This window comes from Carassius gibelio, chromosome B25, assembly GCF_023724105.1.
Source record: "Carassius gibelio isolate Cgi1373 ecotype wild population from Czech Republic chromosome B25, carGib1.2-hapl.c, whole genome shotgun sequence".
Classification (NCBI taxonomy): Eukaryota; Metazoa; Chordata; class Actinopteri; order Cypriniformes; family Cyprinidae; genus Carassius; species Carassius gibelio.
In genome coordinates, this window is record NC_068420.1 from 14,542,981 (window position 1) to 14,651,314 (window position 108,334).

At 36.8% G+C, this 108,334-nt stretch overlaps 4 protein-coding genes across 8 annotated transcripts; 2 read left to right on the plus strand and 2 right to left on the minus strand.

Moving 5' to 3' along the window:
• Window positions 1-7,515: 7,515 nt before the first annotated feature.
• Window positions 7,516-16,611, plus strand: LOC128013904 (hyaluronidase-4). The gene is made up of 4 exons (XM_052597094.1): window positions 7,516-7,706; window positions 11,711-12,702; window positions 13,470-13,559; window positions 14,250-16,611. The coding sequence occupies exons 2-4, from the start codon at window positions 11,749-11,751 to the stop codon at window positions 14,712-14,714; spliced, it is 1,509 nt and encodes a 502-aa protein (XP_052453054.1). The 5' UTR covers window positions 7,516-7,706; window positions 11,711-11,748; the 3' UTR covers window positions 14,715-16,611.
• Window positions 16,612-17,313: 702 nt separating this feature from the next.
• spam1 (sperm adhesion molecule 1) lies at window positions 17,314-19,300 on the plus strand. Of its 2 annotated transcripts, XM_052598076.1 has the most exons (5): window positions 17,314-17,399; window positions 17,673-18,345; window positions 18,427-18,596; window positions 18,721-18,810; window positions 18,900-19,300. In XM_052598076.1, exons 2-5 carry the CDS (start codon window positions 17,673-17,675, stop codon window positions 19,203-19,205), a joined length of 1,239 nt encoding a protein of 412 aa, XP_052454036.1. In that variant the 5' UTR covers window positions 17,314-17,399; the 3' UTR covers window positions 19,206-19,300. The 2 variants fall into 2 exon arrangements, with proteins under 2 accessions (XP_052454036.1, XP_052454035.1); XM_052598075.1 differs by having other exon boundaries at window positions 17,673-18,596.
• Window positions 19,301-30,417: 11,117 nt separating this feature from the next.
• Window positions 30,418-35,883, minus strand: gpr37a (G protein-coupled receptor 37a). Its single transcript, XM_052598114.1, has 2 exons — window positions 34,566-35,883; window positions 30,418-31,784 (listed from the first exon to the last, which is right to left on the minus strand). Exons 1-2 carry the CDS (start codon window positions 35,457-35,459, stop codon window positions 30,960-30,962), a joined length of 1,719 nt encoding a protein of 572 aa, XP_052454074.1. The 5' UTR covers window positions 35,460-35,883; the 3' UTR covers window positions 30,418-30,959.
• A 125-nt stretch (window positions 35,884-36,008) lies between these two features.
• On the minus strand, window positions 36,009-69,093 carry pot1 (protection of telomeres 1 homolog). Of its 4 annotated transcripts, none has more exons than XM_052598112.1 (23): window positions 68,992-69,032; window positions 66,346-66,447; window positions 66,145-66,206; window positions 62,846-62,982; window positions 61,548-61,626; window positions 61,034-61,131; window positions 57,042-57,149; window positions 56,849-56,893; window positions 56,242-56,347; window positions 55,108-55,238; window positions 53,637-53,930; window positions 53,395-53,550; window positions 41,644-41,813; window positions 41,158-41,249; window positions 41,039-41,062; window positions 40,894-40,920; window positions 40,566-40,722; window positions 38,256-38,446; window positions 38,042-38,177; window positions 37,805-37,887; window positions 36,747-36,841; window positions 36,387-36,492; window positions 36,009-36,266 (listed from the first exon to the last, which is right to left on the minus strand). In XM_052598112.1, exons 4-23 carry the CDS (start codon window positions 62,963-62,965, stop codon window positions 36,160-36,162), a joined length of 2,325 nt encoding a protein of 774 aa, XP_052454072.1. In that variant the 5' UTR covers window positions 62,966-62,982; window positions 66,145-66,206; window positions 66,346-66,447; window positions 68,992-69,032; the 3' UTR covers window positions 36,009-36,159. The 4 variants fall into 4 exon arrangements, with proteins under 4 accessions (XP_052454072.1, XP_052454070.1, XP_052454069.1 ...); XM_052598110.1 differs by having other exon boundaries at window positions 66,312-66,447; window positions 68,992-69,020; XM_052598109.1 differs by lacking the exon at window positions 66,346-66,447 and having other exon boundaries at window positions 68,992-69,093.
• Between the last annotated feature and the right edge of the window lie 39,241 nt (window positions 69,094-108,334).

A 108,334-nucleotide genomic window follows, 5' to 3' on the forward strand; every position in this document is an offset into this window, starting at 1 on the left:
GTTTACAAAATGTTTTTTTCATATATTAGTGCTACGACCCAGAATCTACCCCACCTAAATTAACAGTCAGGAGCCACTACTGGGTTTGTTCAACCAATGGCAGTTGAGAAGTGTTTAGAAACTTGTTTGGAAACAGTAAATGCTTCTGCAGTTTTGTTTGGTGGCACTAGTGGCAGAGAACTCACAACTACATCTTTAGCAATGCTGAAGAAAATCAACTCAAGCTGGCAAGCGGAAAGTTGTTTAAAAACCAAATGCTACTGAGCTTGTATTTTCAGATGACTCGTGTAAATTGTAAAACCAAAATGTAAACTCATTGCAATAAACAATATTTTTATTCTGTTTCTAAAGATGAATTTTAAGTGAACGTTACAGTAAATGACAGCAAACTTAATCTAAATGAAGAAATGAGCGTCTAGAATTAAAATAACCCATGTATAATCAACGCATACTGATTTGTGATTTTAAAACCGATTTTTCATGATTGAGGGTTTTCCATTCACCAACCTGGTGCAAAAAGCTCCCATTTTTGACAAAATAATTCTTACAGTTGTCTTATGTAAAAGCTTTTACATTTTCCAGTCAAGTTCTTCTCTCCAAATTTGCAACACCTGTAAAGCGTTTAGCATAACTCCAAATATTTAACATCTATCTGTATTACATACAACTTTTCCAGTAACCATCAAGTGCATCTGAAGGACAACTCCATAAATGATTCATAACTTCTGCTCAAAACCTGGTTTACATTAATACTGTTTTTGAAGAATGAGAAGGGAATATTTCCATACAATTATGCTATAATTTCTCATGCCAAAAGCTACGAAGTGAGGAACACTGAGAGCATTGGAAGAATCATTATTTTCATTGCAGACGTTCAGATCACATGCCAGTCTGCTTGCCCTTAAGACGGGCAGTTCAAAGAGCGCTTCATACTTCATACCATAAAGACTACCCCTGAACAAGCAAACCAAACACTAGAAACATGATACGACAAACTTTAAAGTGCTGTTAAATCAACAGTAGGGTCGCATTTCCTAATGCTGTGGTTTAATAAAACAGACCTCCCAGTTTGAACGATGAAATGTGGTTTTGTACCAAAGGATATGTGGCATTCAATATCCACATTATCACACTCCAATCATAATATAAATGCAATCATAACATAAATATGTGACAACCTGGAGGTTACTGCTGCAAAACTCAAACGCTATGCTTTATTTGGGGCTTTTTGCCTTTATATCATTAGAGAGTTTAGACAGATGTAAAAGAACTGGAATGGGAATAGCATAATGCAGGTCAAATTCAAACCCACAACCACTTTCTGTGCACAAACCACTACGTCACAGCTCCAACATCTAAAACTACTGCATATTTTTACATAAGCCCATGCACACTTCCGCTGCTAGCATTAGCATGACTCTTAAAGATCGTTGGGTGTGTCACACACACTCACACAGTCATTGCTAATTGTTGCTATAGTTGACCCAGAGACAGGAAGTCTGTAATTTACTTACTGTCTGAATAAAACTCTTCGAAAGGCTTGGGAAAAACAACAAAACACTTCGTCATATCGTCATTACACAGGCCATTTGTTAGCACATTTCACAGCCCAATCTTGGATGCAATGTAACCAAAATGACTAAAACACCACTGTTGTCATGGTGTCTCCCCCATCTGCAATGTAACAAGTCAATGTCAGATGAACATTTGCAGTTTCACTGCTCTGACATTATGCTCTCTCACTGTAATCTTCTAAGGATTATACTCTATTTAAACCATTCAGCCATTCCCAGAGGAACATTTTACTGCTTAAAATTTGCACTTTCAGTATTTAGGTCATGAACTTAGTTAAGTTTGTGTTTACATGCACTTTTAAGTAAGCATGAAATGAGAATTTCGCTTTTCTAAATGCAAGTTATAAATCTTCTTGTAAACTATTTGTGTTGGCCTTAAATTTGAATCAATTCTCAACCAGATCTACCAACACTGTTCTCTCAGTTGACATATGTTGTATATCCAATCAATTTGTCCACTTAAACCCTGCCCCTTTCTTACATTTGACCTCAAGCTTGCATTTACATCTACATCCATTCAACCAACAACCGATTAATAGAACCAAGTCTCCAATCCTATATTTCTTTCAATCATCCATTTCACTCAGACATGTCACATGAAAGAAAAACTGCAGCTACTTCCATTATTGTCACAACAAAGCAATAATTCATCTTTTTAAAATATCATGCAAGCGTGTTAGTTTGACTGAAATTGTACCAATCCAGTTTTCAAAGCCAAACTTACAGTCATAGGATATGCAGTTGTAGCTTAGCTTCATCCAATGATATATGGCTTTACTGTTGTGTACAAACTACTTTGAAAGACATTAAATGTGTATTTAGTCCTTTCAATATTTGACTATACATTGCATTGTATACATACGGAGCTCAACTATGCAAAACATACTTACTAAATTACATATGTACTAAACTACCATTCGCAGATGTTTCTTTTAAATCTCCTTAGAACTGACACAATTGAGACGATAAAGTAAGACAATAAAGTTGTTAAATGAATGGTGCTAGCATAGATCTAGCAACTCATTTTAAAATGATTTGCCAAGAACTGTTCAAATTAAGACCTCTGACTTTTGATTGCAGACACATCTAAAAACAGTTTGAGACACCATCAACATCTATTCTAATACTCTCAAGAAAAAAAAACTGAGGTTTATTCCTCAAGTTTGAAAGGAGACACTGTTTCTCTTATTACTATCTAGTAGAAACACTTAAGGTATTAAAGGGAAAGTTCACCCAAAAATGATTTATTCAACCTCAAGCCATCCTAGGTGTATGTGACGTTCTTCTTTCAGACAAATACAATTGGAGTTATATAAAAAAAAATATTCTGGCTCTTCCAAGCTTTATAATGGAGTGAATGGGGGTTGAGATTTTGAAGGCCAAAAACTGCCTCCATCCATCATAAATAGTGCTCCACTCAGCTACAGGGGGTCAATAAGGGCCTTCTGAAATTAATCAATGCAATTGTGTAAGATGTGTATAATTGTGTATAAATCGTAATCAGATAGCTTTTGCTAACTGTCACACATTCACGATAAAGTGGCGTTCCAGTGGATGACGTAGATGGATGCACTTTATTTTGCTTCAAAATCTCAACAGCCATTCACTGTCATTATAAAGCTTGGGAGAGTCAGGACATTTTTTAATATAAGTCCAATTGTATTCGTCTGAAAGAAGAAAGTCACATACACATAGGAAGGCTTGCGGGTGAATAAATCCTCTGGAGTAATTCTTCTTATTTTTTTTAGCTCATTTGTGATTTTTCGTTCTTATGTGGAGAGAGAAAGCGAATGTGTGAGGGAGAGTCTTCAAGCGTATGTTCCTCAGTGGTACACTGCCAGAAAAATGGCTCCCTGACCACTTGGTCTGGCAAGCGGCCCTGAGGTCTGGAATCTGATGACTGTGCTCGACTAGACCTCATTGGTTTCCCTACAGTTCTGCAGATCCCACTCGTTCAGCATCAATATTAACCCCACTTCCCAGCTCTCAATCACCCAAACAATCTTCACAGAATCATAATTTGATCTTCTCTTTTTATTAGCTAGACATTTAGATCCAAATCAAGTCCAACAGGCTAATAAAATGGCCACATGTTTCGACTAGAGTTGAATATAGATTAAAACCAGACCAGTGAAAAAGGAAAGAAGCATGTTAAAGCAGGTTTCACCAACAGCTTAGATCTTTAGTTTGAAAATAAAAAATAAAAAAAACTCTGAAAAAGTACAACTTCTTGGACTTTAGTATGTTTACACATGCCGTTTTAATGGAGCTAGTTACATTGGTTTGGTGCTTGGTCGAGCTAGGTCTTCACATGTTTGTCCAAGTATACATTACAAAATGAGTCATTTAATATTTGAAGCATCACCATGAGCAAAAATAGTGAGGCCAGCTGTAGTCTGATTAACATGTAAACTAGGGCTGCAACTAACGATTATTTTGATAATCGATTAATCTGTCGATTATTTTTACGATTAATCGATTAATCGGTTTATGTACTTATATTTGAGTTTTTTCCATTTTTTCCCCAAGTAAATTATTAATAAAGGGTCTTTATCATTCAGCATAGATTTTTAAGAGATTTTAACCAATTGTAAACAATCCTTGGAAAAAAAGTGCCAATGGCATGAAACCTGAATGGAACTCACAATTTAAAGTAAAATCCAACAGAAGGTTGTCCAGAAAAAAAAAAAATTGGGACACACACAAAAAACCTGCTGTGTGAAAAAGACTTAGAACACAAGTGAATTTTAAATATACTAAAACATTTACCTCTCTCATTCAGTCACAATTAGGCTGCAAGTCTGAATTATGAACTGGTAAACGACAAACTGATAACATAACATGTTTGTAAAGCTTTAAATGTTAACTGTTAAAAGCAATGTTATCAGCTTTTACGACTAAACATTTGCAAACAACCTTGTACTGGAGAATCTGCACAAATAAAATTCTTAGGGGCCGTTCACATATCGCACCTAAAAACGCGTGGAAAACGCTAGTCGCGCCGCTTTCTCCTTCTTTCCAAAGCGCTCGGGCAGAAGCGCCCCTGAGGCGTCGGCCTTTGCTAAGCAACCATGACGTGCTCTCTCCATGACCTGCCCTCTCCATGAAGACCCGGAAATTTCAGCAAAGGATAAATGGATGCGGTGTGGACGCGCCTGGAAAAACGGGCGCATCGCACCGCGTGCGTGTCGCGACCGCGTCGCTTCCATTATGAGAGTGCATACTGCGCGCCTACATAGGAAATGACGAACTTGAGCACGCAAAAGACACGATATGTGAACGGCCCCTTAAACAGTTCAGTAGTGCAGAGTTTACAGGTTACTCTTCATTTTGAAGGCTCAAAGTAAAGTACTCCCACTTCCCGCTGAATGCTGCAGAGACGCTGTTCGGGAAGCACGTGACATAAAACGAGGCCAGCTATTGGCTATTCGCTACTTCACCTGCTGTACTGGCTGAGTAAAACCTCCGGTGGCTCATTACTGCCACACTTTGGTCACCGCAGATTTGAAATATGCACGAAATGAGCCGCTTATGGCAAATAAAATTTATTTAGCGACGAATCGATTACTAAATTAGTTGACAACTATTTTAATAATCGATTTTAATCGATTAAATCGATTCGTTGTTTCAGCTCTAATGTAAACCTGTTTGAAACCACTAAGTTGCAATACGATTGTTTGCCTGACTTAATACAATTTAAGTCAAACTATACTAGCAAGCCAGTCATACCCTAAGAATAGATCTGCTCTGTTGGTTAAAGTCAAACAGTTGGTTAGTTAAAGTTAGTTAAAGAGGTCAGGTATATGAACACGCTCTCCAATGATCCAAAGTGCAGTCCCAACACGACCTTTTCACTCCCTCAAATGTGGGAATGTGGTTTTCTATTGAAGCACGCAAACCTCCTCAGCCTTCATCAACCTCATCTCCCGCCGCTGAATAAACTCATCTTGAATAAATTCATTTTCCCTTTGACTGCACTATGAGGAGGCCGGACAGAGGCAAGAAGTCAATCCAGAACACAGTATCCGGCACCCAGGGGATCTAAAGTAGCTTTTCTCAGTGTGTTGGTGGTCCAGGCTAGTCATGATGAGATTTTACTTTCCTGAATAAGTAGATTTTGTTAGCTTACCCACATGAAGACCAGGTCAAACCATTTTGGGCCGGCGTTTTCTGCCAAGATCCAGAGCTCTTTAATTTGGCAAATGGGTCTTGGCATTCAAGATGAGAAATCATTTGTATATATTAAAACATGTTTAGAAAATGTACATTCACTTGAAACCAACAAGAATACAAAGACTATAATTCTAAGAACTGGTTTCTTTTTTTTCTTACCGTGGTCAATCTTTTACATCACTGACCCAATTGGTATCTTTTATTATGAAACTATATACAACAAAGGGACCATGCACAAACTGACAGTGCAAGGCCTTTAGTTTGAAAATTGTGTATTCCTAGACAACATCACTACCCCTACGTACTGACCTAGACCCTATCATTATACTGAACGCCTTACATAGCAGATGACTTGGTGACTCCTGGCTGTCAACAAACCACTCCATTCTGCTAACCTCTGCATGCTCGAATAACAACACGAAATTGCTACAACATCTAGCATGTATCTATCAAGATTCCAGACACCAACTGAATATTGAAAGTATGGTTTTGGTGAGAATTCAGACTTTGTTTGAGAAAGGTAATCAGCATCCCTGGTTTATCTCAGTTATGAGCCAAGGATCTTGAGGAACCCCATAAATGTAGCGACAGCTGCACCACAGGACTCCTGCACATGTCTTTAAATTAGGGTCGAAGGGAGTGTTTTCCAGAAAAATGTGCTAACAAAGTTTTGGGACTATAACTTTTACATGGTAATTTAGCATGGTTTGCCATAGGAATTCAACTAATGCTTCCAGAGATCACACCATGGATATTTGCAGTTAAATTATTGCAGTGTATTGGGTCATGTGTGTACTTTACAAATTTTAAATGTGGGAACATAAATGCATAAGTCTCATGGTTAAGACCAGGAAAATCATAATACAGAGTCATTTCACTACAAAACTCTGCTGGAAAAACACCCTGTATCCAGGGTTTTAACTGGGTGAGATGATCTAGAAAGGTTATATATCACGTTTTACAATAAATAAAAAATATCCAGCAGGCTGAATATTTTTCAGGCTGATAATTATTTATAGTGATACTATAAAAATGTTATAATATTATTTTGTCTATATAAACTACAAAAAATTATATATATATATATATATATATATATATATATATATATATATATATATATATATATATATATATATAATTTTTTTTTAATTTATTTATTAGATTAATATTTATTTTACTTTATTAGATTTATTATTTATTTAGTAGATGATGGCTCTTAGAGAAAGAGGACAAAGAAAGAATCTAAATGGAAAAAAATATTTCAAATACTTATTTATTTACTTGTGTGTTTTGTGTCTATTTTAGGGTCCCCCGCCCCCAAAAAGCCCATTTAATCCCTGGATGTATAATGCTCTGTGTCTATTTTCAGCCACTAGTGATATTTCTTGGCAAATGTCTACTTTAGAGACACAAAAGACAGTGACTAAGAGACAAAAACAAGACAATAACAGGCCACAAGGGACAGTAACTCGAGCAGGAAAAATTCTCCCGGAGCTTCAACAAGGCCTGGCTGTGTCTGTAGTGTATTAAAATCCCCTGTGAATACAGCCAGGTGATTGGAGGATGACAAACCCAGCTAATGCTGAGTGATGTGGATGAAGGTAAGATGCTGTGCACAGTGTCTAGAGGATCAAAGGTGCGCACACACTCATGCAAATTTACTTTCATGTACACACTCAGTCAATAGGATTTAGACTGGAGTCCTCCCTCCCTCCTTCTCCACTCTAATCGCAGTGTTGTGGTTTTCTCGCTGTGGCTCTGTGGTTGTTTTCTCCTCCCTCTCAGGAAACACACTGTCTCTCTCTCTCTCTCTCTCTTTGCTGTGTATATAAGTAAGCAGTGGGTAGGCTTTTCAGCAGACAGAGACAAACTATGCTAGAGTACTGTAGATGCAGAGAGGTGTGTGTAGTGTATCGTCAGCCGTATGTGTCTGAGACAGCGGCGTGGGATCTACAGGTGAGTGACCTCTAATTACTGTGACTCAATATTTTATATATACACACACTTGGCATGACCCGGTTGACATCAGCACACTCTCAAACAAAGTGTTTGACAAAAGTAGGCACATTCCATCTTCTTATAGCATTTCTAAAATTGTTGTCTGTGTTGTTCTCAGTTAAGCATACTCTGTAATTCAGCGTTTTCTTTCCTGCTTTGTGTCCAGAGTCAGACATCAGTGAATGTTTTGAATACTTTGAGTTAACTTGTTAAGCAATGTGATTTTTTTGCCTATTAAAAAACTATTAACTATGACTTTTGCCTCAAACTCCTTATTATTAATAGTAAGGTAGTTGATAAGTTTAAGTATTGGGTAGGAATAAGGATGTAGAACATGCTTATGCAGAATATGTGCTCTATAAGTGCTAATAATCAGCCAATATGTTACATATAGGCATTCTAATAAGGAACTAGTTCATAGTGAGAATTGATCCCATACAAAGTACTAAAGTCTTACTGATCTTTTTATTTTCATCTTGTGTCTTGGAAACTACCAAAAAGCAGTATTTGCCCTCTTTTGATAGTAGAGGCAAAGAAGTTTACATGGCTTTTCGAAGACCTTTAAATATGAATGCACAATACTTGAGTATCAAATGTTTTATAAGCTGATATTAGAGGTTTTTAAATTTATCTTTATCGATATTCAATATTTAATCGTGCTCATTTTCTCTGCTTTTACATTTGTCATAATTTAATGTTTATTTAATGTAAATATCTCTAAACACTACATTTAAAATCACTGTAAAACGCAATCTTTACCAATCTCAAAATGTACATTTTTTATACATTATTCCTAAATTGAAAACTGTATAAACCGTACATTTTAATTTAGTAAAAATACATTTAATATAAAATAAATGAAGGAATTTGTAAAGTTAGATATACATTTAATACAGTTTTTAAATAAAATTAGAATAGATCCGTATATAGTTGTTATCAGTTATCTGTCAAAATGTGAAAATAATTATCAGCCAGTATTTTAATATTAATGCCTACTGTATCACTAATAGTGTAAAGGGGATTTTCAACAGTGTTGTGACTATTTTGAATGGGAAAGTTTTAGGGCAAGACCTCTCCGCAAAGGAAATCAAATGAAAGAAAACCTAATTAGCTCATTCCAAATATATGTGTTCCTCAAAGGGTTTAATTTAAAGTTTACTGTCAGGAAATGTGCCGTGGCACCACTGAGGTCTTTGAACAGTGGCTCTGTAAATATTTTGAAGTGAGTTAATCAGAGGGAAGGGTTTACAGATGAGATTACGTACTTCCGGATAAAAAGCTTCCGTTGGCTGGAGAAACCAACATGGTTACCTCTAACGTCAATGTTTCCCAGGAGCCTATGATCACCATGTAGACCACTTGTGATTAATGGCAAAAATGTAGTATCATTATACCATTTCATTGTCAGCAGTCCTCAAAGGCAGCTTTAGAAGTTGCTTATTGTGTCAGCAGTCCCCAAAATACGATTCTTTGATCCTGAAGAGATCACTTATTATCCTGACTACTTAAGAGAAAACAATCCTCCATCAAACCAAAACACGCTTTCAGATTAACCTGACGTAGATCTCTGTTTGGGTTCCACTGTGATTAAGCTAATCTTTTTAAGGTTTTGTTTACCGTTCGAGCATTAAACGCAGCAATAAATAACCAAATTAGACCTCTTATCTGTGATCTAGGTGTGTGTGATATTTGGATTCAAATATCTTTGAGGAAAGATCAAATGGAAAACATCAGTAATGACAATGAAAGCTATGGATGTCAAAGAATGTTATTTTGTTTCATTTGAGGCAAACAAACGATTAAATGGGAACACTTGCCTTGCATCATCCTTACAGCCACAGATATTAAACCACACATCTTTTGAGGAGCCCTGAGGTTCCTTTATGGCGATTCCAGAAACCTCTCTGTCTCCTTTTGTAAATCTGGCTCAATCATATTTATGTTTCCAATTTGGAGCAAATTCACATTTGGATGGGACTGAATGAAGTCCCATCGAAATCCAAGCATCAGGTCGACTCCATGCCTTTTGTGGCTTCTCTGGAAAGGTTTCTGTAAAAGCCACTCTCACTGAGCCACATGTATCTTAATTATTGCCAGAGAGGGCTGAGGGTTTGAGGAAGCTCAAAGATAAATAAATCTGTCTGAAATACAGTTACAATCACTTCGATTCTTCAAGTGTTTTATTGACGGCTAAGCCAAAAGCTTCATGGAAAGTTTTATTCATTCCCCCACTTAAATTCCCTCGCATACTTAGGCATAATCACACGTGGGATCCTTCCTCTTCTTCATATTTAACAACCTTTATCACAAGCCACAGTATTGTAAATAAAGCCATAATTAATGATTTATACACTATCAGTGTGTAAAGGTACAGTATTCCTTGCACAAATGCCATGAAGATCATCTGTAAAGCTCGATGCAAAGCAGAGGTCTTATTATGCAGGAAGTGGTTTAATTCTTCCCCCTCATGGCACGGGCCTGGCGCCAGTCCTGGGGGAAAAAGGAGGTACAGCGCTCTCAGCCAGGCTCTTTCCACTCAATAACACAACCACCACAGGGCTACACAATTTGCCTTCATCCACAACATTCCACGCCATACCTCATTTTTCAGCCTCTGATTTAGCTGATGACTGGCATTAATAACCTCGCAATACACGTGTTACTGCAATGCTTAATAGTAATTGGTTCCATGCCTTCCTCTGAGAGAAACTGAGACCCTTGATTATCTGGTACTAAAGAACATCCTGTAATATTTTTAATGAACTTGGAGGCTGTTACTAAAACCACAATTTTTAAATTTTTCCCAATTCACAATGAAATAATGAAAGTCAGATGAGAGGTTTAGTATACTGTGCTTTGCTTACCGTAGTCCTAAATGTTTTTTCAACACTTGAGAGCATCTGCCTTTATATATCTACTAAACTTCACTTTGACACCAGTCAGATGCCAGTTGGTTATATCTAATGCAATGAAATTCATACCCTTTGTCTTGTCTTTTAATGTTCTACTATGCAGATAGGGCATCTGGCAAGGGCAGCTATGATTATGGCTATGTGGGCGCCACACTGGTGAGAGTATGTGGCTGGATTTGGCCATTACCCCAGTGGTTAACTGCTGGTTTGACTGATGACTGCAACCGCCAAAGTAACGTTTGACTCAGAATCAAACCAAGCTGAAGCAAAAAATGTTATGTTTATGCTTGACCTTTCCCTACCCTTCACAGTTAACTTGGCTTAAGACTTTGGACAAAGGGCCTCAGTTCCATCTTAAAGATAAACACCTGAGCCATTTTAGACATTATCTACTGTGCCAGTAGCAAAAATGTTTGTATTTCTTGGCTGTCTATACTGTATATGTTCATTTAGTTGCTCATTTCACTTTACAGTAAATCATAATAGCTTTTTTTCTTTGCACCAATGGACTCAGTATAAACTTAAAGGTAGAATGAACATGCATTTAAGACCACTTAAAGTCAACTTGAAATTAAAAACTGACACTGTCTTGGAAATGATTTTGATCTTGGTGGCACAGTCTACTGTTAAAGAAATAGCTATTTAGGGATCGTTTTGACATACATTCAGGATTGGCTCAGTTCTGATATATACAGCTACAGGTATGAAATCCAGTCAACTCTGGCATGAAATCCAATAACAAGTCCACTCCCATCCGATTTTTGTTTTGATTAATTGACCATCCTGTTTGACTCTGAATAGACCACATGAATTAATTTGTTTACAAATGCCATATCGAATTAAGCTATCATTTAATTTAAGAGTTTGCTAAATCACTAGATCATGGTCAACAAGTTCATAGTTTCAAAGCGTGCATGAACTGCTAAAATATCTACCTTGATCACAAATTGCACTGGATAAATCATGCAAATGTAAAATGTACCAGTTATTGTGCAAACACTGTATAACTCTATGTGCTACTTACCTTTCTCCTTTTTTTGTCCCTCACAGGATGATTGACAGTTGCCTGTGCTGAGTCACGTAGCAGAATGCCCGGTGTGCCCTGTGGGGCCTTGCAACACCACACTGTGCCCGTAGCCTGTGCCATCATCTGTTCCTGGCTGTTGATCCTGGTCCATCCTGCCTTTTGCCAGAAACCTGCAAAGCTGCCTCTGGTGGGCCGCAAGCCTTTCCTGGCAGCCTGGAATGCTCCACTGGATATGTGTATGTTGAAGTACAATATCGATGTCAGCCTTGATCTTTTCCATATCAGTGGCAGTCCACGAGCCGTCCACACGGGCCAAAATGTCACCATCTTCTATGCCAACCGCCTGGGCTACTACCCTTTCTACAACGAGCAAGGGGTTCCCATCAATGGAGGCCTACCTCAGAACAGCAGCCTTGAAGCACATCTTCACAAAGCCCGAAAAGACATCGCACACTTCATCCCTTCGGAAGACTTCCGTGGCTTGGCTGTGATCGACTGGGAGTTCTGGCGGCCACAGTGGGATCGTAACTGGAACAAAAAGTACATATACCGACAGCGTTCAAGCGAGCTGATTACACAGGCTTACCTTAATGTGACCGACCAACAGGTGCAAGAGCTGGCACGCTTGCGCTTTGAGAAGAGCGCCAAGGAGTTCATGCAGGGCACACTGAAGCTAGGCACACAAACTCGTCCGCACGGACTCTGGGGTTTTTATCTCTACCCTGACTGTCACAATTACAATGTACATGAACATGACTACAATGGCACATGCCCCCACCAAGAGAGCAAACGCAATGACCAGCTGTTTTGGTTGTGGAACAGCAGCACTGCCCTCTTCCCAGCCCTCGCTATACGCAAAGGCCAAATGGACAGCATTCACAACCTGCACTTCTCACAGAACAGGGTACTGGAGTCACTGCGACTGGCCTCCCTTACCTCACTGCCCTATGAGCTGCCTACATATGTATACACACGCTTGGGGTATAGAGATGAGGCCATGGTGTTTCTGACCCAGGTAGGAGCATATACTCAATCAGAAATTTTAATATAGCAAGATATTTTTCAAGATGTACAATTTTACAATACAATTTTATCATCCAGTCAAGAAGAACCTCTGTTTGAATCTTCTGATTGTTATGTGTTCAGAAACAAATGGGGCTAATAATATATAATTTTCTAACATTTCTGGACTAATTTGAGCATTTCTAAAGGGCCAGTGTACTGCAGTGTTTAGCTCCGAACAGCTCCGTAACACTTTCTTGGAGGCTTCTAGTGCACACCTAGGCCTTGATTGGCTGGTTCGGGTGTGTTTAATTGGGGTTGAAGCTAAACTCTGCGGTACAGTGGTCCTCCAGGAAAAGGTTTGGACACCCTTTCTCTAAACATAAAGCCTATTACTCAAATGGAAGGCTGTATTCTCCGGAGGACACATTTGCACACATCATCAAGCCTGGTTTATTTCAGTTAAACCAGCATAGCATTGAGCATATTACAACAATTTATGGGTAACTAAGAATAATGGTCAATTTATAACTATTAATATTCTAAAATAAGATCTTCTTTATGACGTATGCAGCCTACAAATGCACCTCCAGAGGATGCAGCCTTCGGTTTCAGAAAACGTCCATAAACTGAGTCTGAAATCAAGAGCTCCCTCTTGTGGTCCAACAGAACAAACACTTTTAATAATTTGAGTTATACTGTTAATGTTTAGGAAATGTTCATTGCATTGATGTTATATACATATATACATTCATTTCTTTATTCATTTTCATTTCACAGAAAGACTTGATACATACAATAGGAGAAAGCGCTGCTTTGGGTGCTGCAGGATTTGTCATTTGGGGGGACCTCAACCTCACTTCTTCAAGGGTGAGATTTTTAACACCATTTGATATACCTGAAATATCTCAAAACATTTGTTCACAAGTACCTACTTCTACAGTGACTCTTGTCTCATTAGTCAAGACTGCTGTGCTTATTAGTTAATAGTTTTTCAAGCTTTTCAAGAAAACCTTGCTTCCGGAGACCCATTGTCCTGTGGAGTTTAGCTCCAGATCTAATCAAACACATCTAAAACATCCAATCAAGGTGTTCGTGATGACTTGAAAATTGCAGGCAGGTTTGTTGGAATAACAGTAAAATATACAGCTAATTTTTAAAGGTGATCCATTGTAATTGATTTATTTATTTGACTACACAAGATATACCATTAAAAAAAAGTGAAACATAATTGATTTTGTGATTCTGGAAGTTACAAGAACCATGTTTTTCAATAAAAACCCACTGGTTGAGAACAACTGTCTTAATGGGACCACCATATTTTGGGTTCTATGTCAACAAATAGTTTGAAAAACCCAGTTCTAGATATTTTCTGTAGCAGCGACACTTTAACACATGCAAAAGGTCACCAGATACAATGATTGCAATGCAGTGCGACATTTACATTGATTTCCGGCTCAATACAGAATACATTAATACATTTGCCAGCAGACTTTGCTAAAGTTTCCTGTAGTTTAATGCAACCGTTTTAACTTACTGTAAATTCCTGTGTACCCTCAGCACAACTGTTCCAAAGTGAAGGCTTTTCTGAATCATAGACTGGGTCAGTACATCACTAACGTTACCTGGGCAGCAGAAATCTGTAGCGACTTACTGTGTCAGTCCAATGGGCGATGTGTCCGTAGAGACCCACAGGCACCACACTACCTGCACCTGAGCCGCGGCAGCTATCGGATCCTGTCCAATCGAAACGGCACATTCACCGTGACCAGACTGCAATCTAAGAACGAGCGGCAGATGCTGGCCGACAAGTTCCGCTGTCACTGTTACCAGGGGTATGAAGGAGAGCGCTGTGATAGCATAGAGCCGGAGGAGACAGAGGAGGACAACATGATCAAAGAGGATGTGGAGAAGGAAAAGAAGGAACCAGAGGTCGACAATGACATACAGGATAGTGCTGTGCCTTTACAAAACACCCTCGTCGTGACTGTTCTGCTCCTCTTGTTGAACTTCAGTTCTATTTAGAGGTGAAGCGTGTATTTTGTGGACCACTAACATCATAAGGGTGCTGTTTTATAAAACAGGTTTACCAAAGAAGACAAGCTTATTTCAGTTAGTCGGACTTATTTTGAACCAAATCAACTGACATTTAGTCAGACTAACTGAATTAAACCTGGCTTATTTGGTAAACGTGTTATATGAAACAGGCCTCAGGGGGAACTGCAAAAACAACAATTAATGTTTCCAAACATGTTTTCCAAACACTCCCCCATTGGTTGAATAAACCGCTAGCCCCGCCCAAACTCACGTCATTCGTTAAGACACTGTTGGCGTAGACATTTGGTCAGATTCACAAACAGATAAATGTTTTTAAAATGCTCCAGAGCCAAAGTTTACACTAGTTTTTTTTAGATAGATAGTAGCTTAGAGAGCAAGTTGGTCAATGGCTGATAAATATATATGAGAATTTGATTTAGAGATACTAAATAAGTCATGCTGCAATTAATTTTATTACAGCTGACAACTAAACTTAGCAACCTACAGAGCTTAATTACAGTTGTATTTTCTTCTATCTCAGATTAGAAAAATGATACACTTCACCTTCAATGAAAAGCGGCTAAAGAGCCACTTTATGGCACATCATGACTCAGTCAGGTTTTAATATTTGTGACTTTGCAATACTGAAAAATGATAGCTGTTACAATGGTGCTGTATGCTAATGTAGATGAGATGCAAGCCTTGTTTGCACAAACTTCAGTCTAAATATTTTTTTTAAGAACTGTTCTGGATGCGTGCTTGATGATTGTTAACTTGCCACTGTTTTCAGACAGGAAAGGTTAAATCTATGCAGTCTGTTTTTACAAATAGCTAAACTTAAAATAATTCTATATCAATTCATCATTATTTTAAGTTAATTGTGCTAGTGGGTCAAAATAATCCTTAGCCTAATGGTTAAAAAATCATAATAAAATAAAATGTGCTTCAAATGATAATATAGTATACAAAAAACTTCAGATTTTACTGTTCTCATTTTATTGAATTGTATAAAACAGTACAAATGCCAACATGTAATTATACCATTACATGAAACAATCAATCTTTATATCTTTCGTCATATTTTAAGCTTTTATTGATATCACACACTAGACTAAATCATTGTACTCATTATATTAATGATGAGAAAACTCAGTGGACACAAACAGAGTTGAAGCTAGTTGAATTTCGTTAAAGTACAAAGTCTCATTTTGTTGTTTTGTCCCCCAAATTCCTGGAATGTGTGTTAAACCAAAGATTATGAAGATGTATGTTTACACATGTAAGTCTGCATTTACTAAACCACAGAATGCTGTGGTGTGTGAAAACTCAATATGATTGTACGTTAAACTGTATTTTTATGCTCTTGTTTGAATGAAGCCAGAATGATTGATACTCAATACAAAGAAAAGTATTATGCCTCAACACCTTTCATTACTCTGAATACTTTTAATTAGCAAAATCTAGGAACTGTAATAGAGGTCGACAGATTGTCTTACATGTCCAGGTTCAGACTGAAGGATAATCAGACCATGTTTTATCAATATTTTCTGACCCGTTTTGACTGTACAGTTTTCTAAAATGCTGCATTTTTTGTTCCATGTAGACTGTAGCTTGTATGAGGCACTATTATCAGAGCCTTCATTATTGGTCAGTGTCTTTTGATTTGATTTTTTATTTTTACCTCAGTGCTAAAGTTCTCTGAAATATATTTCCACATAGTTATTTTTTATTCATCTCAAAATCAATCATTTATGCAATATGTAATTCATTACTTGATTATTTTTTTATTTTAAATATACATTGAGCAATACCATTAATCAAATACTCGATGAAGACAAATTTTGCTTGAGTCTTGATGCACTGCAAATAAAGGATTGTAACCTGGCCTTGATTCTCATTGTAAAAATCTTGGAAAGCATTACAGATGAAAAAAAACACTGCCTATTTGGGTCATCATCTGATCACATTATACCCAACTTCTGTTGAGCTTCAACTGGCAGATGGCATTTTATTTTCCTGCAAAATGTCTGGATAACCTTGGGGATTCATTTCACCATTGATAATTTCAAGCTGTCCAGGCCCTGAGGCAGCGAAGTGAAAGTGACGTGACATCCAGCCAAGTATTGTGACCCATACTAAGAATTCGTGCTCTGCATTTAACCCATCCGAAGTACACACACAGAGTCAAACTCTCTAACCACTAGGCCATGACTTCCCCACAAGCAGCCCCAATGCTCCCTCCACCGTATTTTACATTACAGTAGAATCTGAGTCTACTGTCTGTACAATTCCCTTAAGTCTCGAAGAGAGGTCTGACCTCAAACATCACTGGCATTCACCAGTTTGAAGAAGATAATGATCCACACATAAAAGTGAGATTTTGATCATTCTTGCATTCCAAAAGTACAAAATGATTGTACGAAATGAAACAACAACAACTTTTGGTATATCATCAAACATAAAGTTGATATATTTTTAGGAATAGTATATATAGTTTAGGAAATGGGTTTTAAAAGTAACCAGAGGACATCATTTCTAACTACACTAATGCTTTTCTAGTTACATACAACAATCACAGTCTTGTGTTTTTAAACATTGACCTCTGCTAATAATTAACAGGAACCTGAGCAAGCTACATTAGATTTTTGCTAGAGGAGAAACCCATTTGGCTCGGTAAGATATTCATTATTTCTAAATCTCGAACTAAGAATGAATTTGAATTATAAAGACATCTCCTAGCTCCATATACTTCTGATGAATTATAAGAAAGCTCGAGACAAACCACCATACAAGAGTGTTTTTAAATAGAATACCATTTTTCTAGCAAAGATAATGTGAATACTTCAGGGTTTATTTCTGCAATGTTGTATTTTTTTGTGTCAAAACAAGATACTGCTTTACTTATTTTAAAACATTGTAATTTTTGATCTCAATCATGGTACGCAGATGGGAGACCAAAGGAAACAAAGGTTACCATTTTACACCTTTCTCTTTTTTACATTCGGGCATCTTATCACACCACTGTCTCCTCCACCAGCAGTAGTTCCTCTCTTCCACAGGCCTTTTGTGCTTTTATGGAATGCTCCTATTTCTAAATGCCAACAACTGAAGGTCCCTCTAGATTTATCGCTGTTCCAGGCGGTCACCACACCTGCCAGGGAACGCAATCAATCCCTGACCCTGTTCTACAAAAATCGAATTGGCCTTTACCCCTATGTGGACCTCCACTCCTTGAAAGAGTATAATGGTGGCATCCCGCAGAGGGGCAACCTGTCTGCTAGTTTGGATAAAGCTAAGGAAGAGTTTACCCGGTACATTCCGGACTCAACCCCTGGTCTCGCTGTCATGGATTGGGAAGAGTGGCTTCCAATGTTTGACTGGAATTTTGACGACAAGGAGATCTACAAAGAACTTTCCATCAACTATACCCTCCAGCAGAATTCTTCCCTTGACCCGCAACAGGCATCAAGCGAAGCCAGACTACAATTCCAGCATGAAGCCAGACGTTTCATGGAAGAAACTCTGAAAATGGGAATCGATCTTCGACCTCTGCATCTGTGGGGCTACTACTTGTTCCCAGACTGCTATAACTATGAGTTTGAAGAGTCAAACTACACAGGTACTTGCTCGGAGCACACAAAACAGTTGAACAACGAGCTGCTCTGGTTGTGGGAGGTTAGCACTGCCCTTTACCCATCAGCATATCTGCCAGTTTCTGTGAGTGGAAGCAGGAGCGCAGCACTATTTGTTCGTCACCAGGTGCGAGAGGCGACAAGAGTGGCAGCCCTGCCGAAACGAAATCACACTGCACCAGTTTACGTCTACCTACGGCCTCTCTTAAGAGACCAAAAGGAGCTTTACATGAATGAGGTACAGGTGACCACGGCAAAACATATGTACTATGGTACAACCAAAATATGGAAAAATATAGTCTAGGCCAGGAGTATATAGGCCACATAGGTTTCTTGCAGTAATACACTGTCTGTTTTTCTAGATTGATTTGGTGAGCAGTATCGGTGAGAGTGCAGCCCTGGGAGCTTCAGGGGCTGTGCTATGGGGGGCGAGTGCTGATTACAAAGACAAGGTAGTTTAGAAAGAAAATCATGTTTTGGGAGAGACATGACATAAGCAGGTAAAAATGATAATAATTGTAATGTTTCTCTTTCCTTTCAGGCCTCATGTGAAGCCTTGTCTGCATACCTGTCTGATACCTTAAACCCTTACATTGCCAATGTCAGCACTGCGGCCCAGCTCTGTAGCAAAAGTCTCTGTCTAGGCAATGGACGCTGTGTCCGCAAAAACTACAACTCAGACGATTACCTCCACATTAGTTCAGAAAGCCACCAAATCAGTAGGAAAGATGGGAAATATGTGGTCACGGGGACCCCCTCTCCAAGTGATCTCGCTTACTGGAAAAACAAGTTCACTTGTCAGTGCTATGAAGACAGGAAGTGCACCGCTACAGTACCTGCTTTCTAACAGAAAATGTTTAATTATGTAACATAACTGTCGAATACAACACATCATTATTTTAATTCACTTTTGTTGTATTAAAAATTAAACAAACACATGCATGTTGGAGTCATAATGATTCAAAGGTTAAAACAAAACAAAACAAAAACTAATATTTGAGAATCAGGATTAAATTTTTATCGGACTTTCGTTTCTTGGCACATTTTTGTTTCTTCTGAGTGTTATCCTGGGGATTACACAAACATATTCGCAAACATGTACAGTAAATACAGTGTGGAGACAGCCCTTCAGGGATAGATTTAACCACGAGGTTGCAGGTTTAAACCACTAGGAGTCGCTGTCTCTGCATCACATACACACTTGATGAGAGCTACAGTACTACAATACACCTTCTACTATATAAACCCAGCAGTGCAAATACTGAATCTGCAAAGCTAAGATGTCCTATTCTAGCTCATATCATTACGAACAATACAATGTACTCAACTATCCTACACAATGTTGTAGTTTTAAAAAACGTTTTGTTTGAGGACGTTTAGTTTGTCGTACACTGACCTCTCCTCAATATAGTAATCAAGGATATTTCCAATCAAATATACATATAAAAAACATTTATAATCGAATGGAGAGCCCCATTCCATCTAAAGTCTACTTACCGTGTCGATAGAAATCCTTTTATATGTCGATAAAAATTTTTTACCAACATTTTAACACATTTTATGTTTATTTTCAATGGGCATTCACCACGCGCAGGTTTGATGACGCACTTGAGTAAAATCGAAAGCTGATTCGCTTAAAAGTTCACCTTTGACAATGATTGGTCATTGATACGGAAAGACGTTAATTTTTTGTTTAACTTTTCTTTTTTAATGAAAATGTTTAGTTTTGATTTAAGAAACTTTATATGATAATGTTTAAGTTATGAATATTCAAAATTTTCACAATATTTAAATAAACGATATTCATAACATTAAAAAATAGCCTATGCATAACAGATACCTTATTTTGTTACATATCATTGACTGTAGATGGCAGTGTTGCTACGTCACGGCACTACAGCTAGTCCATTCATATTAATCTTAATAATAATAATAATAATAATAATAATAAATAAATATATATATATATATATATATATATATATATATATATATATATATATATATATATATATATAATGTATTTTTATTTTGAATCTGAGCTAACCCAAAGATTACTAAATTGTATTTTACAGAACAAACAAGTCTCTAAAGACCAAACCATCCACAGTAATGTTTCTGATTCACTCCTCAAATTTCTGGGCTAGTAAAAAATCCTCACCAAAAATGTTTCTTTAATGTGTGTGGCATACAGTAAGACCTGAGGTATGTTTTCAGCTGAAACTAACATCGACATGATCAACAAAAGACCCTGCAGTGACCGCCTGTGACAGGCATAGTGTTCTGACTCTGAAGGGGGGCTGGTCCTCGCTTCCACAGGGTGACATGACGCAAATGTCCCTAGACAGACAAAAGACAGCTTTTACTATTCAGTAACCAAACAGAGACGGCAACAGTGACTCTATAAAATAAAGGAAAACATACAACTAAAAGGAACTGGTGAGAAAATGCAAGTCAGCTGTTGGGGAATGTGTGGGCATGCATTAACATGCAAATTATAACATACAAAATATACATTTTTGTCCATTAAATGTGTGCAATAATGTATTTAACAAACTAACTTAGATTCGTAATATATAGCCTATGTATGTGTGTATGTGGTTTGAATGGATGCAGTTTAAATGCATTCTATGCAGTTGCCTATTTGAAGATTTTGCCAGAAGACATTGTCAGTTGCTGTAGTTTAGTTAGACTAGAGAGACTAATGTCTGTGAATATGTTGATGCCTCAGGTCAAAGTGTGGGCTGTAATTGCTCTAACAAGGATTGGTAGTGTTTATGGCTCCCCTTTATGTCGACCTACTGACATACATTCTGAACCCTGACTTTCAGGCCATCTGTCAGACTAAACCTCCCCAAAACACATGTGAATTCCCACATGACTATATATAGCAACATTAAAGGAATATTTGACCTAAAAATGAAAACCATCTCATGTCTTTTGAAACCTGGATGACTTTCTTCTCTGAAAAACAAAATTTGTAATTTTACAGAATGTACTTTCTTGAATGCATTTAGAATACAATATCGATAAAAGTAGACCCTATTACAAATAATGCCTATTTAATCTTCTGTTGTCACATGGGTATCTTTGTGTGAAGAATACACCAAAAATCAAATTCACGAGAAAACAATGTCCGATTCGTTAATGAATCAGATACTTTAAATCAATTGGTTGATTCGGGCCACAATGCGTGCATCTGAAATAGCATACAGAGAATGATTCGCTAGTGAATCTGATTTTTTGGTTCTCGGGTTCAGCTTAGTGAATCAGTTAACATTTCTCTGGCAGGTAAGATCTTCAATCGACAATTTTTGATCTGTTCCTCACAAAAATCTATTGTACAACTTAAAACTTAAGTTTTATGCATGTACAGTAGATGATAATTTTGTGTTCGTTTTGGAGCTTGAAAACTTGGGTACTTACAGTAGGCTCCTGTATAATAACGAGGACGTAGAGAAACACAGTAGTTAGAGCACAGTGCTTTTGCACTCATCTTGACCAAATGCTTTGTAGACGTGCATCAAAAGTGACTTCTCCTCAAGTGCCCTCGAGGGTGTCCTTGACCTACGTGGACCAAAACACGGCAGCAAATGAAGAGACATGAACATTCAGTTCAGAAAAAGTAATTTATCTCTCTCCAGCTTAAGGATGGAGTCAGTTTTGTGAGCTAACGAGGTATTTACTCATGGAATAAAGTGCTGGCCTGATATAATTTCTGTAACATACATTTTTTATCTATGCTCTCTTGTACAAATGGATGCTGACACATGGACAGAGGTTTGCCCTTGAGTTATGTGATTCATAATGCCTGTAACACAAATGTGGACTAAAACACCTCTGAGTAATCACACACAAGGTTACCGCTGACCTACTTTTGGGATGTTCCAGTTTGACGTTCTTGGTTCCATTTGAGTAGTCCACATTCTCAAATCTCCTTTTATATGTTATTGTTAGTCATTTCTTCTCGAAAAGGTGCTAAATAGAAAATAAAAAAACAGATGACTGCTCAGAAGTGACCTTTCTAATGGATTCATCTTTCTTTTACCAGACCACTGTATTCAAATGATATTGAAGATGACTGTTATTTGTTTGGGATGACCCTGATATCATTACTCTTTTGATTTATAGGTTAGGACAGCCGCATGCAGTGTTTGAAGACTATAGCTTGTCAGTGTTCCCATAAATCAACTCATTCAGCTCTTTGTGACCGTCTATAAAGGGCTCAGATCATGCGGTGACCCAGAGGCTTGCCAGCACTAGTCCGTGACTACTGGACTGAACCCACTAACACCACCTATGTGTCATTCCACGACAGAAATCACCCCAACCTGCATCCATCAGGTGGACCTGTAGCTCTTCCTTGATCCTGGAAAACCTGGAAATACAAGGAAAGGTGCAAAGGTGACTTCCAGGTCTAGAAATGACACAGAAATGAATGACAAATCTTAAAGTTCCCAAAAGTATGTTTTTGGTTCAAGAACCTTCAAGTGAACCTAGTCTAAAGAACCATTTACCAATATAAAGAACCTATTTCATAGAATGGAATGGTCCTATGGATATTGTTGATGCCAAAAATAAAAAAACCTTCATTTTTTTTTCAGAGAGTGTCAGGCAGTCTAGCTTTGTAAATTATGCATGAAATGAATATGCATGACATTTTCCCCTCCAATATTTTCATGGAGGAAATTTGGCATGATGGCATGAACGGTGTGAGTGAAAGAGAAGTTCATGTAGGACAACGTCATGCCATAGACATGGTCCTGATAAACATCTCGCTCATCTCTGTACACACACACACACATAATTAAACTCCATCATGCATGAGGAGAGATTGGCTCGGGGCTCAGGAATGAAATCTCATTAGCACAAGCCTGCCACGATTGGCAATTACTCAATTCATTTGTCAGCTACGGCCCAGAAGTAATGCCTTGTCGTTCCTGTGCACAGATGGGTGATATCCAGCATCATCCTCTCTCCACTTTCTTCACTCCTTTCCCTCTTCTTCAGCTTAATGTGACTTAAAGAAGCGCTTTATCTCAGGCCTCCTGAACCCATCAAAAAGACAAGACCATTATTATTATTATTATATGCAATATCCCCTTTGATGTCATTCCATAACAGTTATCTCTGGGAATCCCTAAACGCAAACTGCCTTGTTTTTCACACAACCGGCAATACATGTGAAAGCATGTGGGATCTGCAATGGATAAAAAGTGACCTTTGCAACGTGTGTGGCATTCGGAAGCTTTTCACCGCCTGAACGGAGCAGAGACACTTTCTGATTGTATCACTTTGATGGATTTTGAGGACAAGATAGCAGATGTTTTAAAAGAAACGAGTTTAGCATTAGAAAAGTTGAAAAGGACCTATAAAGAAAAGCAAAATATTGTCAACTTTTAAATGAATTCAATGCGTGTGGAAGCATGATTTTGGATATCAATGCGTGTCGGAGCAAACATATTTCACATGTGGTTTATTGGACTCGTGGCCCTTGGAATGCTTAAAATGAATTATAACACCTCAGTGTCTCTTGCGGTCCTTTTGTTTGTGACCACTGAGTCGCAGGCCAGTAATGCTCATTTGGCTTTCTCCCACAAACCATAAAAAGTCCACACAGGGCACTGATTGTTTCCTTTCAGCCCCGAATGCCACAGTGACGCAAAAAGTTTCCTTTGTCCAAATGAAAACTCTGCAAATTTTTTTCTGCTAAAAAGTCGATGTTAGTATTTGTTTTGATACGCTGACACAAAGCTCCCTGAGAAGCTCACAGAGACGCACATTCTCTATGGAAAAGGAAAGGGGAAATGGAAACTGATTCAAAACGAAAAACAGATTAACAAAATGACTTGTTTTTGCGAACGTTAAAGAAAACAGAGCTTTACATGCGAGTACCAAAGAACAGAGATGGTTGAAAAAGGATGTTTTCTCTATTTCAGAGAGAGAACAAGGGATGGAAACAATGCTGAGATTGTACATATACACCCAGTTAAGCATTATTATGCCAGTGAATGATGACACATATTTAACCCTCCTCCACTCTCAGGATCTGTTACAAATAACGTTCTAACTGTCTGAGACTAGTATAAAACATCAGGATTTCCCATTTTAAACTATACATTTACATTCCTTTTGGGAGCACTGTCAGTATTTATTTTCTGGTTCATTAAATGCTTGTTTATTCACATGTACAGCATTAGCATTCAGGCTACACGGCTAAATGCCTGAAGAACAGTATTTTTGTCTGCCGTTTGTTTTTAACTGTGTTGACTCAGAATGCTCATTAACATCTACTCAGTCCTGTGGGCCACTATGCCTCCGGTAGCACATTTTATTATTTACGTTTATTTAATCTGACATTTCAAGTGAGCTCTGGATTTTTCAGATAAGACTATTGTACGTTTTCCTAAAGTCTTCAGTTGTGTGGACCTGAGGTTGACCTGGAAGTCTGAAGAGGATCAATCTTTCATTTTAAGCACTGAGATGAAGAGGAAAAGATTAAACATTAGTTCGTTTGGATACTTTCCAAATGTATGAATTACCCATTTTCACTTTGAGAATTAAGATTTAAGGACCATTTGCAAGTTGATAACTTGGCCTATAAAGTTTTAATAATCGTTCGAAGTCCATGCAAATAGTCAAGTCCACATCATATCTACAATGAAAATAGTTCTGAGGAACGATATCGTTTTAATCACTTTCAGGACAAGGAATAATTTGACGAACAATAAAAACATTGACAACCAATTAGAAATCATCCTGCATTGAAGCACCCAATCATTTAAAGTGACAGACAAAACTTGTGTACTTGATAAACAGAATTGTGCGTTTGTGTGGACGCTAATATGGCTATAATTATAGTTATAGTTTTTTCATTATTCTTAGTTCTATTGTTTTAATTAGGCCTTTAGACTCCGAGAATTGTAATTAGTTTCACTTTAATTGAACCTGATAATAATATATTAATGTTCTTTAAAATAGTAAAACGTAACCATTTCCACAAGTGATCTCAGACTTCTGTATATTTGTAATTCTATATGCAAATAGCAATTATAAAAAAAAATAGGCCATTAATCCTTATAAATATTAATAGTACTTTAATTAAAGCATTTGTCACGGGTTAAATTACTTTGCCAATTTGAGATTAAAAGAGTTTAATAATTAATCAGACACTCATTCTTATGTAATGAGCAAAGGTCACTTCCCATCCGTTGTCATGTGGTGCACCATTTCACCATCCCACAGTTTTGGTGACCCATTTTTGTATTGGATAATCATCCAATATTGGGCAGGGAATAAAATATACTGTTAGATATGATCATTTTAATTGGCCCATTCACAAAAATCATATTTGTTTGATATCAAAGAAATAGTTCACCCCAAAATGAAAATTACCCCATGATTTACTCACCCTCAAGCCATCGTATGTGTTTCTTCTTTCAGACAAATACAGTCAGAGTTGTATAGTCAGTAAGAAAATTAGCAGACAGTAATCAGTTTGGAGAAGATCAACAGCAGTTCAGACTATGAAAAGAAAATGCAGAAAAGCTGAGCGGATGTGGCGGAAGACGAAACTTGAAATTCACTATAGAATCTATAAAGACAGCCTTCGCCATAGCTAGGAAGAATTTCTTCTCAAACCTTATAAACAGTAACTTAAACAAAACTCGTACTCCACTGTTGAGAGACTGACAAACCTCCTAAGTCAGATTCCCAGTGAAATGCTCTCAGACAGCAAATGTAATGTGTTTGCCTCTGAGAAGATCATCAAAATCAGGAAGGCGATTAGCACATGCTCAAGTAATGCAGTAGACAGACAGATTCAGCAGCAATATCAAAAGGATACTATGTCTATTTTTTAAGAAATTGATAGCAAAATTTTGGAAGAAATACTGCAGCATCTAAAAATCATCAACCTGCTATCTTGACACAATTCCCACAACTTTTTTCAAAAGTGTGTTTAAAGGGACACTAAGTAGGAATTACTCCCATCTAGTGGTGAAATTGTATTTTGCATTCAAACAAATTTTGCTCTCCAGCGCCTTGCTTTTTCAAATGCGCGTTGCATCTACGGTAGGCGATATGTACCAAAAAGCTTTGACAGGATGTCTTCTAATAGCACTTCGTCGAGTTTTCCTTCAGGTGAACAGGTGTGTTATTTCAAACAAACTGCAACATGACAACTAACAAACGAATGTTACAGTATGAATTACTGACTGTGGAAAACATGAAATATTGTAATTAGTAGTTATGTCTAATTTATTCGTTATATTTTCTGAATTATATGCATTGTTAGATATAAAAAAAATATTATAATATAGATTGTAACACTGACTTACCTGTCGAGAAGAAAACTGGCCACTTCAGCGTCTCTTTTGAAATCTTTATCAAGCATTAGCTCTTTCCACCTAGAAAAAGCTTCCCCGACATTAACTCTTGTTTTCTGTAATCTACGGTCACGTTTCCTTTTACGTTCTATTTTTGACTGTTTTGGCGACGATGTTTTCTTCTCCTGTGGCGCGGCATATGTATGGTCCATAATAAGAATGCAATCCAGACTTTTAAACTTGCCGGTGCAGTTTCAAGCGCCTCTCACTGCTCTGCACCTGCGTTTCTGGCTCTGACCGAAAACGCGCTGTGGAAACGCGTTGGCTTAGTACTTTTTGTCCCTCTCTGCTATTATAGTTTTGCAAGATGGCGGAACTACATGGAAGCCTTCGTCGACCTACCCGTCCCATGTATATAAAGATAATAAATTCTTCATTTACAAGGATTAGTTTAAACATTGGCATAGGTATTTGAACACCATTGAGGGCATATTTATGAATAAAAATATTGATTTTAGATAATAAAATACCTAAAAAGTTACTTATTGTCCCTTTAACTGTTTAGAAGCAGATGTCTTAGAAGTGGTGAACACCTCACTTCTTTCTGGGACATTTCCAAACACCCTGAAAACTGCAGTTGTTAAGCCCCTCCTGAAAAAGAGCAATCTTGATAACACCATTTTGAGAGATTATAGTCCAATATCTAATTTTCCTTTTATAGGCAAAATTATAGAAAAGGTAGTTTTTAATCAGCTGAACAAATAATTAAACTCAAATGGATACCTGGACAATTTTCAATCTGGTTTCCGACCGCATCACAGCACAGAGACAGCACTCATTAAGATAATAAATGATTTTCGCTTAAATTGTGACTCTGGCAAAATATCGGTGCTGGTATTGCTAGATCTCAGTGCTGCATTTGACACTGTTGATCATAACATACTGCTAGACTGGAAAACTGGGTCAGGTTTTCTGGGATGGTACTCAAATGGTTCAGGTCATACTTAGAAGGGAGAGGCTATTATGGGAGTATAGGAGAGCATAAGTCTAAGTGGACGTCCATGACATGCGGAGTCCCACAAGGGTCAATTCTTGCACCACTCTTGTTTAGCCTGCATATGCTCCCACTAAGTCAAATAATGAGAAAGAACCAAATTGCCTAGATTATAGCCTTATCTCCAAATGACTACAGCCCTATTGACTCCCTCTGCCAATATACTGATGAAATTAATAGTTGGATGTGCCATAACTTTCTTCAGTTAAACAAGGAAAAAACTGAAGTCATTGCATTTGGAAACAAAGATGAAGTTTTCAAGGTGAATGCATACCTTGACTCTAGGGGTCAAACAACTAAAAATCAAGTCAGGAATCTTGGTGTGATTCTGGAGACAGACCTTAGTTTCAGTAGTCATGTCAAAAGCAGTAATTAAAACAGCATACTATCATCTCAAAAACATTGCAACAATTAGATGTTTTGTTTTCCAGCCATGACTTGGAGAAACTTGTTCATGCCTTTATCACCAGCAGGGTGGACTATTGTAATGGGCTCCTCACCGGCCTTCCCAAAAAGACCATTAGACAGCTTCAGCTCATCCAGAACGCTGCTGCCAGGATTCTGACTAGAACCAGAAAATCTGAGCATATCACACCAGTCCTCAGGTCCTTACACTGGCTTCCAGCTACATTTAGGATTGATTTTAAAGTACTTTTACTCATTTATAAATCACTCAATGACCTAGGACTGAACTATATTACAGATATGTTCACTGAATATAAACAAAAACTAGAGATTACGGTTTATAAAGTTTTAAATATGGTAATTTTTCTTACACAAACACATCGGATTCACCTCAGGGAACCAAGCCAGGGCAACAGGAGGAGATGTGGGCTGTTCCGTTGTGTGAACATCAGAAAAGCTCAATTAGGTTTTACAAAATCAACCTTTAAACAAACTCAAAGGATTTTCACATTCTCAACAAACAGTAATTTGGCAGTGCCAACAATCCCGTAATTCCCCTTCATAGGGCAGCTAAGGAGGGGCACTGCAAATAGTAGATACAGTGTGTGTGTGACAAAGACGAGAGCCGCTCACACACAGCGAAGACTTCACAGGGAACTCATTAACGCATTCAAGCATCCATCACAGGCGGTGACCTAGAAATGAGGGACAATTCCACAAAAGGAATAACAAGACAATACAGCCCTTCTTTTCCATGTATGGCATCCTCTCAATCAGATAGATCCAATTAGAAGAGATGCTGAAAGCAGACAGCCATTATAATTATGGGTACCATCCTTGCCTAAACACCTAAAAATGTTCCAATCAGTGCAAACATGGTCTGGGAAGAAACTGTGTATAACTTGAAAAAAATGAAGACATGCCATAGTATATCTGGCATAAGAAATTGATAAATTGCCCTAATAAAATTCAAGAGGAGTTAGAAAACACAAAGAAACATGAGACAAACAATGAATTTAGCCCTTTCTTCTTAAGTATGCATTGTAATGGAACGAAGTGCTCGTCATTCATGAAATATTAATATGATACATGCAATTCAAAAGAATGACTGTTTGTTGGTGCCTATGAATCATTTATTAGGCCGAAGTGTGGGTTTTAATGATGCAATATATTTAAATATGCATGAGAATGTCAGAGTCACTCAAAATAAAATACAAGCTGATCATGATCGAAAACTTATTTTGTAAGTCATGCAAGAAAAATGTTGACGATACAGAAAAGAAGGAAATAATGCTGTCACTTTTGCATGGTTCCAATTTTTTACGATTCTCTTCCGTGCAACACCAAAGATGTTGTTTTGAAAATTTTCTAATGTTTCTGGTCAATGGGGTCCAAATCACTGTACATTTTTCAGAATATCTTTTGTGTTTCACAGAATTTTTTTTCTCCAGTCTTCAGGGTCACATTATCCACCAGAAAGCATTCTTCCCAAATTCAGTTACTTGAGATTTCTATTTCTGTTATTATGTTGTCTTGGAAGGAAGGTGACTTACTAGGTTTTGCAACTGAGCTTAATGGTATAGTTAAAGAGATGAAATTGTTCCTCAAGCAGCGCAAAAGTACAACTTTCCTTTGACACTAAATGGCCAATAAGCAACCAGACCACAATAACGAAACTCCAGCTGTCCTGTTAGCCCAAACAGGCTTCCTACATCTTTCCCCACACTCCCAGTCCAGTTCGCACTTCTGTCCGTGAGGTCATGGAATCCGCTGCACTATGAATGCCTAATGTTGAACTGGTCACAGCATTAAACAATAGCCTCTGTGTGCTAGGAAAACACTGTAATGACCCAAAGGCCTATGAACTGAGAAACTGATTTGTTAGGATCTTCAGGTTTTCAATTTACCATAAATTGAATAAAAAGAAAAAAAAAAATCTCAAAATGATAAACACTATATCTAGTTTCACTCACAGTTTCACTTCATAAAAGTGACAATGTTAATGTAATTGGTCTTGGCTGCTGCTGGTTTATTGCTGCAGTTTGGTTTTGTTCTACATTATTGCCGCTGCTGCAAAGCAATACAGGAACTTGCTACTGCGAGTTCATAGGGCAACATGGTGCTGAGAGTTTTTAAGACACTGCTGTTGTGCAAATAGCATATATAATAACCCGTAGTAGATCTATAAAGGTGGAGCTGGGGAGGTGAAGAGTTTCAGAGGAACTTGGCATTTGTTTCTCAAACATTTGTAAGAAAATACTAAGATCTTGTAATTTGTTGTTGTTTTTTATTAAAGTGACACGTCTTGACTAATCAGCTTCTTCAGTGCTTTCCAGTGGCTGAAGAGCATCACAACTTCTTCTGCTAGCAAATACAGTGAATTCAATACTTACATAGCAAGGGAGCTAGGCTTAACATGAAACCGATTCACAAGAATCGCCAGTTTCCATAACACCAAAACATACTATGAACCGCCATTTTCTAATACCTTCCATAAGCTTCAGAGACACTTTCAAAAACAAATACGTCGGATTAACATTTTTTAAAAAAGATACAGGGGTAAGAAAACTGTGCAAATATAACTGAGTTAATTCATAATCCTTCAAGACTTTCTACAAACTTCCATAAAACTACACAGGGTACTGGGATAAATGTGTCGTCTTGTCCCTATTTTAACAAAGTAAAATATCCAGTTTGTGGGCATCTCTACCAAAACAAAGCAGAGTATAAACAGAAACTGCACAAAATTGCACAGAACTGTGAAAATAACATCTGGTTTGTTTAATAAATCTAAGCACTTGGTGTTGTTTAGCCCTTAGCAATGCGTTCCCGCTATTGGGAAGGTAGATGGATCCCTGTGGACTACGGTGCTGTAGGGTGAAAGCTCCAGCTCGGTGGTGCCGTCCTGATCATTGTCATCACTGTCGGGCTCGGAGGACTTTGGCGGGCCGCACTCCTCAAAACAGCAGCAACAGCAATCCAGGAAGGCTTTGCTGAAGGGCCGACAGAGCACCAGAAGCAGGATGGGCGTAACCGCAGACTTGCAGAACAGCATCATCTGACTCACCAGATGCAGGATATCCAGTGTACGACGTGGCACGCCTGAAGCCATGTACACTGATACGATGTTGCTGATGTTCTCCGGTATGACACAAAAGCCGTACAGGATAGCCAAAGCAACCACGATGCAGTTCATTTGGCTTTCCAGTTGGATCTGTTTGCGGTTGCTTCGGACGCTGGTGCGCTCAGCCTTGCGGATTTTGCGCGCAGTCACCACCGAGCTGATGATGGTGAAGAGGGTTGGCAGGCAGAAGTAGCAGCCGAAGTACCACCACAGGCGTGCGCTGTTGTAGGTGAGTCCGAGCACGTAAAGAGTGTCTGGGAGAGCCGTGGAGATTCGGACTACGCAATGTTCGCAAGGTATCACCTCCGGAGGCTCACGCTCCTCTTTCACCAGCTGCCGGATGAGGAGCTCGGGCAGGGCGAGGAGCAGGGCACCCAGCCAGATCACGGTCAGCTTGGCTGTAGTGGAGGTGCAGTTCTCGATCATCTCGTAGTACATCTGGACGTTGCTCGCGGCGCGGAAACGGTCAATGCACAAAGCACAAAGAGTGAAGGTAGTTACTCCTAAAGACGCCACCTGCAAAGTAAAAGGGATGTGTGGTCATTATAAGTGAACTTTTAGAAAATCCTTCCACTGAAAAACCTAGACAAAAAGTAGATCAAGCAACATTTCAGGTTTCTATTAGACTGTTCATCCAAAAAAATTAAAGTTCTGTCATCATTCACCTTCAAGTTGTTCCAAACCTGTATGAGTTTCTTTCTTCTGTTGAGCACAAAAGAATGTTTTGAAGAATGTTGGTAACCAAACAATTGACGATAAACATTGACTTGCATTGCAAAAAAAAAAAAAGGCTTACTATGGAAATCAGTGGCTACCATTTGGTTACCAACATTCTTACTCATACAGGTTTGGAACAACCTGAGCTGTAACAAAATTTTCTATTTTTGAGGGAACTACCCTATCCCTTTTAGTTTGATTGATAAAACTTGTGGCATAAAAAAAAAGTCTGGGTTAAGCCAAAAGTATACTTTGTTTGTATATGTAAACGCTAGCATGTGTGTACATCTGAATGCCCAGCCTTTCAAAGGTGTATGCAAACACAGGCAGTCGACACATGCACTCCAGAGAGATTCAGCTTTGTCTAGCGTCTGCTCTATTTTCATCAGAAGTTTTGACCATTAAAAATGCCTTTTAACTCTTTTAAACCAAAGTTGCTTCAATCTCATAACCCCGTTATACATACACTTGCCAATGCAGGCGTCTGTTGTAGTTGCGGTCTCTGCTATGTTGTTGTTATTTCATCTCTTTAGTTTCGTTTTCTATTGTGAAACAGCGGCCTTGGCCAGTGTTGCCACTTATGGAACAACTGATTAGTGCAAAACAAATTTAATATGCATTTGTAGCCAATACCACCGTAATCGTGTGAGTGCGAGTACTACAGTATGTCCATTCTATTAAATACTAAATAGTATAGTCACAAGACATAAAAAAATGTGCATTAAAATTATTTTAAAATTATTTTTTTATATAAAATTTTTTTTTTTAATAGAGCATGGCCCTAATGACATCAAAGTCATGGGTTCGACTGAATGCAACGTAAGCGGTGTCTGCCAAATGCATAAATGTAAATGACAACTTAACACCTAAAATCTCAAGAATGCTCAAATTAATCCAATTTAAGTTTTAAATAAAGGTTTTACCTGAAGAATTAAATTTAAGCGCTTTTCTAAAAATATTAACATTTCTGCATTTGAATCCTCTAAAAACATTCAAGAATGAGGAACAAGTTCAAATTAATTAGTAATCAACAATAAGCAACATTAAGCCAACATTAAGCAATGGGCTGTCAACTGCGCATAACTTGTATTGAACTTCTAAGCCTGTGGAACAACAAAGAAATTTAATCCCACTACAATGTGCATAAAAACCACAGCCTTTCCATTTAAGGCCATCGACTTCATTGTTAGGTTGAAACATAGTGATCAAAGAGGATTGTTCTGAATCTATGGTCTAGGCGCTGGCGCTCTGTAGTGCGTCAGGAGATTAAAGTCACAACTATAGCACCAATCAGGTCAATTCCTCAGAAACGCATGATACAATCTGAAAGCAACACCACCAACTCTTTGTGTCTGCAGACAGTCCCCCTTACTGAGGAAAACGAAACACAGCCAAGATGTAAGTCTTGACCTACACGTGTACATTTGCACTGAATTCCTGTTGTCTACACAAACTTTCACACATTCAGCCGTTCTGTTAATTTAACAGCATTATCCATTTTAAAATATGTGAAGAGCTCCCACTGTTAAAATGCCAACAAATGAGCTCTGGAAATGTGTTGGCTTATAGGAGTTGCAAAAAAACCTTCAAGCTATAGATTTAATTAGTGGCTTAAACTTGTACGGAAGATGCTTTGTCATAAGTCTGTCAAGAGGCTGAGTCACGAAGTTAGGTAGTTGATGCAAAAATCCAGAAATTGCAAGTCAAAAATTTTACCTCTTACATTTTGAGAAATGTACACCAATACGTGAACCCAGCAGGTTGACTGAAATAACAAAACGCAAAAATATTCTGCAATCTCAATCTTGCCACATAAGATGCCATAGGTGTATTGGTGTAAATAGTCTTTTAATAGTCAGTTCTTCTTTTGGGTCAACAACTGTCCTGAAACAGTTTGACAAACAGTTTGATAAAAATCTTGCTTGGCAAGTTTAAGTCAATATGTATATAGCAACTTACTTGACGAATAACACATACGCTTTAGTAGAACTGACATTTGAAGGAAAATGTAACACTTCCCTTGAATTCTCACCTTTGTTACCAACAAATACTATTTCATATTCACCATCTCATTTCATATTCAAACGGCATCAAGTTGTATAATTTCTAATGCTGAAATGCAATAAATGCAGACACAGATAAAATGCCAAATGACATGTGAATATCAGATGTGCAACATTCACCTGAAATGGGAAACCAGCAACTTTACTACTGTGAAAGTGTGATCATCTTTGAGAACCTGCTAGAATAAAGTCAAGCTCAATTCTGAAACCAGGCCCGGCTCACTCAATCATAAGTCTGACCCAAGGTTCACCTAACACCATAAAGCTGGAGCTACTGTAGGTTGCATTAAACCATAAGACATGGAATGGCATGAAAACATTCTAGTATGTGATGTACAGTACAGTATGTGATCAAGCATGGTCCCATATTAACTTTATCCAAACTGATTTCCTATATTAGTAATGTTTAAGTATCAATGCTTCTTACCATAAACATACCCATTATGAAATAGTACATATAATAGCAACTGCATTTCAATCATCCATTTAAAGTGACCATGACCAACCACAGTTTTACCTCAATGTATGGAATGATTTTACAGGAGAATTCCCCAAGGAGCCAATCCTTAGTGAGTTCATGGAATACAACAAGTGGCAAGCAGAAAAACAGGATGACAAAATCCCAAAGGGCGAGGTTGGCCAGCAAGGAGTTTGAAATGCTTCTCATGTAGTAATTGTGGCACACTATGCACATGATTACTACATTCCCAACAATCCCCACAGTGAAAATGAGGATGGAGATGCACAGGACAGCGTATGCACCGTACGATTCACCTGTCACGGGGTAAAACGGGTTCTTCACCCACGGAGCTTTTGACCGTGTATCAAAGGGAATGAACGGGGTGAAGACTTCCTCATAGTCCTCCACAGGTGAGGTGCCCCATTCAGGGATAGACGTGATCTCAGTGGGAAAGTCAGTAGGCTGGATCTGCGCTAAAGGGTTTGGCAATGACTCCACGCGCTCAAGTTCATTATCTGGCGATTTGATGGTTTGATTCCTGTCAGGATCATTTCGCGTCGACGTCTCGCGTCTTTCCTGTCGACGAAACCGCCCTTTAACGCGACTTTCGCCTTCTGTTTCCTTCAGAAATGATTTTGTTTTAGTATATTTGTCCATTGTATAATTTTTGTCGTACTTTTGCCTGGAAGATGATCTCTCAGTTGTGTCGTCTCTCCCATTCTGCGGAATTAAGTTTATAGTAGTCCTGCTCGATGAAAGCACATCTTTAGACTCCTTACCCGTTTCATAACTGATCTTATTTAAAGTTACACGTCGTTCACGGCTGTCTGTGATGATTTCACGCACTTTATAGGATGAAACGGTTTTTGCCGTTAAATCTGCCGCGTTATTGCTACGCGCGAGTTCACAACAAACGAGCATACAAAATACTGTTAAAAATTGCACTTCCATTGCGTATATCCCTCAAAAATATCCAAATCGGTTAATGCCAGTATTGTTAAGGCAAAGTTGTCGAGCAAACATCAAGCTTCGTTTGGTTCGCTGGTCTCTCGTTTAGATGAGCATCTCCAGTTTCCATTTTTAAATCCCAGGAGTAATATTATAACAGAAGAACTGTGAGGGGGAAAACTTGCTCAAACAGGTGAGATCCAAACAATTAAAAACTAACTGAAGCCCTTGAACCTCTGAAATATTTCCAAGTGTTTCGTATGAGGACAAATAATATCCAGCATCTCGATAAAGTGAAAGTCCTTGAGTGGCGTTCACGGGCTCCTGATGCAGCTCTGTGATATGAAGCTCTGTCAGGGAACTAGCGGACTGAAACAGAACTGCAATGTGTTTCCAGCAACAACCCCTTTCTTGCTCTGCTATCTTCACTTGGCTTGTTAAATAGTGACACATACATTAGTTTTCTGTATACTCTATACAGAACTAGCCCATTACTTTTCAAGTTTCTAACTGGGAATCTATGTGAATCCTGCAGAAAAGACTGGACAGATGTATTATAAAGACGTTTTATTGTTTTATTTAGCAGGATGAATATGGATAATGTATTTACACTTCTTAACACAAAATATTCCTTGCAACCTCTTTTTTCTTGTTCATCACAGGTGGTCATCTATGATTTCTTAACTTTTAAATCAAAACTTCTCTATTCTTCTTTAATTTCTGTGTTAGTGATCTGATAGCAAACTTTATTTCTGTCGTTGTCCTTAACAGTGTAGACAGAGAGACAAAGATCCAGCAAAGGACGCTCCTCTATAAGGACAGTACACACACACACACACACAGAGAGAGAGAGAGAGAGAGAGAAACATTATTGTATGCCAAATAATGTAGGAATTTATAGAAAATGTTCTTAGAAAATGTAATGTTTACCCAAACTGCTGTCTGGTGGTTGAATTGTGTCCATGACGGTCTGAATCTTGTCCTGCAAATCCTGACTGCCTGAAGCATCCACAGCAGAAACATGGAAGAACTTCTCCTGTACAGAATGAGACCGAACACTGTACAGAAAACAGCACCCTCTGCTGATGAACGAATGCAGCATTTCTACTCTTTTGAGAGACTACTTTGCAAGATTTTTAACTTGTTGTAAAAATGTTTTTGCTTTTAGAAATAATAATAATTGCAGTTCTTTAAATCAAATGCTGAAAGCGCATCCTGTTTTGCACAACAACAAAACATCTATATACACAATGTTTATATGCAACATAAATATGTGTAATTAACACTCACAGCGTTTTCCCACAGCACAGCCTCTAACGTGTCAGTCTGGTCCTCCAGTTCAAACTGGATTAACAATCTGTACTGCATCAGCTGAACTCCCAGAGCTGTGTGACAAGAGACACAGATCAACTGGCTAAATATACACTCCTACATTTTAAAGAGTGGCTGAAGTGTCCATTTTTTTAGGCCAACTAGGACCATCTCATGAGATATAAAAAGGGGGTTAAAATTGCAGTGATGCCTAGGATAGCTTTTTAAAAAAATACACCTGCAAAAGTCTGACCAGAACTAGGCTCATTCAAATTAACAAAAACAAATAATAACATAAAAACAACAACAAAATACCTCAAATTAATTCCTGATAATTTTAAAACTGACATGTTATTTTGATTTTAGCCTAGCCCTTGTTCTAAAGCAAATATGATGCAAAAATATAATTTTAACATAAGTAGAATTATAAGGGAAAATATTTAAATAAATTGATGTAATACGAAATAAAATGAAGTATTTTAAATTTGTAATAATATTAATTCATGTAATTTTTCTGTATGAATCGGTGATTAAAAATGCCAGCATTCAGAAACCTACAATTCTTCTTAGTCTAGATGCATTTCATTACATTAAAATATACATTCACTCACTACAGGGTTATTATAATTAACTATAACTGAAGCTAAAATGAAAACCATTAAAAAAAACATTAGTTACTTAAAATGAATGTTAACTGAAATTAAATATAATTTAAAAAAATACATTTTTAATTCAGCAAGTTGCTAAAGCAACATTTTTCATTTTAGTTTAGTTTAACTTGATGTGAAAAATAACAAACAAAAACTAAAGGAGAAAAAAAGCCTACTGTATATGGACCTATATTTAAACTGAAAACAGAAGATCTAAAAATAAAAACCTCATTCAAAATATAAAAACTAGTATATTAATAATACTGTTATAGATAACACTGTGTGGAGCTCTATTACAAAATAAAATAATTTTGATTACCGTTTTATTTGCTTTATCATTAAAAAAGGCAAAATGAATGATGCAATTGTTTATTTTTAAAAAAGTACCTTTAGCGACTGCCTGTTCATCCCATGTCTCCACTCCAGTAAACACAGGGTTTTGAAATGTGTTCACCGAGCACTGCTTACACCTGAGACACACAAATATCTGTTTCACTACACATGTATGTGATCGTATCCTTCCCTGGGGATTGTCATAAACTGTTTTCATGATAATAGACGTACACGTTGAACACCACCAGGGGAGTTTACAGTGAAGCAGGTACAGTAAGCTTGTCATCTTACCCATAACATCTTTTGTCTCCAGAGAACAGGAATGGAGCTGTGAGATCCATCAGAGTCATCCTACCGTTCACTGATCTCACAGGAACCAGGTTTTTGTAATCCCGCGATAACACACAAATCTCATCCAGCGTCGTTCCTGTACATAACAAAGCTTATTTGTAAATGGATATTCAAATATACATATAAAAATACTTCTCTTCATAGGCAGAGATACCTTCGACGAATATCAGCTGCATGTGAGAGCTTTCCCCCACCATGTCTCTGGATATGTGCATTGAGATGGTTCTGCCAGGCTCTCTAGAACTTGCTGATGAAGTGGCGGCCCACTGCTCATCGCAAGCTTGGTTGTCTTTCGCAGACTCCCGAAAGAGTTTAGCAACAGCGCTGTCATCGGGAACATCTTCCCTGTCACACAAAAAAGCAGACTGCTGTTCAAAGGTTCGGGGTTGGTAAGATTTTTTATGTTTTCGAAAAAAGGTTTTTACTGTAATTACTCACACTGCCAGCTAAAATATTGGAATAATAAAGGTTTTTTTTTTTTTTTTTTTACTGTCTTTTATACTCACAAAGACTGCATTTATTTATTCAAAACATGTAAGGACTATAATGTCAAATAATACGCCAATTTAATTGTTCTCTATTTGAATATAAAATGTAATTTATTCCTGTGATGGCAAAGCTGGTGCTAATAATTGCACATAAAAATTGAACTAAAACACAATAAGTTATCAAAACAAAATAAAATAAGGAAAAAAAAGAGAGAGGAAGCGACAGGAAAAAGCTAATAACCAAGAGCAATTAGTGCAGAGAAGTCTAAAATTAAGAATACAGTACCAATGCTGACAGTCCCGAGTTGTCAGCGACCATTTTTATTTTAAATATGAAAAGAACCATTCATAACCAGTCTTCTAATTATTGATTATGATAGGATGGAGTTCCAGTCTCTTGCAGCTTTGAATACAGAATACAGACTGACTAAATTTACATTTTTTGAGAGGAAAAATACAGTGCCCTCTTTCCCCACCCCTTGTGGAGTTGTTTTAATATTCACAAACCATTTTAATGCTGACATCCGGCCATGTATAGTCTTAAACATCAGGCAAATATCTACATATCTGATCAGGCTAAGGGTATCTCAGCTTAGCAAATTTTTTGAATTTATTTTTTTTTAGTATTGAGCAATGATGAAACTTAACTGATTTCTTATCAAGAGTTTTTAGTGATTGTTTATATAAAATATGAGAAATAATCATAGTAGCCTCTGATGACATATAATCACAAATAAATGTAAAGTTGACAGACTAAATTGGACCCGGTTACAGACCTCTTTAACTTGAGCCTTAAATGAAAGTCTTGAAACAATCACAGCACAGAGGTACTTACATTCAGATACTACTTGTAGCCTTTCCCCTGATACAAAAACATCTGGCACTAAACTTGAACTATTAGTTTTGGTAAAAAAACATATGCACTGTTTTAGAGAGGTTTAACTGTAAACAGAATTATTCTAGCCAAGTTGAGACGTGAACCAAGGATTCTGTAAGTTCATCTTTAACTTGTGACACACTGCTTCCGTGCATATAAATAACTGTGTCGTCTGCATACATTTGGATGATAGTATTGGGACAGACGGATGGAAGATCATTGATATACTAGGTGAAAAGCAAGGGACCCAAAATAGATCCTTGGGGAACACCTGTGGAAATACTTAGGGGAGCTGACTTAAAATGTTTTATTCTGACATACTGTGCGCGACCTGACAAATATAATTCAATCCATTTTGAAGTCTCTTGAGAAAAATTAAAACCTAATTATTTAGACAAGAATTGTGTGGTTTACAGTGTCAAAAGCCTTCCTGAGGTCAATAGACTTACCTTTTACAGTGAAGTAACAGTTTGCCATCTTGAATAGTTTGCTCTGAAGCCAAACTCCATTGGATGTAAAGCAAATTAACTGGTATTCAAATAATTAGTGATTTGTGCAGTCATCAAAATCTCTGCAACCTTTCAGACGATAGGTAAAATACTAATAGGTCTGTAATTACTAGCAGAATGAATATATCCAATATAGGAACAATAACAGATGACTTCCAAGCCCATGGGAACATCCCCTGAGAAACTGAAACTGCCAATAAATAATAAAACCTTACTGATAACAAATTTTTGAATGCTAGTGTAAATGTAAAAAAAAATTATTAGGATTGTGATATACAAAGTTAAATAATGTCTTTGCTGTTTTACTGCACTAAACAACCACCAGGTGGCAAACAGAACATACAGCAAATCTAGAACAATAAATCTGTAGCTCAAATCTGCTTCTCAAGAGTGAAACACCAAATATAATGCTATTCCAGAAACTTTTCCAAGTTCAAAATGCCTATGATCCAGTACAGATCACAAAAAATAAAAATAACACAAAATAAAATTTAAATACAATTAAATGGTATATATATATATATATATATATACCTAAAAATAAAACAAAATGAGAGCCAAGAGCAGGTTGTGTAAAGTGTCAGACTCACATTGTTTTACAGTTGGAGCAGAAGAGTTTCAGACACTGGTATAACTGCTGAGGCTTGTATTTCTTCACCCGGGCTCGGACGTGACATGACAGCGGCGGAGTGGAGCGCTTCACCCGGGCGAGTGTTAGCCGCCGCGTGTTGTGCTCACACGTCAGCACTGAACAATCGTTATAGACATATCAGCGTTTACATTAGTTCGTCAGAGCTGTGGCTTAGTGGTTTGCATCTGCACATTTCCAGTCCCATTTCTCCAAATATGAATCCAATATTGTGGACTTACTTTTCACATTTAATGTAGAGTAAGAAGTGACAGTTTTATTTTTTTTACCTGTATAAGAAGGTCCTGTATCTGCTTCTGCATTTGAAATGACAACAATAACATTATTTAATCATTCAAGCTTATTTACCTTTTTATTCATCTGTTGCAGAAAAAGCTTCGAGGAGATCTTAAACTTAATAATATATATCTATACCTGTTTCTTCATCATTTGGCAAGACTACAAGGAAACATAAGCATATACAGATGAGGGCGGGCTGAGCTTGACAAAAAAAATTGGGACAGAAATTGGAAACCAAAAGAGGCACCACCAACCTACAGCCTCTGGCGGCGTGTACCAAATCTCCAGTAACGTCCCATCGTTCACTTCATCAAACTCATCCAGGTCCACATGTTTCTCTAGCACACTGAAAAAGGATCAGTATTGAAAGAGAGCGAGAGAGAGAGAGAGAGAAAGAGAGCGAGAGAGAGAGAGAGAATGAGAGTAAGTGAGAAACAAGAGGAGAGACACACGATCACATGAATGTCAGGTAGACACAGCTAAGGGGCCACAGAATCATTTTTAAATGATTTTGACTTATAAAGTGTCTCGATTATATTGCCATCATAATGCTCATGACTTCAGCAAATTCCTATATGTGCTGACTGTAAATATTAAGAGTTCACATAGGGGATTTAAAATCTAATCTTTAAAAATTCAAATAAAGCAACATTAATGATGTAACATTTTAAGATTCCAACAATATACTTGGCAAATGGAAGGAAAATGCAAAATAGAGACATTGTGGTCTCTATTCTCACCTCTTGAGGGACTGTAGAGCAGGGCTCTCCACAGGAAGGCTGCGTAAACCTCGTCCATATGACGTCCCCCCATGAAGGTGGAAACTGAGGTGATCAAGCTGATCTGGCTGCTGGTCCGGGGCTCTCTGAAGGAGCGCGTGGAGATTGTACAACTGCAGGAACGTGCCCGGCTGAACGCAAACACAAACAGAGGGTGGTTTTCATTACTACATTCGCTTTTTCCATTTTAAAAACTGATGAACCTAGAAATGGCAGTTCGAGTTGCCTTGCAGAACTGTTTTTGGAAGGTCTTCAAGTCCAAACTGCTCTTTCAGGTCCTGCCACCACAGGATTTAACAATATAACTCCAGAACATTTCCCAAAAATGGGTTCTTCTTAGCCATTCACAAATAGTAATGGGTCCATGTTTTGGATTATTGTCTAGCATCAACCAGTTACACTTAATCTCGAGTACAGATATTTGGACATTCTGCTTCAGAAGAATAGTCTATAGTATATAGCAGAACTCATGCCTCTTTCAATAATAGCAAGTCATTAATGTCCCAAAGCAGCACCAATATGTTTCACTCCACATCACATTGTTACAAATCTCCAGAATCCAGATATAAGACAATGTCTCCTCTGAAAATGTTTAAAGTATCTGTCAATGGAACATGATCCCAAAGTTCATGGAGATCATCCAGTGTTGATGTGGTTTCAGGCTTGCAGCTCCTCCATTAAAGTCCATTTTTTGCAATCTCCTCCTTGTTGAGTTATTGAACACTGTTGAACCACAGTGGCAGTTAAAACAGAATGGAGAAAACCTGAAGACATTTTCTCCAAAGTTCAAGAAGCTTTGAAATGGCTTTGCAACCCTCTCCGAATTGATACATCTCAACTTTCGCCTCTGGGAAACTCCTTTAATACAGCATTATGTACCTGTGGAAGCTTTAAATGGCCACTTAACACAAAATATAAGGCCCGTCTGTGCTCAGTCTCCTAAAACTAATTACTTTTCATTGGTTTTCCTCTGAAATTTTCATTTGAAGATATGACACAATTCAGACAGACATATGCAATTAAAGAGGGAATCAGGACAGAGCAGATATATATGAAAATCTAAAAATAAATGTTTTTTTTTAATCACTATAGTTATTTTATTGTCTGTTACATTAATAAATATACACAAGCGTTCAATTATCAGTACAGTAGGGGGAGCTACGGCATCAGAGTTGAGCAACATTACAGTAAGATGGTAAGAAACTAAATTCTGGTCCCTGGAGATCATTAGAAGGAAAAGGAAGACAGCAAGAGCTGGAATCACTTAATGAACTCATGTGCAACAATAGATGCATGATTGTCTTTATAATATGGTCTTTAACAAGTCAAGAAAACGGTAAGATATCAAAACACCTCTAAACAGATTGGGTCTGGTTTCTGTTCTGCATTTACAATCAGGTTCTGGGAGTCCTTCTATAGCTGTACGCTTCTGACGTCATCTTTTAGGTTTCGGGCAAAAGCCATGTCTTTGTTTACCTGAATTTACCAGCCAGACTCTGTTTGTTCAGAGATTTGAAGAAAGCCTAAGTGCTGGCATTCACGAGAACTGGTTGGATGCGACACAGCCTCTAGACAGCGCTTCTATATACAGCCTGAAATAGGCATCGTGAAGGTGCAAACCAAACGATGGCGTCAATTATTCAGCATCAATATTTGATTGAAACTGCCTTTTTATAAACACAACAAGGTGGGTGACCACATTTCAAGAAAACCGGATTGTTTTCCACGAGTGCATATCTGATTCTGCTCATTAGCATCTTGCTGGAGAATAGGCTGACAAATGAAAACTGGGGTGTGAGGTTGGAGCTAAAAAGAGAACTTGGAGTGATAAAAATGGCTTTGAAGAAGCATCCATTGATAGAACCAAAGGTTTTCCATAATATTTAGCAGCAACAACAGGCACTAAACTCCCAGACCTGTGCTTTCTTTCTCTGGACAAACCATCAGACAAGAACTGAATATCACAATGTTAGTATGTGCCACCACGTAACATCCATTTTAGTTTCAGCACACAACTTTGAGATATGACTGACATAGAAGTCTGTTTTCTGGTCAGGAATGGAAATAAATGGGAGTACAGACATCACACTAACACGATCTCAATATAAAGGAATAGTCCAAAAATGAAAATTCAGTCATTATTCACTCAGCCTCATGCTGATTTGTTCCTCAGTGATACTTTTTCAACCAACTGAATTCTTACAAATTCAAAATTCTTTAATTTCATTTAGTATGCAACAATTACTATGTATTTTATTATTAGTTTTTTATTCCTATTTATCTGACTACTATTTATAGTTTATTTTCAGCATTTTTCTCATTATTAATAACTGTTAATTATTTCAAAGTTTGCCACTATTTTACTTTAAAATGATTGAAAACTTCAGTTCAATCAAACTCCACTGTCAGTTGACCTCTTCACAAAAAAAAAAAAGTTTAAATATCAATTAATAAAAATGGCTACCTGCTACTTCTCTTAACATAATGAGAACAAAATGACAAATAAAGTCATTTCAAATATAACAGACGGGATTGATACAAATCATTCTCTTTATAACTAGAACTTTGAAGTCATTTGACTACAAACAGGCCAAATTTAAGTACTGTAGATACTCAATGAATTTTTTTTTATCACTGATGATGGTGACTGATCAGCACATACAATAAGAACTAAATAGTACTGATGTGCCATTTTTAGTCTATATGATGTGTGTAGTCCATTTCTCAGGTTTGAGTTCTGAAGACTTGGAACAAGTTGAGCACAAGTTGCATGAACCACTTGTATAATACTTTTGTGACATCATTTTGGTATTTGTAAGCCACAGTCCCATTTCACTTTCACTGTATGTAACCCTGGAGCACAAAACCAGTCTTAAGTCGCTGGGGTATATTTTCAGCAATAGCCAAAAAAACATTGTATGATCAATGATCAATTTTTCTTTTATGACAAAAAATCATTAGGATATTAAGTAAAGATCATGTTCCATGAAGATATTTAATAAATGTCCTACCGTAAATATATAAAAACTTAATTTCTGATTAGTAATATGCATTGCTAAGAAGGACAACTTCAAAGGTGATTTTCTCATGTAGTTTTTTTTGCACCTCAGATTCCAGATTTTCAAATAGTTGTATCTCGACTAAATATTGTCCGATCTTAACAGACCATACAATGGAAATCTTATTTATTCAGCTTTCAGATTATGTATAAATCTCGATTTTAAGACTGGTCTTGTGCTCCAGTTTCACATATGCAAAAGGAGCTTTTACACTTTGAGTTTTAGTGAAAAGTTCTTTAAAATAACTATTTTTCTCAGTGTGAAGAACATTTTAATAATCTTAAAACATTTTTCCATCATAAAGAACCTTTTGTGGAATGAGTGCTAAAGGTTCTTCATGGAAGCACAGATGCAACAGACCTTATTTCTAAAGTGTAGGAGAATCAGCAGCTTCACAGAAAAAGTCATTCCGGTTTAGAATGATGGGACGAAGAGTAAGTGAAGACAGAATTTTCCATTTCTGGATGAACTATTCCTACATCCCATCAGGCTTGCAACATTTTCCTTGAGAAACGGCTCAAACATAAAACCATCGGTGGAGACGAATCTACATATACTTGGTATTCTAATACACGCGCTCACTGCACGGTTGGTTAGGCACAGCAGGGGAAGGAGCCGGGCTGCTCGGCACAGGTGTGCTGTCGCTGGCATGAAGCTCCTCTTATGGTGCTGGCGAGGGCAGCAGGAAAATTGTAGCGTTCCGCAACTCTCTCATCCTACATGGAAAATTCCATTACACAAAGCTCTGTTGATGTGTGCGGCTGAATAACACAATCCTTGTCCGGACCCTCATTTATATGAGAAACCCCCCTTCCCCCCGATTGCACACTTCGTAAACAGGAAAAGCTGCCTTTCACTAAAACAAACCAATTTTTGTAAAACATGCTCTGCTGAACATGAACAAATACAGACAATGAGTACATCTGAGAAAGCGTTTTGCAAAGGCATTGAATAATAATTTAAAACCCTTGAGGTTACAACCTAAAGTTTATGTACTGTATAAATGTAGTAGTATCACACTGAAAAAAACATAAGGCACTGACCAGATGGGTGAAAAAGCTTAATGAAGTGTTACACGACCAGATGAACGTACACGTTTGGTCATCTATAAAGGAATGCAATGTAACACACAATTAATTACAATTTAAAATGTACAATGCATTTTTTTTTCCTGGGTGTAATTTCTCTATATTCCGATATTTTTTTCATGTTAATCGGCAGACATCAACATTAGAATATAATTTTTTTTTAAGTACTGTTTTAAGTTGTATTAAAGTTAACATGAAAAACATCCACAAATAATCCATATTACTGTATGACATTAGCAAAAAAAGAAAAAAGAAGAAGGTTGGTTTAGTACAGATCAATTTATCTTACAAAAATTTATTACAAAATTAATTTTTCACAATGTGTGACTAAAAAGGTGCATAGGGTAAAATTGTATGTGGACTTTGACCTGTAAATTTCCTTTAGGAGCATTACTATCTATTATTGTACTCGTAAAAGCATTGTTTTTTTATTTCTCCAGCCCAGGAATATGGGCTCCCAAGCCTCTAAAAAACAGACTAGCTGTGCAGATTTCTGAAAGAGTCTATAACTCTGCAGCTATTCTCTCTGTGCTCACTTCTCCTTTCAAAGACATGCTGTGTTTTGTCAGCAAATACTGTGCTTAGGACAGACCCTCCATCGTCTGACAGCTGACAATTCCTGAAGTGCCCCACCACATGCTTGCACAAGTCATATTTAATAAGAGTGCAAAAAATATCACTCTCTTTAGTTTTTTTTGTGTGTGTGGGGAATAATTATAGATTTGAGGATGCTTATTATTATTATTTCAGATCTGTATGAGAATTATTGAATTAATTTAAAATAGGGATGATTTGTATGTATTTATTTTTTACTAGCAAAATGCTTTAAAATGCATTCTGACAGTTAATATAAAAATTCTGGGTAATACTAATAATTACTTTCATGTTTTGGCATATATATATATATATATATATATATATATATATATATATATATAAATAATAAAAACAATTAAAACAATTGAAAATGTTGAATATGCATCACAACACTATACTATGCTATATGAAAAGTGATTAAACAGTGTTATTAAATTACTAATATTCATAAAGATTATCTCTAAATGATAACAAAGCATTTAAAAATATGATAAATGTGCATGCATACTCTTGTAAAAATAATAATAATAAAAAAAAATACCAGTTTCCAAAAGGGAGTTTTTGTGACAATGCCATATAAAAAAGCATTTTTTGGGTTTTGGGTCTTTCTGTGAACAGTTCTTAAAATGAAATGTTTTCTTATCCTAAAGAACAGTTTAATAATCTAAAATAACCTTTTTTTTTAAACACTAAAGAACTGTTTAATTGAGAGATTTCAAGAATGCCTAAAGATTCTTCATGGAACCATCAATGCCAATTAAAACCAAAAAAATATTCAGCATATTGCGGAACGAACGTCCTATGAAGCCAACAAAACAAATAAAAAAGCCATTATTTTTCATTCACATCCTCTTACAAACACACACACGTACACACTCACTCACTCTCAGTGGATAAGTGTCATATGCTGGCTGTCTGAAGCGATTACAGGCAGGGGCCGTCTGGGTGTTAAGTTAACCCAGGTGTTTGATTTCTCTCTCACTATGAATAATTGATAGTCACATGTGTATAGAGGCAGGATGTCACAGTATACTGCATCAGCTCTAGCCGTGCTGCAGGTGCTCAAGCATTTAGGATGTTCAAGGAGATCGGACACCCTTTGCTTGAAATCCAAAGACAAGTGGTCTGAAAAGCCACATTTGAGATTCATATTACTACCAGGTATAAACAGCAACTCATTATGGGATCAAATAAAAAAATGCAGAGGTGGGCGACATTCCAGTAGACACGATTAACTTGCTTTAATCACAAAAACGTATTGTTTGCATACATTTTGTTTAAGCATTGCCGCTTAAAAACCATTCAGATGCATTTAACAGTGAAAGAGAACTAATTTTGTTCAAGAAAACTATGCAGAGCGTTGGAGTTCTATTGCCACTTTATAGGAGGTGTTAAATTAGTGCTGGTTGATATGGTCATTTTTCAAATCGTCATATCGTCAGCTCGTAAGATCGACGATACACAATATTATTGTGCATGGGTGGGGCAAGAGAGAGACTCTCTGTACTTGTCATAGCATAACTATTTGGTGCTTTAAACCGTGCAAGTGCGCGAGAATGAGCCTATGGAAGCACCAATAATCAAAGAAATATACTTCCCATCTTCAGTTTAATTTATTCAACTGTTTTATCATTCTAAAAACTGTAATAGCTCACCTCTTCTCAACAAGCCACACGATTAGAGGTATCATTCTTGCTGTAGTTCAAACGGTTTGAGACAAGTGATGCCCTGAATTTAAATACTCAGGATTAGGGAGTTCACAATTCCTTAAGTAAAAGTGATTCTTGTCCTCCATATTGTAAACATGCAAGGTCTGGCACTACTTTAATCTCTATTATTATTGCATGAGGCATCCATTCCCCAGTTTATTAGCGAGAGGACACAAGTGCATTTGGCAACTGGCCTGGGACTCAGATGATGCAAATAGCACAAAAAGCACGCAACAGAGACAATTTCACAAGACAGCCAAGGAAATCCAAGAGGTGAAAGGGTTGGCGTTTCCTCTATGTTCTCAGAGATTCCTCAAGAGATTCTAGCCCACAACAGCAAGACTAACACTAAAATAGGCCTTTAAACTTGATGTCGCCAAGAATGAGGAACAAAATTGAGTCAAAAAAGCACAAGTTTATTAAAGTAATACTCCCCTGCTGATTTGTAATAAAACAGAATATTATATGTCTCCTTCAATGTGTGCCACACTACACCTATAGGGTGAGTGATATACACTATGATGCAAGTTGAAGTCAAGAAAGTATGTGCGTGCAGACTCCACAATGAAGGCCCTCGTCCACCGTGACAGCCGTATTGATTTGGCCTTCTCTCTCCGCTCTCGTAAAGCTATCTCTCTTAGACCACTTAATCCTAATGGCTGGCTTTATTCACTTTTCTCCCACCTCAACATCGAGCTCAAGCAATTTCACACAATATTAAAGATGATACGGCCCAGGATATTGATAATGGTGGGGAAATATTCTGATTCACTGCAATCTTTACTGGATAAATTGCATTTATGATCACTGGATATTACGTTACCATATAAAAACAGCATTTTCCTTCAACTTTTTTCCATTATAAGAGCATTTTAATGATACTTTGATTATTGAACATCATACTAATGCATTGACTCTCGATTTCCAAACGACTTGTTGGGTGCTTTGCATCTTGTTCAGACATGTCTTAACCAGCAGTTCCTAGCAAGTATAAACTGCAAAGTGGAGACCAAGTGTCCAAAGTCTGGCTCTGCTAGACAAGGGGTGCTCTACTGGGTTAATATCTAGTCTGGCAAATGTTGCACATTCAGACGAGCCAATTCACGCTGTAATGACAGACAAATTTGTCTGGTTTTGTCAGATCAGTGCGTTATCCCGGTTGGCATCTGCTGCCAGTGTTTGGAGTTTATTGAACATGTTGAACCAGTGTTTGTTGGCTCTTGGAATGCCTAGGTGTGATATAAAGTAATCTGGTGACCGTTGGAGTTGGTCTGTCGGTGTGGTGTGAATTGGCTTTTAAGCTCCATAAGGGTTGAACTGTGTAGTCATTGAGCTCTCGAGAAAATTACCCAAAGAGCAAAGACAGACCGCAACGTAATACGGTGCCGCTTCATGATGACACCATTTTTTTGTAGCCATATAGGCACTATGCAAAACAACTCATTAGCCACTTTTCAACTGTCAGGCCAAAAATAAACTTGGTAATGAAAAATGCATGCCAGGGCCAGTTGTGTTTGCACGGTCACTTCTGGGACTTGATCAGGGCTTGTCGGGACTTCCTCAGGGCCAAAAGCCAGGGTATTTTTTTTTTTGGCCCAAATAAGCAGTTTTAAAGTTAAGGGATCACTGTATGAGGCAGAAATGTATTATATGTGATGCTAAAGGCTATAGTGTTTCCCCATACATTGATTTATTTGTGGTGGGCCGCCACAATATCAAAACTGAGTGCCACAAATAGATTTCCCAAAAGGCTTTGACTTAGTTGAATAAACATGAGCAATGCACATTTCAAAATCAAAACCCGGCTTGGGTGTTTTTACAGTATAATCACTGTATTTCTGAAGGAAACGGATTGTCTTCAGAAAAAGTTAGATGCCATTTTAATTTCATCTAGCTTGTAATGGCTGATAAAGCAGCATTTGTGAGTGGAACGCTTCTTTGTGTACAGCCGTTACCAGGGAAACCTCTATCTCTCCCACTCTAAAAGTGCCTCTTGCTGGCAGAGAATGAATTTACATAAGCCGCGTTTCCACCGCAGGAACTTTACCCAGGAACTAGGAACTTTGAGCCGGTACTTGGCGTGTTTCCACCGCAGGAACCAGGAACTAAAAGTTCTGGGGGAAAAAAATGCCCCTCACAAAGCCCCTGCTGGCGAGGTAGTACTTTTTCAAAGTTCGGGAACTTTCGGGGGCGGGACTTGGGCGCTAAACATCCTGATTGGTTGAGTTCACGCAGCTTTGTGATTTCAACCACCATTTATTCTGATAATTTTCAAGATATTACTGTTATTAGGTCATGAAATATTATTTTAAAAGGTATTTCAGGCGAGAATGTAGTTGTTTAAAACTCAATTCTGTGGTTTATTTATAAAGACAGCGCCTATTTAAATATGTTTTTCGCCGATCTCGGAGACGGTGAGCTCCACACGATCAACGGGAGCTCAGTGCTTATCTATCTGCCGAAAAGCAGCCTCACCTCGGCTAGACCTTCTGATATGTGCTGCTGGCTCTGATGTCTCTTTAGTGGTTGAACATAAAATATAATTCATTTTGGATAAATCTAACAGGTAATCTTTGGTCTGTATTAAATTTATCTTTATGTTAAAATAAAAATTAAAAAGGCAAATTGATATAATATTTCATTTCATTTTAATTGCTGTATATATACACATATCCCTGAACTAAGTACATGTCTGCAGCTGTTATTGTTTAAATGAAAACGAAAGGAGGCAGTGGTATTTGATATCATAATTCATTTTATTGTAAATATACAGTGAGGAAAATTGCAGTAGTCAAGGCGAGCTCACTGAAGTTATCAAGTACGCTGCTGTTCACAGAATTACCGGATTTGCGTCGTTGCAGACATCACACTCCGGAGTCGAATGCGCACAGTCTGAACTACTATTGAACTACTATTGAGAATCGCGCGCAGACCTACATAACCAGTCTATTTGCCTAATCTTCCCGATACTTTACACCGCGGTGGAAACGCAGGAAGCAACAAGTCTGGGGGGAAAAAGTTCCTGGGGAAAAAAAGTTCCTGGTACAAATGTTCTGGGTAATTTTGGTGGAAAAGTGGACATTTTTAATACAACTCGGATTGTATTCACCTGAAAGAAGAAGTCTTGTGCACCTAGGATGGTTTGAGGGCGAGTAAATCATATGGTAATTTTTATTTTAGGGTAAACTAGCCCTTTAAGGGCGAGTTTAGTGTAGGTCCAACAGTGGAAACACAGCATGGTTCTGGCCTCCAGGCTTGAGATGGAAGGCTAGTTGGCCTGCCCAGCTCATTGTTAGCCCTGGCCCGACAGTGGAAAAAGGGCTTTTGATGTGGAGTTGCAGTAACATTTCCATGAAGTCCATGAGACAGTGGAGTGTCTCTCTTTGGCTTTTTTCAAAATCTGCACAGATACAACCTTGGACAGCAGACTAATACCCAATGCAGCATTATGCCACCAAAGTGTGGATTCAAAGGAGGACCCCAAGAGTTAAAGGTGAAGATCATAATTTTAAGAACTCTTAGATACCAAATATCTAAAGTTTATAACCAAAGAAACCCTCAAACTACTGGGCTTGTGCATTGCTGAGCTGAATGAGGATAATATCAGCAAGCTATACATATATGCTTCTCACTCTTCTAATGTAAAGCGAATAAAATGTAAAATGAACTCTAGATTTACATTATAAGAGCAGTGATATGCAAACAGTGTCAAAAGCTTGGCACTCTCTCAGATAATGTCCCTATGAAATAACATTCATCTGTGCAAAGCTCTAGCTCGTGATGAAATTATAAATAAGAGATGGCATAGGCATAAATACACCTCACCACAAATCCTCCAACTGTCTGCAAAGACCAGTCTCTTTTTCTTTAGGTAAGGGCAGCTGATGTATTGGGATATCATTCTTTCTGTCAATCTTACTGATTGTTTGTGGCTGAAGAGATGCTTTAACAACATCATGGCCAGCAGGTGACGGATAGGCCTGTTGTTTGGCACTGACACAGGGAGGCAACACATACAGGGGAACCGTATGAAGAACTCAAGATCTTTAACTAAAGAACAAAATTCTCAGTATTCACAGTAGAGGAAGTAATTAGATCAATTTCATATGTATTCTAATTACAGAAACACAATGAAGGAATTCAGTAGGAGATATGGCTGCATAGGAACTCAAGAATTTGCATAGTCAGCAACTCGTTGTTTCCTCTTTTGAACACACGGTTCATTCCACCCACCTTTGTTCATAATTCACACAGTACATATTCAAAAGAACCATTATGCTGAGAGGCAAACAAAAACGGCTTACTGTTAAAACAAAAAATAACACTCATACATCAGCGTCCTCTTCAAACTATTGAAATTAACTGAATATGCACTGTAGTTCTACAATGATAAAAATGAGTCATTGTTCTTTTAATCATGTATTGAAGGTGTCAAAAAAAGTATTTTTTGGCCACTCAACTGTCATGGGAACAACTACACATTAACAAAAAAAAAATTACAAAAAAGAAAGAAAGAAAGAATCTGATGCTTCCAAAAGTAGCATAAAAGCCCTGCTCCTGTTTAAATATTCATAGAAAGGATGACGGCAGAAGACAGAAATGTTGCCACTAGTTCTGGAGATTATACGTTTCAAAAGTCGTTATAAGACAATCAATTGGAGAGGACATTTTGATGGGTTTTTGCAATGGAAACAGGGAGGGTAGGATTCAAGTGAGAGCAGCAAACGCAATCAATAGACTGAAGAGGAGTGAACGCCTCTCAAATAAGCCATAAGAAGATGTGCCCACAAGAGTCCTACCTGACACCTAATTCATCATTAAAGGTGCTGGAGTGGGTGCGTGGGTCTCCTGTGCTGGATTGTTCTAACAGGCATTAATAGTAACAGCGACACTGAGGAAGCATGTGTTGGTGGTTGTAGGCTTATGAAATAAGATTACTGCTTCTGGAAGACAGGCTTTCTTATAGGAAGAGCACCCAAAGTAGTTTCCCAATATAACTTAACATTTGTTTTTCATAAACAATGTTTTCCAACAACTGACAGACATAACCTTGCTTTTTTTTTGTCTAATCCTGTTCTTTGAAGCCCATTCTGCAAAGGTTACTGCCAACACATGCTCTGGAACTTCCTAGTATTGATTAGTTGGTTCAAGTATGTTTAGTTAAGGATGAAGCCAAACTCTTGCAGGAGTGCGACCCTCCACAAGTAGGATTGGACACCTCTGATATGGGACCATTGAAAGGTCAATGGGAAAACTCACCTTTAAGTCTCGAGCCACTTCCAGGTGATTATCGTAGACCAGAACGTTGGCTGTCAGGTTCATCCTGTCTTTAGCGACAGTGGATTCTCCTTCTAATGCATCAGATGCAACTGCAACCTTCAATAAAGGATGTTGACACTTGGTCCCGTCCCACACCTGATCACATTGGGTAATTATTAGTTGTACAAACTGGATTTGAGATTCAATGATATTGAAGATTCAGATTCTAGTTAAAATAGCACCTTTAGTAGGATACAACGACTATCCATGACAGCCTTGGCTAGCAACTGGCAGGTCAAATCAAAGTACATCCCAGGCTTTACCAAGGACAGAGAGACTGTGAGGTCCTTAGATATCCAAGACTGGTTGGCAGCCCATTGGCGAAGCTCCTCCACCGTACGCATATCGGATTCTCCAAAGTGAAATGATTTGCTGGAGGTACGAGGGACTACTGGACTGTCAATTGTTCCATCGAATGTGACTGTAGACCAACCAAAAGTGTTCAAGAGAGACATGGAGTCCCTGAACATGTCAGTCTGGGAGGATATGAGAAGAAAATCCATTAGCCAATTAGAGCCTTAAAGTTAGAATGACTTGAAATTGATCACACTACAGAAATCACCTTAATACATGTCACCAAGACATTTGCTTTAATGTTAGAACTATATTTGACCGATGTGTTTGCAATGTTTAAATTTTAAAGTGTCTTTTAGCTGACAGGTCTTTAGTCATTGTAGGTTGGCAAGTTGCTGTGTTGTTGCTTGCAAGCGTTTTTGGAGGTGAACAGCATGACCAATATTTGTCAATGCAAATCAACATCTGCTCTTTTTTATGTTTTATATGAAGAAGATGCTCAACACAGAACGTCAGGTTTCAGGTGCTAGTCTTTGATTACTTTTAGTCAGGCGTGTCCATTTTTGCTCCTAGAGGGCCACATTCCTGCAAAGTTTGGCACCAGTTTGCTCCAACACAGCTCCCCGGAAGTTTCTACTGGTCAGGTGCATTTAATTATTGTTAAACTTTGCAAGAAGGTGGCCAACCAGAAATAGAATTGGACATCACTGCTTAAAGGATTAGTTCACTTCAGAATTAAAATTTCCTGATAATTTACTCACCTCCAAGTTATCCAAGAAGTTCATGTCTTTTTTCTTTTAGTCAAAAAGATATTAAGGTTTTTGAGGAAAACATTCCAGGATTTTTCTTCATGCATTATATAGTCATACTGGCAATGCCACATGTGACATAGTAGGCTGTTTCGTCAGCTGGGTTCTTGTAGAGCCCTTTGAAGCAGCACTGAAACTACAATTTGGATCTTTAACCCCTTGGCTCCCATGGAAGCCCACTATATGGAGAAAAATACTGGAATGTTCTCCCCAGAAAGTGTCAGTTCTTTACGACTAAAGAAAGAGAGACATTAACATCTTGGATGACGTGGGGTTGAGGAAATTATCAGGAAATTTTTATTCTGGAGTGAACTAATCCCTTTACATTTAAATTAAATAAACTTATGCATTTAGCAGACGCTTTTATCCAAAACGAATTACAGTGCATTCAGGCGAACATTTTTTTACCTAACGTGTTCCCTGGGAATCTTACCCACAACCTTGCGCTGTTAATGCAATGCTCTACCACTTGAGCCACAGGAACTCTACAGGAAGACTCTACAGACTTTCAATATTCCAAGGAACAAATAAATAGGCCAAATCTTCTTACCTTAAATCTGTGAAGTCGAATAATGTCCCCCACTCTGAAGATGACTGGGTGATCCTCCAATTTTTTAGAGAAGATGTTGCAGCCCACTTTAACATCCGACTGATCAGTGATCTTTAGTGTAGAGCAGTAATCTAGTGAAACATAATGAGGTACGGACAAAAAAAAAACACTCTAGCATGAATGGCTATGCAAAGTGACCAAATATTAAAAAGTCTTAATGTACTGCTTATACTGCTAAAAGACAAAAGTAGTCACACTTCAATTTTCAACAAAACGATCAACCTTTTATAATCACTTACAGTGTTCTGAACCCATGAAACTAATGGAAACAACTTACCACAATTTGCTGTTTTGTTTAATTTGATCATTTTGATATCATTTATATGAGTTCTATCTGCTTTTGCTTAAGACATGTTTAGCATTTCAAGACTGAAAATATCTACAGGTCAATATATCTAGGAGTTGCAGCCTCACTGAGCATTGATCCAGGATCAATTGGTTACCTTTTGGACCCGATGCACAATTCCCTCTACAGATCACACAGTACGGCAGTGTTTACATTCTGTCCACTTATCAAAACGCTGATAATTCAATAAACCAATTGAGGGTGCCAGAGACTGATTTTCGCCACTTTATCACATGTTACATGTCATGATCCAAGCCATGATCCAAGTGTATTTACATGAAGAAAATTGCATCAAGTTAGTATGGTTATGCACCATGAGAGAGTGTTTTGGCAATAATTGGTTTGTGACAGCTTTTCTTCAGATGCATTCTAAGACTTTATGGTACAAATAATCTCATACTAACACTGCAGAGAGCTCACGGTCAGTAGCACAAGCCAAGATCTCAGTTTTGTTTTGGTTGCCTCTGAAATGTTATTTGATCACTAAAGTGCAAAGAATAATTTACAAACTTGCCTCGAAGAAGTCTCTGTCATGACATACTCTGAGAGAATAGTTCAACTATTCTGATATCCATTAGAGTTTTTTTCTTTGTTTTGACGTCTATTTCGAAAGTGGCCCTGAAAGTCATTTAGAAAGTCATCTTTTCTCTGCTCTCACTCTCCAGAGGGCTCAAATAACAATGGAGGAGCCTATTACAGCCTTGAAGAGATGAAGGAAATTCACTGACCTGAACCTTTAGAGGGGAAAGGCTGTTTGAAGAAGGTCACCACGCCATAGACATTCACCACTGTCTTGGGCTTTAAATCGTTTAGGGGAACATAAGTGTATTTGGCCTTCAAAGAAATAGAGGAATATTGCCATAAAACAAATATTCTGGCTTTAACAACAGAAATTGTAGCAAACAATACCTTATTGCAACACTGTTTTCTGTAGACATTGCAAATGCATGGCAGTGCATTGTGTTGAAGTGAAAACATTGAAAACATTGTTTCAATGCCAAAAAATCCAATGCATTCATTCAAATGAACACTTAGCTAGTTTCCCTGACTTCATCTTCATTTAGTCTACACTGCATGTGTCTGGAGGCATGTATTGTTGAAGCACTTGATCTGGCTCAAACTAATTTAAAAAGAGGTGTGCAAATTAAAAAAAGGACGTTGTACTCGAGTGAAGAACCAACCAATCACACAACCAGACAGAGACAAGTTGAAAAAAGCCAGTAGACAGAAGCCAATTTAGATAAAGAATCTCCTTGATCTCTGAGGGATAAACCGCATATATTGTATTACGGCAATGTGGGAGAGATTTGTCACTTAAAGAAATGCATACAGCACCTCTGAACTGGAGGGACCATGGGAGGGGGCGGCCGAGGGACATACCTATCGAACACATCCATATGGGGAAAAAAAAATCAACCAAAATAAATATTAGAAAAATATAAATATATTAAAGTAAGAAATTTAGTTTTCAGCAAAAGTTCAAGAACACAGTAGTAAGGGTTTTAAAATGCAAACAGATGACACTCACATAGACACAAGCATCTTGGCCATCCATCTCTAGCTGACAAGGATGTAGTTTGTCTCTGAGAAAAGACGGAGACTTTTTAATGGTAAAGTCTGCCAAAAGGACAACATCCTAAAGAACAAAACAAAATAAAAAAACAATTGTTGTAATGCATTTCATGATGTGTTATACAAAACATAATAAAAATTTCCAGTAAATAATTCAATTCATAAATTAAACTAATGGAAATCTGAAATATTCGATATATTTAATAAGAGTGGGAAATTATATTCATATACAGTTACATTTTGAAAGACCATACACTGCTATTTTTACTTTTATTTTTTATAAATGCAGATTGCGGTGTAATTGTTTATCAAAAACCCTAAATATTTATATATTTGTGTATTAAAAGCATGTCATTATTAATAGCCTGTTTCCTTTCACACTGAGACCGTTTTCGACTACCACAGAATAATATTTAAAACTTCCATTATGAACAGAAAAGAACTAAAACTAAAATTCTGTAAATGCAAAAAAAGTTCCCAGAAAATCCTGATATATCGAATATGATCCATAAAAAATAAGTTTGTTTTTATCCTCATTTTTTTTTTAAGACTAAAAGGTTCAATAGACATCTTGTTTATTTATTTTTTTCATTATTGACCCTAGATCAAGTATTTGGGATTTTCTAAGCCCTTTTTATCACCTTGCTAGGGGATCATTAATTCACTTCTTTAAAAACGTATGAACACCACAACAAGCCACATGATTTGAGATATCATTCATGTGTGTAGCACAAACATATATTCAATATATAGTTAATATTGTTTATAGTTTATATATAATTTATTTTCAATTTCCCCAACCCTTACATGAGGAATAGTAATAGCAATTATTGCCTTGACAAACACCCTTATGGGTGACCTTGAGATGAAAGAACCAATCAAATGGCATCCCATTCCTTAATATTAAGGAACGACTCCAAACTTGATTATTTTTAGACTTCAGCCTCTAGATAAATTAAGCTGACTTTTATTTAACCTATCGAAGAGTTTAATCCTTGCTTACAGGGATCCAAAAACGAGACCGATAATGTTTAGCTCTTTTACTGTATATATACATTGCCAAGCATCATGATAGCTCATCAATTCAAAGATTTATCTTGTGCCATTGTTTAAAGAAACACTGTTACCCATGCCAAATGACAGTTTTACAATCCCTCTTCCTGGCAACAACAAAGAAAAGTAGAGGCTGTTTGTCAAAAGTTGTTTTAAACAACTGTTGTACTATGAAACACCTGCTGTTGCATGTGACGACTACAACAATTGCAGACCACCATGTTCAACCTCCATCTTTGAGAACAAGAAGATTAGAACCGATTTTTAGACCATTCCTGGAAATATGGGTGATGACAAGGCATGTTGTTTTCCAGTAAGCATCAGATAATTTTGCAGGTGACACAAAAGGAGGATCCTCGGGGAGTAAACGGCTGAGTTTTGACTGAAGGCACATCTCTCAAGGCTGATTTTCTCTCTTGGAGCCATTGTCTGTCAGTGGGGAGCTGATCTGAGCTGTGACCATTGTGTCGCTGGAGGAGGAAAGCGGAAAAATACTGGCTATGCAACCGCAGTGCTTTGCACCCTCTCAAACCATCTTCACATAAATGAGGTTACATCAGATGACCTGTTTTCAAAGTCAGTGAATTCAGGCAGAAATATTTGCAGCATAGATATGACAGGGCTTTCATGTACTTGGATTCTTTTTACTGCCTTTTTGATACGATGAAAAACTAATCTACTTCTAGAAAGAAACATATATTGACTTTCTCAACCGCATTTAAGAGAATTATTAATATTTTAACCGTAAATTACCTTTTAAACTGATTATTCATTTAGAAGACGCTTTTAGGGAGTAAAAAAAAAAAAAAGTATGGTTCTTGAATTGGCTTTTCTGGAATATGAACCTATACCTTTACTTTGTTTATTAACTAGGCAGAGCATGACAAGATTTGAAGATTTAAAAAAAAAAACATTTTAGTGTGTGCAAGGTTACTTGACACAATGTGGCAAAAAAAATTAGAAGACAACTGACTAAATGTCTTGTCATGCATCATTTGTCAGAGCTCCCACTTGTTAGGACAAATCTCATATTAAAATGGATGAGATGTGACTTGCCACATCATGCTTGAAAAAGCCCTGAATTTGAACCACAAGCGGGGCAACTATTAATTATTTTGATATCAGATTTATCTTTTGATTATTTAACTGATTTACCTATCAATCGGATATTTTTTTTTTTTTTTTACATTTTCTTTTATTCTATTTAAACAAAACATTTTTTTCGACAGTTTTCTTGTGCACTTGTGCTATAGTATACAGTACATTGGTGATTAATCGATAATCAAATTCATTGTTGATTATTTTCATAATCGATTATTGTAGGATTTTGCTTATTAGGAAAGAGAGAGAAAAAAAAAGAAGCCGCAAATGCCTAAAAACAACAAACAAACATTTGTGACAGTAATTTAAAATGTAGTTAACTGAAATTTGACATATGTATATTCATGCTGAATTTGTACTTTTAATTTGGCTCTTAAGCATCATTAGATTATTTTATCCTTGTGAACATTAGGACAGAGATATTATAATAGCACATTTCTGGCATGTCACATATTAATATTTATTTTAGCCAAAATATTTGTAAATAAGCTTTGACAATAATATACAGGTAGGTATTTTGGTGCATACAAGTAGCAATTTTAGTGAAAAACAGCACATGGAAACATGACTTGTTACTTAACAAAACTGACTGCAATGTTTCCTTCAATGTGTTTCCTTTCTTTTTGGAGTGTTACAAGCTCTTGGTGCATAAAGAAGATCTGTAAAGTTACAAAGACTAGTCTCAAATCTAAAGAGATATTCTTTATCAAAGAAGACTGGCATGCCCCCCTAAAACCGCTCATTCAGACACGCCCCCACGTCTACGTCACTGTGTGGAAATATTTTGTAATGCTGCCCAAATGTTCATGCAAAGAAATGTTCATGTGTATCTAGGTGAAAGCAAAAGCACTTTATTTGCCCTTCCAAAACACACACAGTGCAGTCCGTGGCTTGTGTACTGCAAACACATACGAGCTTCATCACTGTGTCGGTCACATGACTCTGTTCCTCTTTTGGTCCTGAACTGATGGTAAACTTGGTTGTTCGGCCAATCACCATGCACTTGATCAGTTGGCCAATCAGAGCAGATTTTGCTTGTCAGAAGGAGGGACTTTGTAGAAAACTAGGCGTTTGAGAAAAGCGGAGCATAGAGGACCTACAATAATGTACAGTATTTGAAAAATTTTGTGTTTTTTTAACATTAAAGGATGTCAACATATTCTGTTACACCAAATAATGATCTTTAAAAAAGCATATGACCCCTTTAAAATTATTTTATATAGTCATGGTAATGTTGCTAATCACAAAGATTTAATGCACTTTTTATTTGTATATTGAGCACTAGATTTTGTGATTTTTATCTCAAGAAAATTACAGGACAAAGGTTTTATAATATCAATGAATCAAAACTATTATTCACTGTTTTCACGTCTTTCTGTTGCATTGGTCTTATATTAAAATGTTTTAGTCAAAAATGAGTAGATAAATACTGACATTTGTTATAGACAAACAGTTTTTCTGCTGCATATAAATAGCAATTTCGTGAAAAAAAACAGCATGAAAACATGCCTCGTTATTGAAAAAAATACTTTGAATGCATTTGGTTTCTTGCAATACAACTTTTAGCTATAATGATTGTTTGGTCAAAATGATACAAAAAAAGCACAAGTGAGCCATTATAGAGAAAATACACAAACACCGATGATAGATAAAAATAAATAAAAACCTGCTTTAGCTTTATAACCCAGACCACCTCCTCCATCCATTTTACAGCCTGGAGCTTTGAACATATGTACATCTACATATATTTCCCCAATACTCAAATGAATATTTGAAGGTTTTATAGAAGCCTACCCCTTGTCTGGCAGACTGGGAGAAGTCCTTGGCCAACGTGCCAAAGAAAATGACATTGATTGATGTATGTTCAGCAGTTCTCTGAAGGGGGTCCTCCTCTGAGAAAGAGAGAAAGAAAACAGCAAGGACAGAGTGAGACTGGCTACAGCTTTCATTTCAAGACTCAAAATCTGCAGGGCTGAGAGCTAAAAATGACAGACACGAGTGAATCTGAAGCATGCTTTGAACAAGCTTCTCCAGGTAATCAAATTGATCCCATATTGTGCCTCTTTTCTCTATATGCTGCGGTATATTAGTTAACATTTTAATGGAGAAAATCAATGCAGTCCAGAAAGCAGATCTTTCTATACAAATCTTTTCAAACCTAAAGCGGCAGATCTGCTTTAAACAGGAAGGCGAAGTGTGAATGCCAGACAGATTGAGTGTCGCTGCTGACAAAACAGATCAGCTTGATACGTCGCAGGGTTGTTCATGATCTTTGTCTTTGAATTTAAATTCAAATGGCGAAACTCACCTTTGATCTCCGCTCTAAGCATTTTGATGCCATCTTTCTGTGCACAGGATATCACAGGACCTTTGTGAACCACTGTAGCCTATTGAGAGAAAAGAACTCATATGTGACCAAAACCAGTCTTAAGTCGCTGGGGTATAACTTTAGAAATAGCCAAAAAAAAACACTGTGTGGGTCAAAATTATTGATGTTTCTTTTATGCCAGAAATCATTAAGATATTAATAAAGATCATGTTCCATGAAGATATTTAGTAAATTTCCTACCGTAAATATATCAAAACCAAATTTTTGATTACTAATATGCATTGCTAAGAATTCATTTGGACAACTTCAAAGGCGATTTTTTTCTGTATTTTGATTTTTTTTTTTTTTTACATATAAAATGAAAGATCTGTGAGACTTGAGTTAATGTAGATGCAGTTCCACTTGTAAATGATGGCAGATAATCAACATCAGACGATAACTACAGGCAGTCCAATAATTGGTTTAACCATATTTATTACTGATTAACAGCTGTCAGTTTTATGGCACCATTTGGTGGCTCTCTAAGGAATTTCACCCAATAATGAGTTTTCTTTTTCTTTAACTTTTTTAAATTAACATGAGATATGTGCAGCCAAACAATTATGCAGTGTCCAAACCAAATAAAAATGCATTGCTAGATTTTTATATATAATTATATATAACCATTTAGTTCTCAATATAACTCTGCAAACTGTTAGTATTATTCATATATTTACAAATATAATAATAATAAAATGTCTATATTAACTGAACATGTAATATACAGTATGTATAATAAATCTGTGACCATTCAGATCTTGGCACTTGTTATTATTTATTAGTGCTTTCAAACGATTAATCACATTCAAAATAAGTTTTTCTTTACCTAACAGATGTGTTTGTGCTGCGTATATATAAATACACACATGGATGTATATATTTTATATAAATTGCATAAAAATATACATGTAACATTTAAAATGTATATAGTGTATGCGTGTTTATATATACATAAATATACATACACACAAATATCATGTAAACAAAAACATTTATTTGATGTGATTAATCGCAATTAACTGTTTGACAGCACTATTATTTCTTAATAATGATAATCATCAAGTAAGAAGAATATTATACATTTTAATAATAATAAATTGTAATATCAGTAGGAGCATGAAATAAGTACTACTAAACGTTTTATTGCAATTCGGAGTATAAAGTTCAGAAGAAGTTTGAGGCTTGTTATACAAGCATGCATTTGTAGGAGCAGAAATCAGTAAAGAGTGGCTTCAAACCTTGACACATCTGTGTGAGGGTTCAGAGGTCATTGTGAGGCTTGTTATGGATGTGCGCTGGAGATGAGAAGGGACCTTGGCATCTAGGTCAGATGAATCATTGACTTTTTGTACAGGCATGTCCTTTTGATAATAGCCTGTAAAAGTAAGAATTAAAAAAAAATAGATGCGTATATGTTGCCAAGAAAAAGGAAAATGCATTGATAGCAGGAATAAAGCAACATACGGCACCACAGTCAACATCTCAGAAACAATTAAGCCTATATGGCACCGAGCCACAAAAATAGACGCTTCATACGGTTGACTAATTGAGAATGAAGAATTGCATGTACATGCGTGCGCCCATGAAAAATGTACCAAAACTCATCTTGAGAAAATGGTGTGGATCACAAATTACACTAATTAATTCTGAAAAGTCTACGGTTGTAGCTTGCCTTCAATCAATGGAAGCAAACCTGAAATGAAAAACATCTCAACTCAAGCTGCTCCATTGAAACATGAACGTGTACAACAGCCCATCCTGATGAAGTGGAGTTGCATTCAGTGGAGCTGAACATCTGGGAGAGATGCTCCATCGAGGGTCTTGATCTTTTATAGACCTTCTGGCCTTTGCAGCACTTGAGCACTATAGAGGCTCGACCTCTCGTAAACAACATCTGCTGGATGCACATCACTTTAAAATGATGAATCGAAGCAGAGAACATGACAAAAGTTGTAAAAAAAAAAAAAAGAAAAAAGAAAAAAGCACCTCTGGTTCAGGAAATTTTTCCTTTTAAGATAAGATTATTAGGGATGCACCAAAATAAAATCTTAAAAATCAAAAAAATCTTAGCTTTACAAAATTAAACATTGGGGCGAAGGACGATTACCGAACACGGTTTTTCCAAAAAAAATTATTCCATGTATTTTGCCCTCCTTTTTTTTTTTTCACCATGGCATATATTAAACAGCCAAAAAGGGCTTTTTACTGTTTTGCCTTGAAAAGCAACAATTTCAAAATATTTACTTAACATAGAAAAAAATTTTTTACATTCTAGCAGACATTATACCAACAATGAACAATTTGGATTGAGTGAATAAAATAATATTTTTGGGCCATATTTGAGATTTGAATCAGGCATGTATTTTCTATTGTACGAAAAAACTCTTTTAAAACATTAGAATATATTACAGATGCTAATTTGAACACTATGTGTGAATATAACAATAAATACATTAATAGAGCTGTTGTAATTATTATCATTATTATTATTTCATTTTTTAAATTTATTTTACAAAACAACAGTAAAATTACAATACTAACAATTATAAATGTTGATGAAGTTCTTGCATTTTCTCCCGCAAGACCTCAGTGCAGCTGACAGCAGATATAAATGATTCTCGCTATGAATTTGCGAAGAGGTTTATCGCATTGTGACATGCCTTTAAATAAATGTATAAAAATGTTACTGAGCAACTGACAAGTAACTCTGTTACAGCAACAGCCACCCTTCCTCTTCTCTGTCTCTCGCTGTCGGTGCTTATAATGATTTTGCATCTTTCTTGGACAAATTTAAATCCTTTTATACTTATGTTTACTGCATTAGTGCGGGCCTCTATTTGATCACGTCACATCATTGTTCGGTACATATTATTCTGTCTTTCGATTTATTAATTTGCCAAACTTACAGTGCATCCCTAAAGATGTGTGCCTGTGTGTGTTTGTGTGTTTTGGAGGGGCTGTGGATTTGGAGAGTGATTCGCAGTGTGGGTTAGATCTTATGCACTCAAAGTTAGCAATAGCATGCTATTACCTTACAAGTCTGAAGAGGTGTTCGCTTGAGTGAAATGGTATTTTTTTACTTGATCAATAATAGATGCACATTTCCTTTTGAAGAAAATTAGAACACTTTAGCACACAATTTTGAAAGGAGTACATATTTACACTTTTCTTAAGTAATAATATACTTGTATATTGTAATAATGTAATAGCTTCTTACGTAACATTAGGACTTGGACTAATTGAATGCGATTATCATGCGCATATCGTCAGTAAAATGCAATTCTTTCAAAAGGAGCAGCATTTACTACACAGAGCCGTAGTTCAATTCAATTCAAGTTTATTTGCATAGCGCTTTTTAAGATACAAATCCTTGCAAAGCAACTTTACAGAAAATTTAGTTTCTACAATATTTAGTAGTAGCTTATCAGTGGTAGTAGACTATCAGTTTACGTGCATATGACAGGAATTTTCAGAAAAATTAATAAAAGACGTAGTCAACCAGACGATGAACATTATTAACAGCAATTTTTTATGACGCAATCACACTTGTAGCAATATTTCACATAGTTCACTGACAAGCTAGACAATATCGCGTTCATTTTTGACGATGCGATAATTTGAAGTGTACTGACAAATGTAATCAAGAATTCATGGTAAATGTCATTTATTTAAATATATTTGTTATGATTTAAAATATATTTACAATATAATACTGAATAACATAGTTAAAATTATAATAAAGTACATCATGTGCTTTAATACGTTAGTAAACACATCAAAATAAGTGTACTGCTTTAAAGCATTACAAAATATTACTAAAACAGCAATTTATAATGTACTTTGAAGTACAACTTTTATTTTGATATTATTATAAAGCCCACTTTTTAAGTTACTTAAAAGTGTCCTTTTTTCAACAACATTATATGATCTGCAAATAGGGTTTTTTAAGATGCTTTTTAACATTTGAAGTGCACACTCCTTTTCACAAGTGTATTTCCAGGCTTTTGGTAATTAAGAATAAATCAGAACTTACCGAACAGTTATCCATTTTCTGATTTCAAAACACAAATCACAGTGAAAATGTCAGAACAAATATTTGCTTCTCTAAACAGGCCATAAAGAGCAGCAGAGCAACCTGAAAGCGGAACCAATGGACTTCAAAACTGTGGGGCTAAGCCTCAACTCTCCTGGCAAAACGGTAATTCTGGACTCGCTTTGGATGAATCTGTGGAGAATACCACCTGACTAGTGGCCTCCAGGTAATCTGAGTCTGCGGCCCCTGGGCGAGTGTGCTAAACTGAGTGGGCTTATGGGTAAGAGTGTCTCCATCTTCACTGACCTTGAAGAGTAGTTTTTAAAATACACTCAAAATGAAAACCACGGGTGAATGGAAAGTCCACCTCTGACACAACCTCTCATCGCAACGAAAAGCCGATAAACCAAGCAATTTACAGCTTACACATCACCGAAAACACACTGAATGAATCTTAGAGTTGTTTAAAAGAACTGAAATTCACACGGTCATGTGTCTCCTCACCTTCATTCAGAAATAAAGAAGCGTGGCAATCAGCGGTGACTGAACTGATTTTCAAACTGTCCCTGAAAAAGAAAGAAAAAAAGACGCTTATTTAGACATCTTGGCACTGCGGATGTATTTCTTTCACATTTTGATATAGTTGTGCTATTCGCCCCCAGACGACGTACAGAAGACATCATTACACAGGGCATCAGGACGAACCGTAGTGATGTTGTTAGCGCTTATGAATATTCCTACGCATTTCTCCCAGGCACTCCGAAAAGGAAATTGAAACCTCCGAAGTGGAACAGAAAGGAACTAAGCCTGCACAAAGTGAATTAGGCTTTACTGTTAAAAGCACAGAATTCAGGAAAAGACAGGAAAATCAATACATGGTGTGTCTAATTAATTCCTGAAGGGATTTCTCAACTCCAAACAAGAATTAATTAGCCCAGACATCATGTTTTTTTTTTTTCTTTTCTAAAATCAGGACCTCAAAACACTCACTCTAGGATTCATCACAATAACACACAGCCAGCTGCATCCTGAATAGTCAGAATATGCTTGCTGGACAACATAAACTTGAACTAGCATCTTCTGAAGGAAGTATATTACAGGGCAAAGGAGGTTTTTTTCCCTGAAGATGATTTTAGTGAAACTACTGAGTTCTAGTGATTGTCTGGCCAAAAAAAAAACAAAAAAAAAACACTCACTTAGCAAAATAAAAACAGAAGTTTCAATTGTGAAGAAAATGTCGGATTTTTAAAAACACTGGACAAACAGTGAACAGAAAACTCTACATAAAAAAGGTACAGCAGGTATTAAGTGAAGATTATCTACATTTCACAATGCAGCAAGCAATACTGATTTGGAAAATTAGTTTTTCATCAGAACTTTTACATAAAATGCTTTTATGGAACAATTATGGCATTGCCTCTAGGAATAAATCTTTATTTTTGTAGTGGTTTGAAAGGAATATATATTTTGTTATGGATCTGTTGTTCTATGATAGTGGAAACATTCTGTCTTATGAAGAGACTTCAGGCATTTTTACAACTTCCCCATTCCCTTTAAAGCATTTCGACAAGTTATTAAAGCTATTCCAAATGGGCTGTTAAATAAATAGCCATCTAACTTCTGGAAGCGATAAATGATAATTCCAGAGTTAATAGATGGTGCTGAAATATTTACCTTCTCTTATAATAATACAAATACTAGACAAATATTTCAGTCAAAACATAAAATCTCCCCTAGAGGAAAATTCCACTGGAATGCAAGAATTTCTGGTATTTAAGTATCTCGGTCAAATAATTTTGTGTTTTGAACAAAGTTAAAGAGGTACACTTGAAAATACTTCACAAAATTGGCCAGTGTGCAAAATATCTTTCTAAATTCATGGACACTGACAATAGCTGCATTTTCTGTACAGTACACAAGGAAGACTGGTCTCTGTAGTTTTATAATTGTGATTCTGTCTTTTAGAATTTGGTCTGAAGTTTGTGCTTTTTAATTTGTTCAAAGAAATGTCAATTGCATGCTCTCTTTAAAAGATGTTATTCACACATATTCAAACAACAGCGAAAAGACTGAATAGGCCATGAAATTTACTTTTACATTTTGCGAGGTAAATAGTATGTTTATTTAAAAAAAAGTGAAATCCATATCAAAATTTAATATATTTTTATTAGAAATAGAAGCTTTTTTTGTTGTATAGTTCCCCCACTGATTTTGTCCTATAATGAAGATAATTTGTAGTTTACTATGGTTTAGCTGTATAAATGTATGTTTTGATGTTGTTTTTATTATTGATGTTTTATTTTTCTCTCTTAAATGCACATAAAGATTGCTCTTCTCTATATGTGGACATATTTTTTTTAAATATATGGTAATGTTAAATCTTTTTTCAATGAAAAAAAAAAAGTCTAAAATGAATTAAAAAAGGCCTTCCACTTCTCTGACTGGCTAATAAGCCCCTGACTTATGAATTTATTAATTAATTACCCATCACAGACTAACCAAAGGACAAACATTTTATTTGTGTTACTCAAAAATTGGTTTGTAGCCTATGGTGCTTATGTAAAAAATGCCCAAAGATATACTATAACTAGAACATCTCCGGCCTGGACAAACAAACCTGCCACACATTTATGGCTCTCCGCTGTGTTTAAATGGATATATTCGAGTGTAAAAACAGCAGCACGCTTCAGGAACATGGTAATGTGACCCTATGAGCTCCTGTTAACAAAACGCTTCAGTAATAATGCCAACATCACAACAGCTAATGTTAAATGTTAGAGAAAACAGCTCCTCAGGCACAGAGACAGAGAGAGAGAGAGAGAGATGCAATGACTGCTGGCCTTTATGTAATTGAGTTTATACATTGACATGTATACATTGCAGGCTTGCGTTAATATCAATGCTAGCGGTACTACACGAGCCATCAAACTGAAATCATATCGCTCGCGTTTAAATTTTGCACTAACTTTAGTAAACACTATCACTTATACACACAAAAGCACGATTAAAGTCACTATATTAAGTGTCCTGAGGCTGCATGAGTATTTAATGCAACGTATGTATCATAAAAATACGTTTAATCGTGGTTAGTAAATGTTTGTGTGTATGCCTTTGTTAGTGGCAATCGAATGCAGCCACATGCATCTCTGCAGAGCCAGCAAAACAATGTAAACAACTGCACAACTGAGGTAAACAACTAAGTTAGCTGTTTTAGCGAACTTTCCCACTTATGTTACTTGAGTACAAGCTGTCTAGCGCATATATTTCGTAGCTCTATTTGCATCCGTGCATCTTGATATTTTGCAGTCTACAAATGAGGAATATTGCATTCCTCTGACATGTCAAACTCACCGCACGCTGCTTTAGCTGCTTTAGCTTCCTGCTCCTGAAGGTTTGAATAGGCGCTTGTTGTACCGGACATTACGTCACTGTTTGACGTATTTAAAAAAAAAAAAAAAAAAAAAAAACCGCGGAAATCACACCGCGTGGGAGCTGTCGGTACACGATCCGTCCACCTGCACGATCCGTTCTACGCATGCGTAGTAGACTCTTTAGAAAACGCACATGCGCAAATGATAATTCTGTTTTGTGACGATTTACGACGCTGCACGATCCGTCCAGGCTCGATGCCAACAGCGCGCGATGCAGTATTTGCAGTAAAATAATTACTCCAAAGACTGGTACCACGACAGATATGATGAAGACCTTGACAGTGAACGGAGTAAACATAAGAGCAGAAAGTTGTTCCGTCTCCGACTGCTAAATTAAGAGGATACTTTGTTGATCACGCTGACAGTGTTTATATTGCAATATATTTCAAAAAAAAATTTTGTCCAGTAAGGAAAAGTGATCAAAATCGTGAACTTAACGTGTAATGTTACAAATTATTTCTGTTCCAAATAAATGCTGTTCTTTTGAAATTCTAATTCAAAGAATCATGAAAACATTTATCATAGTTTCAAAAATATAAAGTTGCAAACTGTTTTTATATTTCTGAAGGAAATGTGATGAAGACCGAAATATTATGTCGGTGCCTGTAACAGTTTTATACACTGCTGTCACGTTATCTGAGCTGTTTCTGGATGAAGGCAGACTGCTGACAGCGAGTGGTGTTGACAGAGTTCAGGGAAAACTTCCTAATTTCTGTATTAAAATGTTTGTTTTTTATTGGTTGTGTGATATTCTAATTTTGTGAGATACTGATTTTTAGTTTTATTTAGATATAAGCTGTAGTAATTAAAATTAACACACCTAATAGAAATATTTCACACAGTGTCTAATCTATATAATGTATGAGATTCATGTTTTACATTTGAATTATTGAAATTGACAAACTTCCATAATATTCTAATTATGTGAGACCTACCTGTATTTACTTTGTGCATGTTATGGTTTAAATGAAAATACAATAATAATATACAAACCATAACTCATAATAACTATTTAATTTAGGCTGAAAAGATGGTTTTAGGCCCCTTTTGAAAGACCCAAAACATCTTATGTTGTAGTGTAGTCTTAATTTTTGATATTTTATTTTATCATAGGAGGAACAGGTAGAAGTGGAGGAGCTGCCCCTCACATTGAAACACATGTACGAGGCAGAATACATTGTGAGGAACAGTGTTGGGCTTTTCACTGGCCAGATGCAAGAGCCAACATACATGTTCATGGATCATGATGACCGAAGGGAAGCATGGAGGGTGCTGGAGTCAATGCAGTGCCATGCTATGGAGCCCTTCACATTCATTTTTGAAAAAATCAAGGACATGGAAACCTTTATGATTATTTGCAAAGACACCCTCAACCTGAGAGTAAATGCTGGAGTTGGCCTGCACAGTGACCCACACTCTGTTTGAGTGTGTGTGTGTGAGAGAGAGAGGGGGAGAGAGTGTGTGTGTGTGTGTGTGTGTGTGTGTGTGTGTGTGTGTGTGTGTGAGAGAGCGAGAGAGAGGAAGGGTAGGAGTGTGTGTGTGTGAGAGAGAGGAAGGGTAGGAGAGTGTGTGTGTGTGTGTGTGTGTGTGTGTGTGTGTGAGAGAGAGAGGAAGGGTAGGAGAGTGTGTGTGTGTGTGAGAGAGAGAGGAAGGGTAGGAGAGTGTGTTATGTGTGTGTGTGAGAGAGAGAGGAAGGGTAGGAGAGTGTGTGTGTGTGTGAGAGAGAGAGGAAGGGTAGGAGAGTGTGTGTGAGAGAGAGAGAGAGAGGAAGGGTAGGAGAGTGTGTGTGTGGGTGAGAGAGAGAGAGAGACGAAGGGTAGGAGAGTGTGTGTGTGTGTGTGTGTGTGAGAGAGAGAGAGTGTGTGTGTGTGTGTGTATGTGTGAGAGGGAGAGTCTGTGTGTGTGAGAGAGAAAGCCAGAGATAACTTTTACTCTTAAATAAAACTTCTGTGTGCACACATGCTTCTTTCAAGTCATTTCCATTGTCAGTTTGAAATACTCTATAACGTTTCTCCACACTTGTTTGTAGTTCTTTCTTCATGTAAGTGCAGATAGTCTTGGCAGAAATGCATTATGTTCCTTGTTGTCTTCTGTAAACAACATTGAAGGGATTATTTCCCTCACTTCAATATATATATATATATATATATATATATATATATATATATATATATATATATATATATATATATATATATATATATATATATATAAGTCTATATAGACCCATACTAATACAAAATTACTAACTTAAAGGTTAACTATTAGTCAAGTCTGCTTTATTGTCAATTCTTCCATATGTACAGTACATACATACATACAGAGAATCGAAGACCCCCGCAGCATACAGATAACATTAACAGTACAGCAAATCTAGGTCAAATATAAAATGTACACACAACTGTACAATAAGGGAATGTAAAAAAGACATAATAAAATTAAAAATCAAGTTAAATAAAGCGGCACAAGGCAGATCGAGTGCAAATCAGTGAGGTGAACAAACAGTGCAGATAAAAGATTTTTAGTGCAAAAAGAAGCTTACTCAGTCTGATTAAATTGACAAAGGGCTCAAGAGCAGTTATTTTATTTAACTGACAGGTGAGTTGGTAGAATGACGCCAGTTCGATTAGCAGCTTTTAATAAATAAATAAAAAACTACACAAACGGCCTTTGACAATACTACTGACCTCAGACCAAAACACGGCAAGTTAAGTAAATTAAGCCTAATACCAGCAATGAATCGCAAAGTATGGAGGAAAGTGATCATGTATTTTCATGTAACGACTCGCAAATCCTTTATTATTTTGGATTGGCAACTACGTAAACACATAGTAATGCATAGCGTAAAGCTATATTTAAAAGCATCCAACTAGACCCGCTGTTAAATGTTAAACACAATACAACTAACGTTACACAAATATGCCGCAAGTTATGCCGCCTTGCCGTCAAGTGTTTTAGTAGGTACCGATAGTGTAGGAAAACAGTGACGTTTTCTTCTACGTAATTACGCGCATGCGTAGAACGGATCGTGCAGGTGGAACGGATCGTGTACCGACAGGAGCAATAGTAAACTCTTTATACGTAAATATTTGCCTTCAGACAATGGTATTCACTGGAACGAAATGCTTTACAGTAGTATGGAATAAAAAGGCAAAACGTATTCCACAGTATAGACTATATTTAAAGCATATAGCTTTTTGTTTCATATAAACTATTAAAAGGGAAAAGTTAACATACAAAATAGCAAACAAAATGCGGACAATTGTATAAAATTACGAAATGATCAAAGAATTTGACTATGTTCAGAATAGATAAATAAATGTAAACTTAAAAACAGAAACTAACTAACTACACAGATACCACAAAGTAGGGTGAAATTCCAAATCAATAAACTAAACAATTACTCTTTCAACAATTATTCCTTTATCAATAAAGCTAATTTGTGCTCAAAATTAGCCTCAAAAGCAAAATAATCGGATAATTTAGACACAATAAAGATCAATTTCCAAAAGTACAAACATAAGCAAACCTGTAAAATGACATTTGAAAAGTGAAAAAAGTTTGTGTTTACAGTTTGTGAAATTCTGTTCTATTTTGTTTTAATGTAAAGTCATAATATACAGTAATATATAGCCTAATCTTGTTTTAATCCGATATTTGCAGTGGTTACCATTTACAGTTTTAGTGTGTATACTACCATAGTGCGATTTTGTGTAATAAAAAGAGTTGGAATCAGTTTGAGGAACCCACAATAAACACACACACATTCACAAATGCATTTTCCTCATTTTTTGATTCATAGATAATAACTAGTGAGTTTTTTTAAAGAATGAACTAGGAAATGTGCCCGGTTTATATTTCAGAAATCTAGTCACCTTGCAGTAAAGTAATTCTTTATGATTCATACAGTATTGCTCATTACTTGCACTGATGTACAAGATTGCTTCTGTTTCTGTTTCTGATTATTTATGTAATTTATCTGAGGCTCATCTGTTCTGAGGATTCTCCATATTTAACCATGTTTCAGTGCATTTGTTGGCACATCACCGTGGAGAATTAGTTCTGTGCTAAAGCTGCTCTATGATGTCGCCTCTGGTTACTTTCCTGGCATGGATGCATTGAAACTCAGAGATACTGTGAAATCCTGTAAAATGTCAGCCAGGAAGCGCCTGCCCTCCAGCGTTCTGATTGATACCGGTTCAGTTTCCTCTGTATCCCGCAGGATCCTACGACATGATACCTGTATGAGTGAGCCAAGATTCTCAAAGATCTTCCTCCAGGATGTCTGCCTGCTCAATACTAAATTGAGATTACGTAAGAACATGCTATGAGATTCTTGGCTGCCTTGACTGACTCAAGATCATGATCCTGTTAGATTCTGGACACAAGGGGCTGCCATTTAAGAGGCACAAATAATGTGTAAATCAGACATTTTTCCAGAGCACTAATCCAATTTTTCATCAGATGTGTTTGTAATTTACACCCTTTCGTGACCAGGCATGCAATGTTAAATGAAAGATAAACATTTTTCCATTTGCAGTAACGTGCAAGAGAACACTGATGAATTATCTAAACATTATATTCAACTTTTTTTTTGAATACATAGAAAAAATAAATAAAGAAAAGTGGCATTAGCACGCAAAGTACTTCGCTTATAGTAATGTCTCATTGAAGCATTTTATAAATGTGCATCATTACGTGTAAATGTATAAGTTATTCGTATTAATTGCTTAGAGGAATAGTTCACCCAAAAAGGAAATTACGTCTTCCTCAGGCTGTTCAAGATGTTGTTGAGTTTGTTTCTTCATCAAAAGACATTTGGAGAAATTTAGCATTACATCACTTGCTTACTAATGGATCCTCTGCATTGAATGGGTGCCGTCAGAAATTACCTACATTCACAAGATATTAACTGATGGACTGGAGTGGTGTAGATTACTTATGGATTATTGTGATTTTTTTATCAGCTGTTTGGACTACCGTTTTGATGGCACCCATTCACTGCAGAGGATCCATTGGGGAGCAAGGGATGTAATGTTAACATTCTCTAAATATGTACTGACAAAGAAACCAACTCATCTACACCGGATGGCCTGAAGGTCAGCACATTTTCAGCAAATGTTTATTTTAAGGTGAATTGTTCCTTTAAGACAGAATTCTTGTTTTTAGGTCATAGGCCTTCACCCGTGCTCCTGGGAACCCACTGTCCAGCAGAGTTTAGCTAGAAACCCAATCAAACACCTCTGAAGCAGTTAATCAAGGTTTTCAGGAACATTTGACAAGTCACAGGTCGATGTGCTTGTGTGGGTTGGAAATTAACTTTGCAGGGCAGTGGATCCTTAGGAGCAGGGTTGAAAACCCAGGTTTTAGTGTTTATTTTTTATAGTTGACCAGATCAGACCAGAACCTTCTTGACGTTACAGTTTAAGAGGAAACTAAATTTTAAAATGGCAATGCATCATTTATAGGTATTTCTTTGTAATAAAAATTCAAATATTTAATAAGTAGATCACAAAGCACACTATAATTGAATAATTACACTATTTTCAGTAGTCCTCAGATCTCATTATTTAAGTCATGGTCAATGAATGCATGTCAACACAGGCCCTTGGTTGATGTGTCTTAGATCATTAAAAGTACTAAAGAAACTAGACATGTGCTAAGTGTGTCTGTCAGAACATTGTGCTGTGTTTAGACATAAATCTTTGTGACAAACAAGTGAAGACAGGCTTGGCTCATTTCACACTTATATATTGTAGTACCCATATTCTCACACTCCTCAAGCTGAGACACTGGGGATATGACTGCATCTTATGTGTATCACACTTTTATTTGTCCCTCCTCAACAAACTTTTCCAGGTCAGAAAGTACTGAAGATGACACAGCCAATTGTGAGGCTTCAAGTGGACCAATTAGAAGATTCAGAATTCTCCCAGTAGTCTGCTTCCTTTTCCATTTTTGGTTCTTCTTTGGTTACATAAATCGAGTTCCACATTCTGCTTACAAAAGTTATCTCAAAATATCTCTCAATTCTGACTTGTTTTTATAGTTTCTGAGATATAAACTTACAATTTCAGGGGAAAACTGTCTTTACCATGCTGAATTGCAGAACATCATATTGTTTTTCCATTGCATCATTTGCATCGAATCACATTGAGATGAAAAGATACGAAATGGGATCGCAATGCAATAATGTGGTGAATCGTATTGTATCGTATCGTATCGCATCATATCGTATTGTATCGCATCGCATCGCATCGCATCGCATCAGTATAGCTGCTTCTTAATGTATCATTGTTGGCTATGCTGTGCATCATGAGATGTATATCGCATCAGCATCAGTTATGGATATGCACATCCCTAATACAGAACCAAAACATTTGCAAGCAAACTTTTCAACTTCACATGGCGTTAAAAATCACTATACTTATATGCAATGTGCTGATTGACCACAGACGTCCATATGGCACGTTTACATAGAAAAACTATTAAAAAGCATCAAAACGGTACTTAAAAACAGCTTCTGTCTGATCAAAACACTGTTTGTCCCATTTAAATGCGTTGAAGCAGAGAGCAGAAGCATCAAAAAACTGTGGAAGCAGACTTTGCTTACAAAGACAATGTCAGCATGTCACCTCATCTGGTTTTGTTGCAAACAGGGCTTTCTGTTCTCAACAATGCACACAATGAAGAAGAATCCATCTAAAAACACGAGATTATCTAGACATGCAGTTGACAAGGGATTCCTCAGCAATTTCTTTCTGCTTCTTCTGATTCAACAAAAGTGGTCAGGTGAATGTTTATTACTGGCTGTCGAGGGGCCATTTTCAGAAAAGAGTCAGCCCGTGAGTGAGGGTTTGTGGAGTCTGACATAAATGTGATATAAGAGTTGAAATTTCTTTCACTTCCTTCCATTACGGCAATTAGCCTAAGGTGTTATTCTCTCTCTCGTGGATAACTCAGAAGCATGCAAAATGAGAAAACATAATGGCTTGCAACTACATTAGTATACCTGACAGACCCCGGGTCCTACTCAAAAACAATACAAATGAAGAGTTTGTCATTTTGGGGTCATCCCATGACCGCATGGCATGTCTTGGGGTTCCTCACAGCATCAACACCAAAGCCTTGGAGACCTATTATAAGCAGGCCCTGGACAGAGGCTTTGCTTCCAGCACTTTCCTGATGAAATGCCACATGTTTTATGGGAAGTAACTCTATGGTGGACAGGGTCATAATGAGCCCATGGAGAACAAGGCATCTGTCACTGTTGGGCTTGTGTGTGTGTGTGTATGTGGCAAATATGAAAGAGAGACTAAAGAGAGAGACCGAAGGAGAAATAAGAAGGAGAACAAAAGATACAAGACTCCTGTGGACAGTAAATTCAGATGGCGCAGACACACACATTACACAGATAAACAGGGAACTTCTTGGCCTTCAGAAAATATAATACAAACAGATTGAACTGCTATGTTTACTGCTGGCATTAGCAAAGGCCATTTATGGAGAAACCTTGGATTTTTGATCTGAGCTCTTATTTTGTGAAAATAATTTTATGAAAGATGTAATGTAAGGGGGAAATGTGAATGGTTCTTATGCGTAAAACTTGCTTCCACAATGCTATGGGGTGTTATGTTTATGTTATGTCTGTGATATAAAATCAATAAAATCAGCACAAATAATATAAGTGTATATAGATTAAATAAAAACTAAATGAAATCCACAATCAATCTTTCAATGCCCCAACTGATACGTGAGTCATGAGGCTGTAATCACTATACTGTTCAGATCAATCTCTGACTTCCAAGCTGGCCAACATGGAGGATTCCCAGAGCAGATTGGGTAGACATGCTGGAGACAAGTGACCTGCCTACATTTTAAAGAGATAGTTCACCCAAAAATTTAAATTCATCTTTAAATATTTAAGGTTATTATAGTTAACTAAATCTATGAGCATGGAAGAAAAAAATCTTTGTTTTAAATAAAATAAATGTTAAATAAAAATGTTTTTAATCCACTTATTTTATTATAGCACAATGTTTGATCTTGAAGTGCTAAAATAACTCAAACTAAACTAAAACTAATAAATAAAAATGAATTAAATATATATAGACAAAACAAAACAAAGACCACAAAACATTTCTTGTAATACAAAAAAATTGAATTCAAGTAAAATATTTAACAACTTAAATTAATTTTATTTCATGCAACTTTTCACATTTTAGATCTTGAATACTAAACTAAAACTAAATAAACTAATCAAGAAAAAAAAATAAAATACAGACAAAACTATGGAGACCCTAAAGGTACATGGAGGTAAAAAATAAATAAATAAATACTAAAATAACACTGACACACACACACAACCTTTTTTTCAATGTAGAAAGTCATTTAAAATAATGTTGTCCCCCTGTCCCCCATGCGTTAAAATGGGCTTCACAGTGCAAATCCAAATCCCTGTGACCCTATAATTAAACTATGAAAGTACATGTTCTGCTCATGGTTTGTTCCAGTGGCACTAATTAGGACTTCCTTTTTCATGGCGCAATGAAGGAGTTGCATTTATAATATTTATTTAGTTTGTCAAATTTATTTGAATCAGTGTGTTATTATCTGCTGCATCAGAGCCCTTTTGGAAGGAAGGTGTGATAATGATCCATTTCATGCAGACTGGGCTTTTATGTGGCTGGACAGATTTAGACAGAACAACAAGGGAAATATTTCCCTCAGCTTTTTTTTATGCCCCACAGCTATTTTTGTAAAACATAGAATTTGTGTAACTTACAATAGGCTATATGTGCGAACCGTTTAGCTTCTCGAAATAAGATGTAGTCTGGATGACGTTTGAACATATGAAAATCATAACATTAATAAAGGAGAGAGAAAATCAACACTATTATACAGATGTAGTAAACAATATGTTAATTTTGGCAGCAATCTGACCTGCTTCCATATAATATATGCTAATCTGCATCTACTAATTAATAATAAAATGTGGTGGACTTTAGTTAAACAGTGAAGTTTGAGGGTGTTTAATCAGCCTCTTGAGCTCAGAACACAAACGTTGAAAAAGCTGCAAGAACTAGTTTGAATGGTTTTCTGTCATCGATGGCACATTAAGGCTTAGTCTGCCAGTTCTTATGTTCAGTTCCTTGATAATTATATACAATTACGCAGGGCATAATTAAATTCGTCATTATCTCAAGTACAATGCGGTAACAAGGGAGCAGAACGAGAAAATTTCTGATTGTGATAATTACTGAAATTATTACATGAAGAAATGCCCTTGTAATTCAGAAATACTTCATTCCCAACCAAGAGGCCACACACTGCCTTGGAACATAGTTAACAAGTAAACAAAGTTAGTGAACAGAGAAAGAAAATAGCTTTCAAACACATTCACTTTTATTTACCAAGACCTCCCTCCAGTTACAGAATAATGAGTTCACACTGTGTGTGTCTGGATCATAAAATGCTTTATCTCATAATCAGGGCTAGAAAGAAACTTATTTCATTCAGGATAGGCTTTTGGACACTGAGTTGCGTGGTGCTTAAAAATAATGGGCCGAGGGTGGAGGGATAGTCTTATGTAATGGGGATTTTTTTTGAGGGATGCAAAATGATCTCACTTGTGGCCTTTTGGACAAATTAAATTAAATTAAATTCAAGTTTTTTTGTCTAGCGCTTTTTACGATACAATCATTGCAAAGCAACTTTACAGAAAATTACAATATTTGCTCTGTATGTTGTTTCAGGGTTAGCATCATCTCTTCTCAGGTGTTCTGGATCCAGACTGGAGCTTCGGCATCCCGTGGTAAAACAGAGAAACAAATAGAGAAATAATTAGCGTAGCTGCTGTTCCAAAAAAGTAAAATGAATTAGTTTAACCTAAGCTAAAGATTAATAATGCGCATTTGAGCAGTCACAAATTATGAGCTGCATTATTTGAATGCTTGGCGAAAGAGATGTGTTTTTAATCTAGATTTAAACAGAGAGAGTGTGTCTGAACCCCGAACATTATTAGGAAGTCTATTCGAGAGTTTGGGAGCCATGTCCTTTAGTGGACTTTGCTATCCTAGGAACTACCAAAAGTCCAGCGTTTTGTGACCTTAGGGAGCGTATTGGGTTGTAGCGTGGTCTAAGGATAGTTCGGTATGCAGGAGCTAAACCATTTAGGGCCTTATATGTAAGTAATGATAATTTGTAACTGATACAGAACTTAATAGGTAGCCAGTGCAGAGATTGTAAAATTGGGGTAATATGATCAAATTTTCTTGACCTGGTAAGGACTCTCTAAGGACTTTTACATTTTTAACACTCTGTTAGCTTAGATAATTTAGAAGTCTCATCTGATATCGTTGAGAAATATAGTTAAGTATCATCAGCATAACAGTGGGAACTAATCCCATATTTTCTAATAATATTACCAAGGGGCAACATGTATATTGAAAATAGAAGAGAACCTAGGACGGATCCTTGTGGCACTAAATGAGATGACTCCCCATTTAAATAAAGCGGTAGCGATCGGACAGGTAGGATCTAAACCATCTTAATACCTGTCCTTGAATACCTGTATAGTTTTGTAATCGATCTATGAGAATGTCATGATCTATGGTGTCGAACGCATCACTAAAGAAAGTATACACAGAGACACAGTATACCAATTTTTAAGTCAATCAGATTAACATAATGCATATTAATAGCCATTTTATTGTTTGTTTTTCCCTCCGTGTTTTAGTGGCACCAAGTGGGCAAACTCCACATTTTTTTTCATTTCATTCCACATAAGTGGTCAAAGTTTGGCAAAAATATCTCTATCCATTGAAGAGATTAAGGCGTTTTAGCTATAGTGGCTATGCCCCATTTAACAAAACAAAATGTCTAAAAGTGTGACACATTATAATGTACAATAAATATTTAAGATCCAATGAGAGAAAATCTGGATGCAAGCCAGACTAAAACCTCACGAGCTTCCCAAAGAGCACAACAGCTGTTACATGTTAACTGTTATATAATTTATGTTAATGATGATGTACTGTAGATTAAGTTCTACAGGCTACAGACATATATATTCTAGTCTTTTCATGGTCCCTGATGATTCCTCAGTCTTTTCATAAGTGTAATTGATAGGCTTCCCCTTACCAGAGGCTCTCAGGAGATTTCCAAAAATCCTTTATAAGCCAACCCCTAAAATATAGCTTCATTCATATTTTATTCAAGCTAAAAGTTTAATCACTGCAAAATGTATAACTCATCACCCTATTCAACTGAATTATTGATGTTACTTAACCTTGCAGAGGAAACTCATCACATTGACCCTGCAACAATGTATAGCACTTTTATGCCCTTCACGTCATAACCTGGTTTTCCGAAAACATTCAAATCAGTACATCAAGGTAACATGTTTAAACAAATCCATCAGACATTTATCTTCACACTTGCAAGTCAGTGATGTATTGATTGTCCAGTTTAGAATATCAAAATCCTAAGCCTCGAGTATTAAATGTACTTGTTCAATTAGCCCGAGTCTCTTAAAAGAATAGTACTCACAAAAAAATAAAATAAAATAATAATAATAATAATTCTATAGTTTCTAAAAAGTCTTAATGGCACAATTCACCTGAAAATAAACATTTCCTGAACATATACTCACCATCAGGTCATCCAAGATGTAGATGAGTTTGTTTCTTCCTCAGAAAAATTTAACATTACATCACTTGCTCATCAGTGGATCCACTGAAGTGAATGGGTGCCAGAATGAGAGTCCAAACATCTGATAAAAACATCACAATAATCCACGAGTAATCCACACCACTCAAGTGCAGAAAATCTGCATTTTTGTAAGAAAAAAATCCATCAAGGCATTTTTGACTTCACACCACTGCTTCCAGATAAAATATGAGTCGTCTATCCATCATATTGCTTTCTCCAGTGAAATTAGCTTTCCAGGAAAAGTTGGCTTAAAATGGACATTACAACCATACTACAGCAGCACTTCATTTAAATATAACCAAAACATAAAAATCTACTCTTACCTTAAATTTATTGATTTGCACGCAAATCAACTCATGCAACAAGATAATACCAGTATTGGGATTTTTATCCAAATGAACAGTCAATACTGTCTCAAAGTTATTTTAATATGCTTGTTATAATACCATGTTACCAGATCCCTTAACAGCTGTTAAATCTTACACTCAAGTATGCGCAATCCATCAGGTTCAATTGATGCATGGCAATAATCCATTACGTTTTGTTTGTTGTAATGTAACGGTCTGCTATACTCCATTCTGACTGGTCTATCATGCCATCCTTTGGGATGATGTTTTGTAGTTTGCTAATCTGGTAAAATGTCTCCAGTGGCAAAGTTATGAAAAGTTAGATCATGAAACTCTAGATGGCGCAGACCGGTAGGTTCTAACTTGATCTAATATTATCACTTCATCATTCAGATGTTGCTATTTTAGTGCTTGCTGTAGCAGTTGCAGAGTGCTTTAGAAACCCTCCTCCTTCCCCAGCTCCACTTGTGTAGATCTGCCTGTGGATAATTTCATGTATGTTATATGTGGGGGTTATTTCATGTATGAAATATATGCAGCAGCAGTATTTCCTACAGTACACGCTCACAGCAGCATTTCTATGTCTGTATTGGCAGTAGCAAGTCTCAGTACTCGCTCTGCTGCAGCAGCGTAGATTTATTTTGCCAAGACCAAACACATTTACATTGCCATGTACATTCCCATGCTAAATTCTAATTCAGTCTGCCGGTTGACTGTACATTATAATTTTCGTAATGTATGTATGAGTAACAAGCTATATTTATTTTTGATCAAACCTGTAGTGAAAACATTTCAACAGTTAAATGACCCCATGCAGCAGATAATGATTTACTGCCGTTCACCCTTGTGCATCATCAGAGATTTGAGAAACTTCAACTGAGTACGCACTGAACAAAAAGAAAGGAAATGCTTATTTATCCTTTCATTTCTGAAATGAGAGCTGTTTCACAGAATGCCCCCGGCTATACGTTCACTCACCTTTGCTCCCACGCCAAAGTGATTCTGAAAAATGGACAGATATAGCGCTTTATATTTAGCTTGGCGTTAATGACTCAATAGGTTCTTGTTTTTCTCGTTTTCTTTGTCCTTGTCTTTTTCACTTTGTAGCTCTTGTTTTATAGCCCTGTTTTGACATATTTCAGTGGCCTTAGCTAGTGAGGCAGAAAAGAATTCAACCTTGCGATTCCTTTCTTCATATTTCTCTTTCTTCTTATTTTTTTTGTAAAAAATCTCTCTTGGTGTTGGTGGACTTTCTAACCAAGGGGACGTATATAATGGAACTCCATTCATCCGGATAAAAAGAATGTTGTTTCCACAGCAACAGGAGCCCATTAGACAGACAAAATATGAAGCATCACTCTCAGCGACATAAGATCTCTGACTAGTTCATTATTCCACACTTTGCGAGGAAAATTAACTTGTGCTTTCCATGTAAGACGTTTTCGGGCTATAATATTATCACAATATGTTGAAGACATCATTACATAACTATGGTGATCATGAATGTGAGGTCTGAAGAATGCCTAATACCACGCAAACAAGGTCTAAATGGCTTCACCCTGGTCCATCTTTGTGTTCCTACTTATTCATCATCTTTCAAAGTCAATGTGAAATCAAATCAAAATATACACCTGCTTGGATTCGATTTCGATTATGAAAGAGCTGTCTTCACAATCTTCTATTAAAATGTAATCATTTTCTCCATCTCTGAAACGACTTTACAGTTCAGCTGACATCACCAAGCTCCTTTTTTTTTTAGGCCAGCCCCTTCCCTCCAACCACCTGTTATATGGAGGTCTCTCACAAAGGGATCATCATATTAGGTGGTCATTAGCATTGAGCATTAGAAAACCCCTGCAATAAATTCCAGTGGATGAAATCAAATCCAGCCTGAATACCCTGTTTCACTCAGAAATATGTCAAATTACAGAGGCAAAATTGCTTGCAAACAAGGTGTCAAGCAGAGCTACTCCCATTGAGATGAATCAGAATGCGTACAGATCACTTTCTCCCAAGACTCAGTGGAAAACCGTGCCTCTATACTTATTTTTTTTTGCAAAAAAACAACAACAACAACAATTAACTGCAGCATCCAACCGGAACAAAGGCAGCGAAACACCAAAAACTTTATTCCTGTTCAAACTAATTTTGGCTACGGGGTTAAATAAAGACTTATTTTTGTAAATTTCCACTATTATGTTCTGATCTCAAAACACATTAACTGTAGAAGTATATGATTTGTAAACTAATATATTGTGACATTTGCATCACATAACCAACTCTATATACAGTATGTATGGATTTTCTGATGAGGTAAACTTGCTTGGTAGCACACCTGGTACAACCATGCACTTGTAATGCAGAGCGGTGAAACACTATTAACCAATAGGTTTAGGGTAGAGGTTACTATAGGTAGGATGTTTTTTTTTTTTTTCAAAAACTTTAATATTTGAGTGGCACTTCAAACTGCCACAATACATTCAACAATCAACATGATAAAACATGGCAAGATGTTCATCAGTTTCAGATAAAACTAAAACGAAACAGCGTAAAATAACTTTGCAGAAAGGTCACCACTGGTATGATTTTCCAGTGTCTCTGGGTTCCTTTCTTCAAATATTACTGACCTCCTTGGTTGTGAATATTGTTTCATGTTGACTTTAAGCATCATAAGCTAAGGATCGTGAGTGTGTAAAGTATAGCATCTGTAATTATTACTTTGAGGTGTGACTATATGGGATGACAGTGACTGATACGTTCACTCTGCACGATGACTAAACAAGCCATTTCATTTAAAGTAACGAAAACTTAATCAGTCTCATTCAAATTAAAAGCATAACCACCTGCCCCTCATCCCCCTCCCATCCTCTTGAAAGTAATTACCTAACACTAACCGCTAGCAGTGTAATATGTTTTGATCTGTCCTCCAATTGTTTAATTTCATGCAAATATATTCTCCTCGTGCTCACAATAGTTCTTGATGCAGTACAAGGCAGACAAGCGTGGGATATCTGTACCAGTGCTCAGTTAGATTTAACACAAAGCGCAGACAAGAAGTCATTTATTTGAATCAAAATGTATGAAGTTTGGTGTGTGATTCTGGTTAATGCGAAGACAAAAAACAAGTAAGCGGCACTAATTAACATTAGCTCTCATCTCTCTCTTTTTTTTTTTTTTAGGTAAAATTACTTTTTCCTTTCCCAGTGTAATATACTTATGATAACTATAAATAAGTTGATTTCCTCAAGAAACAGTCTAACTGCAAAATTGCATATAGTGTCTGAGTACTAGGTACTATAGTCGATGAAGAACTTACTTTATGACAGTTAATATGTTCTGTGTAGTGTGAATGAAATTGATGTACTACATTTGCAATGTTGTTGTAGTCATGTGACTTACAGCATCAGTCGTGCCCACTTTACTGCCATCCATAGCTCCGTTTCCAAGGCCTCATGGGATATTAAATTATCCATCAGATGCACACTTCTGGATTTTGGCAGAAGTAGTACAGTAGGTCATCCAGGTACTTTTTACCTACTGTTTTATGAACACTATGAATTTTTAAAGACTACTATTTTTGTATACTGTTTTTCACTTACTATATAGCAAGGAAGTAGACATATATGGGCGCAGTGTGTCTCTGTGGTGTTTAAAAAAAAACATTTCTCTGTATATTTGAAATTTCTGTCTAGCTCAGCATAGCAACACTAACTCAACCAATGGCGGTGGTTTGGGGGCAGGTCTATCGGTTTATTTGACCAATAGCAGATGGGGGAATTCAGGACACCTGTTTGAAAACAGTTGGAGCCTCTAGTGGCACATGAATTACAAACTTCACATTTAAGGGATTTTATACCTCACATCTCCTTTTCATTCAAAGCAATGTTCCTCTTGGTTTTGGGGTTGCCTGAGGTGATCTCTTCACGGGGAACTGAAGCTCTGAGAACCTCCAGAGAGAGTCAACATCAAAAAATAGAACAGAAAATCACATTTCTCTCCAGTTATGGACCACATATTGATAATTACCTCAATTTAGACACATTCTTTTTTACACCTAAGCATGTGCTTTTAAAAATGATGCAACATAATGATAGCACATGAATCACAGAATTTGCATTCACTAGAATTTTTTTTTTTTTTTTTTTTTTTTGGAAATCCAAAAAAAAAAAAAATGTTGGTTGAAGAAATATCCAGTGCTCTAAAAAATCATATATGCTCAATCACAGAGCGATTGTCATATGAGGACAAATCAAACTTTAAAACAGCTTCCATTTGTCTTACCTTAGGCAAGAATTGACCTCTTTATCTCATCTGCCATTCTTTCTCTCTGTGGTATTGAAATACATGAGCTCATTCAAGCCCCTTTTTAATGTAAAGACCATCTGTAGTCCATAGCGCTCAATGGTTTGAAAGGTCCATGGGTCTTCATTTGTCTTCCAATTCTTCTGAATGCTTTTGTGGTAAAAGGTTACACAGGTTTGAATGACGGATAGAGAAGCACAAAAAGTAACTTCAAGGCCAAGGTCTGCAAAAGGATGACAAAATGAATACTCAGTCTTAAAATGCAAAAGTCATCAGTTGTACAAGAAAACATTTTGTGCAAGATTTATCTGAACTGAAGTTCTTAACATAATTATTTGAAACTTTCCGGAAGCCTGATGCATCAGCAATAAAGCAATAAAGATGAATGATGTGTCATATAGAACGATGTTCACATAATCAAAACTGGGCAACAGTTTCAAACAAATATTAGGATTCATTAGTATTCAGAAACACCATGGAGAGTGGTGGAATATACAAAACAAACAGTACAAGTGAACGAGTTCTGTATGAGTGAATCTAATACTTGTGCTGCAGTGATGCTAATCAAATCTTTACAAGTCTTTCAATGAAAATAAAAGACACATCATCATCTAACACTTTCTGCATTTGCTGTGTAATTTTAGGCCCACATAACAGGTTACATTATTCACACTGAACATTTGAGCAGTGTGGTGCTGCTTCCTAGAACATTCTCAGGAGTTGACAATGAATGTGTTTAAAATGAACCACAAACCATATGGTATGTTATGTAAAACAGTCTCGAGTATTTTATTATAAAAACTCAAATTCAAACTCGTTATTGGAATTGTTTCTCCACTGCCAAACAAAATGGTAACATTAAAAAAACAAGATGTTTAGATAACAGGGTTAAAAAGGTTTTCACTTTATAGAACATGCTATGCCTTAAGAAAGAAATTGTGCCTTAACATTTTATTCAATATGGACTCCATAAAAAATGAGTTAAAGGGCTCATATAACTTGACTAACTTCAGCCATGGGTATTAAAGGTGGAAGAGAGCGCTGTTCATTCACTCCCCCCACCTACAACTCCTGCCAGCAAAGAGACTCGAACCTACGACCTTCGGGTTACAAGTCCAATTCTCTAACCATTAGGCCACAGCTGCCCCATGAAATGCATGGACGCTTTTCTTCATGGCCTTCAGCGAACAGCATAGTCAGCAGGGCAGATTCCCGAGCGACGAGACAAAACCAGTTAAACCCATTACAAACGAGGCATTTGTTGCATCCAGTGGGGACATAATTACTGATTATAATGACTAAAAACCATGTCTGCATTTGAGATCGGAGAAACGGTGAACAACAAGCGCTACTCTACACTGCCCAAATCTCATGTTTGTATCATCATTAGCAAATTCTTTAAATATGAAAACGTACTTACAGGCTGTGAGTCTGAAGCGCCAGACTGTCCTTGCACAGTTGGAACTGCCCCACTTTATAACAGCCTTTGAAGCATTGTAGGCTACTGGTTCAGGAAACCTTTCTCGTCCTCTGTAAAATGTCCTGCACACATCTGTATATTTAGCTTGAACTGTTCTGAAACAGTGTAAATACATTTCATCCACCGATTTCTAGTTGTGTCCCCTTTCGGAACGCCAAACAAAGTAGTTTTTCTTTCATAATGAAACACACAGCATCTCCACAACATGGCGACGGTGGCAACAGCGAGAATAAAAGTAACGCCTTCTTTCTTTGCATGAACATTTGGGCAGCGTCATGCAAATCTTCCCACATAGTGATGTAGACATGTGGGGGCATGTTAAAATTAGCCATTTTAGGAGGGTGTAGTTGACTCTTAACTTTTATAAAGAAGATCTATTTGGATTTGAGACTTTAGTCTTTTTAACTTTACAGATGTTATTTATGCACCAAGAGCTTGTAACACTCCAAAGAGAAAGCAAACATTGAAAATCGACTCCTTTTAGGCATTGTAATAATAATATATAGAAAGTTTTGTGTCAATACATCCAGTTGCTGTACAGTTGCAGCCTCAGATTACCTTATTAATGCTTTACATGCAAACAATTTACAATATAAAAAGGATTTTAATAGGTTTTAACCAGTATTCATGAAATTAACTGAGAAATCTACATCCATTCAGTTTTAATAACAAAAACGTCAAAACAATAAATACGAAACCTGTGCTTGGCTTCTGAAAATAAAATAAAAAAGCAAACCAATGTCACTCCTTCAAAGCAGTTATTGTAATCACGGACAGGTTTCCGGCAGTCCTTGGTTGCACGGATACTATTTGAGCTTTATTTTTTTTTTGCTTTATTAACACATATTATTTGTATTGTAAAAAGTGCTATATAACTATAGGTGACTTGACTTGAACAGGTGGGAAGCATGTTTTTTTATTTTTTTAAAGCTTTGATATTATTAATATTAGGTGTCTAGACAAGGATCCTTCAGTCAAGCAACAATAACTCTGAGCACCTCATAACTTGCTTGCATTAAGATCAAAGCTGCTTTCCACCATTATAGATGCAAATTGATTAAATTATGCTGGCTAGCTTTCAAATTCCATGAAGGTTGGAAGGATTATTTATAGAAAACGAAGTGGAAAAAGAGAGAAAGACACACTCTCGTACTTCTCACATGAGTAGTCCTCTTGCTCCTCAGAGATAAAGTGCTCTTCATATAAACAGTGTTCCTCTCTTTACTCCATAAACCACTTTTAACATCATATACTAACTTGCTCATAGGACTCTTTACATCTGGCCAGTGTGAGACGAATACGCCTTACACTTCAAGAATTCCTCACAGTCTGGTTAACAAGCCCTCGTGCTCTGTGGGACATCCTAAATGTGGCAAAACAGATTGGCTGTTTTAGATTTTTTTATTTATTTAATTGAGTGCTTTACTGTATAAAAACCTATAGAATTTCTACTTAATATAGGCATGAGGTAAATATTTGCATTTTTGAGTTTGAAAACATAAAAATATCTACAAAATAAAAAGTGAGTAACTTCATAACCATGTTAAATCTACATTGAACACATCAGCAAGCTTATAGAAATGTGTTAAAATGACCTCTGAATATGTTAACCTGATTGCAGTTCGCTCGAATCTACAACTGTACACAAAGTACAAGTATTATCTGAAGTTCAATTAATACTCAAATCTGATTGGTCAGATGCTGATTGGATGCTGTGATTGGTTGGAATGGTTGCTGAGTGAGAATTTCCTGCCCTAGCTGAGCTGTTGTTCAAACATCCAATGTTCTTTCCAGTATTGTCTCATTTTTGTGTCTTTTTCATAATCAATTAGGAGAAACATCTGAGAAAGGCTGAATTAAACAATCGAGATCTCCATTATGTCTATATAAATGAGCAATAAAATGTTCTTCTGTGTCCATTTAGACACAATGCTTGTTTGGAAGTACAAAAATGTGCAGAAATGACATAAATGGCTATTTATACTGAAATATTGGGATTTGTTTCCTGTTTGAATTCAGGGTGTTGTGGCATGAAGGAAGAAATTATCGCTCCGTTCTAGTGTATGACATTCCCTGCTGCCAGTTTCGTGTGTACCTCCCCAGCTGTCCTCTCCTCTACGTACACATTCTGCTCTCTTGAAGCCCAGCTGTTTGTCCAATTTGTCTCCCTCTCTGCCACTGTTTTGGGCCTCGTTACCCTCTTGTCTGGCAGGAGGTGAGCGTGGTTTTGAAAGATTATCCAACCTGATGCTGTTCCCGAGACCCTGCTGCGATCACAGACATGACAAGAATGAAAAATGTAACTGCGGTTTTTGACCAGCTCTAATTTCCATTGAAGAAGCACAGTTTAAGAGAAGAACAAAACAGTAATTTTTGCTAACATGAACAGTGTAGGTTTTAGCACACTGCTATAAGGTTGCTAATGTCCTCTGTGTAGATTCAAGCATGTGGCTGTTAAGTGACTAATGTGTTCAATGTCAATATTAACACTGAAACTGCTATGAGTTTATGATCTATGAGCTATAGATTTTAGCCAAATCCCTTTCAAGGAAAGTCTGTTCACTCAGTGGCCATATTTGCATATATGGCTGTTGCAGCAATTACTTTACCAATCAGCGATTGGCCGTTTTATTCAGAAGGCAGGGCTATTCCCCCATATTGCGCATTGAAGTTTCTCCCATTCATTAGTAATATGAGTGAACCATTTTTGTATATCTATTGTCTTTATTACGAGGTTGCTAATGTTTTCAGTGTAGATTTAGCATGTGGGGTTAAACTTTAATTTAAGGTGTCCATGTTACAGTGTAATTATATATTTAAATCAAGTCAAGTCAAGTCACCATTATTTGAATAGCACTTTTTACAATGCAGATTTTGTCAAAACAGTTTTACATTATTAAACAGGTTATTACATTATTTAACAGGTTATATGCAGCAAAGTCAGATTGTGCAGAGTACTCATCTGATTCCTATGGTGTTGTGTCAGAGGGCAGAACTCAGTAAGAAGACGGTTGTAGGGAAAAAGCTGTTCCTGAGTCTGCTAGCCCTTGAGGGCAGGAGGTTAAACAGTCTATGGTCAGGGTGAGAGGAGTCCATAAGAGTTTTGTGAGCTCGACGTACAGTAGACAGTATTTTCTCTGGATATCCTCAATAGCAGGAGGTGGTGTTCTTGTAATGAGTTGAGCAGTTTTCACCACTTTCTGCAGTGCCTTGCAGTGAGCAACTGAGGAGTTCCCACACCAGAACTGTGATGCAGCTGGTCAGGATGCTCTCAATCACACACCGGTGTGATCAGCGCACCATGTGGGCGAACCTCCTCCCTCTAGGCAGTTTCATCGTCACTGATGAGGCCAATCACTGTGGTGTCATCTGCAAACTTGATGATGGAGTTGGATCCATGCACAGGCTTGCAGTTGTGGGTGTAGAGGGAGTAGAGGACTGGGCTCAGCACACAGCCCTGTGGTATGCCAGTGTTGAGTGTGATGGTGGTGGAGCAGGTGTGGCCTGACCTAACATGCTGAGGTCTGTTGGTCAGAAAGTCCATAATCCAGTTGCAGAGGAAGGTGTTAATGTCCAGGTCTCCAAGTTTTCTGGTATGCTTGGAGGGAATGACAGTGTTAAATGCTGAGCTGAAGTCTACAAACAACATCCTTACATATGTGTTGTTATTGTCCAAGTATGTGAGTATAGAGTGCAGCATTGTGCATAATGCATCCTCTGTGCTCCTATTGCTATGGTAGGCAAATTGGTGTGGGTCCAGTGTTGATTGCGACTTCACTTTTTTAACGTTAGTTAGTATGTAATGTTGCTGTTTGAGCATAAACAATATCTGCAAAGTTCAATGCATATGGAGATATCATCTTTTAAAAGCTGGTAAGGGACTACAACAAGCTTCTTCCCAGGTCCATTACATCATAGACCCAGATAAACCCCGCCCCCTGGAACATGCAACAAAGGGGGCGAGGCCATGCTGTGCTGCTTTAGAGAAGAGGAAGAGAAAACTAGGGGTGCACGTAAAAATTCTAAAAATTCCTGTTCCTCGTGTCGCCCTGCTCTGCATGATGAGAAGCGTTATACATGGACGTGTGTATGGTTGCTGTGCTGTTTTAAAGCTTTAAATAGAATAAAACCTTATATATTAAAAGCTAACTGAAGCAGTAGTATTTACAAACAACAACATATCTAAAAGCATGAGACAAAAACAAACATACCAATAAGAGTCGTGCTTAGACAGGTTCTGTGCAATACTCTTCACTAATATTCTCTGCTTCTCAATCAGGCTCAGATTGATAAGCAATATAGAGAACGTCACTGTTTAATGTGTTTTTTTTTTTTTACTTGTTAGAGTGCACCTCATAAACACAACAAATCTTAGAAAAATACAACAGTCGACCATCCCTTTAATTATGTGAGTAATGTCAATATGACGTTTCTTATCAGATGTCAAATAGACATCTATTAGATGTTTATGATTTAGAATGTATGTAAAACTGACATCTTACAGATGTCTATCAGATGAAGCAATCTTTAAAATACATCTTGCAGACATGCATATGCTATCTGGGTTAAAACTTACACTCTTTTCCAGTAAAACAAACAAAAAATATTGATGACTAATTCAGCACTCAGAGGCATGTCAGCAAATCAGTATATCTCACCCCAACATCATGTTTCAATCGGAAATATATCAAGAGTAAAAACCTGGCTTGTCAGGTCATCCCATGCAATCTTTGATACCTATCCCAAACCTGCACCATCTGATCTGTTTCGTCCTAAGCTGCTTATCAGAGCAGTTTTGTCCCTCTACCAAGAACTGAGCTTCACACTCGCAAGGCAGACAGACAAACAAGGTGTCATTCGAGCCGCCACATGCCAACTCCCTGTCTTTAGAGGACAATTTGTTATGCATATCTACCATTCAGGAGAGAATAAATACTTCATGGAAGCAAAGCCTGATGATCGGGGGTGTGTTCAATGGTAAATAAAACAAGCGAGGCGCGACTGCATACAAACGTGGCCATCTGTTGTTTATCTCTTGCACAGCTTTTGGCAAATAACGCCTAATATCCACATGTGCTGTTGAGTTGCATCAATGTCAGTATGCACTAATGCACCATACAGCAGTATAGATCAGCAATCAGTTCTCAGCTGAAAGGAGCACCTCAAGGGAAATGTTGAATGGTTGCTTTGTGCTTATCTGAACTTGGCTTTGTGTAATCACTAGTGATTGGATGGTGACAGATGCGTTTAGTGAGATGCTGTTTTATTTAATGCGTTAATTAGGAACATAAGGACAAGATGGTCTTATCATGCCACATTCGTATGTCATGATCTTTCATTTTACGTATTTATGTAGTGTAGAATGAACTGTCTGCCAGTAAATACACTTGCTTTGCTCATTAGCGGTTTTTGCTAAGGCAAGCACACTTGGGACTGGGGATTTGAACAAATCTCTTACTTTAGAGTATTACATTTTTGCCCACACCACTGACATGTCTGACACCTCAAACCATGTAGCTTGTTTAGGAAAGGTCTGCTTTTATATAATCAAATTTACGTCTTTTTTTCTGTGCTTAAAATACTTTACCTTATTTAGCATTACTGTTTAAAAATGGTGGACCTAACCCTAACCATAATGTATGCACTGTTTTTGAGTGAATAAAAGCATTCATTGTGAATAGTTTTAAAGTGCATAAGCTCAAATCAATGAGGCATATTACCAATCAGTTTCAAAAAGTATATTTTTTGTTTGCTGGTCATTTTTGACTGGGAATACCACACGTATAACAAGATCCAAAAATCCAAAATTTGTTGTTTTACCCTCTGTGATCAAAGTCAATAAGTTTAAGTCCAATGAGAAACCATAAAATATATAAAAATAATTGGGGGGTTGGAGTACAAAGGCTCCAAACAACAACCAAATGTATTTGTCTTTTCAGTACAAGATCATTGGCATTCAGTTCTCATTGGCACTTCTTGTCTTTGTGTCTTATGCAACCTCTTGAAATAATCATCACAGCAATGGACCACATACAAACCCAGCATCTGCCATAAAAATAATTCCAACTGAAAATGTGTGAGTCTCCAACAAAAGAGGTCCTGATCTCCCAAATTTAAAAAGAAAGCTGAACTGAAGCCATACAAAAGAGTTTGAAAGCAGAGGAAAGTGAAAAATGACCTAGTTCTATCATAAACCAGGTCCACTTGCTGCATCAGCTTCTTATGCATAACCTAGATTGCATTTCCAGAGTCTCCTGCTTTTCCATTTATGGATCAGTAGTGTGTTTATAGTATACACATCAAAGCGAGATTCAAACACCTCAGGTGTGAAGCTGAAGCAAATATGTCACAGAGTAAAAAAAAAAAAAAAAAAAAGAAATTAACATGCAAATAATTCTGCCTCTGCTTATCTTATCCTAGCAGGGAGCTGGTATTGGTCATTACACCTATAGGGTCTTCAAAGGCTGAGTATTCATTTCATCCTCCAGCAGGGTGCTTTTATGTCCAACCTCCTTCAGTTCAAAACCTCCCCAAACATAGCAAGACTTGTGCTTTGATTAAAAGAAACTCTACTGACTGAAAATAGAGGTAAGGTAATCAGGAAGTATGCTGTCAGTGGGACTGAACAAGAAAAGTGGACCAAGTCAAGTTCACTAAGAAGTAAAGAACAGAGTAGACTGTGCTAGTGATGTAGAAAACCAGGGAGTTTGGGTATATTATAGTCTTTTTTTTTTCATTAGCTGCAGGCAGTCAAAAGTTAGGAATAATTACGTCCAAAATGATACCTGGATAGCCTCACTGCATTTAATGCCTATAAACTCGGCCTACTACTGTATAAAAACAAAAAAACCAATAGGCTATATACTCTTTATACTACACAGTATTCAATATCTATTTAGTATTCTCCACAAAGAATACATGTGGCTGATATAAGTATCTTAGAAGGCAACATAATTAAGTTGCCCACCTTTGGAATCAGCCTTTGTGGGTTCTGGAACTGAGCTCATGACTTTAAGGAGGTAGCTGGTAATAGTAGACCAAAACAAACTTCTTCTAGGATTGTGCAAACTCAGCAGTGATGGCCCACAGCTATGATATAATCCTGATCTCCCCGTTCTGCAAGTCGCACAGCGGGAGATAAAAAAGATAGCTATGCTGCTTTGTTATCCATATCACCTCACTCGGTTTCCAGTAGACGCATGGGACAACTATTCTGTTCCCAGCTAAATGCCATGTGCATTGGGCTGCATACAGCTGAAGGAAGAGGAGAGAGTGGAGCCTGAAATCAAAATGTAGAGAAAGTGAGTTTTGAAAGGGACTCTTGAGGGAACGCTTTGAAATATTGCTGAATAACAGTTACACTGCACAAATAAAGCTATATACTGCAATGCACGAACAAAACATTTTGTAAAAAAGGAATATATTCAATAAAATGGGAAAATTTTAGATATTTGAGATATAATTTTAGTATTCATATGTAATAATAATAAATAGCTATTTTTCCATAAATTCAGCAGATGAGTCATTTAAGTGCAAAAAACATCAGTCATATAGTTTATATTAAGTATATGTGTAAATGTATAAATATAAATGTTTATAAAATGATTTTTCAAACTACTAAATAAAACAACGATTACTGGAGTACGTTCTTCGATAAAATTCTACTTCAGTTTTTACAAATTCAACATTTAATTCATTGCGTTATTTTTAACTGTGAAATGAAGCATTTTTTTTTTTTTGAGTAAAAATAGTTTCTAGACCATTTTTTCCCCAGTGTATGAGGGGAATTAACACTGCTTAATTCATGCTGTATTTCATGGTGACCTCATCTTAATTGGTGCTTTCATGTGATGTACTTTGATCTGACATCCAGATTGATGTGGACTAGGAAACCTTGCCAATTTCAAAATAGATAGGCCAATGTGAGCCCAAATAGTAATATTATAGCCCGCTCTTTATGCCTGTAGTAACTCCTTATTGACAAAAGTTAACATCTGCACTAGAGAAATCTGACAGCAAACTAAATAGCAGATGTTCGCGAGAATACCACGACGTATGCACGTGTCACTGCTCACACAGGAAACGACATTCTGATGAGAAACACACGCATGCGCTGTGTAATTTTTTTTACTACTTATTTGAACCAGAATATACAGATGATGAACTAAGAGGGATGGACATTCTACATCAGAACGGCATCTCCTGGGTCAGCAGCAAAACATGCATGCATCATGTTACTCTCCTGGTGAAGACTGATGGGAGAGAAGAAACTGTTGAATAAAGTTATAATTTTGGTTTTCTTTGCACACAAAAAGTATACTCTCAGTCTCATAAAATTATGGTTGAACCACTGATGTCAGATGGACAATTTTACAGATGTCCTTACTACTGTACCTTTCTTGTTCTTGAACGTGTCAGTTGTGTTGCAGTCTATGCAGGGTCAAAGCTCTCAGATTTCATCAAAATTATCCTAATTGATTTTCCGAAGATGAACGAAGTTCTTACATTGCGTCCTAACTAGTACATGCGATGCAACACATGATAAAATGTATCTTTTCCATGTCAATCTGAGTTTAGTCCTAACTAGCCACAATGGCAACACTGTATTATTTCAAATATTTCTGCGATGTTGTGGCTGGAACAACAACAAACAAAGTATATGACAGTATCTAAAGTTAAACGTGTCGAATCTGAGTCTGAATATCATTTTGCGTGACCTTATACATACTTAAAGCAACAATATATAGTTTACCTCATATCTTGAAAATAAAGGAAACATGTAAGTTGAAATAACAAAGATCGTATCAGTCGCTCAGTATCTAAATTTAATTAAAAAGGTTTGATATTTATAAATTGGATTATAAATGAAAGTGCCGTTCACTTCCAGGTAGCGCACGCCCAAACACGCTTTTGATTGGCTGTGATGTTTGATTGATTCTGTTGCGTCATGTTGTCACGTTGCATCTGATTTGGACACCCAAATTACTTGACATTGGAATCTTGAAGCATCGCGTGTAGTTAAGACACTGTGTTATGGGTTTGGATCAAAATGTAAGTAATTGGGTAAGTAATTTATGACAACATTTTTGGGTGAACTAACCCTTTAAATTTGATTGACCAAGAATAAAGGTGTCCTTAAGAATAATTCTACCATTGTGTCGTAATGGCGCATGCAAAACCCTATCGTTTATGAATGAATGGTTGATTTCTTTTGTGCAAGAGACTTAACAGTTGTCACATGACAAAAGAAAGGTAAAACCATCTCTGAGTCATATAATTTATCTTTGGCAAGATAATGATGTCGTAATTATGAATATTATCAAAGATGAACTTACAGTATGTGGATGTTCAAGTAATTTGATACAAGGGAAAGTGAAAATGAATGAAATTACTTGAATAAAGATGAAAATTGGCCTGTATGGCTAAATATGGTGCATTTATTGTGTGATAGACCTTGTGTTAATTAATATGCATTGTCATTTTCAGAGAGAGGACCTGGCCTGGATTTTAGTTTGTGTTTTGGTTTTGTTTGTGCGTGGCAGTCGGCCGTGAGGGGCTGCCGTGCCGTTTTGCATTTATTTTATTATTAAAGCTTTCATTTGATTGTCCGCCAGATCCCGCCTCCTTCTTCACGATAATTATGGAGTTTTAATCCGTTACACATATCATTAAGGAAACATCAATGTGTTTTTCGGAAGCGTGTTAATTTTTGCTCGACTTCGTTTGAAACAATTTTCATTCACGCAGCAAAAAAGGACAAAGTAGCCTAATTCAGAATATTTTGTCTAAAATGAAAGTTCATGGATTGTTTTAAAGATGTATGTAATCAGATTGCTATTGTTTAAGTTCCTCTCATGTCGTGATTATAAAGTGATAGGCTCACACTTTGAAGAAGAGAACACTATGGGACTCTCACATGGGACACTCAGGTGCCTGAAGTGGTTTGTTTATACATCTTGTCCTTGACAATTTCGCTCAACAGCAGGATTTGGAGCCTCTTCAAGTGATCCAGATCCAGGTGAGTGTCTAAATGATGTTTTGGCTCTCGTCTGTCTCTTTAAACCTCAAATGACTCCTGACATTCTGCAAAAAACTTCAATCTTTTATGTTTTATATACAGTACATAATCATGCTGTACACTTTGCAAACGTATGAAAATACTTCTTCTATCATGCTTCTTCTATCATACACATCTGCATACATACGCTATATACAAATCTATTGTTCATGAGATCACATTGCACATACAGTGATTCTAGTGAATAGGAAAGTTCATAGCGTCTGACCTTTAGTAACAGATCATTAGTGGTCAACTGATTGTCCTGTCGCTTTAGGACTAGTACATTCTTCCAAATAAATAAAAAAATTTTCCCTTGGCACAAACAGGCTGTTCTGAATACAAAGCCTTATCTTAATTCGGCACAAGGTTTGGTTATTTCAGTCCTTGTCTCAATTATCACTTTGCAGAAAGTAATTAACTTCAAGCCAGTTGTTTGCACTTCCTTTCATGGACTAGCTATCTTTTGCAGATCTCGGAGAGGAAATTCCCCAGCTCCGATCGGATCGATATAGCCGTGGCTTGTTTTGTAAAAACACAGGCACTTTCAAGAGGTTGTGACCAAGGTCATCTTAATCAATAAATTATCTAGCCATCCCGCTGGCGTGATCTTGAGATAGCATTTTCGTCCCAGACCTGTCAGAATCGATGAAGGCCTGGTCAGCAGCTTGTGGATGTTATGGTCTCAGCTCTCTGGAAAGGTTGTATCAGCCACTACACTGGTAATGCATTCAATGAGAAGTTACAGCTTTCAAATTATGCAATTTTATAATGAATTATGAAAGTTACACCAGTTACTTTTTTTCAATTTATTGACTGACAGCTCTTTTGTCCCCATGTTGAGAGAAATCAGGAGTAAGTGCTGAGGTGCGCTGTGTAAACATGAGGGCTATTGTTGTTCTAGACTAAATGTGAACATGCATCTCATCTCACTTGAACAATAACAGATTCAGTATTCCTCGAAATAAATAAAATTAGTGAAATGTAAATTCAGAAAATGACGCAAACCTGCAAAATTAAGCGTTTTAATCTCATTTTATTAACCAATGTCCTTGCTGTTGACCTTCGGTGATTCAATTTAACCATACTAAGCAGCAAACATTACTTAAAATTAGTATCGTGTTAATAAAAGGATTTTTCTTTTATCAAAAAGAGAGCTTTTTATTTTAAAAACAAACAAACAAGCTCAGGCCAGATGAGAAATAGTCATGCAAAAGTAACATAATGCATTACTTTCCATAAAAAGTAGCAAAAGTTACTTTTTAGGGAGCAACACAATATTGTAATACATTACTTTAAAAAGTAACTTTTCCCAACACTGATTACTACTACTATTATAGATCTAAGAAACTATCTTTTTTTAAATGGAACAGTTAATTAAACCTCTACAGACAATCATGTAATTAAGTATCATATTAGTTACTTTTATGTATATCTTATAGTATGATATAGGATAACATGGAGTTCGAACTTAAAGAAAGGAGTAAAGAAAGAGCCAAACTGAGCAAAAATATAAGTTTGGTGCAGCTGACAATATTTACAATTATTCGATAGTACTTGAAATAATCATCGATCAATCAATAAGGTCTTTAAAAACTGCATATTAATATTAGTTTTCACTCTATTCATCCTTATATTGTCTTAGTAAAATATATAAAATGCTTAGTTTTATGATTAAAGCACTGTAAACAATATTAAACAATATAAAAATTAAGAATCAGTTAAATTCTTAGAGCAGAAATACATGTGAAACAACCTGGAACGTCATCAGAAATTATGCTGAAAGTATGATTTACTGTATTTGCAAAAAAAAAAAAAAAATAATAATAATAATAATTTGTCAATCAGAGTACAGAAAGCATGTAATAGATTGTGTACAACAGGTTTTTTTTTTTTTTTTTTTTTTTTGCAAAGTTTTGATCATATTGAAAATTTAGAAGCCTCAGAAGTTTGCATATCAAATAAGTTACAGTAGACTTTCGGGTTAATTTTGCTAAATATTATGTTAAATATTATGTATATATTTGTTTTAGTACAGTCACCATTTATTTTTTTTTTTAAATAATTTGTTACTATTGTTCTCATGGGTAAGGCCTTATTTGGAAGTTTTCTCAACGAAGTTGCTTAAGTTAAACGCACTGCAAACGCCAATGAAGTACGACCACGCCACCTGTTCGGCGCGCTATGTTTGATTTATTCTGATTTTAAATTAGCATTTGTAGGACAGCAGGGGATTTTCTTTATGCCAACAAAATTGATAAAACCTCCAAACTGTCAGATTGGAAAATTGGTTTTCACATTTCAACAATTGAAAATTACAAACAGATGCTTACGCTGTTACACAGGCTGAAGGATTTACATCAATAGCAATTCCCATTTGATAGGCATTTTTCATCACCGAAATTGACAGGCCACCAAGAAACTCGACAACCTGGCATCTCAAGTAACAAACATTCAATAGATTAGGCTAGAGGTAATGAATCGGAAATTTCAAACAGTGTCAAATATTGAATAGCATAAAGCACTGTGCCATCATAGGCAAGCTTAGTGTTGTTTTGTATCATTCTGACATGTAAAAGAAACCCATAGATGCTGACTGAATGTCTTGTGTTATTTCGACAGCTCTCAGGCCATTTGTGTTTCTCCCAATAGGTGCACTGATAAGTGGAGTCTTCAGATATATCCCTGGGTTTAAATGCAGGAGACAAAATAGCAACCCCACATGTTTTCAAAAAATAAATGTTTAAAGATGCAGAAAGGCTTGTATTATTGAGAGAAAAATACTCCTTCCAGTGTCAATTTAGGTTTAAAACACTCTAGTGGTTTAAGGTGACATGATGGCAAGATATACATAAAAGATGACCTTCTCTAGTCAGAAACATAAACTGAAACACACACACACACAAAAAATAGTTTGGTTTCAATCCATTAACTTATGAATAGGTTATGCAAAAATTATTTTAGTTTATATTTTACTGCTTTGATAAATAGTTTATATAGTGATATAGAGAAATGCAAAAAGTAATAAAATAATAATAAATTACTGCACACACTGGCAAAGCTCATACTATTATGACCAGAATATTTTGTGTATGTTGTCCATGTTACATGACATTTTTACATTGCAGTGTGTAGCTGGATGGATCATAACAGTGGGTGTTTTAAGCTAATGAAGCCCATTAATAGCTTGGAAAGAACATGTCAGCAGAAGATTAACATTTAGGAAGACTTTTAATAGATATTTATAAAATAAAATAAATAAATAAACCAGGATTTTCATGTCCAGTATAAATTGATGAAACAGGTTGAACATGTTATGTTTTATGCTATCATGCAAGATGAGCAAAAAATTAGCAAAAGAGAGAAATGTTGACGACTGATACTTTCTTCATGGAATTACTTTCCTTTTAAGAAAATGATGTAACTTCTAGCAAGCCATGTGATTTAGGGCATATGCTTAAGATTTTAAAAGGAAGGTTGCACCAATATAACTGGGTTTTGAGAATCATGAACTAATTTAAAGGTTCCATAGAATGCAAAAGCCACTTTTATAAGGTGTTTGAGCACAGTTGTGTGGCAGCAATGTGTGAAAACAGCCAGCCTATAATGGTAAAAATCCACTCATTTGTTGTTTTATAATCCCAAAAAATAATAAACAGTCTCTCTACACAAGTAGTCCCAGAATTATGATGACAGTCGATGAAAGTGAAGCTCTCTGGTCTATTAGCATACACAGCCCTGAGTGAGAAGCCGCGGTCTACCATTACTGTTCTCTTTGTGGAGGTATGTCAGTGCCAAAGAGCCATTAAAAGTGTCGTGTGTTGTGTTGCACCAACAAACATACAGTAGGAGTTTCCATAGACCGCTGAGGACACAGTGGTTAAATTTCATTTTCAAAGGAATTGTCCCAGAAGAAAAATGGAAAAGTCCTATACTTTGTGCTAACATATTACACCAGACTGCCACACAAACGAGAGTCAGTTCAGTGTTGGAGTTGTGCAAAGATTGCTTGTGAAAGAGCGATCGATATCAACGCTTTGTGTGCAAACATCCAGACTACAGACAAAGTTAGCATCATGCATCATGTTTTGTTTTCCAAAAGAGATTCTTGGCTCTCTGTAAGGCTAATTTAGCTAAAGCTACCATTGTCTCTGCCTGTTTTCAATAATGCTGCCTTCACATGCTACCAGAATGATTGTAAACAGGAATGTGGTAGTTAAAAATTGCGTTTGAAAGCAATGCATGTGGTCAGTAACACAGTAACTGTAACACCGGTATGCCGCGAGCATTAGCTCTTGAAGCTCGGCACTTCTCTGAGAAGGCAGCAGGGTTGCCAGGTTTTTGCAACAAAATCCTTCCAATTGCTACTAAAAACTAGCACAATTGCATTTCAAAGTGGGTTCCTTGGTAAAAAAAAATTATTCCGGGGGTATATTTCAAGTTATTGTGGTAGATTCAACACGCAAACATGAAAAGCAACCCGCGGCAACAATGTAAAAGTAGCACAATTCCACTGGAAAATTGCAGTCTTGGCAAAACTGGAAAGGAGGCGGGAACACCAGCTCATTTTTATTTTAAGGGGAAATACACATAAACAGAGTATTTTGCCTAATACCCTTAAAGTGGCAATTTCAAGAAGCTATAAAAATTGATCTGTGGGGTATCTTGAGATATAACTTTGCATACAAACTCTACGGACATCAGAGAACAAATGAAAATATTGAATCAATGCATTTTATGGCACCTTTAATGGTTTTACTTATTTAAAAAATATATTTATCACAATATATAATGTATTTACTAATATTCCAAATGCTAATTTTGGTCGGCTGCAATCACCTTGTGGGCAAAATACAGCGCCAGTGTTCTGAAGCTGCACCACCCAGATAAGCTAAACATTGTTTATGATTGGATCTGAACGAAAACAACATACCCTTGTGGCACAGCTGCAAAAACCACATACGTTGCTTGCATTCAGTGGATACTCTCCAAAATGATGCCAGGGTGAAGCGAAGGAGACGAATTGCAGAATAAATGTTTTTGGTTTTTTTGCATGCAAAAAATATTCTTGTAGCTTTATAAAATTATGCTTGGACCCCTGATATCACATGGATTATTTTACAGATCTCCTTGCAATGTTTCTGGACCTTGATCATGTAAGGATCCTTGATGTCTATGGGAGGGTCAGCGAGCTCACGGGATGCATCAAAATGATCTTAATTTGTGTTCCGAAGATGACCGATGGTCTTGCGGTTTTAGAACAACATGTGAGTGAAGTGACATTCAGCCAAGTATGGTGACCCATACTCAGAATTTGTGCTCTGCATTTAACCCATCCGAAATGCACACACACAGAGCAGTGAACACACACACACTGTGAGCACACACCCGGAGCAGTGGGCAGCCATTTATGCTGCGGCGCCCGGGGAGCAGTTGGGGGTTTGATGCCTTGCTCAAGGGCACCTAAGTCTAGTAAGTCACCTAAGTCGACCTAAGTCACCTAGAACCCACAACCCTTCGATTGGGAGTCCAACCCTCTAACCATTAGGCCACGACTTCCCCACAACATGAGGGTGGACAGAATTTTTGGGTGAACTAACCCTTTAACATTTTATGTAAAATATGCAGACATAAAGCCCGCCAAACTGTAGGAGCGACCCATTTGCTCATTTCCAAGTCACTACACGACCAGCAACAGTAACAAAACTATTAGAACTGTCCAAATCATTGAAATTACACTTTCAATAGCACACTAGGTGGCTATTTTCTTGACATGCCTCATTACACAGTGATTTGAGGGAGCAATCTTTTTCTTGAACTTGTAAGAATAAAATTTATCTTTTTGTATACTGTATTTATCCATACTTAATTTGCATGGAAATTTGCATGGAAATACCCAAAGCCAAGTTAACTCCCTGTGTATATTACTAAGATAGAAAACAGCAGGAAATCTATAATTATAGACCAAAAAAAAAAAAAAAAACCTTTGTGTTTGTGCAGCTTTAAATGAGAAAATCAGCTATTTCCATGGAACAAATAAATAGTATAGGCTATGGTGAAAAAAGGTTGAACTTTTCAGTCTCAAATAGGGGGGTGGGGGTGTGGGGGGGGGGGTACATAACCTAATCACTGTTGTGTGCTTGTTAACCCTAGGTTGCTCCAGGGGGATAACATGGTGCCTGCTCTACAGCGATGTTTTTAGAAACAAATTCCGTTAGATGTGCTTTCACTAAACGAGCACTGCGCAATGTCCGAAATGATTGCACTAAATTTTATGTATAATAATTTTCCATTCTTAATTTTTCTGAATTCAATTTAAACCTTTTAAATAAATTTTAAATATTTTTTTCTGTTATGTAAAGCACTTTGAAGTACCATTGTGTATGAAATGTGCTATATAAATAAACTTGCATTGCCTTGCCTTGGTCTTGAATCTGTGCTGTGTGGCAATTTCAATTTGTCACGCCTATTTGAGATAAGTGAGTGTGCGTGCATGTTGGGAAACTGATAAACCCCACATTATATGGCACCCTCTAAAATTCCCAAACTAATGTTTAAAAGTTTTTAAAATCATAATACATCGGCATTCCAAAGTGAGCCAGAATTTCAAAGGACATTTCTTTAGGACTCTAAGATAAAGCTGAAAAACTGATATCTAGCCATGACACTGCATTGAGAATCATTAATTCAAGAAAAGACAGTTCACTTCAGGCCACCTTTACTGTCAGTCTACAGGGACTACACAGGAATAATTGCAGTCCTAACTCAAACAGGGAAGACAATATAGCCTGCGTATTTCGCTCTGTATTGTTTGCATCCTGGAGATGTGTGTGCATATATATATCATATTTGTTGGAGGAAAAATGTACAGGGACAAAGTAATATGCCCCAAAATTTAAATGGTAATTTACTCATTGCCTTGTCATTCCAAACTTATGGCTTTATTTTTGTGGAAGACAAAAATAGATATTTAGCAAGCAGAATATTCACGTTGATCTTTCCATAAAGTGAAAATTAATGATGAACTAATTTATTCCCCCTAAACTTTCGCAATTGACTGACAAGCTCACATTCATCTGCCTAAACTTTTGAGTGCAATTCCCACAAATCCAATCCAATTCTATCCAACAACCAATGAATCAAACCACACCTACATTGTTTCCTTTTGCTGTCACCTCTTCTATTTCATTTTTTTTGTGTGTGTTCCATATGACCCACGCATTTGGAATTTCCATACAACAATCATTCACAGAAGTGTTCGAGGTTTTTGGAACAACCAAAATTACATCTACAGCTTCTACAGCTCAGTTAACAATGAGACCGTATGAGGTGCATGACACTCTGTGCCCTATATCAGTGACTTATGGTCCAATTAGTTTCTTAAGGCCTTGACAGAAATGAATTCTTGGGTAAGTACAAAAATATATGGCCCAGATGAAAGTGTAGACCATGTCTCCTAAACATACTGATGATATACAGCTCACAGTGGAAACAAATATGACAGCTCATCATTGTGTCACTTTCATTCAAATCACCCTTTGGTAACACAACTGGAAATGCTAGCCCATGTTAGTGTTGTAGATCTTATACGGCATGATCCTTCTAACCTGCCAATAAATAGTTCATTCCCATGGAGATAGCATGGCACTAAGCTAATAATGAGACTAAGTCTAATAAGTGCAAACAATACGATAAAACGTATTTATTTAAAAACCGTAGCATTTTATTGATACATTTTAGCTTGTAAGCATATTTATAATCAATATGTTTTCCAAATTCGCTCTGCCATCTTTGATTCTTCACTGAGCTCATCACAATGCATTTGTCATTTTGCTGTATCTGCAAAAATTCATGCAGTGCCGTCCAAAATTATTATTATTTTTTACATTTTTGCACCGAGGATGCCTTAAAATACCATCTAGATGCAGAGCACAAGTTTTTTGAATATTTTGTCAATATCAGATTATAGTGTGAAGACACACACACACACACACACACACACACACACACACACACACACACACATATATATATATATATATATATATATATATATATATATATATATATAAGCATGCACAGCACACAATCTATGTATATAAAAGCTATCAGAACAGTATCCAGAGCAGACAAGCAGTATTGGGCTGCCATATGTCTGCTACTATTCTCTACGGCCACAAAAAACCTCAAAAGGAGCTATCTGTCTCGGAGTATTGTATCACACGGCTGGATGGTGACAAGAAACCATTGCCTGTACTAGACATGTGGCAGGCTGTTGCAAGTCATGGGGATAGGGGATGGAGAAGTTGCATTTCACTTTCTTTATACTGTACATACCATCACGTCTTCAATATATTGTTAAACTTGCATCCTGAATAAACATGCATATCGCAATATCACAAAAACTTGTATGCTTATATGTATTAGTGCCCACATTTTGCACCACCAAAGAAAGCGTAATGCATGCATGAACAGGCTGAAAATGCTTTTTCTCCTAGAAAGCATTTAAAGTCAATCACAGTGAATGTTATTCAATTGCGAAATTCATTGTGTGCATTTACGCTAATAGGACTGCGTGCGCTCAAGAGTTTAATTTATGCTGTGAAGTGGAAGCGTGTGTACTAACATTATGTCTTTTCTACATAAAACTACACTACGTATGCACCATCTCCCCGCATTATAGCATAGCTGTTCGCCCTGTAACCTTCGGCTCATTACAAATTACGGACTGAAGGCATGTCTGTAGAACTAAACAACCCTCGACTAATTACGGCGACCTTAAAAATTGTTAGCAACCTTTAGAAGACTAAACGTGTTTTCCCTAGGGAGGAGAAAGTTGTAATTTTCGCAATAATATATTTATGAGTACACACACCCTCCGGACATGTTTGGCACTTCAAACATCAAACACAATGTTCTAAACGATGTGACAGAAGTCAGTGAACTTGTGGCATTATTACGTACAAAATTAACGGACATTCTGTCTCTCTGAGGCAGAAATGTTCATTTCACATTTGAGCTCATGAAAAAGAGTACATGTATCAAGTAGGTTTTGTTCTCTTGAGGTGTAATATTATTATTATTATCATTATTATACTTTTTTTTGACAGTTTTGATAGCATCAACACGACCAATCATTGTTAAAGGAAGTACTCGCCAGGTCTCTATATCACTCTTCAATTTATCTATCATGACTTTGAATTTTTTTTCATATACATTTTTATAGAGCCTAGGGATGGCGATACCAAGGTATTTTAATTCATTAACAGTTCTAAAGGGGAGACTATTAGCCAAGTCTAAATCTGTAGTATCAAATAATGGCATAAACTCACTTTTCTGCCAGTTGATTGTGTAACCAGGAAGGGCCTCAAACTCTCTGTTAAAGTCAGACAGAAAAGGCACAGATCTTTCAGGGTCAGAGAGAAAAAGAAGAACATCATCTGTATATAAGGATATCTGATGCTCTACACCTCCCATTCTAACAGGAGATATATGTGGATGGTTTCTGATACTTATCTCTAAGGGGTCCATTGCAATCACAAAAAGTAAAGGAGTCAATGGACAGCCCTGGTGAGTACCACGAAAAAAGGTTACCTATTGCTGTTTGTTACAATATATATATATATATATATATGCCATAAGTGGTCAAATGTTCTTCTTTAAAATCAATATAAACACCCCTCGGGCACTTGGATAAAAATAAGAGTGGTATATTTGGAAAATCCATCTACATGCACAATATACTGTATCAGCATGTAAAGAGTTTAAATAAGGGAAGACTTTGGTATTGGCATTTATTTATTTAGCTGACTCTTTTATCCAAAGAGACTTACAATTGCTGTATATATGTCAGAGGTCTCACGCCTCTGGAGCAACTAAGGGGTTAAGTGTCTTGCTCAGGACACATTGGTGTCTCACAGTGGATTCGAACCTGGGTCTCTCACACCAAAGGCATGCGTCTTATCCACTGCACCAACAGCACCCCGCATTAACCACCCTGGATTCGAACCCACGATCTCACGAGTTCGGAAGCTATTCCTGAATATGCTAGGAATGGTTCTCAAGGTTAGAATGAAAGTTTTATATATCAGATTCTGCAGAGCTGCCTCTCCTGATTCTATTGTGTTTGCAGTTTTGCAAAACTTAACCTTTTGAAAACAATTACAGAAATATCTGTAAACTTTGGTGAAATTTGACCCTGAAATCGGCAGATCTGCCCTAAAAGAGACATGCTGACGCATTTAAAATTCAATGCAAAGTCCTCTAATGGAGTCAGCGAAGGTGATTTGATATAAAGAGATTTGGTTCGGAACTTCTGAAAGATATTCAGGGTCATGTAACCACAACAGGAAAGGTTATTTTGAAATAAAGACAAATGCACCCTCTCAGTTTTGTTTTGATGGGAGCCTGTACAACAAAGGTTGAGCAGTATTTCATTGAAAGATTAACAACAGAGCTCAACAGTGGCCGCCCACTCAGCAGCTTTGCCTCCGGAAGTATTTTCCCAATATTTTTCTCCAAAGTAATTTAAAAAAACTTTTACATTGTTTTTACAATAAAAAAAGTCACCATGAACCAAACCAACCAAAATTAAAAGCTTTTATATGAAGCAAAGTAGATATCTTTTATGACTGAAGTATGTATCCCATGAAGTATTACTTATCATTTTAAAGTATTTTTATTTTACATTTTTATGTAAAATATTTTAAGTATGTAACAAAATATTGCGATATACTTACAGTAAAAACAATACATTTAAAGAGAAGTAAAAACCATACAGTACAAGGTAAAATTTTGCTAGTAAAAAATATAAATGACTGTATTTTGTAATATTAATTATAAAAGGACTGTTGGAAATTCTCTATTAATTCCACTCGAGACTTCTCTCAAAAAACATTTTCTTGAACTAAAATCAAAACACTTAACGCTGAATCTCAGAGCTCACATAAGGTCTGTTTTGAAAGATTTATACTGTAAAGTAGCATAAAAAAAAATCAATTTCTCTGAGTAAAAAATCTGTGTGATTTATATAAATGTGAAGCCCCACTGCTGCGCTCTCTTTCTTTACTCGTTCCTTGTATAATCTGTTCTCTTTGCAACCACCAAATTCATCCAAAAGCATCCCTAATATAAGAAATTTAGCCTTTTGTGATTGAATCTGTTGATAAATTTGACAATGTGATCTCAAGTCGTTTCAGAGATCATTAGTTCTGCTGCTACAGACAGCTGTAAAGAGTGCCTTAAAAAAAAAAAAAAAAGATAAATGTCTTTGTTTCAGAGCTGATGGCCGTTCAATGCAAATATTGATGATGCATAACAATGTTTTGATGTTTTCTGCATTTCATAAAATGGTGTCAGATTGCTC

What these genes read in the sequence shown, in the direction of transcription:
- LOC128013904 (XM_052597094.1), top strand. Translation starts at nt 11,749, where the DNA reads ATGCCCGGTGTGCCCTGTGGGGCCTTGCAACACCACACTGTGCCCGTA. An exon ending in CCATGGTGTTTCTGACCCAG is followed by an intron (nt 12,703 to 13,469) that starts GTAGGAGCATAT and finishes TTCATTTCACAG; the next exon opens with AAAGACTTGATACATACAAT. An exon ending in TCAACCTCACTTCTTCAAGG is followed by an intron (nt 13,560 to 14,249) that starts GTGAGATTTTTA and finishes GTGTACCCTCAG; the next exon opens with CACAACTGTTCCAAAGTGAA.
- spam1 (XM_052598075.1), top strand. Translation starts at nt 17,673, where the DNA reads ATGGGAGACCAAAGGAAACAAAGGTTACCATTTTACACCTTTCTCTTT. An exon ending in AGGAGCTTTACATGAATGAG is followed by an intron (nt 18,597 to 18,720) that starts GTACAGGTGACC and finishes CTGTTTTTCTAG; the next exon opens with ATTGATTTGGTGAGCAGTAT. An exon ending in GTGCTGATTACAAAGACAAG is followed by an intron (nt 18,811 to 18,899) that starts GTAGTTTAGAAA and finishes CTTTCCTTTCAG; the next exon opens with GCCTCATGTGAAGCCTTGTC.
- gpr37a (XM_052598114.1), bottom strand. Translation starts at nt 35,459, where the DNA reads ATGGAAGTGCAATTTTTAACAGTATTTTGTATGCTCGTTTGTTGTGAA. An exon ending in AAATCATTCCATACATTGAG is followed by an intron (nt 31,785 to 34,565) that starts GTAAAACTGTGG and finishes TTTACTTTGCAG; the next exon opens with GTGGCGTCTTTAGGAGTAAC.
- pot1 (XM_052598109.1), bottom strand. Translation starts at nt 62,965, where the DNA reads ATGCCTGTACAAAAAGTCAATGATTCATCTGACCTAGATGCCAAGGTC. An exon ending in GCTTAGAGCGGAGATCAAAG is followed by an intron (nt 61,132 to 61,547) that starts GTGAGTTTCGCC and finishes TCTCTTTCTCAG; the next exon opens with AGGAGGACCCCCTTCAGAGA. An exon ending in TTTCCCCTCTAAAGGTTCAG is followed by an intron (nt 55,239 to 56,241) that starts GTCAGTGAATTT and finishes ATGTTTCACTAG; the next exon opens with ATTACTGCTCTACACTAAAG.